Here is a 121,896-nt window from a genome sequence, read left to right as displayed (position 1 = left end):
ACTCCAAGTAAAAAAACAAAATGAATTAATCTGAAAATTATTACCATTCTTAATTGCAGTAAGGTAAAAGCGTTCTACTACTGGCTGCCAACTTATTCAGGAAGCAGTTCTAAAATTGCAAGAATTAAATTAACAGAAAATAGCCCACCTGTACAAGAATTGGATCCCAGAGGCAGAGAAGAGACCAAAGAAGTACATACAAAGGCTTAAGTGTGATGGTAGTAGGCAAATGGTGCCAATCACATAAACTGCATCCTTGATTTGAGTGATATGTTGATTACCGAAGTATAATTTGTAATAATGATCATATTAGCTATTTGTAGCATATTGATAGTTGTGTGTTAACTTTTCTGATGTTGTTGAGGCCCATATACAGTTATATTTTAGAAAGTTTGAGATTCAAAAATATATATATATATTCACGTGCTTTCAGAATTGAATGATTTTTGTAATGTCCATGAAAAATTTTTGTTTGCATTTTATTTCATTACGAAGCTAGTCACAGGAAATATTATCTGTACACATTCTTCAGTGAATAACCTTCTGTTTTTTAATGTTTCACGTTTTCTTATTTTATCTTCGAACACATGTTAATATTCATCTTAAATGTTTTACACTACATTTTCTGCCATCAGTAGCAAGCAATAAGGATGGGCCTTAATATTTGTGAATGCATATAATTTGCATATTTCACCAACAAAAATTACATTTTTAAAGTGTCACATACCTAACACATTTTCGTCAATTTTAATCATGCATTCAGGCTGTCATCATACTCAAGTTTTTTAAATATTTTCTTTTAGTAGTAGTAGACTACTAGTTCATAATCCTATGAGATCAGTTCATTATGGATATTTTAATCTGATCTCTTGTCTAGAACCTTACATTTGATGTGTAAAATGTTGCACACAGAATGCTGGAATTATTTGAATTCCATTTGAAACTGTACATCCAGTCTCAATGTGCCACTGTACATTGTGCTTCCACCAGAGATCGACCCTGGTCCCTTCGTTACAAGGCAACAGTGTTGCCACTGCACCATCCATGAAGTCCTCTTTAGTAGAGATAAAAATAGAGCAACAGTTTTGTAAGCCTCTGCTTATAAATTAAGATTTTCATTGGGAGTCATCATATTCATCATATTTTAAGTGTTAATCTTAAAAGCAAAAGGTTTCTACTATAGTGTTTTTCTCCTGCTTGTTACAACATGGATTTCCTTAAAACTTGCCAAAGGACAATAAATAAAATATTAAAAAAATACAAATTGATATGTAAAATTGCCATGCTACTTGCTGTGTGCATATACTTTGAATACTATCTTTTACGACTAGATGAAACTACAGTACCTTCATATGTAAAACATCTCCATGTACATTGTTGATATGTAATCTCACTCAAAAAAAAGAATAAATAAATAAATAACTTGCACGTTGAATTGTTTTTAACATGTCATTTGCAGTTGGATCATCCAATGCTGTCAGTGCTTTAAACTTAACTAATCACTGTTAAATTTGAACTATGTATGTTCAAAGTATACTAATATATCGTAGAAATTTTTCCAGTTCCCTGTGAATTTCCTCTGTGGAATGGGAACTATATTCCTTCTTGAGTTGATGAACCTCGACTTTACCACAAGATGTCGCAAGAGCCTGAAAAGGATGCTTTATTAATTGTATGCATATAATAGATATACCGTATAAATCTCAAGTTACAAATTAAAAGTAATTTTTAATGTAACAAACAATAACTAAAAAGGTGATTGCTGTTTGCATTTGTATTTTCTAATTATTGTAGAAATGGGAAAGATTAGATGAAACCAATTAACTTATAATAAAATAATAACTGAACCCAAAACCCTTGGCTTTGCAGCTGAAATTGATGTTCAAAAGAGAGAGACAGGTAGCTCTAATATTTTTTTTCATGAATAATCATATTTTTAATACAATTATAACTTTAGTTGTTATCTGAAAACATTTTTATACTGGTCTCCATTGTAGAGTGGCCAGTATGATGTTCTACAAAGACAGAGGTCCTAGGCTTCCCTGGTCAAGTACGGATGCATAATTGTGTTTTTTCCATCACATTTCATCAGTTCATTACTCATCCTCATAGTCACAATTAACAAGGAGGTAGAAAAGCAAAATTGAATAATAAAAATAGAAGTAGAAAAGTAAGTTATATTTTATTGTTCATGTAGTTCCTAGTAACACATGAATGAGCTTATGAACCATTCATTTAACATCAGCAGTAGTTGTAAGATTCCATAAATGACCAATCTGCCCCGTACTTTGTCCAGCAACCTCTAATCATGGTCTTAGAGAGGTTACAGGCCCCACCTGCAGTGTTAGAAGAGCAGTGCCATAATGTAACTTCTCTTACGTTTTGGAAGAAGACATGCATTTGAGTGTGTTAGAAGTTGAAAAAGGAAGGTCTGCACCCAGTTCTTTAGCTACGGCTGACTCTATACCAATGTATCAAACGGTACTGCTCAAATTTAATACCAGGCAATACTTGTCTGGAGTCTAACACTTGAAATTGTGCAATATTTGCACTTTATATTTATTTTGTAACAGTAACCCTAACTTTGATGGTTAACAAAAAAAAAAAAACACAACATCCCTTGAAGGCTAGGGCCTACCTACAGACTGGCAGCCACACTCCCACCTACTGACAGGGTGTCTACAATTTCACAAAAACAAAATTCTCAGACTTTCTCAGGTTTTGAGGATCGTGTTCAAGAATCAAAAATTTACATATCAGATCATTAGGGAAATTGACATACATGGGCATTTGAGTAAGAAGGTCAGTAACTTTATAAATCAGGGTGGCCACTCTAGGACCATGATCAAGTTCAAGCATAATTCCCGGTTTTCAAAGCAAACTTTCCAAAAATTCAAGGGTACAAGCAGAGGTTTTCTGTTTCAACCTTATGTATTACCCCCTCTCACCACCCACACAGTACAAAGGGGTCTGTGTAATTCCAATGTATCCAACAAAGAAAACTGAGATGATTCTGTTTTATTTTCTATGCAGCTTTATTTTCTTTTCCTTCTTCAATAAAAACAAAAGCTCAACTGAAAAACTTGCCTCAGGGTATTTATTATAATAATGTATAAATTCAATGGATTTGGATTAATAAAAGTTGACATTTTTCTCGTCTAAGCAGAAAAATTCAAGCAGAATTCACACACAATTCCCGGAGCCAATATTTCACGCATAACTCTCTCTGAGTAGCCACCCTGTTAATGCTTTGTTTAGAATCCCTTACATTTATATTTACAATGCCATGCAAACGTTTATCAACATCTCATTTCTTTGGGTAACTTTTCATAAACTTCCTAGATTCAAGTGAAATTTGTAAATGTTTGGCAACAAGATGCATCCACAGCAATGGGTGGAACACTCCTATCCTCATAAAGTGGCACACTGTATAGGATTGAACAGTTGAAATATGTGTCACTTTATGTGAACAGGAGTGTACATACATTCGGACTATTTGTAGAATTATTAAAAATCTTTATTAAATTTTGTCAACCTGGTAAAAATATGACACTTATTCTTATCACCGAAATACATGTGTGTTTGAGCAAAAATCACCAAACTAGTCACCGATGTCAAAACACACTAGTGCTTGGTTGCAAAGCCCTCAACATAATTAGAAATTTTGTGACTCCCCACGTTAATCTGTGGTTTGTGTCCAATACTTGTCAATTGCATATGTTCATGGGTTATGGGAGAAGTAAAAAAAAGTGATTTTCAGTGGAACATGATCTCGGTAGCACTGGCAGTCCAGAATTTCGTTAGCAGATACGACATATAACAAGAATTAACAATGCAATTGCATGGCAATCAAAAATACATATAAAAATTGTGCAAATAAAATAATTATTACGTGCTGTGTCAAAAAGTAGGAAATGAAGAACAATACAATTATACATTAATTTACACAGAAGGTGATGAAAGTATACTGAAAAGACAGTCTGTCAAAACTTACCAAATATGGTGGAATCTTCCCATCACTCAAGTCTGGAGACAGGGCAATTGTTGCAACTTTCTTATCCCGGAAAGGCACTGAGTACACAGGGCAAATATCACTCGTGCTTAGGTCCCATACATGAAGTCTGAGAAGAAAACATGGAACAAGTAAGAGAAATGTATTTAAGGAAAACAAACCTGAGTCTACTAGATATAAATATATATATCAAAATGATTGAAGTTTTCTTACATGTTGAAGTAACATATGCGAGTCATTCCACACTAACACTCGGGGGTGCCACGGTATCCTTTGTTCCCTGACCTAGCACCAGCTTGTCGGAAGCATCGAACAGATTAGTGACTGGGGGGTGCCGCTTCTCCTATGTCCCGTTCGTTGGGGGTGCCGATTGGCTACAGCCAGTTCCCAGATAAGGTTCGAGGTACCGCGTGCTTCGTACTTTCTTTTGCAGGGGAGTCCCTGACGTCATCAGCGACCAAAGCCCTAAATAAAATTAGGTCCCCATACTTCCCCTGGCATCTCACTGTGAGGAATAAATTGGATGTCCCCTGGCCCCCTTATCTCTTCGAGACCAGAGGTGGTGCAGGTAAAAGCACATGTGTGGTACAGGTAAATGCACGTGAGAGTTACAGGTGAAGACACATGAGTACGTGTGCTAACAGATATCCTTATGTTGTTTATAATAAACAAATATATATATTGTAGCGTGACGTCGGGTAAGGTACGGGATTGAGTCACGCCGGGACGTAGCTCAGATAAATACGATAGGTGTTAAGTTTGACTTGGCTAACCACCTCTACCCTTAAGGAAGCTGATGAAGGTTTGTTGGGAGCCTGTGATGTTGAACGCTACTCACCCCTTGCTGTTGGTCTGGCCCTCTGCTTCTGGCATCGGCGACGGTAATAAGTGCCCGCTGGAGAGATCGAAGATGATGATAAGAGACGGCAGGCAATTCGGCGACTTGTCTTATGGCTTGCAGATTCTTCGGCTGGCTTAATCCGGACTGCTATGGACTTCTCGCTTGTTGCCGCCTTGTAGTGTCGCGATCTATCAGCAGGCCGTCGTCCTCTTCTCGTCAATCAGTTTGGTGGTGATATTGGAGCGAAGTGAGAGAGATGGATTTACCGTCGCCAGGGGTTTTATACATTGGATTTGAGTCATAACTTGGTGGACTTTGCACCTCCACTGTGCACCTGGGGTATTCCTGGATGCAGATGGAAATTTACAGTGGAGGTGCACTCACCGCTGGCGAGGGCCGTTGCCTTGCTAACTGTGCAGAGCCAAATGGAAAATTCTTGTTGCTCGGCTCTGCATCCGGTGGAATGTGGGGTGAATGAGCGTTCAACTTGTGAGCTTCAGAGCGATGTTTGAGGCAAATTAATGTTTCTACCTTTATGCTCCCAATTCCTTCATCAATATATAAAGCTGTTGTAACCTTTCCTTATCCTAGTAAGCCCTGAGATATCTATTGTTGTCTGTGTTCAAAGACTGTTAAGAAGTCAACACCTATGGGTCAACTTTTGCCACCCTCCTAATTATAGTGTTTAGAATCTTGAGCGCAGCTGTGTTGTGTTGTGTGGGGATGACCATAGACAAACAACTAAAGGAGACATGTTAACTCAATGTTAAATTCTGTGGCTTTCATCACTGGTGAAGCTAGTGACATCTAGCAAAGATTTCAAGGAACTACAACCTTGGTGACAATGAAGTTCGACCAGAAAGGAATACGTGATTAAATGCACAGAGGCATAGGCGGTGGAATGGGTGACCCGCAGAAGTAACGCATGTGTGTAAGAGGAGGCGTGTGAGCAGGCAAGAATCATGATCCCAGCATGTTGCACCCAAGGTCACATAAAGAACGAAAACGGGGAACAATACGCGTGACATTGAACTTCGACCAGGCACCAGACCCATACGGAAAATTCCAGAGAGTGGCACCTTCGACGGAAGCATGACGTCAAGGACACGATAAGGGAGTCCGCCGTATATAAGCGCGTGCTGTGCACCGAGGAACCGCAGTGCATCATCACCATGGCCAGGGGCAAACCTATTGACAACACCGTGAGGAGAAGAGTGGTGGAGTTGCAACGGGATGGACTCAGTGAACGGGAAATAGGGCGCCAACTGAACTTACCCAAGTCAACCGTCCACTGCATCATCAAACACCACCAAAATACGGGTACTACAGAGCCAGGTAAGGCACCCGGTCGAAAACGCCTACTGAGCGTGCGTGACCTACGGATATTTAGGCGCTATATCCAGACCAACAATCATGTTTCTGTGGCCGAATTACGACTGTGGACTCGAGAACGCTTTCACATTGAAGTGTCAACCAGAACCATTCGCTGTTACCTACAGCGATGCGGTTACCGAGTGTACAAGGCGAAACGTAAACCCTTCCTTTCCATGTTGAACAAAGGCAATCAACTACGGTGGACACGAATGTACCTGGGATGGACATTTCGGCAGTGGAACAGGGTTTTGTGGACGGACGAATCCATTTTCAATGTTGTGTACGGGAAAATACGGAAAACAGTCATTTGTTGGAAGGAGGAACGGAATGAAGCAAAATGTTATGCACGTCGGGTACAGAAACCTGAGTCAGTGATGGTACGGGGATGCATGACGGCATCTGGGGTTGGCCCACTACACGTCTGTGAGGGCATTGTGAATGCACACGTTTATACACGCATACTGGAGCGGCATCTTCCCACAGTGCGAAGGCACCTGTTCCACAGGCGGCGTCTCATCTTTCAACACGACAATGCCAGGCCTCATACAGCGCGGCTGACAAGAGAATGGTTGACTCGCCATCACGTGCGAACTCTGCCATGGCCACCATCGAGTCTCGACCTCTCGCCCATTGAGAATGTGTGGCGTGTTCTTAAGCAACGTGTGCAACAGAGGGGACCCACGACAGTGGCTGCTCTTATCGCCTGCCTGCAGGAGGAATGGCACCGCATCGATGTGGAATACCTTGAACGACTCGTCTGCAGCATGCCCCGACGCATTGCCACAGTTATTCGCCGACGGGGTGGCATCACACCATGGTAAACAGGATCCCCTCTAACAGTGGTCGAACTTCAATGTCACGTGTATGTGGACGAAAATGTTTTATTTTGTGTGGACACCATACATTGCTGCGTTGCAGCGGAAATTTATGTTTTCCTTTGTTCCATGTAGCCTGCTGAATAAAATATGTTCAGCATATGCATGTGTTCTCCTTTCACAATGCACTCCTATATTTGTGACTGGTCGAACTTCATTGTCACTAAGGTTGTACTTGTTTCTCAATGCTCACGCTAGATGGCAGGCCTCAGGTCAGACAATCGGGAAGAGGGGGTGGGGTGTGCTAGAGAGGTACTCAGATTTATTTCAAATTCAAACAAAAGTGTTCTTCTCCTATACAGCTTTTAAATAACCTACTGCGACTATGATCTTCCCTTCATAAGAATAAACTTCTTTTGCAGGTGTAGATTACGATAACAAGTGTGCACTAAACAGCACCCACTCATTGCAGTTGCTTACGAGTCCAAAAACAAAGCAGCCTCAGAGCAACATGCGTCGCCATCCTTGTCGAACTGACTGAGCCCGGCCAGGTGGTCATTTCAAATTCAAACCTGTGCGTTGACCCAGTGTTGCAATCTCTCCCTGCAGGAAATGAGCTAAGAAGTACTGGATGGTAAATCCATTATGAAAATAAATATCCATGTCAAGCGATACATAAATATAATCTTTATATTATGTACAATCAGTAAATACCAACACTTGGAATGATGCGCCTCCCCAATGGCGTAGTGGTAATGTAATGAAGGTGTGTCGTGTTCAATAGCCATTGGAAGCACGGACTGTACATTTTTAGATGGGGGGCATTGTTCGAAGTGAGGGGGGGATGCGGGGGAATAGTATCTCACCAGCTAGCAAAATTTTCGTACGAAAGCGTGGCAAGCCAGAGGCAACGAAAATTCTGGCGAAGCCAGGCTGGTTGGCAGGTATACCAGAGACCCGGGTTTGAGTCCTGGCTAAAATTCTACACTCCCCCCCCCCTCCAATTGACTAATTGTCACCACATTAAACATCTGTGGGATGTTCATATGTATTAAAATAGCGACAGGTGGAGGGATGCTTTGCGTAAATATTCCTAGCAAGGTATAACCCTCCCCCCCCCCCCCCACACACACACACACACATCACTATCCACTTCGAGCAAATTCTAGTTCAGATCCCACTCTAACCTACAGGGCCAGTCCCGATTATATGTGCATTGTGCATAAAGTGAGTTTAAACTCAAAACTCATGAGACACTTTGTTGCACGGGGACGGAAAAGATGCGTTGTTAATGATAATTTCTGGAGACCTTCCTAAAAACGTTCCATTTATCTAGGTTGAAGTCACTGCCTGTTGCCTAGGCCTGCCATTTAGTTTAGATAATTGAAACAGAAGGCAAATAAGAAGGCAAATAGTTCCTTAAAATCTTTCATAGACGTCACTAGTGTCGCGAAGCAGACGAAGGGAACAGAATACATACATCATTAAGTTTCACCCCGATGGGATGGACGTTGCACCTCTTGACCATAATATCGACTTTAAAATCACAGGCATCCTTTAACTGCTCTTCTTCATCCAATGCTTACTACTTCTATATTTAAAACAAAAATGTGGCATGTATATTCATTATAAAAATTGTTCCATTCTTATATTGCTTGTAAATCGATAAAGATTTTCAAAATAGTAGTTGATGAAAACTGTTTAAGGAAAATGATCGTAATCCTTTCCAGTAACACCTAATTTGGTGTGGTGGGTCATTGCAGAGATGTTTGGTATACAAGGGATCTCTTTTAGTCAAAACTAATCAAGATTTCTCAGTTGTTTTCAGTTTATGTTTGTTTATTAGTATACATATGAAGGTACGGCATACTTTCAATTTCGTGTGGTCCAGTCCCAATATTTTTTTAAAAAAGGCTGAAAGATCCATTCTTTGCCAAATAAATTGTAATTTTCAGGAATATTCGAAATTTGGACATACTGTACCCACTATAATCACACACATTGGAGAAAAAACAATTTGTTCTCATAGTATGGACATGCACCTACTAAACACCAAAGATTTGGTGCTTACCTTCCCACAATAACATGGTGAGACTAAAAAAAAAAAAAAAAAAAAAAAAAAAAAAAAAAAAAAAAAAAAAAAAAAAAAAAAAAAAGAATGCTTGGTAACAGATGACATTATGTTCACATGAACAACACAGCACTGATTTTCAAAACATATCCAAAAATGATCCATGTAATGTCAAATATATCAAAACATCCTTCATGAATATCCCATGGACATTTGTGCGATATGGGAAGAACCAGCTTAATATTCTCTCTCCTTTCCCTTCTTCACATACATGTGCACACACATACATACACACATTATATACATAAGGTATATATGAAAATGCATATGGGAATATCCCCCCTTTTTTCAGCTGTGGAATATTTCCCTCAAAAAATCCAATTCTACATACCTGGATAAACTATCTAAAATAAAAAACACACATGGGCGAGAGCGAGACCACTGAAGGCACATGACAGCTGATTGGACAACTTCTGGCTCTCCGCAGGCACTCCACACAATCACAGGCTTCTCTGACATTGCCTTATGCAGCCTCACACTGCCGTCGCTGCAGCCTACCTGCAAGATAAAAGTGCTGCTTACCAGTGTCCCATTGATTGAAACTTTTTTAAAAAATACCAGTAAGTTAGCAACATAAAAATAACAAACAATGATCGCAAAACCTAACTGGTACGCAGTATCGATGGTAAAGAAATCTAGATTCTTGATATGTGAATGACAAGATATCCAGATTTTGCCGTATCTACCAAATCCTTTTTATACTATGACACAATTCCTATTTTATTTTACATAACCTATGTTATATATTTTATATCCCAGAACTTTGAAAAAGTGCATCAAGGTTTATCTATATCCACTTCCTTAATCAATGTGCGTAACTAAAATTTCAAATATTAATCTTCTTTCTTTCTTTTTTTTTTCTTGTAAGAAAGAAAAACTGCTTGGGAAATTATTTTTAAAAAAGATACTTTCTCCGTATGCAAATTCAGTGCTTACCATACTTTTAAGATTCAAAATAAAGAAAAATTCCTGCAAAAAAATAGATGAGCAACGTCAAATTAATAAAAACATTACTAGATAAGCAAATCCCAACTGAAAAGGCTGATCACATTTATGCATTAAGTCTAAGTTCTTTGACTTAAAATTGCCAAGAAAGTTTTTATAACTCAGGCATAATTTTTCCTTCCGTGTACATTTTGCATATAATATTTATGGGTTTTTTCTTTAAAAAAATATATATTGAACACCTAAAATGACAGAATGGTGAAACTTTCTTAATTTCTTTAAAATGACTAACAAAATTTTGGTTACTTACCAGGAAAAATGGACATTTAAATGGACAGAATTCGATCTTCTTTGCTAATGCAAATGAATCTGAAATTAAAATAATCATGATTGATACAATGTTACAACACATGGGCATACACTGTACACAATAAATTCTAGAATATAGGAAAACTTGAAATGTTATGGAAATATTCTAACATGTTTCTTGCATCACAACCAAGATGTGTGTAATGTAAAATAAAAAAAGATTATCTACCTGCAGAATGAAAGTGCTCTTCAATCTCATAGACAAGCACAATAGGAAGAGGTATGTTTGATATGTCTTGTACAAAATAAAAATCAATTATCAGAACAATCCTAGAATAATATTTTATTCTTGGTTGTGCAATTGGTGGCAAAGATAATGGTGAGCAAATTGTCCATCACTATTTGCATTATTTTCTTCTTCTACATCCTATGTTCTTTTTAAGGAATAAAATTTCCCTGATACCAGAGCTTATTGGTGCTTTTGTGAATGAACATAATGATGGGCACCGACCACTATTATTTTTGCCATTGACTGTACTTTGAATGTTAAGTTGCTAGCATGAACTCTTAATTTTGGGGTTAACCTGTTCGATGTAATCACTGATTGACATATTAAAATAAAACAGTGGTGGAAAGTTGTTACTTGACCATAGATCTGAATTTAGATCCTGGCATTCTACCTTGGTTACAGAAGAAAAGAAACTGTCATGTGGGGTGGACCACGGGAAACAGTACAAAATAAAATATGCCTACAATCAAAATATATTGATGGCTGTGCAATACAGATATACTGCAATTATGGATACACCAAACACTGTGTCTAAACACCAACACCAAACACCATATGTGTACTTTGAACCAGGCAAATGAGCCCCATTGATGTAATCTTGTCTCCCAGACTTAGGAACTGTAAATCATATTTTGCAGCACAATTATGCAGCGATCTGTGACTAATATGCAGTGTCGTGCATGGTGATGGGGTTAACATTGCGGGCTTTGCTGGACAGCTGCACAGACTTGCTCAACATTTTCAGTGGCACTTTCTCTCTGCAGGGTTGCCAATTGTTATTGTACTATTTCCCACAACACACCCTGTATTGGATATCCACATCAAGTGGACACAAAACTCCCCTGCCACATCCTAGTACAGATTTAACCAACTAACCACCCAGTCATTCTGACTTCATCACAATTTCCACCTCTCAGATACTTTGGGGATGTTTTGTCATCTCAAACATGGTTGTCATTAAAGCAATCATAATTCTTGTAGTCAATAGGTCCTGGGTCTGATTCCAAGGAATATTTAAGCAATGCAGGTAGCACTTTAAATTGTAGCTTCAATCTCAATTGGCATATCTCATGTGAACCCAGCTTAGTTAAGGAAGAATTGAAGAGAAGAAGGGAAAGGCATTAGTAACTACATGATTCAGACCCTTACTACAAAAGCTAGAGATAGATTTTGAATTTCCCAAACTCTACATGCCCATGTATCAAACTACACTCCCTGAAGTAATTACGTTAAGATTATCACCATTGCTTTCTTGTACAGTTTTAGAAAGAATGGAACTAGCTACATTGAGCTAAACACACACTCATACTTTTGGATTTCAGTATGATAAGGAAGAAGTGTAAATGTAAGTACATACCAATAACATGTGATAAAGTGGCAGTTTTCATTCATTGTGGTTGATGCTGCGATAGGTTGGTTTCAGGAAAAATAATCTTTCCCTAATGGTTATATCTGTTGCAGAAGTGCACACCCAAATTAAATGCCCACTGTAAAAATTTAACATGTATAAATCTTGCAGACACACATTCTACTTATCTACTGAGAATTTGTTGCTGTTATGAAAAAGTTTCCACAAGTGCTTCAAGTCCTATACAAAGAATTGCATAAAGAAGTTAATTCTTCTTCTTCTTCGTGAGCCTCACCACCAGTCTTGGTCAAGGATCTAATCAAGGTAGTACGGGGAATTTTGGAGTATCATAGAATTGAAGTTGTAGTAGTAATTGTAGTCATAAAGATATCGCAATATTACACTTCACTTTGCTGATCACAAACTTGCATATACACACACAAATTTCAAAATTGAATACCACTCTAGCAGGCAAAACTATATAATATCCACATTGTACAAGAGGAAGGAGATGATAGGAAGGGTATGGATACAGGAAATGGTATCTCGGCTCTGTGTAGTCTGTTAAAAAGAGCGTGTCTGTGTTTGTTCCTTAACGGGCAATGGAAGAAGAGATGATTTGGCATTTGTATGTTTGCTCCACATCACAGGCAGGGGAGGGATTTTGATGCAGCATTGCTAGGTGTTTGTTCGTGTAAACGTGGCCCCATTCGTAGGCAAAGTGTGAAAGTTATCACTTCACGAGAAAGTTTCAGTTTATGAAACCAAGGTTGTCTGAATATTTTCTCTGTGTACCATTTTTAAGTGGTTGTATTTGCAATATGTTTAAGTGCCCAAGCTTCCCATTGGGAATTAAGTTCCATTTCAACTCTGGGTGGAAGGTCAGCATAGAACCATTATGGAAAACTGTGCGTTTACTCACTAAATATATAAAAAATAAAAATGTTAAAAAACTTACGTGAGTGAGTATAAAAGTTTTGCAGACAACGTTTCACGAAGCTACGCTTCGTTTCTTCAGGTCACTTATCAGTATTTAAAATACTTCGTCAAGAACATAAGAAATCCAGGATTAGGTTAAAAGGGGTGATAGGATATGGAATTAAAAATACCTGAAGTTAAAAATGCCATGTAGGCTAAGAAATAAATCTAAAAGATTAGTGCCCGTACTACCATATTGAAGGAGTGGCTGTAGTAGCATACATGTGCTACATTCCTTCTAATGAAAACTCCACAGACTCAGAAGCAGCGCGGGTCACTTCCGGCGTGACATGGAATGTAACAGATTCACTCCTATTATTTCCCCATCGCTTAAACATGTGAATCCAGGCTTCGTTCAGGTTACCGTCGTCCCTGTTTAATTTTTTCCCTCTATCAACACAAATACTTGCGGCCTCGTGAACGTTCAAATCAGGTTGTTTATGTACCCTTTTTACAACTTCTCTTTTATCAACCTTATGGTTAAATTCTAAAATATGTTCAGAAAGCCCGGTTTTCGGAGATAGTTCCCTAATATCCTTGTCATGCTCGTCCCAACGGGTTCCCATGCTGCTTCCAGTTTGTCCAATATACGCTTTATTACAGGAACAGGTAATCTTATATACGCCCTTCTCGTCTCTGACATCTTTTCGCCCTTTTCCATCCTTTTTATATTCAGTAAAAAATTTCTCGATATTTCGGGGAGCTCTCATTCCCCCTTTTATCCTGAAGCCTTTTAGAATTTTGTCAAACTTTTCGGATACCCCTTTTGCATACGGGATGCCGACGTATTTGTATTCTATTTCCCCTACCTCGTTATTCTTACTTATCCCCTTCTTTCCACCTTCATTATTCAAGACTTTAAGTGCCCCCCTCTTTATTCTCCTCATTTCCTCTACTTTATAACCGTTTCTTAACCCTACCTTCATAATCCAATTTTCTTCTTTCTCTCTCTCCTCCCTACAATTACAAAGTCTCCCGGCCCGAATATAGAAGTTCATATATAGATTATTCTTAATTCTGCTTGAGTGTTCAGAATCTTTGTGGATAAATCTGTCCCCTGCTAACTTTTTGTGGTAAACCCCGGTTCGAACATTGCCATTAACCCGTTCAATCCTCAAGTCCAAGTAGTTGATTACTCCTTCATTTTCTACCTCACATGTGAATTTTATTCTATCGTCCTGTCCTCCCATAATTTCGAAAATATAATCTAATTTTTCTTTTTTCCCGATAATCAAGATGTCATCAACATATCTACAAAAATATTTGATATCATTGTTAACCTCACTCAGTGAATCTTTCTCAATGTAATGGAGGAATATGCTGGAAACTATTCCCGAAACAGGGTTGCCCATGGCCAGTCCCTGAATCTGCCTATAAATTTTTCCATTGAAACAGAAATAATTATATCCTGATACTAAATGAAACCACCGAACGAACTCCCAGGCTGTCACAACATCAATTCCCTTATCCATAACCCATCTCTGAAGGCAATCTGCGGCTTTATCTCGAGGGACGCTAGGATACAAATTAACGACATCAAAACTACGAATTTCATCCTCCTCGTCTAGGTTTATCCCCTCCAAGCTCTTCTTCACTTCCCAAGAATTCTCAACACTGAATTCGGTCTTTCCTCCAACCTCCCTTAGCCTCTCTACTAATATTTTCGCTAGTTTATACCCTGGATGAGAATACATGGGTATAATCGGTCTTAACGGGATCCCTTCCTTATGAGTTTTCGGAATACCGAAAGCGATAGGAAGTTCACCCTTCTTACAATATTCAATAAGTTTCTTCTTTTCTGATCGCGGAAGAGTCAAACTGGTTTCTATCCCCTTCTTAACTACATTTTTAACTTTACTTATTGGGTTTCTTTCTATTACTTCAAAATCATCATTGGTGAAACAACTTTCCAATTTCTCCCTATAAGTTTTCTTCTCCATTATAACCAATTTATTTTCCTTATCAGATCTAATAAGGAATAAATCGTGTTTGTTGACCCATACCCTCACTCGTTTAAGTTTTTCACCTAGAATTCGATGCCGTTCTTCCCTATGGCTTTTTGTTTCCCCCCTACCTCTTTCCTTTCTAAACTCTTTCCTAATCCTTTCCTCGATGAAGTCGTGCATTTTATGCCTAAGTTCATTTTTCTCATCCATATCTGACAAAATGCCTATGGCGCGTTCGGTGGCTATAACAAATTCTTCCTTCTCTATTTTGTTCCGACCAATTGCAAATTTATGTCCCTTATCGGTTATTTCGAAAAGTTCACGAGGCAGCTCGTGTTGTGTTAAATTCAAAACATTATTGGTATTATTCTCTTTAATCCCTTCTCTGGAGCAATTTGTCCCCTTATTCCCATATTTACCACTATTCTCGCTATTCCCAAGTAACCTGTTAAACTTATTCAAAATGGTTATTCGGCTTTGGATCTTCACTGCTTCTACGTATTTACTGTGCCTTTCCTCAACCCTGTTCCATGTCAAGCCGTCAAGTTCCCCGCTCAGTTGGAAATATAATTCTAAACACTCCCTATTTAACCTTTCAGATTCAGTGTAGGCCTCACGAACACATTTCCCCAACATCCTGACTTGCATATCGCGTTTTTGTTCAGTCCCCCTTTGACTTAACGGTCGGTACCCCCATTTTAAAAATTGAGGTATTATGTCAAATTTCTTACATCTTTTTAAAAACCACACCCTGTTGATAACATGTACCAATTTAATCCTGGATTTTTGAAAAAGCCGCACTTTTCTCCCCGTATCGGAAGTAATAACCATTATGGAAAACTGTGCATTTACTCACTAAATATATAAAAAATAAAAATGTTAAAAAACTTACGTGAGTGAGTATAAAAGTTTTGCAGACGACGTTTCACGAAGCTACGCTTCGCTTCTTCAGGTCACTTATCAGTATTTAAAATACTTCGTCAAGAACATAAGAAATCCAGGATTAGGTTAAAAGGGGTGATAGGATATGGAATTAAAAATACCTGAAGTTAAAAATGCCATGTAGGCTAAGAAATAAATCTAAAAGATTAGTGCCCGTACTACCATATTGAATATATACCAATGATATCAAATATTTTTGTAGATATGTTGATGACATCTTGATTATCGGGAAAAAAGAAAAATTAGATTATATTTTCGAAATTATGGGAGGACAGGACGATAGAATAAAATTCACATGTGAGGTAGAAAATGAAGGAGTAATCAACTACTTGGACTTGAGGATTGAACGGGTTAATGGCAATGTTCGAACTGGGGTTTACCACAAAAAGTTAGCAGGGGACAGATTTATCCACAAAGATTCTGAACACTCAAGCAGAATTAAGAATAATCTATATATGAACTTCTATATTCGGGCCGGGAGACTTTGTAATTGTAGGGAGGAGAGAGAGAAAGAAGAAAATTGGATTATGAAGGTAGGGTTAAGAAACTGTTATAAAGTAGAGGAAATGAGGAGAATAAAGAGGGGGGCACTTAAAGTCTTGAATAATGAAGGTGGAAAGAAGGGGATAAGTAAGAATAACGAGGTAGGGGAAATAGAATACAAATACGTCGGCATCCCGTATGCAAAAGGGGTATCCGAAAAGTTTGACAAAATTCTAAAAGGCTTCAGGATAAAAGGGGGAATGAGAGCTCCCCGAAATATCGAGAAATTTTTTACTGAATATAAAAAGGATGGAAAAGGGCGAAAAGATGTCAGAGACGAGAAGGGTGTATATAAGATTACCTGTTCCTGTAATAAAGCGTATATTGGACAAACTGGAAGAAGCATGGGAACCCGTTGGGACGAGCATGACAAGGATATTAGGGAACTATCTCCGAAAACCTGGCTTTCTGAACATATTTTAGAATTTAACCATAAGGTTGATAAAAGAGAAGTTGTAAAAAGGGTACATAAACAACCTGATTTGAACGTTCACGAGGCCGCAAGTATTTGTGTTGATAGAGGGAAAAAATTAAACAGGGACGACGGTAACCTGAACGAAGCCTGGATTCACATGTTTAAGCGATGGGGAAATAATAGGAGTGAATCTGTTACATTCCATGTCACGCCGGAAGTGACCCACGCTGCTTCTGAGTCTGTGGAGTTTTCATTAGAAGGAATGTAGCACATGTATGCTACTACAGCCACTCCTTCAATATGGTAGTACGGGCACTAATCTTTTAGATTTATTTCTTAGCCTACATGGCATTTTTAACTTCAGGTATTTTTAATTCCATATCCTATCACCCCTTTTAACCTAATCCTGGATTTCTTATGTTCTTGACGAAGTATTTTAAATACTGATAAGTGACCTGAAGAAGCGAAGCGTAGCTTCGTGAAACGTCGTCTGCAAAACTTTTATACTCACTCACGTAAGTTTTTTAACATTTTTATTTTTTATAGGTCAGCATAGGATAAACTAATGGCGTAGGAAAAAGAGTGCTCTTCGCATTTTTCACATATTGGTCCTGATCAAGATTAAGATTGCTATGAGCTATTACGTACGTGAATTGAGGACTAAAAGTGGTAAACGTTGCAAGTGTCAAAAACAAAAGTATTTGGAAATTGCATCATTCCGCACATCAGCCTGTAAGAATGTGCACACTAGTGACCTCTTTACACACCCTTTGAACTACTTAGAGGGCTACCAGCCACATTTCACATTTACCACATTAAAAAGCATGGCACATTTCACAGTTTAAAGTGGAAAACGGTATGAATTATTGTGGCACTTACAGCGTTTACCAATTTTAGTCTTCAATTGTACTCGTTCATCATTTTGGCGAAGACTTAATGTAGTTTGTAAGATCAGGGGCAGGAGAATGGCTATAGAAGTTAATGAATGCAAAAAAAATTACTTACCAAAACTAGGATTATACAATCTTGGCACTGGTTTCCCTCCAGTTGCTAAACAATGAACAATGTGTCCAGTATTTGTTGCAACAAATAAGTGGTTTGGATCTTGAGGTCCAGCTCGCAGATCGTAACATTGTAAATTACCTCTCAACTCTGGATCTCTGAAAATAAAATGAAATTATATCAATTTATGAACATGATGTAGTCAAGAATGTGTCATTCATTACTAATACATAACAAACCCACAAATTTGTAATATTGTGAAAAAAAGAGAATAATTTGTACAATGTACATAGCTTCTAATATTAAGTAAATGCAGTCTTAGGAATAAAAATCGGGATTAAAAGTAAGGTACAATAAGACAGAATGAATATCAAGGTCTATCAACGTTTTGGGGATATCAGAACCCCATCATCATGGGATGACCTTTTATTTTTGTTCTGTGTAGACTGATGTACTTGTATGCTGATTTTATCACACATAATCTACAGTAGTTTTGTTCTTACAAAATTCGAATAGTGTCCAGTTGCTGGTTCTTGGACTTCTACTAGAATGCCACTGCAAGTGACCATTTGATTTGCACACATAATCAACTATGAAAATATTTTGGTATGATGCCCCACAGTACACTGACAACAGTCACGTTTGCATGGTAAATGCACTTTTCATAATTTACAAATTAGTACAGTACAACACTCCAACATGCATGCATGTCCAATAATCCTATGTACTGAACCCGTTTCTATACCATATTTTAGAAAGGATTAATGATTAATTTGTCTTCATCTTTAACACAAATTTTGAGATTTTACCAACCAACTCCATCTTCAAATGAAAATGCAGACAAAACAACAGGTTAGATAATCCAGGGGTGTATAATATGGATGCAAATGCAATTACAATCCTATTTAATGTGAATGGAATGGATGCACATTCATAGGAAGATCCATCCATTCTATTAATGAAAGAATTCAATTATAATAGAATTCATAAATACCCCCACCACTAATCTAGCCGAACACATGAAACCAAAGGTAAGGGCATTTATCAGGCACTTAACTTGCACTCAACACCAAAATCCAGGAAGCATACACTATAATGTACTTTCCACATAAATTAAACATTCATAATAGAGCTGCTCGGTATACAGTGAAAACAGAAATTAATGAATCATCAATTATCAGTTTCAATCCGTGCTTTCACCTTTCACGTTACCAACATGTTACCAATCAACAAAACAGAATATACCGACAACGTGCAAGTTGGTCTTCTTCTTGAGTGTGTAATATAAACCTATCATTCCTCCACAGAGTACAAAAAATATTAAAATTGCACTTTAAAATTAAATACAAAAGATTCTCTCTGTCATTGTATTGTATAGGAACCTTCAACATTTAAAATGCAGGTGTGTAAAAAAAACTTACGAAATACACGTATAAAAATGGAAATTTGACCATCGGTAAACCATTGTTATAATCATGGCAATTTCCTACAGGTCTCTTGCATTGTACTTAATGTACTACACTCAAACTGAAGTCCAAATTCCTCCTCATTTCTCTTGATGTGTCTGTCATCTTATATCTGTGATCATCTTGCCAGTCACTAGATGTAAAAATGCACCTAACCGTCGATAGACTTTAAATTGCGTTACTAGAGAAAATTTACGCAAACCACGTTGAGTAGATGTTTAATATGCAAACTGCGTTACATTGTTGAATAATATGCAAACCACGTTACATTGTTGAATAATACGCAAACCACGTTAAATTGTTGAATAATATGCAAACCACGTTACATTGTTGAATAATACGCAAACTGCGTTACATTGTTGAATAATACGTAAACTGCGTTAAGTGATTAATAATATGCAAACCGCATAGATTATGTATATTTCACAAACCACGTTAAAATTTAATAATACAGGGTGTTTTCTTTAAAACTCATGGTTTTCTTTGTTGTGTAAAATTTGTAAATAAAGTATTATTTCCATGCGGTTTGTGGCAAATGAATAAGGAAGGATGGGAGATTTATTGGAGTATGTTTACCGGTTTATATGCATCCCGGGTAATATCGCCCACGCCTCAACAAAAACAGCAAATATTCACCAGTGTACCTTTCGCGTCTATATGGTCTGGGGGTTTGAATGCAGTGCGGAGGTTTAAGTTTCCTCCTGTAGATAGCACCGTTGTCATTGTCAACAATAACCAGGAAACTGAGCTGTTATATTGTTGTGCTGGAAAGTTGTGTGCTTTTGCATAATTGTTGTGCTGAAAAGTTGCGTTAATGTGATCAGGACACGCAGTAAGAATGGTGTACTCCTTGCAGGAACGTGTGTTTATCGTGAAAAGATTTTGGAAAACTGATTCTGTTGTTGCTACGCAAAGGGCATTTAGAAACAAATTTGCCTCACGTTCTGCCCCAGACAGGAACACAATATTGTCGCTAGTGAAGAAATTGGAAGAAACAGGATCGCTTCTGAGTGAGACAGGGAAGCATCGGACCCCGCGGGCAGGTGTTGTGGAAGATGTCAGTGCTCGACTCTTGAGGTCGCCCAAGAAATCTCTCAGTCGTTTGTCACAAGAAAACGGCTATAGCTATTCAACATGTCAAAAGGCAGCGAAAACTGCGAAACTAAGGGCGTACAAAATTACAGCTGTTCAAGAATTGAAGGATCCAGATAAAGTTAAACATGTAGATTACTGTAATTGGTTTTTAATGTTTATTGTACGTAATCCTGATATTCTGAAAATAACGTGGTTTGCTGATGAAGCCTGGTTTCATCTCTCTGGGTATGTTAATTCTCAGAATACACGGATATGGGCAGCTGAAAATCCACATAGTGTAATCGAAATTCCGTTGCACTCACAGAAAGTTGGGGTATGGTGCGCTGTCTCAGCATCACGTATAGTGGGTCCAATTTTCTTCAATGAAACAGTGAACACAGAGTGGTACAGGGCAATATTCATGGAATTTGTTGAAAGTTTGGACGACAATGAACTCACACAGAGTTATTTTCAACAGGATGGTGCTACATGCTATACATCGCATGACAGTATGGCACTGATTGAAAGTTTCTTTGCGAATAGGGTTATTTCAAAGGGATTGTGGCCTCTGAGGTCTCCAGACTTAACTTCACTTCTTTCTGTGGGGCTTCCTAAAGGGACGTGTGTACATAAACAACCCTACATCCCTGGAAATGTTGAAGCAGAACATTTTCACTGAAATTGCGAACATTAGCGCAGAAACACTATGTCAGACAGCTCTTAACATGGAACGGAGTGTTCGACTTTGTTTACAGGAAGGAGGTCGACACTTTCAGCACCTTCTTTAAAGGTGAGATGTTATGTCATATGTCTGTGCCACAATTTTTATGTTTTATTTATGTTTGAGTGAATACAAAAAAAAAGAACCCATTTTCATTTTCATCAATTCAGTTTAGCAAAAATCCAATACTTCAATGTTATTGTAGGGTACACTGGTGAATATTTGCTGTTTTTGTTGAGGCGTGGGCGATATTACCAGGGATGCATATAAACCAGTAAACATACTCCAATAAATCTCCCATCCTTCCTTATTCATTTGCCACAAACCGCATGGAAATAATATTTCATTTACAAATTTAACACAACAAAGAAAACCATGAGTTTTAAAAAAAATCACCCTCTATATGAGCTATAGTTTCTACATCCAGTTCATTTGGTAGTCCACCAAAACAATCAAGCTTCTATAGCTCATGAATAATATACTCTGGTCTAAGCAGCACCATTCTGATGAGTATCACTCAGATTTCAGTACATGTATAATTGTGACATTATTCTGGATCAGTAATGAGCTGTTAATATCATTCTTCTTTATCAATTTGCAAACAAACCATGTTCGACCTAATGACGATGTGATAATAGTTTGATAAAGCTGTTTATAGACTTTCTTGATTCCTTAGTTGCTGCAATTCAGTCACAGAACTCAACAAATAGTATGAAATCACAATAGTATCCAACCTAATAAGCTTTGCCCTTGAACATTTCAGAGTAGCTTTGCCAATACTTGTAATGAATTGGACAAATAGTTAATGTTGCGTTTTTAATTAGGACTAAGTTGATGATTCACTGAGCAAAATTTCTTCACAACACTGACATATCATCAAATATTTCTATTAATAACCTTTGAAATTTCCGGGACAAATTATCAGGTACAGTCGGAGAAAGAATTACCTGGGCCACGGGACCTAGAATTTCGTAACATCTTAAAGCCTGTTGTTTATGCAACCCAAATAACAAATTATTTGGTTAAGTTTGTCTGGTGGATCTGAGTTCTCTGGAAGGTTTGAGCATTGATAGCATGAGTCACATGACTCATGCCCCAGCAACAACAAACAACAGCTGGGTGCTACGTGGCCTCAAGAAGAACATTTCAGCAACTGTTTTCTTAAACAATTAGTGTGTGGCAGATCTTGTTAAGTCCAGTTTATGCACTGGACCTACAGATTAAAGTGGGATCTGAACCAAATGTCCCTCTATCTGGTATTGAATTCGGAAGCCTTTCGTTACATGTCGAAGACGTTACCACTATGCCATCAGAGAGGCAATGGAACCACTTGAGAAAGAAACTAGTGAAACCATATTTGGCGTAAATTTTAAAAATAAGACAATATTTTGTGGTCACAGTTTTGAACCGTGGGAGAGGCATACATATTTTTTGTCTCATCGTCCATTTCACGAGTTTATAATTCTTCCTCACAGACACGATTAATACGAGTGGTAGAAGAAAACCTAAGTAAAATAACTGAAACAGAAATAAAAGGAAAAAGCGAAACAAATTTTATCCATAATATTCTGCAGTCACTTCAGTCATGTTTAAGGAATGCTACCTTTAAAGAGAGCCGTAGTCTCTAACTTGTCTTTTCCCCTTCCCTTGTGCTCTCGATTCCCTCTGTCACGATTGGTCTAAAATTAATTAATGCGACGTTAATTTAGCAATCCAAACAACAAAACAATGCACAATCAACTGCTCAACATTTCAATTTTTTTCGAATCGGTAAACAATTGAGATGCAGTAAAATGAAGCAAGAAGCAGTAATAAACTAGGAATTTGGTACGGTATAGAATTAAATCTGTTAAGATGTTCCATTTGATTGGATTTTTGTTATTTAGTGTCACTATTCTTTTGGCAAATAGCGACAATAAAGATGAGTAATGAGTGATGATATGATGACATTAACGGACACTCACCAAGAACACCCATGGCCAAGCCGAGATTCGAATCAGGGAACCATGCTGTTGTAGCGTGCTGTGCTAACCACTCCGCCAAGGAGGTTGGTTAGGAGTGGACATTATACCATATTTTGTGTGCGCAATTGGGATCAATCAATGGAGTGACTAGGCATATTACATTATTATTATATTCATATTACAATATCACGTCATATTATTCGGCACAAAGTAACATCAGAGACATTCAATCTTGCATTATTGCCTTTCAACTATTTCTTCGACTTCAGGTTAATAACATCAATAAGATAAATTATGAAACAAATGATAATGAATGTGGGATATTGACAGTTATTTAGAATTACCTGACACAAGCAACATTAAGCAGACTCGGTGGGCAAGCTCATTAAGTGGTCAACCTTCGATCTCGTCACCAAAGTTCCCGGATTTGAGTACCGTTCTTGTCACAGGTGTTTGAGTATTTCGTCATTAATTTCATGTAATGGTCACTCGTCCGCGACTAGGAAGAAAAGTGATGTTACGTAACAAAAATAATAAAAATAAACATGATCGAAGAGTACTTATTTCATCTCTCACGAAATCTCCTATAAAACTGGGATATATATACAGTACTGGCCAAAAGAGTGTCAACTTTTGGTTTCTTTGCTGTAACTGAGGTATTTATTGCGAGAATTACACAATATTTGCACCAAAACATCTTCAAATGGATTACATTCGACTGATAACCGAGTGGTTCGGCAAACTGTGAAATTGTCTACAAAAGAACAAATTGATGTAAACAGAAAAAAATACACACCTTCGAACATTAAGAAATATTGCACTTCAGTTCACCGGGAAAGGTCAAAACTGGTGTTGATGAACACAAAACTAACAAGCAGCATCTAGTACTTTGTGGCAAAGCCTTTGGCATCAATAGCGGCTTGGCAACGACGCGGCATGGAGTCGATGAGATTGTGGATAAAAGAGACTGGTATCTTCTTACATTCCTCCTCCAACTGAGAAAACTTCTCATCAACATTTCGTGCTCTCTTCCCTGCCAGACGACGGTCCAACTCCTTCCACATGTGCTCAATCGGATTGAGATCCGGGGATTGGCTGGGCCACTCGAGAACATTAATGCGACGATGGCGGAACCAGTTGCGGATGTGCTTGGAGGTGTGTTTTGGGTCGTTTTCTTGTTGGAGGGTGAAGTTACGGCCAAGGGTATGGAGAGCAAATGGTCTCATTGTGTTCTCCAGTATGTCCTCGTACTGAAAACGGTCCACAATACCATTGATTCGGCGTAGTGGGCCAATGCCATTGACAGTGATGCACCCCCACACCATCACAGATCCCCCTCCATGCTTGACTGTAGGAAGTTGAAACGTGGGATCAAATTCTCTGGCCGACAAGACATCTAATCCACACTATTCCGTCTGTTCCAAAGAGGCAATACTTTGATTCATCACTCCAGACCACATCTTTCCATTCTCTCCTGGTGCACGCCAGATGGGCTTTTGCCCATACAAGTCTGGCCTTCTTATTCTTCGCCGAAATCAACGGTTTCTTGACAGGGCAACGTCCATTGAGACCAGCCGCTTGGAGACTACGTCTGATGGTCCTTCCAGATGGCGACGGGATTGTTGGGAATGATAACTCCCGAGCAATGTCGGCTGACGTCAGTCTGGGATTGCTTCTGCTGGTGCGAAGGATGGTCCTGTCGACGTGTCTCGACGTGATCCTGGGTCGTCCTATATGGGATTCCTTCACAACACCTTCCTGTTGCTTCCACCGCTTCAGAAATTTTGATACTGCACTTCTAGTGATTCCAAACTGTGTTGCCAGTTCCTGCAGTGGTCGCCCTTGTGCGCGTCCGTTAGCAATGCCTCTCTGCATGTCCGGAGACAGATTGGTGCATCCACGGCGAGCACCCATACTCTGATAACATAGACATGTTTCATGATGATCACAAATTGGACAATGTCTGGTACACATTGTTACAATCATTAACCAGAATGGATAGGTACAATAGTAATTTTTCGGCAGGTTTTGTAATTCCTTAATATTATGATGAAAATGGTACACTTCGATCAAAGTACATACGTTGAGCATCAGAAACATCCTCAACAACATATCATGCGACGTTCATCCTCATCGGACAAGATGTATGCGAAAAAAACACGAAGTTGACACTCTTTTGGCCAGTACTGTATGAAATATATGTATCTTCATATACTTTTTCAATTTCTATATTTAACTAGCAGAGACCGAGAACGGGAGAGCAATTTTCAATTCGAGAAACCGAGAGACGGTGACACTGTAAAGTCTTGTTTCTTTCTTGACATTCCCTAATTGAGTTGTTGTTCTGTTCGTTATTGGCTTTGTATTGGCAATTGTCATTATTCTTCCCCTGTAGGTAAACCATAACGACGATTTATGATGAAATAAAGCAGATAAAAGGGCAAGAACAAGGAAGTCATACCTGCCCGGGGCTTAAACCCAGAACCTTACGTAACGAAATTTGAAATTCTGGAGAAGGCATTTGTGTTTCGCTTGGCTTTCTCTTTCCTCAACTTCTGTTATTTTATCATGCACGTACGTATAATTAAAATGGATCTGAGAAAATACGTTGCGATCCATAATTGTGTTGGTTAGATGCTATAAATGTGAACTCCAACATGGAATAAATTATTCCCTTTTGTATGTGGTTGAACACGAAATTTTCTTACACTGTGACAATTTTTTTTTTTAGTTTTTTCTGCACAGATAAGCTAATCTGGACTGGACCTTCAGTTTAAAATGGCATACGAACTACTACGTGTATCCACCGTGTATCGAACCCGGGATCCCTTGATTATAAGGTGACGACGTTATCATTACGGCATCGAGAAGGCCCCGTGAGAAAATATTATTCACTCGATCTATACAATAATTTATTTAAACATTTACATTCTCGTTTTCTTCTTTCTTTTTTGTTAACTACTCTTCTACGACTCTTTTTTTGTCTTGGAATTTCTTCTTGTTTAAGGAAAAAAAGAATGCATGCAGGCTGTATACCCCCCCCCCCCTTGCAAATAGATAGAAAGCTCCTTCTCGAGAACTAATTTATAAATAACATAACCATTAGGAAACAATTCGAACATTAACTTATATAACTGCAGATGAAACAATACTTACAGACGCTAACGAAATATCTATTCTTGTATAAGCTCACAGGCAACAGGTATCTGGTGAGTCATTCACTCTTGCTAACTACGAGTGAAGGTCACTGAACCAAAGGGTGGCAAACAGGTGTCTGCTCTACGAAACTAGGGTTAGCAGACGAGGCCAGTGTTCCTGTTATCAATGACGTACGAAATAAGGAGGAACACAGCTTTCATATCAAACTAGACGTGTGTTTTGGTCCCGTCATTGCATGTAGAACACTTTCTCGTCATGGCCTTGAAGGCCTACGTAAAGGATTCTCTGCAAGAAAGATATCTTATCATTGAGGGGAGGAAAAGTTGTGTGTGTGTATCGAGGTCCTTCAACTTTGGTATTTTCTTCATTTCAGAACGCGTGCTGTATCGTCGATTTAATCCAATCTAGCCGTTCTAGGTTTTAGGTCCTGTTTCTGTTCGGTAATTTCACATTGTGTTCCTGCTTATGTTATTCACGGCGAAGCTTCTGGTTTCGATAATCTGGACAATAACGGGATTGTGTTGGTTGGTTGATTTGCTGTCTTAAGTCCACTATATGCACAGTAAGACTAATCACGAATGCACCTACAGTTTAAAGTGGTATCCGAACCACTATGTGCCTACACATTACTTTGCTGCTAGATATTTGCATGATAAGATGTAGGAAGTGCTACATTTTCAGTGTGAGGAATTAAGATTTATGATTTATTTCTGATACGAAGAATTGGAGAATGGAGTAGTGACCCCCCCCCCCCTCCACACACACACAAGATATCAGCCGTGGTTTTTATAACTAAATATAACATGGATGAATTGTGTCAAGAAAAACTAGAGCCTATTCACATCGCTACGGAACTTGGAAGAACGTCTACGTAGAGATTAGTTCCGACAAAATCAGGACGTATAGTAAATGAAAAAGTGCTACCTTATGATTTGCACCAAGCCATGAAGGCATGTAGGGGGTGCGGAGTTAGGGTCCCACACTTTCTTGTTACAGCCGAAGGTGGGGATAATGTGATCAGCACCATGCCCCTGGCCATCTTTAACCCCCCCCCCCCAGTTTCCTACACGTACCCACTTTATACGATGCTGGGTGGGCGCCGGAGCCACTTGAACAGGTGGACAAAATTCCATTTCTCCCCAGTCGGGGATCTAACTCAGATCTATCGCATGGTAATCAAACTCCCTAAAGACAGAGTTACTGCAGCATATATAGTATAGTAGCCTTTGCAATTAAGGCAAGAATTATTTTAGCGTTTCATTCAACGGTTTTAGGGAAATCATTTTCGGACATAGGCTATAACTCTTGTCGGTTCTGCTACCTGGCTTGAGAAAAGGAGATTTTCTGACGAACAATATTCCACCTGACAAGTCACGTGACTTTCCTACATTTCCTGTGTCTGTTGGCTATTACAAGAAAGACGAGTTGCTCCTTGAGACAGACAAGCACCCGATCACCTAAAGGTGCAATGTGTGTTGCCTACCTTTCCAGCATTATTTACTGGCATCAAAGTCTTATGGGGAAGAACTTTTTTCCACCACTGTACATAACCCATGATGAACTTTGTGACAAATCCTGTCTTCCAATCCATTTTTCGATCGATTCTTCTTGTGGTGAAGCAATGTTCTAATTGACAAACTTTGTCGTATGTCCAAATAAATTGTGTCAAATCCTGACAGTTCTGTTCGCTGAACCATGATTCCGAAACAATAAATTCCTTTCACGTGATGAGATTAGTGTAATCCACACTTCCATAACTGGTTCAAAACTTGAATATCCTTGCTCAAACTATCAGTCTTTTACCGACTGCACCATAATGATGAGTGTTGAAAATAGATATCCATGGACATCCATGTAGAGTGAAGTGTACAAGGGTCTTGTTATTTAAGCATTTTGGTTTTATTAACCACAAACAACATTTTACACAATCTGTGCTTTCACCTTTCACGTTACAGACATGTTACCAATCAACAAAAAGAATATACCCTGACAACGTGCAAGTTGTAGTCTTCTTCGAGAGTGTAATATAAACCTATCAGATATGTGGGAAAATGTTAAAATGAGGAAACATTTTCAACATTATGCTCTGTTGGGATCATCAGGATTGAATGTATAATGTGGGAAAATATAAAAATCAGGAACGTAAAATCGGGGCTCCTCTGTACTTGCTTTTACTGCAGTGAATAATAATGTATTTATTATGAGAATTGGATTTGTCATATTGAAGTTTGTTGTAATGATGTATTGTACCATTGTTTGTGATACTTGGTTTGTGTAATTCAGATGAAATGTGTAAATGTCTGAAAATTTCTGTGGTCACAGTTAAGCAGTAAACCTGTTCTGTCACCAATGATGAAGGAGACAGTAAACACTTACCACACGAAGAGAAATAATTCTATATTTCGCGATCTGAGTCGCATTTTCAAGGTAGAAGAAAGAAAGATCGGCGTCACATGGAGTAGAGGCACAGAATACTGACCGTAGCATCTCTACGATCAGTGTTGCCAGAAACAGTTGATAGATAACGAAAAGTACTTTAACCAGTGTTTACTGTAAGGTGGGTGGGTACTTTCGGGGAGGAGGAAAGAGTTACTGGTTGGCTAGGTTGAGTCTGGGAGGTATAGTGGCATGCATGCCTGCTATATAGGCCCTTTCCCATCGCCTGCGGAAAGATGTGTAAGAGTGGGGAGGTAAAAGATGGATGATGGCAACATGGAAGCAGTTATTGAAGGTGGTGTTATGGCTGTTGGTGTGGATGACAACTGTGAAATCGGAGTTTTGGGTGGAGGAACGGTGTTTATTGATCCTTAGGTTCAAGGGGGTGGAGGTTTCGCCTAAGTAGAAGTTGCCGCAGATTTGGCAGATGAGGGTGTAAATGAGGTTGGATGAGTGGCAGGTGCCCTTATGGCGAAGGGTGATCTCACCTGCCGCTGTGGGGATCAGGAGGGTGGGGGAGGTGATAAGTATGGGGCAGGTCTTGCATCTGGGTTTGTTGCACCTGTGAGGTGGGGGAGTGGTGTGGAAGGGGTGGAAGTGTTTCGGACCAAGATGTTTTGGAGGTTGGGGGGCGATGGAAGACGACCCTTGGTTTATCCCAAAAGATGTGCCTGGTGTCAGGATCACTGTACAGGATGGGGAGGAGTGAGTGGTATTATCTGTCTATGTTTGTGAATGTGTGTGTATGTAAAGGAGGAAGGAGGAAGAGAGTGTACACGCGAACGTACAAGTTGTAAATGAAAATGTAATATTTTGATATTACCTTCTGTAATTGGAGACTTGTCTCTGTTGAAGGGAAATAAATAAATAAATAAAATTTCGCAGTCACTTGCATGCCTGTCTGCAGCCCACTTGGCAATTTCAGTTCAGTCGTATTTTTAAAGTGTTTACGTGTTACAAGCGTTCTCATAATTTTCTATTGTTTTAGAAGAAAAAGTTATGTACTATTCGTATGTCATTACAAATTCTTGTAGATGTCTGTAGACTATTTTCAACAGAAATCCCAGGTGTTCCTGTTCCACACAGAAATACTGTGTGGAACCTAGTGAACAAATTGAGGCAAACAGGATCTATTATCCATGAGAAGTGAATGGTAAAACTGCATGTATTTACAAGAGTAGAAAAATTAGAACATACTCCATAAAAATTGCTCCTACGACTTGCACAGGAAACCGTAATTTCCGTAACAGCAGCATGGCGAGCTACCAAATTTTTAAAACTGAAACCATACAAGGCCACTGTTGTTCAGGAACTACTACCATGTGATAATGAATCAGGTAAATTTCTGTAACTGGATTTTGGGGAATGTTAATGCTAGGGTAATTGATCCACCTTTAATATTCTTCTCTGACGAAGCATGGTTCCATTTACAGGGCCATGTTGCATCACAGAATAACAGGAATTGGAGCTCAGATAAACCCAATTTTGTACATGAAACTCCTTTGCATGACCAGAAAATCTGTGTTTGGTGCACAGTAAATGCATACAGTTATAGGGCCCACATTTTATGAAAATACCATAAATGCACAGAGACAGGGATGACTTACTCACACCATTCTTCAAACAACTAACTGAAATCGAATGCCAATCAGGGTTTTTCCAACAAAAGACTGCCACCTCACACCCAGCTGAAAAATTGTTGTATTCCATTCAAGAATTTTTTGTAAACAGGGTCATTAGCAAAGGATTGTGAACCCCATGGTCCCTGATCTCACTGTATGTGACTTTTTTCTATGGGAGAAATTGAAAAATAAAGTCTATGCAACAAACCCCCACACATTAGAAGAACTGAAGGAGAATATCAGGAGAGAAACTGAAGCAATTTCAAAAGCATGTAAATGGAAATTTCCTGAAAATACGCCAGAAATGTGTGGATGCAGGACAGGGTATGTGCTTATTTTGATTGTAACTGTGTTTGTATTGGGCAGAAATTTGCAATAATTATCATAACATAGCAGGCCATTTACAGTAAAAATTGGCATCTCTGTGAGGCCAATCTGTCACCTTCCAAAATATTTCTTCTCAATTATTAAGGACGTGGCCTCCCATCCAAATGCTTTCGATGCCAGTGTTGCCATGAAACCAGAAGTACACACAGCATAAAGAAATTGTAGTTTTGTGAAACAAAAATAGGGGACACTGCCAGTGGCACCAACTTAAATGAGCCTGTGGGGCTCAAGCCCACCCAATAATTTGCCTCTTACATTTTATTTTAGGTTAAAGTCTCTGCGGTTAAGAAAACAAAACTTTTCATCATTATACACTTACAGAATTCTCACAAGCTTAATTATGGACTGTTTTCAAACTATTTCATAATTTGTTTATGATACTTTTTAGTGTCCTATACAGGGTGCGAAATCATTGAAAACTGATGGGGGGAGAAAGTTATTCATCTTCAAACCCCCTCCCCTGCAAACATGTGTGTATATTATACGATATACATATATGTAATGTTAATGAAAGTAAAAATAAATTAATCAATTAAAAATATATTATTATCATTAATACTATTATTTTTAAATACATAAAGAAAATCCGGGAACTTTTCTAATGTTGGAAGCGGCCCCAGCGTCGAATGACATGGGTACCTGGGGGGTGAAGGCAGTCAGGGGCATGATGCTGATCACATCACCCCCACTTACGATCGGATCAAGAAAGTGTGGGCGTTACCACCATACCCCCTATATGCCTTCATGGCATGGTGCTACGCAAAGGGGAGCACTTTACCTTTTTTTTACATAAGGAAATTAATTTGTTACTTTTACTGCAAAGAAGATAATTTCTTTACCAACTGATTAAAGATGTTAATAAATAATGAAATAGTTCAAGTGGTTTTATTATGTGTACGTTTTTCTTTAGTTTGTGCTTTATGTTAATATAAATCAATTAGATTTCATAGTTATTATTGTTTTGCATTTTTATTTTACTTTTATTGCATGTATTGATGTAGATTTGTTAATGATCTCTTGAGAGAGAATGCATTCAATACTCACTACACCAATTTGTGAGCGTTTTCGATATTATTCTTAGTAAAGTATATTTGAAATTAAAAGTAATTGCTTATCTTTAGCTTGTCCCACGCACAAGGTGGGAAGTGGAAGTTTTTAGCGGGAAGCAAATGGTCGTGCAGTTGGAAGAGAGAGGAGCAAGCAGCTGTTTTTCGGCAGTGCAAGGGTGCAAGAAAAAGGCTTGGATGGAATGCACTTGAAAGAGTGAGAGTACATAACTTCTCCATATTAGGACATGAAATGTCAGTGAATGGATTCCGTTGACACTTATCTTTGGTGATACTTCGTCGGAGTGTGGGGGTGATGAAATTTACGCTAGTGAGTAATGACCTTGAACTGACCCTCACTACACGTACGTAAGTACAAAGCTTAATATTACTTGTACTCTCGAGAGACTTCACGTACAAATTTCAGTAGTACTACTATGTACGATGTCCGTTCGTAGCTAGCTAAACGCGTGCCGAATCATGTGATTAAAGATTGAGTTCGAATTTCTCACATTAGTGCTAGAAGAAAGTTGACGCAACGCCATGTTGTAAGAATTGACGTTGTACCGATTCTTACATGCTGCGATCACACAACGTGATGTAAAATTTGCGTGATCAAGGAAAAGGTAGCACATATATCACATATAAGGAATAACGCGTATTAAGTACAGTTTAATATGAGTCACGACCAGTAAAGAGTATTTTTAATCAGTGACATGCATGCAAGGTAATTGATTTCTTTGTTTCTTTCACCGGGTCATGCTGATGTATGGAAACAAGTCATTATAATTGTTTCATAAGATATTGCAGTAATGTGAAATCACTATGTGTGGTATATTACTTTATACTGTAAAACCATTCAGTGTGGTGGTTAGATAAGTATATATAAATATTGAAATTTGATTTCTGGGCCCAATTGGTATTTAAATTTATAGCGTAGAAAGGTTATATCTGAAAGTTAAATGGGGAGGGAACTTGTTTGCAAAATATTCTTGAATTTGTGATTGTGTTTGCTAATGGTAATGAAGAGTGAATAACAAGAAGTGAATTTTCTGCTCATTAATTTTGTGTCAATTTATCACTGAGTTCAGAAGTAAATCGATGAGTCATTTGTGATATATTTAAGTTTTTTTTTTACTTTCGCTTTATCTGAATAAATTCATATCTTATAAACCACCACAGGATTGCGATTTCGTTTGTTACCTAGATCTCTGGTGTAATTAGTGACATGGTTCACCTAATTTCATGTGCAATAATCTGAACTTCCTTTTCAGCAAGGGAAACTCCTGTTCGAGTCTGCTGTTCTGGATTGTGGCGTACTGTAAGCCAGCACCCCCCCTTTTAAGTCAAATATTTGGTCATCTTTAATTATTCGAATTTCATTATCAGTAAAGATTAGTTTTTTCTTTCCTCGAGCTTGCGGAAATTTAAATTAAATGTCCAGGCAAGGGGTGATCTAAGATTCAATCACAGGGCTGATCATTCTTACCGGTTGGTCAATTTTTGTGTTTAGTGTTCAACATCGATTTTTTTTAACTTGAAGCTTTAACCTTTTGCTGCCCAAGCATCTCGAACGAGATGCCCAAAAGTAACCCTCACGGATCCAAGTGTCTCTATCGAGACGCTGTGTCAAGGTCGTAGTTTTTACGTTATAACTTTTCTATTTTTGGCTAGAATTTAGATTTTATTTTTTTATATTGTTCCTAACACATGTATTTAACAGAAATGGTTTTTTGCATTTTTTTATGTCTTCATGAAAAATGGAGGGGGAAAGGCGGGGAAAGGGACTTCTCTTTTGCACCTCTTTTCAAGGTCAATTTTTTGCCAACAAAGGAAGACCGGCTTTGTTGTTCTAAAGCAATGCTTTTCACTCCCTCCTGCTAAGTGCATTCGAAGGAAGCTTGTTTATCAGTATCCGATGTCAAAATGAAAGTTTTCCTTGAGGGCGCAAGCAGGGGGAGGGGGAAGACTGGTTGTTGAATCTGCGTTGTGAGAATGGAATTTCGAAGTGCGCTGAAGGAAACTTTTTTTTTTTTTTTTTTTTAGCACAAGTGTCCACAAGTGGCAACAGGGGTTACCCAGCATTGTCTAAAAATAGAATTTCAAGCAGCTGCAAGAATTGGCGCTCATTTGTCACTAGATTCTAGCTTTTCGTCCGTGAATGTTGTGCGTACGTGTCGTTTTGTGCCCAAGTGCGAGGACATTTTTTGGGTGGTGACAATTTTTTTAAAAAAAAACCAAAAATTTTCTCCCTTCCCCCTCCATATATACACCAAATTTGCATAAATTTTGCATTTTGTGCATTTTGACATTTTTTTTCGGGGGCGGGGGGAAAACATTTTTTTTAAGAAAAGTATTTTTGAGGGGATTTCGCACTTTTCCCCCTCCATATGTACGCCGAATGTGCATAAATTATATATCGTCTAAATCTGTGATTCATTCTGCATACAACGGTATATCTTTCATATCTCTAGGGCATTTAGTTTCTGAGCTATAGTCATTTCAAGGTACCGCTGCATTTTGAAGCTTGAATCAGTGGCCATTCCTTTTGGGGGTACAACTCAAGTTACATTGGTCATATGATAATAATGCAAATATTTTTGTGTTCCTTACATGTCAGCGATCATTTCCATGTGCATGTCGACACTGTCATGTACTTTTTTCTTCGGGGGAGGGTGGGGGAACCAAATTTTTTTTTCCGAAATTTTGGAATTTTGAGTGACAGCGAAACGCACTATATATTAATGTAATGCATAATTTTCTATTTCCTGTAATAAATTGAACAATGTGAATCTAAAGTGTGGGCTAAAAAACACCTAAGTGGAAGAAAATTCGTTCATATTTACTATGTAAGAATTACAAGGGAAGCTTGTTGCAGACAACTTGACTGTGAAATAGTGAACGATTTTTAGAATTTTAAAGGTTTTTAGTTTTAAAAAAAATATACAGGAGGACAAATAAGTTTGTATAATAGGTTTTAACTTAGGTAAACGATGGCTTTAAAGCACGTAAAATGTCAGTGTGTAATCGATCTTCCTATATTTTTTCCCCACTCACATTTCACCTAATTCTTGATCCTGTTGACTATGGAAGAAATATTTTGATGAAGCTATCTCTCGAAACGTCCTAATTGAAGAAAACTTATCACACTTGCAAAAAAAAAACTAAGTAAAATTGTAATTTATATTGGAAGAAAATGCTTGAGCCTTAACTGTTACTGATAATAATGATTTAAATAAATGGCACATTGATCATATATGCAATAAATGAATAGTCCTTTACTCACAATGAAAGTGTATCCTTCAATGAAATGACCAAGCTGTGGACCAGTCGTACTCTCCCCCATGGAGCCAGACCCAAGTCACTGGTATTCCCACTAGAAGCTGCTTGGTGGCTCTGTATCACTGTCCAAACAATGATGATTCCATCTTCCTCCAGGCTGCAAACCTTGAGACAAATAAGAAAATGATTCTTTACATTTACAAAATCACAAATGTAATTCATTCAGATGCAAATTGATTGTACCATCTGTGCCATACAGTGGAAATCCAATATCACATCTTTCTAAATTGCACACTTTACGATCAGCATCCCAATAAAGAATGTTGCAATTTTTTTCCCGGAATTTGTTTACCTCAAATTATATGTTCTTAAGCCACAATTCCAGAAGAAACAAATCTCTGTTTTTCTTATGCTGTATCTATTTTCTACCATGGTAGCTAGATAATTGGGAAAATGATGATTAGATGAAAATTGTGAAGAGACATTAGCAAAGAAATACCCAGGTCTAGGCCTGGAATGTTAGATGCCAAGTTCATTAGTTTACCTCAAAAATAATATTAAAATGAAGAGGATGCACTATTAATTTTTAAGTTTCTATATATTGATATGGTTTGAAGCATTACAACTGTAATCATGTGTATAATTTCATAGGAGTGATTAAAAATGATGTTATTCAATATCTTACAACTGTAATTTAATGTTTACTTTTAAATTCTGTCATGCAAGACATCTAGGCAAATAATTTGCAAAGGAAAAATACATCATAACATCTCTATTGGAAACAGCTTCCTCCAATTGTATCTGTATTTGTATTTTTCTTATTTTACATCATTTTCTACTTCTTCAGGATTAATGACGATTAAATTAAATTGATGTAGAGATATTCACAGTATGTCCCTGCAAGGACTCAACTTTGGGACAACTTCAGGCAAGATCATAAGTCCAGCACTCAATGTGCTAAGCCATGGAGGAGTCTAGCATTCTCAAATCATCAGTGTGTGTTTGAGGTCTAAACAGGGTTAAGAAAAACCCAGAGCTTATCATATTAGGCTTTGAGTTTCCATGTTCCCAAGTTCACATTCCGACTGGTTACTCCATGTGCCTGTTGTGTAGGAAACACTCTCACAAGGTGCAATGATGTCACCTTGTTCCATTAATTGCTGTTGAGTCAGCCTAACTAGGTGTGACCACACCAGCAAGGGAGAGGCCACACCAGAAACTATAGTAGCACTAGTTGCTGTGCACTTCATTGAAATTTCTAAAGTACTCTTAAATACCTGGTTTTATTACTTAATAACACGACAGTTTTATACATACATGCATTCATATAATTGTGGTTGTAAAAAATACATGATTCTTTTCAAAAGAGAAATCACATTTGGAGATTTGGCAACATAGTTTCACATTCATAATTGGGAAAAGAGAGATGCGGTATTATATAAATACGGAGAAACTAGTACTCACTTATCCGCGAAGCTGTTTTTTCTTCTTTTTTGATTAATTTCAGTGGCCACTGCCTCCATCCTCGTTGGAACTTGCTGTACCGTTGCTTGGCATGCATCTTTTGTTTGTGGTTCTCTGGCTGCCGTTAGGTGCGCTGTTGTTAACTGTGCATCTGGGTTTGTGTCGTCTGCTATTTCCGGGCGATAACTGTTGTAGTAGTGGAATCTAAGTGTGGTGCGCTTGCTCGCTATCGATGTTTAGCTCGTGCGGGAAGTGCATTATGGCGTGTGTTTCCCAGCCACAATCAACCCCTAGTGGCCAATATAAATGATCCACCTTCCCCTACCATCCCACCACTTCCAACTGCATAGCCAAAGCCTTCTCCCATATGGCATCAAAGTAGCACACAAACCCAATTCCAAAATAGCTGATAAACTGAACAAACACAAACGGTACTTCCTCTCCCCCCTTGATAACCCAGGTGTATAATTTGCCGAGTGTGAATGCAAGGCTCATTACATCGGCAGGTCCATCAGATCTGTCAATTAAAGAATCCAACAGCACCTAGCAGATGCGAAAAAAGCCCAACCCACTACTGTCTTGCTAAACATATCAAATACAATAGCCATAAAATTCAAAAAGTTCAAGTCAAACACACTGCTCACACGCTCGTACACACTAAAATCAAGGAAACGCATGCCATAATGCACTTCCCGCACGAGCTAAACATCGATAGCGAGCAAGCACACCACACTTAGATTCCCCTACTACAACAGTTATCGCCTGGAAATAGCAGACGACACAAACCCAGATGCACAGTTAACAACACCGCACCTAGTGGCAGCCACAGAACCACAAACAAAAGATGCACGCCAAGCAACGGTACAGCAAGTTCCAAAGAGGATGGTGGCAGTGGCCACTGAAATTAATCGAAAAAGAAAAAAACAGCTTCGCGGATAAAAGTGAGTACTAGTTTCTCCGTATTTATAGTTTCACACTTTCCTCCATGATGGTATATGCATAAGACCAATGAACTTAAAAAAAATTTCTCAAACAAGTGATATGAACATATATTTCTAGTAGGGATGGGCCAATATGAAATTTTGGCTGATACCAATAACCGATATTCTACCGATCACATAAAATTCCAAATGGTTCTTGAACCAGAATGGTTCATTGCTCCTTAATAACTGTGTATGTATTTTCAGGTGACTGCAGTGCAAAAAAAAGTTGCATTTTTAGATACCATATTTACGGATGTATAATGCACATGCGTGTATAATGCACACCCTGTTTTTTTATGGGGAAAAGTGACAAACAATTGTGTCTTGTATATAATATTCACTACAATCCAGGTTCAAGAAATAGCTTTCTTATTTGTAAGTTGTAAAGCTGTGGCTATGTCGAACAAGAGTGAATGACATCATACCTATTCAACAAGTCACCTGTTGCTATATGGACCATGAGGAGAATATCCTCTTGTCTTAACAATAAGCTACCAACCCATGCCACCTCCCCCTCTCCCTCCACTGTGTTTAGCATCCCAAAGCTTGCACTCTTTAACCACCTCTTTATTCTGTAATAGTAGAAAGAGAGATCAACATTACATTATAGATTTACAGTGCTCAGGAAGTTATTTTCTATTATTTATTATCCAACAAATACCGCTGATATGCATCCCATGTGACGGGAGGTGAATGTTCGAAGTCAAGACAGAACAGCTCTGCTTTTCTGGGTGTTGCAGAACATTACATTACAAAGTGAAAAATCGTTGGAAATGGCCTTTAAACTTTTATACGTGGTTTTGCTTCAATATATATGCTTTTTCCGTGACTAATGTAATATTCATATGAGGCACATTCAGGACCATCAAACTAGCAGTTAGCAGCACAAGATTTCTTCCATTAAGGCATTTACACACTCCATATGTCATATTATTTGGCCAGTAACACATTTTAAATATTATTTTCTTTTCTTTTCTTTCACCCAAAGTACAATAAAAATCAGAACATTCCTTCATTTTGTGAGAAGCTTTTTTCAACCGCATTGCACATTGTGTCACCATCTTGAATGGAATACTGTTGCTATATTCAGAAACTGCAGAATTTAAGCTTTACAACTATATATAACATGATAGGGTACCGTAAATATGAAAAATCAATGCAAGTGCACAAAATCAGGGAATGACACTGTAGGGTTTCATGTTGGCTGTTCGAATTATTCGGTGCATATTGTGCACCACAGTTTTGCGGGCAAAAATTTTGGAAAAAAGTGAGCATTATACATGAGTAAATATGGTATTTTCTTTTTAAAAAAGAAAGGCATGGAGATTATCCATAAAATTACAAAATGGCAGAATTTTGCACTAAATTATAAGATATTTATAGATATACCGGATAGGTAAAATTATTGGTAATTTTACTGATATACCGATACATCGATATGCCTATGTCTGATGCTGATAAAGTATACCAATTAATCTGTCCCATTCCTAATTTCTAGGGGGGGGACCTCACCACTTTACATTTTTTAATCTGAATGTTTAAAATTGAAAACTTTTCGAAATTCCCTATTGAAAATCATAGAATATATTGCCATGCTTGGTATTACATGTACTTGTGTGTATAATGTTTTTAATTTGTATATCTGTTTGGGCTTCATATACAGCAAAATTTCAATTTTCAGGGGACCCAAGTTGAAAAACATAAAATGCTCAAATAAGTAAAACCTAAGAAAATGTTATAGCATTTTTCTCTATGAGGACCTTAAGACAATGTATAATGTGGGAAAAATGTATAATTAGGTTTCCACCATAATTAGAAACCATAGAAAGGGAACGCCAAACTGTGTGAACTCTATTTTGCTTGCAGCAATTACTGCCTTTAATTCATGTCTACATTTGTTTCTCATGCTGTTAAGAAGGTACACAAAGTACTGAATATGCACATGTGGGACAGCTCCTCTTGTATGGAATGGCTCTTTGTTGGGTAAGAGAAATATTTATCTTATTCTGATACACCCACAGAACTCTTAAGCTGCGAGAAAAATGCACTGGTTGAACCAATTAGAATATGTGCTATTGTAACAGTTATTTTTAAATTTTCTAGTAATACAAAATATAATAAAAGGCACATCATAAGGTTGTAATCCTATATTTTGCCAAATTCACTTGACTTCTTCAGGAATAAGTTATGAAACTGAAGCACTTACATGTAGGAGTGTGTAGTGTTAAAGTCCATACGAAGGGTTAACATGGTTGTAGTTCTACATGTAAAGGACGAAGGTTAGAACATGTTTCTGTGGTAGTTGACACATGACGAGGGAAATGCTTTAAATTTCTGGTAATTTTATTTATTTCAATTTCACCTGTTTTTACATCAATGAGCAATACATACAGATTATTTAATAAAAGTAGCAACATACTTGATCATCTAGTAACTGAATATGTGGAACATATTATTGTATTCACAATATTTTATTTATTTCAATTTTACCTGTTTTTACATCAATAAGCCATACATACAGATTATTTAATAAAAGTAGCAACATACTTGATCATCTAGTAACTGAATATGTGGAACATATTATTGTATTCACAATATTCTGAATGTATTGAACAGTAATAACTAATCACATTGCGGACTGACATTGCTAACACTTTGTCAATTATGAAATGAAAGTATCTTACAATATTTAATATATGTAATTCATATTTTATATGCAGGGCACGAAAAATCCCGGTCGCCATGGCGACTAAAAATTTCAGCCTGGCGACTGTGATCTTATGCTGTAATATGTACGAAATTTTGATGATTCTAAGTTCAAATTGCAGTACAGCGTAAGTTAGATTTTTTTAAAAAAAAAACAACGTTTAGAACATTCCAGAGAGTCAGTAATAATGTCTTACTCTTTGTCCCCAAACACCCCATTTCCTGTTTTCTCGAATAATTTAGCGATGTTTAGAATACCGTGATACTCAGCTTCTTATACAGTGTGTTTCAAAAGTTGCACAACCCAAACTTTGAAAATGTATATCATGAAAACCATACGAGATATTTACACCGGGTTTTCTGCATTAAAGTCTCATCCATTGAGATAGATTTCAATCCTTAAAATTATCAGTTCTCTCTATACAGAAAATTTAGATAAATTAATAACTGGGGGAAGGCAGCGTTAAATTTTTTCCAGAAATGCACTTTTGAATGACAAAAATATATAAGAAATTATCGAAGGGTCATAATTAGATGTCTGATGACTGATGCCATGACAATCTGTCATTTGCGACCAATATTGGTCATGTGCAACATTTGATGAATTTTTTTTACTGGCGATTTTATGGGTTCAGTGAAAAAGTGCCATTCTTGGATGCTAGCAGGTCGAAATACTGTCAACAGACTCACGCCACATGTGCCTAAGTATTGGCTATACACTTACGTGAAAAATCAAACCAAGATTTTGTGCCGAAATTGGATTCTTGAGAGAATCCTAGTCTGCCTCTGGTTACACTGAATTCTCTTCACTCACTTTTAACGCTACTATGCCTGTTCTTTTAATTGATTCAGCATGGAGTATTCTTTGGAGCAACACGTGTGTATTGCTGAAGAGTATTTTACTACTAGTTCTTACACTCAAGTGCAAGAGGTTTTCCAAGAAAAATCCCTGCTTCTGCTGTACCTTACAAAGGAACTGTTTTACGACCAGTCAAACACCAACAAATGATCCCACAAATTGTTAAGAGTTGGTATTATTATTGAAGATTAGGCACACATAGATGTACTACATAGAAATTTTCAGCGAAAAATGCAGGCTCGACTAGGACTCGAACCTGGGTCTTTGGCATCCCGTATGATTTCTCTAACCACTAAGCTACTGAGCCGGCCTGGCCTCACCTGATTTCTCACTGTCGCTGTTTTACCTGTGTGCAATCGTCTCTGCCAGTGCTACCGCAACGGGATCTGTTGCCTTTGAAACACAGTAGACTTCGACATTGCCTAGTTCCTCCCAGCGTAGAGATGTTAATGCATTTTTCGCTGGAAATTTCTACATAGTACATTTCCTGTGTGTGCCTGATCTTCAATAATTATTGTTAATTATAATTAACATCTCTATGCTGGGAGGAACCAGGCAACGTCGAAGTCTACTGTATTTCAAAGACAACAGATCCCGTTGAGGTAGCACTGGAAAAGAAGATTCCACGCAGGTAAAACAGCAACAGTGTAAAATCAGGCGAGGCCATGCCAGCTCAGTGATTAGAGCAATGCCACGGTATATCAGAGACCCATGTTCGAGTCCTGGTCGAACCTGCATTTTTCTCTGAAAATATATATTGTTGAAAATCAATTCTCAGATGTTTTCAGCAAATTAACAATTTTTTTTAAATAATGTAATTGCTTTTGTTTGGATACATGCTAACATAAATTTATTAACCCAGTGATAGCATACATGATTAGTTTAGTGCAGAAAACCTGGTATAAATACCTGTTACAGTTTTCATGATATACATTTTCAAAGTTTGGGTTGTGCGACTTTTGAAACACTCTGCAGTATGGACAATTGCTAGTAGTTAGTTTCCTGGTGCCTGATTTTCAGAGCTGGCACCTAGCTTTGAATAAAAATTTTCAAGCACTGTTTTTATATGTATTATCAAAATAAGAATTACCTGAAGGGACAACAATTCACTTCCTGCACCAAGATCTGTGTAATCTTTAGAGCTGACCAAAGGCTGAATAGCTACTACAGGTCCAAGATGCCCTTGGCTCTTCAGTATTTCAGCTAGAAAATTAGATACCTGGATTAAAATATGCACAAAGTAATACTTAAATGCATCAGGATATTCCCTGCATCATTGGTTTCGTAAAGCATAGCTTTTGACCGACCAGCTATAATTCAGAGAATCCCTGCATCTTAAACTTATGAAAATACTCTTGGTAAGTGACAACAAGTGAGTTATTTTGCTTATGTTAATAAAAACAGAATAAAATATATGCCTCAAGTGATCAAATCAGATAAAATCAACAACCTCCAATTTAATATACACATGAAATGTACTTACGCATCCGCATACCTGTTTATCGCATACCTGTTTATCGCGTACCTGTTTGTTTAATTTGATTAATTTATGTGACTGCTGTCACTATTCACATTGGGACTTGTAGTAATGAATTAAATAATTAAATAAACTGTATGGGGATACGTAAGCACATTTCGTGTGTATATTAATAGAGGGCATACACAAAAGAATGGCGCAGTTTCAAAAATTAATTAAAAAGTTATTTCTCATGTTACATGGGCACAACATAAACTGTCAGCAGCGTATACTGTCCAAGTTTCTCATGCATTAATTACAATCCTTCAATGTGTGCAGCCTGGGTAACATGACACAAATCCACATGGTAATCAAACTAATATCAGACTGTGTAGCATGTCCACTGTAATGGCCTGCAGTGCATGTGTCATCCTATCATGAAGATCATGGATAGACATGGGCAATGGTGATAAATAAACACTACCTTAAACAAACCCCCAAAGAATGAAATCATGGTGCAAGATCCAACAAAGGGAGTGGCCAGGGAGAAGAGTGAGAAGGTTTTGGCGGGACATCTGATCCAGCCCTGTGTAAGAACACCATTGAGAAGTACTCATATGCTCCTGTGAAAATTTGGGGAGGGGAGAGCTCCCTCCAGTCGGGACACCGTGTTTGAAGTCCCTCTAGCCACTGACTTGGAGGAACTTCACTGAAATGCCTCATGCACTCTTTAATGTTGAAATCAGACACACTAGGTCAGCCAGGACTCTTGCCTTTACCCACGCATCCAGTTTCCACAAACTGTCGCTACCACCTGGTTATGTTATTCTCGTGTGGTGAGTCTTTTTTAAACTGCACACTAAACTCATGCTGCACCGTAATCACAGATCTGGACACCTCGAAACGAAGCACACAGAAAACCTTCTGCTGTAACACCATCTTGGAAACACTCCGCAGCCTCCCAGTAAGCATGAGAATTGAACAGTTGGTAGCATATGAGAAACTGACAGTTTCTGCTGCTGACTCTGTATGATGCACCACGTAAAGTGAGAAGTAAATTTGTTATTAACTTTTGTAACTGCACCATTCTTTTGTGTATGCCCTGTATATTACTGTGTCCAAAGTCCTACAACATGAACCTCTAATTTCTTGCATACTTCCAAATGCCTTCCACACCTGTCTTTACTCTTCCTGACAGATACACTCAGGTAAGTATTTTTATTCTATTTTATGAAAATATTGATCCTCGCACAATATGTTTTCTTATATTAAAGTAATCAGTTTTCGTCCATACCTGTGCTGTAGGTTGGTGAGCGAATTGTCCACTCCTCGTCCTCTGCATAAACTGACAGATGATCAGACGACTGCTCTCTCAAATCCCAGACACAAACAGAACTGAAACAAAAGATACAAGCATTTTTTTATTTAAGCATTTTTTTATTTCAACAGCTTTTAAGGTGTGCTAGATCTCAGCTTATACTGACACCACTGTATCACCATTGACCAATATTATTGATACAATATTGCAATATTGATTAAAATTTATACACTCATTCTAGAGTCACCAGAAATTAGGACAAAATATAAAATTAACACACATGTAGGACTTTTAGTTACAATGATAATGCCAAGAAGCTGAGGAGAGCAAAATAAAATTTGAAAATATGTTTGGGAAGGTTAAGGCAGGTTTTCAGTGATTCAGAACTGTGAAGTAATAAAAGTTGGCCAGTTTTGCCAGAATAATGCTGAACTTGTAGACATTAACATGAAAAATGTTATTAAAAAAACTTAATATAAATTGGACAGTTCATTTTCCATTAAAAGCTGGGCCTTTACAGATTGGTTTCAAAGTACGGTAAGGGGTGACACTGAGAAGAAAACTTTTCCAAAAAATGTAGAAGCACCAACAGTATTGACATTTGAGAAGAAAAAGTAACTGAAGAACACAATGCAATTTCTAGGTTTAATGACAACATGCGACAATTTATAGGCACTAAAAATGTGTAAAATAGGCCAACAAATAGGCACTTAAAAGAAATTGTAAAATAAAGTCAACAACATAGGCACTAAACATGAATATATTACTTTCAAAATTGCTCACATAGGTCTATTGACAAATATTTTGTATTCTATTGTTCTTTGTTTTTCTTACTTTTCTGCCACTCGTCTAATTGTGATGATCATTGATTTGATGAAAATGATGAAAGGGCATTCACAAAACAAATTAGATTACCTTCTACAATGCACTGTGTACAGGGCTTAAAGTAGCAAAAGAAAGCAGGAGTAAGCAAAAACACCAAAAAGGCACTTTTAGACATGATTATTCAAATAGGCACTTTTAGACATGATTATTCAAATAGGCACTTTTAGACATGATTATTCAAAATAGGCACTAAACCTCAAAAGGGGCATTTATAGGTACTATAAAAATGCTGTATCAAGCTCAAATGAAATTTAAAATACAAAAACCTATGTTTTAATAAACAGGAACAAAACACTTGAATAGGCAAAGACGTGCACCCTATTCATTACAACCTCCACAAGGCAACTTACCCATCTTTTAATCCTCCAAAAACCAAAGTTGCTTTCAGTGGACTAAAACAGCTTGAGGTCACATCATAAGATGACACCAGTATCTTCTGAGGGAGAAAAGGCTCCATAATATTCCAAACGCAGACCATACACCTATCCAAGTTTGGCTCCGAAGTTTCATCCTCTGTCCCATTCTATATCAAATATCGAAAAAGAAACAATGTACCTCGATGGTTAGACACACAAGAATACACTTCAGGTGGTAAAATGTGCGATAACTTTCAAATTCATTGAACCATGTGTTGATAATTTCTTCAGACACAAAATATATTCCTCATGAAATCTGGAAACATTTTAAATGTATACATAAGCTGGGTTGGTGTCCCAGCCTGGGCATGGATATTCTCTGAGAGCCTCTCTTCACCAAATTCATCTAATCATCCCTCATCCTCATCATTGTGATACATACGAAAACAGTTCTTTAACCCCCGAATACGTTCTAGAAATTAGCCTCACAAAATTAAAGATAATTATCATTCATCAGATGTTCAGTTTTATTTGGCCAGTAATACTGAAACTTGTCTGGAATCTGGTACACAAACATTTTTTCCAAGTAAACTGTAACAGACGAATATTTGTTTAAGGAAGTTCACTAAAGTTTAACCAGATTTTAGTATTTTACATATAGATATATAGAATCTAATTCCAATGATTAACGATATCTTGTCATAACTTCATGTTTAAACTTGATTAAAATTTTACTGCATTTCTAAATTTTCCCCAGTTGCTGTAATTTACTATTTCACTTTGAATCACCTGAACAAGAATATTCTTGCCATTACAATGTGTAAGATATTAAAAACATTAAAAAAATACGAACCTGTTGAAAACTTTGGTGTACTGTGAGCAGCAAATTGGGTTGATATTGAGGAAACTGAAGTGAAGTGACCATGCGGTTCTTCAGGAAAGGTACATTTTCAATTCCCAAGTAGTTGAAACCTTCACTGAAAGCAAGTTCTATTGAATGCTGCTTCAAATTGTTTGCACTTTGTCTACCCTCTTCTTCCAGAAGTATCAACATAATCTGCAGAATGAAAAGTGATTAATAGAACAATGGTATGTAGCAAAACTATATCTTAAATTCTGTTATCCAAATAGTAATTGTAATTTTTCTTAAAGTATGCTTGCCTCGTTTCAAACATGTACAAATAAATCAAGCACAACTATTGTTTCTGTGCAAACATTTGAAGCCTGATAAAAAAACTTCATGTGGAGAGTTGCTTAGTAAATGAAGTAACGAGGATCATAACTGACTCATGCTTATTTCTGCTTAATTTAATAATTTAAATTTTGATCACATGAAGTATGTTGGATGAAAAAATAAAAAATAAAGTTCTAGTGATAATGAAAAATCATGTTTGGTCCAGCTTCTTACCTTTCCCTCACCAGCAACCACTCTACAATTCATGTGCAAATCGGAAATAAGAAAAATGCCTTCTGCTAGCCAGCAAGGAGCAAATAGAAAGCAGACACAGCCATTAAAAACGCTGGTGCCACTTCGCAGTTTAATCCTCACCTTTTTAATGTCTTCTTAACAAAGCTGTGCCCTGTTTTTCTGGAAGTGGTTAGTTTGCTGTGCATACATTGTGTAATCTCATATACTTATCCATAGCATGGCTTCCTTACAATGTCCTATGGTTTCAGTTAGAAAGGTCAACATTTAAAAAAGCACAGGAAAGCAACAAAATACGTCAAACATGGTTTAACCTGACAAGAACTATGGCAAATGTAGAAATATTATGAAGTCAAAAATTACTGTAATAGCTTCAAATAAGATTGCAATTATTTTAAGATTTTGAGCAATAAATTAAACATCCTTCCTAGGTGTCCTTCCCACATACACTCTCTCCCCACTGCTCTTCATAATTACAATGGATGAATTAAACAAGAAGTGGGGAAGAAGATAGGAGAGGGCAAGATGAAGGCCCTGTTTTTCGCTGATGACTTAGTATTATGAGGAAACAGGGAAGAGAGAAGTTCGAAGACAGCTTGATAAGTTGGAATGAGGAAATTAGAAGAGCAGGAATGAGTGAGGTGCTAATAACAACAAGAAACAGAGACAGAAATGTACCAAGAATAAAGGTGGGCATTGAAGAATTGAGGGTAGTGAGAGCTTAAAATATCTAGAAAGCATAATTGAGAGAAGTGGAAGAATAGATGAGGAGGTAAGTAGAAAAAGACAAATAGGTGGTGGACTCGATCAAAGTGTAAGAAGAGATTAATATGGAACAGGGATGTACTCATGAAATGCAAGAAGGTAATATATATATATATATATATATATATATATATATATATATATATATATATACCAGGTGTATAAGCTTAAATCTGCTGTTTGCTCATAGATGGCGTTAGTGAGTGTATGAAGCTACCATGGGCACGCCATACCTGGTGTTTGTATGAGTTGGACATCTGCCAACACAAATCAGTGCACATCGCCACCATGTGCAGACAACAACAGACAGTGTTCCTGTGGTAAGCATGTCTAGTTTTGTGCCAGAAAAAGAGCATATGCGGGAAGCTCTGCTTTTCTGCTTCCATTTGAAGAAATTGGCTGCCGAATCGCATCAAATGCTTGTGGAGGCCTATGGTGACAGTGCTGTATCGGAAACAACGTGCAGGGATTGGTTTCGTGGGTTCAAAGATGGCAATTTTGACCTGAGGGACAAGAAGTGTGAAAATCGGCCCAGGAAGTTTGAGGACCATCAATTGCAGCCTCTTTTCGACGAGGACGATACCCAAACACAAAAGATGCTTGCCGAGCAATTGGGTCTTACTCAAGCAGCCATTTCCATGCGTCTACGTGCCATGGGAAAGGTTCAAAAGATCGGAAAATGGGTGCTGCATGAATTGACCGATCGGCAGCTGGAGAGACTCCAAAACACATGCGAAATCTTGCTTGCCAGACATAAAAGAAAGTCTTTCCTGCATCGGATTGTGACTGGCGATGAAAAGTGGATATATTTTGAGAATCCTAAACACAAGAAATCGTGGGTTGATCCCGGCCAACCATCAACATCTTCCTCGAGACCAAATCGCTTCAGCCGGAAGACGATGCTGTGTGTTTGATGGGATCAACAGGGTATCGTCTACTTTGAGCTGTTGAAATCTGGTGAAACTGTCCCTGCCCACGGCTACCACCAACAACTGATGAAATTGCACTGTGCTCTGTGTGACAAAAGGCCGGATTATCAACAAAGACATGGCAAGCTGATTTTCCTCCACGACAACGCCCCACAGCACACGTCAAGACTGGTCCAAAACTACTTGGAGACACGCAACTGGGAGGTGCTACCCCATCCCGCCTATTCACAAGACCTGGGCCCTTCCGACTACCATCTGTTTTCGTCGATGGGCCACGTCGTCGCTGAGCAGCACTTCGATTCATATGCAGATGTACGAAAATGGCTTGATGAGTGGTTTGCCTCGAAAGAGAATTACTTTTTTTGGCGTGGTATCCAAAAATTGCCCGAGAGGTGGGCAAAATGTGTATCTCGCGAGGGCAAGTACTTTGAATAAATTTCTTGTTGCTTTCTATGACCAAACCATTTTTTTTCTAACTACAAAACAGCAGATTTAAGCTTATACACCTGGTATATATATATATATATATATACACATATACATACATATATATATACATATACATACATATACATACACACACACACACATATACATACACACACACATATATATATATATATATATATATATATATATATATATATATATATATATATATATATATATATATATATACACACACACACACACACACATATACATACATATATAGTATATATACACAGGGTGATTCTAAAGGTATAGTACAAACGAAAACCACAGATACCTCCCATGAAATAGAGACGAAAGTTCCCCTTCCACTTTGCCGAGAGATGCCTCCGTGAGGAGCTAGACAACGCCGAAAACGTGTGAAAATGAACTTCACACCTCTGTACAGCCAGTACCAGTGAAGATAGAAAGGCGGAACAAACGAAGTCAAAAGGAACACCAAAGTCGCCCATCCGAAAAACACTAGGCGGCAGCTGCGCAACGCATGCGCATGGGGTTCCACAAAGGAAATAGGAGTGTCCCGCAAGACAAGTGAAGGGAAAGAGTAGTGATCGACAACCGTAGGGACAAAAGAAGCAATGAAGCATGAAGTAACAATTGCACAGCGGGAAACAAACACATGCAGCACGTGGGGAGTCCCCAAACACAGTGGGGAGACACCGCAGCAAGAACAAAGCACGGTTCAACAAAAGAGAAAGAGGACCGGACGGGGAATGGTACCTGTCAAGGAGACAACAAATGCGGGACGAGGGATTCCCCGTAGCAGCACCGAGGGGATGTCACACAGAGGTCGTGCGCCAGCAGGACAAACACAGCAACTACGGGCACAGGAGGTTTATTGCCACGCAAAGGTGCACTTACAGATAGGAATAGTACGTAGTCGTACCCCGGACTGACGTTGTTACAAAAGTTGCTCAAATTGACGACCACCACATTCAATGCAGGCATTGCAGCGTCGCAGGAAATTCTGGCGAACCCTATCAAAAATCCCTGGCATGGTACACACCTCGGCCGATGCTGCAAGTATCCGTGCTACCAATGTTTCCTTGTCAGGCATCGGGGTCTCGTAGACGAGTGTTTTCACATGGCCCCACAAGAAGAAATCCATTGGTGTGAGGTCAGGCGAACGGGCGGGCCAGGGGACGGGGCCCTCTCTGCCCATCCAGCGCTGTGGGTAGGTACGGTGCAAAAGGGTTCGCACTGTGCCATCAAAATGTGCAGGCGCTCCATCCAATTGAAACCACATACAATGTCGCACGTTGAGGGGTACATCTTCTAGCAGCTCTGGAAGGACTGATGCAAGAAAGGTGCGATAGAGGCGGCCATTTAAACATGGTGGCAGCAGGTATGGACCGATAATCTGTTCATCGATGATACCTGCCCAAATATTCACTGCAAACTGGGTCTGATGGTGCACCTCGACTGCTGCATGTGGATTTTCATAATCCCACACATGGCTGTTTCGGCAATTGAAGATGCCCTCACGGGTGAATGTTGCCTCGTCCGTAAAAAGCACATGGCGCAAAAAACGGGGATCGTCGGTACAAAACTGCAACAGTCGTTGACAGAATTCCACACGTCGTGGGTAATCCCCAGCCTGCAACGCATGGACTCGCTGTGGATGATAGGGATACAGCAGATCATCATGAAGGACACGCCACACTGTCGACTGTGATACTCCCACTGCACGTGAAATGCTACGGGTGCTAGTGGACGGTGTGTCGTCCACACGAGCAAGTACGTCCTCCTCGACCGCCACGGTGCGCACATGTCTTGGGTGACCGACATGATGGCCTGCACGTAACACACCTGATTCACCAAGGGTACGGTGCACGTTCGAAAACAACCTGCTGTCGGGTTGTCGCCTCTCTGGATACCGTCTGCGATAAAGGCGTGCAGCTGCTCGGCCATTGCCATCTGCAAGGCCGTAGACAAAATGCATGTCCCTCAGTTCTACAAATGTGTAGCGTTCCATGGTACGGTGAGGATAGTGCCAATTATGGAATACTGTACTGCAGTGCACAGGTGGCACACACACACACACTGGTCACAACGGCTTCGAAACAACATATTCAATTGTCGTACGTCACCGCACCGGCTCTTTCACTGACACGCTCCCTAACGCTGCACTTCCAATCAGCCCACACGTCCGCACGGCGCTGTGGTACAATCAGCTGACGTTCCTGAGCCACCCGTGCCTGTGCTCTTCACTACCTGACCACTGCCGTCAGGTGGGGCCATGTACTCTGGGGCCTTGTCATCGTGGAACACATGTAGCATCCTTCATTCTTGCCCCATTCACCCACAACACGTACTTCGTCCGTCTTGCTCGAGCTGACGGGGAGCACTACGTACGATCGTGTGGTGTTTGTGTACACCAATGTGGGGTAACCCAGCAGTTGAACAGACGTGCATACCCCCACGTAGCTTCATTACACGATTGTCCCAAGCAGTTTATCTGTCCAGCCTTGCTCGGCCCGGTCTCACACCCACGCGGCAGTGCGGCTGCGGTGGTGTGAGGCCACGCTTGGTTTCGGAGCGGAGGGACTCGAGTTGTTCGGCTGGGGTTGCGCTCGGAAGCAAGCAGCCGCGTCAGGTCTGGGAACGGTGGACCTGGTGATCGGGATGGAAACATTCCGACCTCGTCCATTAGTGTCGTCCACGGTACGGAGTGGTGGGGTCCGTACGACACTCCAGCAGCCTTTCGCCCGCTCCCACCCAGCGATGTGCCTCCGGCTTCATTTCTAAGACGCTGATTGGGCCCCATCACGACGTTTGTTACAACGTCAGTACGGGGTACGTGGTCCTATCTGTAAGTGCACCTTTCATTAGCAATAACCTCCTGTGCCCGTAGTTGCTGTGTTTGTCCTGCTGGCGCACGACCTCTGTGTGACATCCCCTCGGTGCTGCTACGGGGAATCCCTTATCCCGCATTTGTTGTCTCCTTGGCAGGTACCATACCCCGTCCGGTCCTCTTTCTCTTTTGTTGCACCGTGCTTTGTTCTTGCTGCGGTGTCTCCCCACTGTGTTTTGGGGACTCCCCTTGCGCTGCACCGCCAGCGCTGCCATTTCTGCCCCGAACCATGTACGCGTCTGTTGCCTGTCGAGTGTCACGGACCACTTTGCTTGCATTCTCGGTGTGTTTTTACATCCTACGTCGTCCTCCCGTGGTTCTGCAACCCCGCACTACTTTTCTCGACTGCACTGCTTCAGTCATGGTGTTTGTTTCCCGCTGTGCAATTGTTACTTCATGCTTCATAGCTTCTTTTCTCCCTACGGTTGTCGATCGCTACTTTTCCCTTCACTTGTCTTGCGGGACACTCCTATTTCCTTTGTGGAACCCCATGCGCATGCGTTGCGCAGCTGCCGCCTAGTGTTTTTCGGATGGGCGACTTTGGTGTTCCTTTTGACTTTGTTTGTTCCGCCTTTCTATCTTCACTGGTACTGGCTGTACAGAGGTATGAAGTTCATTTTCACACGTTTTCGGCGTTGTCTAGCTCCTCACGGAGGCATCTCTCGGCAAAGTGGAAGGGGAACTTTCGTCTCTATTTCATGGGAGGTATCTGTGGTTTTCGTTTGTACTATACCTTTAGAATCACCCTGTATACATATACATACATACATACATACATACATACATACATACATAAGTGGCCACGGTGGCTTAGTTGGTAACGGGTCTGACTACCATGCTAAAGGTCCCGGGTTTGATCCCCACCCGGTTCAAATCCGGGAACTTTTCTAACGATGGAAGCGGGCCCCGGCGCCCACCCAGCGTCGAATAACATGGGTACCTGGGGGAAACCCTGGGGGGTAAAGGCGGTCAGGGGCGTGATGCTGATCACATCACCCCCACTCACGACCGGATCAAGAAAGTGTGGGGCGTTACCCCCACACCCCCTATATGCCTTCATGGCATGGCATGACCAGGGGAGCACTTTTTTACATACATATATATATATATATATATATATATATATATATATATATATATATATATATATATATATATATAATGGATAAAAGCAAGGAGGGCCAAAAGGGCTAAGTAAAAATCAAATAAGGTAAAAGGAAACACTCACCGGACAGTAGAAAAATTCAAAATTTTCGCTAATTTATAGCATCATCGGTGTGAGAAGAAACAGAAGACGGAACTTCCGGTTCCGTCTTCTGTTTCTTCTCACACCGATGATGCTATAAATTAGCGAAAATTTTGAATTTTTCTACTGTCCGGTGAGTGTTTCCTTTTACCTTATTTGATTTTTATATATATATATATATATATATATATATACATACATACATACATATATACTTATATACATACATACAGATACATATACATACACATACATATATACACACACATACAGGAATAGGATCAGAAAAGGTGCCAGAAGGGCAGATAAATACAAATGATGAACGAGACAGTTAACACTTACCACACAAAGAGAAATAATTCTATATTTCTCGATATATGTCGCGTTTTCAAAGTAGAAGATAGAAAGATAAGCGTCACAAGCAGTAGAGGCACAGAATACTGACCGTAGTGCCTCTACGATCAGTGTTGCCAGAAACAGTTGATAGAGAACAAAAAGTACTTTAACCAGTGTTTACTGTAAGGTGGGTGGGTAGTTTCGGGGAGGAGAGGAAAGGGTTACTGGTTGGCTAGGTTGAGTCCGGGGGGTATAGTGACGTGCATGCGGAAAGATGTGTCAGATAACACCACCTTCAATAACTGTTTCTGTGTTGCCATCATCCATCTTTTACCCCCCCTCCCCCCCACTCTGTCTTTACTGTCTCCTCCTTCATTTGTGTATATATATACACAAATGAAGGACACAGTAAAAACACTTACCACACAAAAAGAAAAAGTTTGATATTTCGTGATCCAGGTCGCATTTTCAACGGAGAAGAAAGAGATCGTGGTTACAAAGATTAGAGGCACAGAATACTGACGGCAGCATCACTACCGTCAGTGTTGCCAGAAACAGTACATAGAAAACAAAGTTACTTTCACCAGTGTTTACTGCATGGTGGGTGGGTGGTTTCGGGAAGATGGGAAAGGGTTATTGGTTGGCTAGGTTGAGTCCGGGGGGCATAGTGGCGTGCATGCCTTATATATAAGCACTTTCCCATCGCCTGCGAAAAGACGTGTCTGTATGGCGGGGAGGGGGGTAAAAGATGGATAATGGCAAAATGGAAACAGTTGTTGAAGCTGGTATTATGGCTGTTGTGGTGTGGATGGCAACTGTGAAATCAGTTTTGGGTGGATGAAGGGTGATTATTGATCCTTAGGTTCAAGGGGGTGAAGGTTTCACCCAGGTAGAAGTTGTCACAGATTTGGCAGATGAGGGTGTAAATTAGGTTGGATGAGTGGCAGGTGCCCTTGGGGTGAAGGGTGAACTCACCTGCAGCTGTGGGGATCAGGAGGGTGGGGGAGGTGATGAGTATGGGGCAGGTCTTGCCCCTGGGTTTGTTGCACCTGTGAGCTGGGGAAAAGTGGTGTGGAAGCTGTGTGTGTGTTTTGGACCAAGATGTTCTTGAGGTTGGGGGGGGGGGGGTGACTGAAGATGACCCTACGTTTATCCCAAAAGATGTCCCTGGTGTCAGGCTCACTGTCCAGGATGGGGAGGAGGGAGTGGAAGGTATATCCGATTTTCGTGATGTGGGGGTGGTATTGGGTGATAAGAGTTGGATGATTGGTTTTGGGTTGTTTGGTGCAGTTGTGGGAGGTGGCTCTTGTGATTTGTTTGTTTCTGAGGATGGAGGGGTAGCCACGGTTGGTTAGGGCTTTGTGCAGGCGTAGGTTGTAGTTTTGGCAGGATGAGGGGGATGAGTTGAGGCTAGAGAGCTAGGAAATGTGGGATGGCTTTTTTGGTGTGGTAGGGGTGAGCTGGAGTAGTGGAGATACTGGAGGTGGTTGGTTGGTTTGATGTGTATGGAAGTTTCCAAGTGGTCTCCCGCAATGTGGATGTCCACATCTAGGAAGGTCACTTGGTCTTTGGAGTGGAACCAGATGAATTTGAGGGTAGTGAAGTTGTTTAGTTGGTTTAGGAATGTAGTGAGGGAGGGTTCGCCATGTGTCCAGAGGAGGAAAATGTCATCTATGAATCTTAACCAGAGGAGTGGTTTCAGTTGTTGGGAGTCAAGGAATCCCTGTTCCAGCCTGCCCATGAACAAGTTGGCATAATAGGGGGATCATATGAGTACCCATAGTTGTGCCACGTATCTGGAGCGGAGACTTGGACAATGACAGAGAGACAAAATAAAGATGCAGGCAGTGGAGATGTAATTCTTAAGGAGTATACTTGGGAAATACTAGAGGGGATAGAATAAGGAATGAGAAGATCTGACAGACAGTGGGTGTGGTGAAGCTTCAGGACAGAATAGATCAGGCACAAATGAGATGGTTCGGACACATGAAGAGGATGGGTGCAAAAAGACTGCTAGTACGAGCTTACAATGCACAAGGAGTGGGAGTAAGGCCAAAGGAGAGACCAAGATGTCCATGGAAAGAGCAGATAGTGGAGAATGTTAGGGGAAGAGGAAAAGATTGGAAGACCATGGAAAGAGAGGAGTGGTGGAAGACCCAGCCAGAGGCAGGAAACTGCGAAGGAGGATGATGACACTGACAAAACAGTCAACATGACAGATATGACCATTGCTAATTCAATTCGAGCATTCACCTGAAGTAAATAAGAGAAGCACAAGAAAAGTGTCACAATAGCCGGGCATGGAATCTGAGCGTAAAATTTTCAAATTATGAATGCCACTCGCATTCACCTTAACTCATTTGGTTTCACTCAAACCAATGTTATGATAGCAAATCGTTAACATTACAGTAAAAAGTGCACAGTACTTACTTGCCCAGCAGATGCTAAGAATTTGTTTAGTCTGACAGAATTCCCTTTGATTCTCTCCTTCCATGCATTGGGATCTTCTTCCTCCATATCGCCTCCAACTCCCAAATGTTCCTGCAAATTAGATAGTGAATGACAATATTATTAAATAAACATAAGCTTGTGGTACGAGTACAGGTAAAACTTTAGAAGAAACTGAATTTCTTTTACATACATCAAAACGTATACAGTGTGTTCCACTTAGAGGGATCGAGAAATAAATTATCACCATTTTAAAACAGAGGAAGATATTGTTACAATTTTCAATTTACAAGATACAGAAACCCTCCGAGTTTATACACCAATAGTGAATGCACGTGTTTGCACATCCGTGCCAAGTGAAATGCAGGAACAAGCCTGGCACTATTCACTACAACAAGACACGCAATGCAATGGTAAGAATATGGACCATTTAGATGTCTGCAGGGCAACTCAAGGTGCACACATCGAGTTCCATTGACCATTTTCCTAAACTCAGAGATTCTATATCAAGGTATGTAAATATTTGTGTCAAACCATTATTTACACCTCAATTATTTCTTGATCCCTCTAAGCAGAACATACTGTATATAAGAATATTTTTTTTTAAACTTCTCATTTATCCGAGAAAAACTGAAACACTAAAGACAAAAATTTCAGATAACAGAGACTGAAAACTTTGAAACCAAAACGATACAGTAATTTTACAAAAAATATACATGAGGATTGTATTATACCACTGTATGTTAACTTCTGCATTCCCTAGTCTGGGAAAGCAATTACAGTGGAACCTCAATTTTAAGGTTTTCTGGGCACCAAGACAAGAAAACTTAAAATGTGGGGAAAATGCAAATTCCAGAAACTTTAATTGGGGTTCCACTGTACTAATCAGGATCTAGTGTAGTAATCTGTAAAACTGCTCATCAATTTATCGACCCAAGATCTAACTTGCTGTGTTGTGTAGGAAACCTGCCTCAGTAAGCTCTGTAAGAGCCAAGTCATAAAATAGTTATGTGACAGTTAGTGGAATGCAGCCAAAACTGGAATGGAGATCTTCCATTCCACTCTGCTACTTTATTATGGTTTTTAATGAATATAAAGACAAAATTCATGTAGACTGATTTTTAAATACATTTCTTACACACACATGACAACAGCCATGATAAAAGACTATTTACTACTGAAGTGAATATATCACCCAGATTTTGAACTGAATTCTTGTCACTTTACATTGGATCAGTACAATATTGGGTTTTAAAAAATATATCAATAACAAAATTTTGCAACAAAACGTCATGAAAAAAATAATTGCAAAATGACTATCAAAAACTGAGAAATGAGGCTTAAACACAAGAAATGTAATTTATATTAGTAGTAACACCAATCTGGAAATCTATTTCAATAGACATGGAAACTAAGACTGCGACAAATAACATGCAGTATGCAAGTTTCAGCAGTTGTGAAGCATATTCTATTGTGATCATGTCTAGAGTTCTATTTTTAAAAAATCACTTAACAAATAATCAGAACATTTAACAAAGTTGATTATAAGTTCACCTTATGCTCATGTTGGCTAATTGGGTCTGGAACTCTAGTTTCAAGTGGGATCTCAACCACTGTACAATGTTACCTCCACACAGAATAAAAGGCAGGATTCACCGATCACAAGGCAACAACATTAGCCAGCATGCCATCAGGAAGGGCCTAATCAGAATTTATAATAGCCCACCATTCAATCAGCACACAATTCTGCTTGTGGAATATTGCTCTACAATTAATGAAAATGCATCATGCTGGTGTTGGCTTAGGTCTAAAAATAATCCTTACCCTTAAAAACACTACAACACTATCCTTTTCACTAGAATCGCTGCTTTTTACGCTATATGGAACAGGTGCCTGCGTCCATTTATTTTTCATTATTATCTCATCAGTTTGAACCTCTTCAGACAAGTTGTCTTCATTGGTTTGAACGTGAGCCTGAAATACATAACATCACCAATGGCAGTAAACACATACTGTGCAGAGCATTAAAATTTACACAACTCCAATGGGAAGTAACAGGTATACACTGTCTCCTACCTCCACATTATCAGCATTTTATAGTTGACAAAGCATATCCGTTTTTATGAAAAACATACAAATAATGTGAGGGCATCCAACCCACACCACATGAAAATTCCCAAACATCAAAAAACGAAGTTTACATCTGGAGAAAAATAGCAACATTATACCTACGAGGCTGGCTTGGAAATTAGCCAATATCCATCATGTTAATCATATACTTATATTTTAACTTATTCAAAGTAGATTAACACACTATCTGACAACTGCATTTGAATTAGGTTTCATTACACAAAATATTATTCATAGTTCTAATTTTCTAAATAACCACATCAAGATAACTAATGTTTTATAAAATCATTATTTCTAAAATTACTTGTCAGGTTACTATAATATCACTTTCACTGATATACAAATTTTAACTTTTTGTTTTTCACAAAAACGAAAGTTTGTTGAAAGTTGATTTTATTTTTATATTTTGGGCTGGTATTAAAAAATTCTGCATCAACATTTCTGTTACACATGTTTGATATTGTGCCTTAAAAAAAAAGAGAAATCTTCTCCTTAGGATACTGGTCGCATGGCAGATGATATATTTTGATATTTAATAATCCATTTCTTCATTTGGTAAATTTTTTCTTTGTGGGAGGCACCATACAGAAGTAGTAATCTGCTGAATGATGAGTCTCTTCACGCCAAACAACAAGCACAGTAAAACTTTTTTTCCATTCAACCACACATTAAGAATAGGGCAACATGTGAAGCAACACACAGTGGTTTGTCCCGACAACCAAAGTGCAGGAAATATGCTCTTTTTACTGCTGGAGAAAATGATCAAAAAAGTCACTTCCCCACAAATATAACAAAAGTTATTTCAGTTGTTAATAGATGTACAGTGCATCATCACGAAAGAAGTTACACAAGAAAATGTAACACAAACTGCAAAATACTCTTTCTTTAGCCTTCTTCACAGAAACATTGATGCGAGCTAAAAATTGCATAAAAGACAAAATTTTGTATATTTTGTAACTTAGTATGGATTAAAATAATGTTGCACTTTCTATTTTATGCACTTATACTCCATTTGGGACAAAGATTAATGTTTTGTGGTGTTATCGAAATTGTTAAACATCAAAGGAATTCAGTATACAACATATGCAGCTATTTTTTTTTGTTATGTTTCACTGTATAACATGAAAACAAGAGCCAATCATCAAAAGTTACTGTAATTTTCGAATTCAGCACCTTAAAATCAATAAAGAATCACTGTTTCAGTTTCTGTAAAAATTTCATTGTTTATCAGTGTATTTTGCCTTAGCAATGCCAGATACCAATATCGTTGATACTGACAAGAGAGATGGACAGACACTACCATCATGTAAGGGTACTTCTTTCATGCATACGTAAAAAAAGAAAAATTAAGAGAAAGTAACACATACCTGAGATGTATTAGATCTCCCAAAGTTCTTCATGTAGAGCTCATATGGTATGGGTGGAAGATCAAACAAAGCAAAGCTCATGGTATCAAGGTGAATCATACTAAGCAGCTCATCACCTCTCTTTCGAGCTTTTGCCGTGGCCTGCAGACATGGAAATAGAGTTACACATACAATAGCATAACATTTTCAACAACTCGAATGGCTTTCACTTTGACAGTGAGTTACAAAAAAGGCACATAAAAATTGAGTTTATAACTCCACTTTATGCACAGACAGGATAATTGGGACTGCTTAAGTGTGAGCATCTGGTGGTGGGAGTAGGAACTACTACAAGTATCATAATTTTGTTCTCTCCTAGAGGAAACTGAGTTTTGGGCCACCCTGTACAGTTCAAAGTGAGATCCGAACCACTGTGTGCCTTCACCAAGTATAGAACTATGGACCCCTTGATTACAAGGCAATGATGCTACTACTACACTATTGGGGTGAAATGGAAAAGATAGAGAAAATTTGTGACAAGATCACACAAAGGAATTGTGATAGAAGAAAAAAGGAGTTAGGAAGAGTGAAGACACGAGATGGAACTGACTTCATTGCTCAACCATATTGAGGATGGAAGCAACAGAGAATTGTGACGAGTCATTAGCACTGCAGATTGCAAACTATGTCTAAAATATAACAGCAAGGGCACCCGCAGGATTTTTTTCTCAGGGAGGCAAAGTCATAGAAACTTTATTATTACTATTATTTTTGTTATTATTATTAGTTACTACTACTTTGCCAATCATAAAATTAAAATTGAATTGAAAATACTTTGGCGTCGTATAAAAGTTCAGACTTGTGTCTACTATTTAGATAGAAATTGAATTTGCCTTTCTTCCCTTCAATAAACATCTATCACTTTGTTGATGAACAGTTCTTTGTCTTTTTGTACTTGTCACAATGCACAGAGTCAGAGACCACTTAATCTGCTGTACTTCATGGTACTTCTGATCCATGTTTTTCTGTGTCGAAAGGTACTGTAAAATAATACGTAATAATAATAATGATAATAATAATAGTTGCTGCAACTTACGGCCTCGTGTCACAGAAAACAATATTTCTTGTAAAAAATCGCTACAATTTCACCCTTCGAATTACATTAATTCTTTCTGGAAATCTCAGGGAGGGCAAGTGCCCCCCCCCCCCCAGCCCCTCCTTGCAGGCACCTTTGGGTCAATAACAATGCTTCACACTGCAGAGGCATCACATGCTGTATATGCTTTCAGCTGGCTAGTGAGTCTTCAGACGACACATGTTGTTTATCACTTTGGAATGAAATCTCCTTTAGGTATACAAAATAAATCAAGTGGAATCAATATTTATTTCTCAGAATAAGGTGTTTCAATTTTTATGCACCTGTTCCAGAGTTTCACTAGTACCTGGAAACGATCAGCATAGAAAAACTTGTCATTATGCTGGAGTCAGTATTAGAGTAATTTCATTGCAACTGCTGAAAGCCTATAACCTCCTAAAGAATTCTTTAATGATCCTAAGAGATGGAAATTGCTAAAGGTTCAGGCCGTATGTGGGGGTGATATCTTGCAGCATAGCTCCTGTATGGGGTCATGCATTATCTTACAGGAGGAGGATACTTTTTCAACCATTTATTTATTTAGCAGAGCAAGATTTGTGTCTGCTCAAGGTTCATTGCATGCTATACATTTGTTATTCAGGTTCAAGACCTTTACATGCTTAGCTAATCAGTGGTGATTTATTCATTCTAGTTTTTTTTACTTTTAGCCACTGTTATTTTTTAAAGGAGATTCACCTATAGGTCACATAAATGGTTACCTAGGAGGATTATTCTTGGTGGCCTCTATATACAAAAAATTGCCAGGAAAGATTGTGAGTGGCCCAGGCTCCACTTTGTCAGATGACGTCAAGGTCACGAGGCTTCGTGTGGCACCGTTAGGTTTCCACCTTGATCTCCCGGGACTGGATGACCCCGGATTGCATGCTGTATTTTCATGCGAAGAGGATAGTCAATCATGGAGTGTCTCATCACTATACTGCATGTTGTAAATGTCTACTAGTAACACATCTTCCACAAGAAACTTGTAACTACATGCTGTTGTATTCCTTTTTATGTCCATCAAACTAGAAGTTCTGGTTAGGCTTAAATGTACCTTCTATAAATATCTGAAGCAACATTCAATTCTTCTTCTACAAATTTTTGCCTCTATTTACATAAAACAGATACAGTGGATACATTAAATCTTGGTGGTCCCAACATAGCAAATTGTTAAGAATTTTTTTTGGATTTTATTATTTCCCGGGTTTTAAGATTATTCAGCTTGGTCCCTTTAATAACGTGAAATTGAGGTTCCACTGTACTTCGGACTTCCTACATTCAGTGAAACATGTTATAATTAGGTCCAGGTATCAGTTAATATCACCAGTGTGAGTAGACAAATCTTTTAAACGAATCACTGACACTAGCTGATGACAATTATGGTACATTTATTTATTTTTATTTATTTATTGAAATTTCCAGTACAGCAGAAGCCATTTTAAACCAGAAAGAAACAACAGTCAATGAAAACTCCAAAGTGAAGAAGTACATTTTGCTCCAAGGTGTGTTCTGGCAGTAAAACTGCCATATCTAAAATTTAAATTACCTTTTTCTCCTGCTGTCGTTTTTTGGCTTGAGCAAAGTTGATGAAATTTCTCTGCGGCGAAACAAGTTCAGTGCTTGGTGTTTTCTCTGTGCTTCTTTTGTGACGTTTGTCTTCAACTTTCATGTCTTCAAATCCTTCATCAGCAACCATAGCTTCAGGTTCCAATACAAGAGCTTTCAACCTACTACAAAGATGGGAAAATTCTGCTTATTTCTGAAATCATTTATGGCAACTAAATATGTATTCTGCTCCCCACATAAACATATCCTCTGAAAAATATTATTAAAATGTGTGTGTGTATGTATATCTATCTACAAGTATATATATATCCCTGTATATATATTTACAGGGTAATCCATTTATAATAAAAGAATATAAATTGTACACTCCTTAAAAAAATCTTCCAACTAAAAGTTTCATGTGTTTTGTTGCTTAGAATTTGCTACTGAAAAAAAAATGAAAAGCCTATTTGAAAAAATGAAGTTGATACCTGTTTAAATACAATATAAATGATAGCTCCCAGTAGTTTACATTTTCACATATAACATTTTCTTTGTACAATAGGTATTTTTAGATACATTTATATTTTTCATTATAAATGGACCACCCTGTGAACATAGGGCTGAGAGATTACCACTTTCAACAGATACTGATACTTGAAAATTGTAACAATTGATAATAGTTCATAATATTTGTGAATTTTAATACAAAAGTTTTATAATGGATACATACCATACAAATCCACCAGAATTTTGTTTGAAAGTATTCATAATTTCACATGAGAACCATTTAATCACAAACTTCATCCTCACCCACACATTTTTGCTGACTCTTCGAGACACCTGAATTCCAGTGAAGCATTGGCAGGTATTGGCCCTTAAATTCTAATTCTAACTGATACACTACTATCGACTCAAACCATTATTATAAATATACAATATTTAAAATTAAAATGCATTTCTATTATTTTCCTATTACTCTCACTCCTTTCTAATGCTTACAAAATAAAAGGCAGCTCTTCAATTATGAAATACAGGGTGGGCCAAAAGTCCCTTACCACCCCTTGTAAAAATAGTTTTAGTGGAAATTGATGAATAACAACCATGTGTGACCACATTAGGCCTAGGGGGAAGTCATAAGGTGGGGGTGCCCTTGACGGTGGCCATCTTGAAAGCCGCCATCTTGGATACAAGTCCAGTTTTGTAAATGGGAAGGTAGGCATGCGATACATGATTTTAAGCTAGAATTTGATAAGGAAAACAATGGTGAAGTCGTAATGTTGAAATCTTCATTTGTTAAAAAGTTACAGGCATTCAAATGTTGGAATCACACCTTCATTTTTTATTTGTTGCAGGTGTCTAAATCATGCCACTAACCACAGAGGAGAGGAAAGAGTTAATAAGGGCATGGGGTGGAAGGAGTGCAAGGGTTGTAGCAGCTGAATTTAATGAACGGCACCCAGATCGACATCCTGTGTCTCATGTGAGTGTTGCCAACCTCTTCCAGAAATTCATGGATAATGGTTCAGTAGCGGACAAACCCAGGTCTGGAAGACCCACTGCTGCAACAGACGAAGGCACAACCATAGCAGTGTTGGCATCTGTTGCAACATCACCACACCACAGTACTCGTAGTCTCTCAGCGGCATGTGGTGTCAGCCGTACATCCATCAGACGCATCCTAAAGAAAAACAATTGGCATCCGTACAAATTGCAACTTCAACATTATTTATCAGAAGACGATCCAGATCGACGCCTGGAATTCTGTGACTGGGCAGTTGCCCAACTTGAAGCAGATCCCATATTCGCCTCAAAAATCCCGTTTTCCGACGAAGTGAATTTTTATGTGCAAGGAGAGGTCAACAAACAAAACTGTCGCTATTGGTCCGCTACCAATCCTCACTGGGTTGACCCCTGTAAATTGGTAGGAGCTGGAAAAGTTAAGGTGTGGTGCAGCCTATGGGGTACCAAACTAATTGGTCCATTCGTCATTCCTGGTAACCTTAATGCTGATCATTATTTGGCAATGTTGCGTGATCTCATCCTGCCGTCAGTGTTGTCCGAGGATGGCACATTTCCCTTATTTATCCAACAGGATGGTGCACCTCCCCATTAAAATTAAACGTCCGTGATTATCTGAATGAACAATTTCCTGGACGGTGGATCGGGCGTCGTGGTCTCATTGAGTGGCCGGCACGTTCACCCGATCTGACTCCATTGGATTTTTATTTGTGGGGTCATTTAAAGGCCAAGGTATACGCCGAGAAGATCAGGAATGTTGCTCACCTGGAAGAAAGGATCTTTGCAGCCTGTGCTGATATTTTACCTGACACACTTAGCAGGGTCATGGACAATTGGGGTGAACGACTACACACGTGCGTGGCGCTGGAGGGCGCTCACGTAGAGCACCATATGTAAAAGTGTGATTCCAACAATTGAATGCCTGTAACTTTTTAACAAATGAAGATTTCAACATTACGACTTCACCATTGTTTTCCTTATCAAATTCTAGCCTAAAATCATGTATCGCATGCCTACCTTCCCATTTACAAAACTGGACTTGTATCCAAGATGGCGGCTTTCAAGATGGCCACCGTCAAGGACACTCCCACCTTATGACTTCCCCCTAGGCCTAATGTGGTCACACATGGTTGTTATTCATCAATTTCCACTAAAACGATTTTACAAGGGGTGGTAAGGGACTTTTGGCCCACCCTGTAGTATACATTTGCTATAAACATTTCTAATTGCATATTAAATATCTGGAAGTAACCCATCTCTTGTCTTATCGCAAATCTGTCCAGCAACACTGAACACTCATCCACTGAATACTAATGCAGCAGGTATGGCCAAGTATTTTCTTGCCACTTGGATACTCATTTTTGAATTTCCAATACAACAGTGGTTCCTGGTCACGTGGAATAGTCTGTTCAGCAACGTACTTTTCTAATTCTGATTTTCAGGTAGGTTGATCCTTTGAATGAGTGTTTACAATAATTTTATTAAAAACTGCAATGATGAAGATCCATTAACCTAATTTTCAATGGATCTTACAAAATTAAAATATAAAACTCATTAGAAGGTAAAACTGTAGTATTATCGGTACCGGTTTAAATATGAGATATTTGCCGATGCTGATATGGCAATTTCTGCCGATATTCATACATCGTTAATCGGCTTCAACACATCCCTAGTAGAAAATAAGAACAAAGAAATGAACACTCACCACTGACTGTTAAACTATGCTGGGCTTATCATTGCAGTATTTGCACCCACTAAGCTCTCCAGTAACGAAAAGTTGGACAAGTACACATATTTAAAATTGTTATTTTCTGGTCAGTGGGATTGCTGTTTGCATGCATCCAAAAAATACTAGGGGTGTTTCAATGATTTACACTTTTGAATGGCCCACATCCCATGGTTGATCATTGGGCTTGTAATGGCAGTCACAGGTAGCTAGTACCTTGGTCTATCACCTTATATCAGCACTGGACAGAAGTGGGCCAATCCACTTGAGCTACAGCACATTTTCTGCACCACTGTCAGTGTGTGCGAAGACAATATGAAATACAATCAGCAAGGACAGCACTGAACGACGTAGCTCTTAAGGAAAAAGGGCATCAATACCACAGACATTCACACACAATAGTCGGGGAAGTATGGTAGGTGTGACAGCACATGGAACCCAATCTTGACACTGTTGGCAGTTGTTCCCAACTGGTATGCAAAGGAAACATTATCACGTCGCAAAAGCACACCTCTGAGGAAAGTCTCCACATATGCTGTGCTGTTAATGGAGGTCCCAGTTCAAGCCAGCTGATGAGCATGATTGCATTGATTGGACCCATCTCCAGCTCATAGTATTGAAGCCATTGACAAGATGGGGTTCCAGGTGCTGCAACACCCACCATACTCCCCTGATTATCATCTGTGAATATCTGTGGTACTCGTGCCCTCTTTCCAAAAGAACCACATCCTCCAGTGCTGTCATTGCTGATCGCCATCCACACACACACACACTGACAGTGGTACAGAAAATGTGCCATGACTCAAAAGAATTGGCCTGCATCTGTCCAGGTACTAGCTACCTGTGACTGCCATGACAAGCTCAATGGTCAACCATGGGATGCAGGTCATTCGAAAGTGTGGATCATTATGATACACCCTTTGTATGTATTCCAAGGAAAATTCTTCAAATTGCCTTCCATTTTTGCACATGTGATCATTCTGGGTGAGAATCAGATGCTACGTACCTCCTGACCAAAGCTGCAGAATTTTCTCGTTCCATCGCTCTCCGAAGTTCTTCCATCTCCCGCCTAGTCCTCTCCTGACCAGCCATATCATAATTCCCGGAGTCCATCTTCTTCTCCTCTTCTACCATGTTCTGCGTAATTTCCTCAAAAACCTCATCTCCCTCGTCATCATCTGACTCTTCTCCATCTTCCTCCACCTCATCGTCATCCAAAGCTTCGTCTTCAATTTCATCTTCAGATTCGGAGCATTCTTCGAAATCAGATTCATAATCCTAAACAATAAGCATAAAATAAACATCCAACTTGATACATGTAATAAAATCATTAGCAAGTTCCTTAAGTGATGGAAAATCAAGTGTGTTTTTTCATATGATAAAAAATTATATACATTTAAAACAAAAATATAATTAATTCAGCTACTGCCCTGAACAAAGCAGTGTGTAAAATGGTGAAGCATTGCCAATTAAGGTACACTACTTGCTCTAATATATTTTTTTGTGACTTATCTTTTAAGTTGTAGCGATTTCCGGTAAATAACTACGTTTATTATATATAAAATTACCGAAAATCCTACAAGTCTCATCTCTCTGTGTTCTTGGCGTAAAACGTTTAAGTAATACATTAAAACTTGTGTGGTTTTAAAAATTCACTATATGTGGCAGCACCTGTTCAGCTATTCTCGGCTGTTTCTTGTATCACACGAGTAGTGGCATTGACGTAACAGCAGCGCAGGTGAACCAGCAGTAGGTCACTCGCTCTGGCTTCAACCAGTCTGCCAGAGTTCTAATCACGTGTCAGCTTGATGCAGAAGCAACACCTGCTTCGATAAAATTTGAATTGGGGCTCGCATATACTTGGCCCGTTTCGGCAAGTGCGATGCCTGGGGAACATGTTCACGTAGTTGTAAGTATCGTCAACAAACTACAGGGTGCGGCAGAACCGACTAAGCAGTTTCTATCGATTACCGCGGGAGCTGTGGTGGGGGTAGGCAGTTGCACGTGGTCTGCCTTTGTTCAGGCGTTGACCCCATTTCAGTAGCTAAGATGGTCTGGACCGGTGCACATCGTGGTTTTGCCGTTCGCGCATATTATGAAAACAACAGATCTGTGATCGCTACACAACGAGCTTTTCGGCGCCAGTTCAACATTCCACGCAACAATGCCGTTCCTAATGCAAACACAATTCGGTCGTGGGTTCGGCAGTTGGAGGAAACTGGTAGCACACTAAGAAGAGATACACATGGCCGACGCAGATCCATCAGAACGCCAGAAAATGTGCAGCGGGTGAGAACAGCAGTTCAACAATTGCCGCAACATTCTGCTCGACAACATGCTGTTGCATTGGGGATTTCAGACCGCAGTTTGAGAAGGATTCTGCACTGCGATTTGAAGTTCCATCCTTTCAAAATAATGATTGCTCAAGAATTACGCCCAGCAGACTACGCCAACCGTAAAAATCTGTGTGAGCAAATGCTTGCTCAGATCCCTCCGAATGCAGCTTTCTTCAGTAGTGACGAGGCACATTTTCATCTTTGTGGGTGCGTGAATAAGCAAAACTTTCACTACTGGGCTGAACATAACCCCCGCATTATTCATGAAAGACCGCAACATTCTCCTAAAGTGACAGTGTGGTGTGCCATATCACAATTTGGCGTGGTAGGCCCTTACTTTTTTGAGGAGGAAGGAGTGACAGTGACAGTGAATTCCACACGTTATGTTTCAATGTTGCAAAATTTTCTGCAACCCAGAATGGATGAGATTGTTGAAGAACATGGACTGGGGGACTTGTGGTTCCAACATGATGGAGCTACTGCTCACACAGCTCGAATTTCACTTGATGTTTTGAGAGAAATGTTTCCGGGATGCCTCGTCTCTTTGAGGGGTGATGTCCGGTGGCCTGCGCGGTCACCAGATTTGAGCATTTGTGACTACTTTCTTTGGGGATATCTGAAGGAAAAGGTTTTCAAAAGCCGCCCTCACACCTTACCAGAGTTAAAAGAGCGGATTATTGACGAAGTGAATGCCATACCCCGCGATATGTGTGCAAGAGCTGCTCGAAACTTCAGGGATCGTCTACAACAATGTATTGATGCTGACGGCCGCCATCTTGAGGACATTATTTTCAAAACTAAATGAATGTAAAATGGTATATTGTACTAATTTTCTCTATATATCCAGATTTAATTTTTATTGCTCCTTAAAACTGCTTAGTTGGTTCTGCCGCACCCTGTATAATACAGTAACTACTGACGATATTATTACGTGGAATGAAGGAGGACGCTTATGACTGGGGGCCAAATTTGGAAATTCAACCCCACATTTCTTGGAGTCTATAAGTATTCGTCAAGCAACCGTGGAAGGAAGGAGAAACGTCGACGCAATTACGAGGAACATCATTTGAGGTGCAGTATAAAGGTATGAAACTTATTTTTGTCAAAAAAGTGTGGCCATTATACTTAGTGTTACAAGTGGTTGGTTTACTACGAATTTAACAGTGCTATAACCAGTGATTTTGGTGAAAGTGTAAAAATGTTCCAATTCTACCTTTTTTATGTAATTGACATATCCATTACACAAAACACAGTTAAAACAACGTCGCGAGTTCCTCCCCTTTTTTCTGATGCGAACCTGGTGATTGAGAAAATTTCGCAATAGCATTGCTTGTAGAGGAAAATTACGTAATTTGCAATTCTTGCACTGAGCAAAGTAAAAAATTGGACCAAAAAAATACTGTACAATTTGGGAAGTTGAATTGCATTTTTCTTAAAACTTGCGAATAAGTCGTGTTAAGACACAAATTGATTAAAACAATCGAATCGTCGCAAAAATGCAACTGGCCTAATCGAGACGTGTGACAATAGGTGCATAATGCATTGCTAACGCACGTACGATACCAAAGAAAGCAATTTGCCCCTTTTACATCCACTTTTCCTAAAGAGCATCTAATTTAATGCATAGTAATTCTTGTGCTGTTTATATACCTAAAAAAATGGAATAACTTTTAAGGCTGTGTGATAAAAGCATCGAGGTTGTTAGTGAGCAATATAAATGAAAGCCATGTTAGGGACTAATGTTAAATTATGTATTGAGATTACCGAGTGTTGAACACTGGTGTGTTTAATGGGATTTCTCTTGCTGAGCGAGAATACAATTTAGTTTTAAGCAAAATTATAGATGCTGTGTTGTTAAAGTTTTTGAAGTGCGCTGAAGGGAATTAACTAATCATTACAATTGTAAAAAGAGCATTTGTTAATTGAACGCACGATGCATTGATTAATACAAAAATGGTATTCCATTAGGTTTATTGAAGATTGTTGATTGTAACATTAACATAGTTACTCGTCAAGAGGTAAAGTCCAAAATTGTTGCTTGGTTAGCGTATAAAAACAGCAAATCTGAAATTTATGATATGAACGCATGTTTTGCATCAGAATATTGATGTTTGTAAAAAGAAGTAATCCAATTGTTTCCAAGGTGCACGTTACTATTATAATCTTATTATTGAAAGATAAAACATTTTTGAATAAATTTGTTATTGACGTTAAAAGAGAAACGCGACTACAGTAATTTAACATTACTTAACAAATACTAATTGTGGCCTAATTTTATGTGTGTACATATATTTATACATGTGTAGATACATAATTGGTAACCAGTGCTAAATGAAATTTACTTATAAGGAATAACAGTACATTACGCATGCGCAATTTTGAAATTCTTGTCGCGACACTTATTTTGCAGGTGTACGTAAAACCCATACAAGAACTTAAGCATAAGGTATCATCCCTTTGGTACAAATTGAATTTTGGGTAATCTGTAGCATTTGGAGATATGACTTTTGGGTCCAGCCAAACAAAGTGTGCTGTGAACAACACAGTGAATACATCACAAAGCTTCCCCTTTTTTTCAGCAATTTTGTACGTTCTTGCTAGTAATATTTTCGATCCCGGCCTCAAGCTAATTTTTTGTAATTTTGGTAGCAATATTATTATTATTATTATTATCCTAGCAAGCTAACCGTTACAAAGTAAACTAGCAAACTGTATCTTAAAAGAACAAAATAATCTTACTAGCAGTTTGTATTTCCTCTCAGATTCATAAAGAGGTTGAGATAATATACATACAATTAGAAAAGTGCATCAAAAACAATATTTCAACATAAATAATCATTTTCAATATTTTTCAAGAGCTTGTTTATTTAATATTTTCTAAGCCAAAACTATATGACATACAGTGTTCCCACCAATTATACAAAACCAAATTCCCTGATTTTTCTAGGTACTTTTAAAGACCTGTCCAGACCATTGTATAACAATCCAACATACAAATAAATGAGTGTTTGCCTTCAACTCTGCATGTTAATCAAATGAATAAAGTTTATTCAACATCATTGAACATAAATGACGAAAATTTAAATATAAGATCATATTTATGTAAAACATCTCACCCACTAAAAAAAAAGCCCGTTTGGAGGGAAATGTGAAATATGTTCTCGATTTCCAATCTTGGTAAGCAAACACAAAAAATAAAAATTTCCCAGACTTTCCCAAGTCAGTGTGAATCCTACACGAAAATGCATTTAGTAAAAAATATATTGCAAAATTAATGAATGGAATACTCACGTAATCAGAAGTGTCAATGGCCTTCACTGAAAGTACCATTATGGTACTCACCTAAAATGACTGAGGACAGCTATGGAAAAATTGCAGTCAGGGCAATCAGTAATGGAAAGTTCATTACCATTTAATTTCAAAATAAGTGAATAGTTTCCACATGGAATGAAGAAGTAGAACGAAAAATTGAAACCCACACTATGTGCTGATAAGCAATGAGAGTACGTACCTTTTTTATTGGAGGAAAAAATTCAAATTTGGTAAAATACTTTCTTCACTTGCAACTAATACAAATTCATGATTTTAATTGTAAAATATCACAATGTTCACTCTCATCACAAAGACAAAACTAATATTTTAAAAAAGCAGATTATCTTTTATGAATTCTATGGAACATATCACATCACATACCTCAAAGTCATCTTCATAGTCATATTCTCCTGCAGCATTGTCATCTACATCTGGAGCTACCTCTTCTTCATTTACGAAGGTACCAGACTTACTGGTACTCGCAATTTCCCTTGGTGCAGTATAGTCAGATGTCTTCCTTCCACCTACTTTCAGTTGTTGTGGAGCAAGAGTCTTGGCACGACTTGATTTAGAAGTTGCGGCCAGGTAGCTCTGCTCGCTTTTGGCAATTTTCACTTCCTTTGGGCTCAAGGTCCTCGTGCGGGTCCTTTCCCTGCTCAACTTCTCAGGCGGTGGGGCTTCCCTCTTCGTAGCTCTGTGTTGAGTTCTCTCTCTTCTGCCAGCATCACCACCTCCCTTGGACATTGAGGCTTCTGCTATGTTGCTCTTCGATGGGAGTCCCCGGGAAATACCTCTGCGGCTTTTCCCAGGTACTTCCGTTGGCATGCTAATAGCTCTTTGGGTACGTAATTTATCATTGCCTGTAACGAGTATGGGTGCAAAGGAAATTTACAGTGAATGTAGTCACTCCTCCATATAGCATGATAATTATAATCAAAGAACAGTGAGTTTGCATCCCAGTCATTTTACCTTCTATTTATAAACAACATAAAACTTATTTATGTATATGTTCTTTCATGACTTGTTCTTGTTTTAAGTCCACTTTACGGACAAATAGGTTGATGTTGTTTAAAGTGGAATCCGAACCACTATGGATACCAAACCCAGGATCCTTTGATTACAAGATTATGCATTACCACTATGTCCCCCACCCCATCTTTCTTGGCACCTGAGGTCGATTTCAGTCCACCCACAAGGTAGTGGCAAATTTTGCATTTTTTATGAAGATTGTATTGAATATGAATATTATCTGTTATTTTTACCTTGCCGAGATGTGTAATAGTGAAGTAATGAACGGCTTTATTTGGTACTATTTAACAGGTTATGATGGTGTTGCCCATAGTAACCTAACAGTGTTAGGTTTAGTGCTGTTAGAATTTTCATGTGTGTTATTTTGTGAGTCCATAGAATTATAATTTGTTTAAAAAAATAGCGAAAGTGCTCCAGAGTATGAGTTGGAGAAGAGCTGGTCACATGGATGCTGAATCATTCTCAAATATCCTTCTTGGCCTTTCAACTACATAATGGAAATGAACATTTTCAATGTAAATGTGCATAGTTCTTGAAAATGATTTGATTTTATTTGGGAGTGTTAGTTTGATCTGATCATAATTTTTCACCTTTCATTTAGTTTAATACAGTTAGAATTTCCATATTTTTTCTTTATGTGCTTGCATACAATGATATTTTGTTAATTGTGGCTTGTGTATCTTGAAATAAATATAACGTTACTTTAAACACTGAAATCTGTTGACAAATTTTACAAAGTTAAAATTTTCGGTGGCATGTAGTCACCAGTCCTTCAAATTTCTTAAAAATGTCATTTTTACCCATTACCAAAGGCGTCGTATTAGAAAAAATACCTTCCAAAGTACAACACACCTTTTACAAGAGAAATGAGGTGAATGCTACAACCAAGTGACACCAGAACAACACTTTTTTATCCCAAGTTTGAGACATGTACAGCCAATGCAACAGCTGCTGTCCTGGCTGTACACGGAGGGTTTCTAACGATTGTAGTATAAAATTAAAAGTAAATATGCACCAAAGTACCACCTGGAGACAGAATGGTAATGTGTACTTACATGGGAGACAAGTATGGGATGATTTACATACTTAGTTCCATGCTGTGGCCTTGCACTCTAAGCTGTAAGCTTTGGGCTTGGACTACGGGACACGTGCAGGAAGCTTCCTTGGGGAAGCATAACAACTTTTCCTCAGATTTTGACCAGTGTGTAGAACTGGTGGCCACCACATCATTGTGAGGGAATTGTGGAACTACTATTGAGTAACACAGCCTGGTCATGGAAACCCACAACAATGACTGTGGATTCGTTGTGCTGACCGCCAATTTTTAACTGCAGATTCGTGATTACGAGGCCAAAATTAGTGAGTATGCCAAATTTGAAAGTAATCGGAGATACTTCCAGTATTGTCAATATATAGCAAATCATGTTTAAGGATGTTTTGTTTCATTTATGAACTTCATGCATGCAATCAACTTTCTCTAACCTTGAAGAAAAAAGTGCACAGTCAGATAATACATAAGCATTTTCTACTTGAATTGTATACATGCCTACAAGCACATACACTTACCAGGTTTTCTGATTTCTCATTGCACTGTTTGCAATAAATAAATTTTGCCTCCCCAATGGTGTAGTGGTGTTATCTGCACCTTGTAATCATAGGGTCCCGGGTCCGATACCTGGTGCAGGCTCACAGTGGTTCAGATTCCATTTTAAACTGTAGGTACAGTCCCAATTACCCTATCAGTACAGTACATAAAAAGTAGATTTAAAACAAAACTCAAAACAAATGAATTTCCATCCTGCTCCTATATGCAAGTAGGTGGGTTAGGTTTGGGCTCTTGACATTATAAATAACTGCTCACGAATTAATACTTCCCGCAGCTACATAAAAGTAAAGAAGTCAACTTACCTCTCACAGTTTGATTTACGCTCCTATTGCTAACCGTCCTAGGTGACACTTTATTTTGCACCTCGCGTATTGACAAAGATTTTGCACCCCTCTTTGTCTCATCTCTGCTTGTCCTAATTTTACTTGTTGAATCCTTTCCTTCATCAGCATCCTTTCTGGCATCCCGACTGACACTTCTTGACTTAGCAATTGTGGTCCCTGCCTGTAAAGAAATCTTCTGTCTTGAATCAATATGCTTCTCTTCCACTCTTCTTCTTGGTACAGAGGCATCTCTTGTTTTCGTTTCAGCTTTGTCCTTTCCTTTCACTTCAGTCCTCTCCTTTGATTTATTCCTATCATTACTTTCTCCTCCTGCTTTTCTTCTAAGACTATTGCTCTTACTTTCTTTCACATTACTGCCTTTTGTAACAGAGCTTCTTGAATCTTTATTGATGTCTTTCTTTGATCCTCTACCTGCAGCTCCCTGCAAATATACAGGAGCAAATTCAAGAAAACTAACAATGATTTCAGGGTTATTAGTAAAATACTTCACAAAATTGGTAAATAACATATGCATGCACAATGACAAATTGCACATTCACCAATGAATGACAAGGTCCAGTATGTACTGAAGAGGTACAAAATAGGGAACTTTATTTTTCCAAGTTCACAATGTCATAGCAGTATACTTTCTCTTATTTAAAATTAAAATATTGACCAAAACATTTATGGGACATTCCAGCATTACACGTGTGACATTTCACACATACAATGTAATGGGATTGAATTATAAATGGTATAATTACAGAATACCGGAAGTATTGCCAATTGCTTTCAAATTTGGTATACTCACTAATTCTGACCTCGAAATCACGAATCTGCAGTTAAAAATTGGCGGTCATGTCTAGAAAATGTGAAATACCATGCATACATTACCGCAATGATTGTCGATACACTACTGGTCGACATGTTTGATGATGTGAACAAGTGAAGTTCGCTATCCGTTCCATGTAGCGTTGCTTTACATGTGACAATATGGAGTCTTCAATAAAATTGGAAAACAAACTTGCCCCACGAACCATACACGTAAGATTAGGTTAGGTTAGGATAGGATAGGCAAGCATAGTCAAAATTCAGGGTATTCATAAACATAGTTTTTGAACGCTAATCATTGGAAAAAAATGTTGTTTCCTTCATAAATCACCAGTGTTTACTTCGTTCACGGACCCCCTTATTTCTACTTATTTCACATTTTCTAGACATGACCGCCAATTTTTAACTACAGATTCGTGATTTCGAGGTCAGAATTAGTGAGTATACCAAATTTGAAAGCAATCTGAATTTTGCCAAATTTGAAAGCAATCTGAGATACTTCCGGTATTCTGTAATTGCTCTTTATAAATAACTACATATGTTCATATGAAACTAAAATCAGTGTTTTTGTTCTAGACATGAGATGGGATGGGATTAAAATATCCATAATGAACTGATTTCATAGCATTATGAAGTACTTTGTGGTGTCTGCTAACAATTAAAAAACTGAGTATGATGACATAGCCTGAATGCTGGAAAAGCAATAACGAAAAATTTAAAAATGTAGCCAAGTTTGACTTCATTTGTCTGTGAGGCATATAGGCCACAGATGCTAGTGTTTTTTGTTGTTGGAATATGCAAATTATATGCATTCACACCTTAGTGCAATTAAAAACAAGAACATTTTCAGATTGATTAATTTTGTTATGTACATGGAATGGAATTCAACCACTTTTCATGGAATGCTCCTTGTAAGAATAAAATGACATTCCATTAAATGAAGTCTTACATAGCAAGAACGAACAGTTGCTACAAGCATAGTCCCATATAGCCCACATTCGTGTGTCTGTGTACATGATCTAGTGCAAGAATAATGAATGAAGTAAAATTGTTGAGTGCTTTGACACATATGGCTAGTTCATTCTTGTTCTGATATTGATTTGATATCGAACTATTTCTAAATATGACCATCTTTTAACAGCACATGCAGTTCCCATACATGCAGGGCCAGATCAACCTATGGGCAACTGGGGCAATTGCCCCAGGGCCCCCACCAAAAAATCTTTTAACCATTTGGCTATGCTTGTGAAAAATTACATAAGAAGTTGTATTTTAAAAATAAAAAAAAACTTCAATATTGTCGTAGATCTACACTCTTCTGGATCCAATTGTAGAACAGCTCTCAGTCGATCTGTTTGTAGATATCTAAAGTCAGTATACTTTATACCATGGATTGATTTGGCTTTGGTGTGGAAATAAGGCACACTTATTCAAACAATCAATTTTCAGATACGATTAAGATAATAAATAATCCTACGAAGTACATAACTTTCTTTCGTTAATAACATTGTATTAGAACTGAGTTTTTCTAGGGAAAAAATTTGTGGAGATACTAGCGCTCTCTCTTGGTGCATCAGTGAACTACGTGACACCTAACTTTAAGCTACGCTCTTGTAAACCTCGCTAACATAAGCTAACGGACGGCGGAATGAGTTGATTGTTTCCTTTCAGCTCTCGGCCATTGAGTACTTTTCTCAGCAGTGTGTGACTTATGTGTTTGTAACTAGACAGCTTACCTCACGTAGTATTGAGGACTTTTTAGGTAAGTACAAACATACTTATGTTCTTTCCTTGTTTAATGTTTTTTACTAGCATATTAGGCAAAGCACATGGTGGTTTATATATACTCGTATATGTTTATGTTCCCCCCAGGCCCGTAGCTAGAATTGATTTCCGGGGGGGGGGGGCTTTCTGGTTATCAGGGGGGGCTTTGTAAACCAAGTCGTTTTTTTAAAAAAAATATTAAATGAAGGTAAATGTGTGTGTGTGGGGGGGGGGCCTCATTCATTTATAAATATCATATACTACACAAATACTACATTTTTCTACATCTTTGAAAACATCTCTTGAAGTGTTAACTGACTGATACTGAAATTATCCCTTACACACCCCATACTATTTTAGATGATACAGATATGTATATCACACACAAAAAACGCACAATATTTAATCACGGTGCCTACAGTATATTCCACCCCCGGCTGAAGCAATTAAACTCCCCTTCCTTCCCATAACTTGGGAGCTGTTGTTGGCCTTTGACGCAGATGCGGAGAGAACTTGCATGATGACATCAAAGTCACAGATTTCTGTCTAAACGGGAGGTTGCAACATGGACAGTGAAGGTACAGATAAAGAAGCTCCCCTATGAAAGAACTTTCTGAAGTCTAGAAAATATTCTAAATACTTGCAGCTACTTGATGATGTAGACTTACTGGGGGATGATGTGAATACAATTAAGAATAATGCTAAAATATTTTTCAAAACTGCTAAAGAGATAGGTTTGGAAGTTAACAAAGAGAAAACTAAATATATGCTTACAGGCCGAAACCAAGTGTTAGGTAATAATCAAAATCTAATTATTGGTAACAACTCGTTTGAACCAGTTTCCAAATTCAAATATTTAGGAGTAATATTAACAAATGAAAATTATATTCAAGAGGAAATAAAAAGTAGGCTTAATTCAGGAAATGCATGTTACTTCTCTCTTCATAAACTTTTGTCTTCTCGTTTAATATCTAAGAAACTAAAAGTTAAAATATACAAAACCGTAATTTTGCCTGTAGTATTATATGGATGTGAAACTTGGTCCCTTACATTGAAAGAGGAACATAAATTGAGAGTATTTGAAAATAAGATCCTTAGGAAAATATTTGGACCTAAAAGGGATGAGGAGACAGGTGAGTGGAGAAGGTTACATAATTTAGAACTACATAATTTGTATTCATGTCCAGATATTATTAGAATAATTAAATCAAGAAGACTTAGGTGGGCAGGCCATGTGGCACGAATGGGAGAGGAAAGAGGAGTTTTCAGGATTCTTGTTGGGAAACCTGATGGTAAGAGACCTGTAGGAAGGCCAAGACGAAGATGGAGGGACAACGTCGAGATGGACCTAAGGGAAATCGGTAGAGATGGAAAAGAGTATATAGATCTTGCTCAAGATAGGGAAAGATGGAAGGCCTGTGTTGCTGCAGCCATGAACCTTCGGGTTGAAGAAGGCTAGAGAGTTAGTTAGTTAGTTACTTGCAGCTACTTCTGCTCATAAACAAAATGAGTGAATGTAATAGATACTGTTCATATTCTGTGGATTTATCCTTAAAGTTGTGAGTTGTCTACATTTTCACTCTTCACTGGAAACAAATTATGCAAAATAGTTTACCTAATGTAAAGGGGGGCTGAGCCCTGCCCCTGGCTGGTTCCCCCGTAAGTTAAGACTCTGTGATGCACCCAAAAAATTTTTAACAATCAATCAATAAGTTAAGACTCAGTTATCGGATTTCCTTTAAAGAAATACCACAAAATGTTGGTACTCAGGGATGTGCTGCAGCACAGCAGGCTAGGAAAGGCTTGTGCAAGCCGTTCGTTAAATTGTTGTTCTGACACGGTAACATGGATGGATATTTGTATGTGTCCTTTCGTTTCATTCATAATCATCTTTTCATTCTCATCATCACGATTAACTTCAATAGGAAGAAAAGGTTACAGTTTGTTATATCGGAGACACATTTAAATCTGATATTTTGGGTTTCGCATTGTTCGTACTTACCAATTGTGTATTCCGGAACATAGTTCTAGCTGTCATTATGCTTTTTACACTAAAACAAACAATTTTTCACATACAGAGTGATTTTTTTAAATTCCTTTCTTCGCTTCCGGAACACACAATATGGCGGGTACATATTGATTCATGTTGTAGGTATGCAGCGTATCAACCTTCTTCACCGAGAAATACCTACTATCGTATTCCGGTGGAAATTATACATTATGCACGGGTAGCTGACGGATAGCCCCACGAACCATTCGCGGATAGCTCCACGAACCATTATGCATGGTAGCTGACTGATAGCTCCACGAACCGTTCACAGATAGCCCCACGGACCATTCACGGATAGCCCCACGAACCATTTCCATAAGGTTAGGTTAGGTTTGGTTGGGTTAGGCAGGCATAGTAAAAAAAAAAAAAAAAAAAAGGGAGTTTGAAAAACTGACAGTGGGTTACGTCATCGAACGTGCGGAGCATGCAGTTCACGTACGAGAAGCATGGCAATTGTGTGTCAGTGGGATATTTCTCTTGAAAAATATATGATTTGCCCATCAAATAGATTCCACGATGAAAGAAATTACCTCCACGAACGTTGGAAAGCTTGGAGAAACTCATTTCAGTAAGTAGTTTCTTCTGTAAAAATGACGAAATGTGTCTCCGATATAACGAACTGTTACTGAAGAAAAACAATGTTGAATAACGGAAATAACAAATAATCGTAAAAAGGGTAACAGTTTGTTATATCGGAGACACGTTACAATCTGATATTTTGTGTTTCTCATGGTTCGTACTTACGAATTGTGTATTGCGGAACATAGTTGAAGGTGCCATTATGCTTTTTACACGAAAATAACATCGATTTTTCACATTACGAGTAATTCTTTTGGTTCCTTTCTTCCGTTGCGGAACATACAATATGGTGCGCACAGCTGTGGATCATCATGCGTCGTGCTTGCGTTTTGTCGATTTGGCATGAGCATGCAGTGTTTCAACCTTCTTAACCGAAAAATACCTACTTTCGTGTTCATTATGTCATTGCAAACCATTAACGGATAGCCCCACGAACCATTGATGGATAGCCCCAAAAACCATTGACAGATAGCCCCAAAAACCATTCATGATAGCCCCACGAACCATTGAAGGATAGCCCCATGGACCATTTCCGGCAAGGTTAGGTTGGGTTAGGTAAGCATAGTTAAAAAAAATTCTCGTAAAAAAGGCACGTTTGGAAACACTGGCGAGACAGTGTGACTTTTGACGCTCGCGCCATCTGCAGGTACATAATGGAAAAAAACAGCATAATGTTGTCGCTTTACAGAAAATGCAAATTCCTTACATAAAAAGTGAATATTTCTTGTCCTGCAGCATTCTATGGTGAAGTTTTCAGTTTCCGCGAAAGAAAATACCTCGAAGAACATAGACAATGTCACAGAAACTGATTTGGAGCGAATTTACAATATAGAGAAAGTCTCCAATTTTGTTAATTTTCGGTATACTAACTAACTTTGACCTCCTAATCACGAATCTGTTGAAAAAAACCGGGGGTCATGTATATGCGTAGTTTTACGAACAAAAATGTAATCTCCTGTCATTGTATCCAACCACGCCGTTGTTTTACAAGAAAATGATTTATGATGTTCAATTCTAGTACGATCCCTATTTTTTCGATGAATTTAGGGGTGAAATGAATGCTAATGGAACCTAACCTAACTTCGTGTGAATGGTTCGTGGGGCTACCCGTGGATGGTTTTTGGGGCTAACGTCAATGGTTTTTGGGGCTACCCGTGGATGTTTTTTGGCGCTAACGAACAATTTTTCATCAAAATGTACAATTTCCGGACATGACCCCCGGTTTTTTACAACAGATTCGTGATTAGGAGGCCAAAATGAGTTAGTATACCGAAAATTAACGAAATTAGAGACTTTCTCTATATTGTAAATTCTTACCACTGATTTCAGTAAGTAGTTTCTCCTGTAAATTTGAAGAAAAGTGTCTCCGATATAACGAACTGTTACCGTAAAAAGTTGTCAATGCTGTTCCAGTTCCTAACAATAATGAAACACACTGCTACTCTATCAATTAAATATTTTGGTTATTGCGTTTTATTTCCCTTGCTGTTGAATTGTCGTGGATTGTCAGTGGCGACGTGTGAACGTTTTACTTGAAATTCACATAGCTTCAGGGTATATCTTGAAATGTTGCATGGAAATTTTGGGTAACATTATCGTATGAGGGAAACTGATTCCTTCAAATTTACAGGAGAAAGTACTTGCGTAAATCATTTTCTTTAGCGGTGTGGAAGTTCCTGAATGTAGATTTGATCCATTTTAATGTGAATGCGTATCGTTTTCTGCGAAAATCTCTGTCCGACATGCTGTTTCTGCTCCTGCCATTTGCTTTCTGCACAAGAGTGTAATGTTACGTGTGTTAAGATGATGCAACCCCATAGCCAGTGTTTCAGCCTCGCCGTGTTTTCACTAGAACATGACGTCTAGTATTTTTTTTTAACTATGCTTGCCTAACCTAACTTAACCTTACGTAAAATGGTTTTTGGGGCTAACGTCAATGGTTTGCGACATACAGTAGAGCGTCAATTATCTGAAGTAATTGGGGGACATGGGTGTTCGGAAAACTGGTTTGTTCGGATAATCGAACTGTACATGTTTATTTGCCAAAAAGAAGTACTGTACAGTAAATTTATTCATAAAAACAGGCATCTCTTTAAGTATTACAAAGTAACGTACAAAGGCAACTTTAGTAGGAATATATAGTATGTGGTACAGTTTATTAAACAAAAATATGTACATATTACATACGCATTTTGCATGAACAATACATACACCGACAGAAGTGTGCTGATTGTTGAAACACAGCGACTGGCGGCTTGGCCGGTCAGCAGCGCCTTATGAAGGCCCCATTAGAAGCAATGTTCCGCCAGCGGTGGCTCAGTGCGGCGACTACTGTGGGAAACTTGGTTTGGGAGTGAGGGGGATGATGGACGGTAGGGTGGGAGAGTAACAGGTGCGAGCGAGTACACAGTTCGGTTAAGCGGTCGTTCGGATAATCGACGCTCTACTGTATTAGCATAATTTCAAATCCGGGCACTAAAGTAGATATTTTCCGGTGAACGAGGTTGCAACACTGCATAAACCGACAAAACACTCTCAGAACGCCCCCTAAACCAGTACGCTATCACGGCCATAATGTGTTACAGATTCGAAACAAGTAACAGTAAGTACTCGTAAATGTAAGAAATAGACATTGATATGCATTATTTCACTTTAGGAAATGTTCCACACTCGAAAATAAAACGTTAGCAATGTAAAGAAGTCTGAAATATATGATTCGTAGGGGTTTCCCTCATACGATAATAGTACCAAATTTTGTGTAAACGTTGATACCTCTTGTAGTTTGGTAAGGGATTTTGTGTCTATTTTAAAGTGTTTTATGGGGAAGTTCGAGGAAAGAGATCAGTATTACAATTTTACATGTACCGCTCAGTAGATATTGTGAATGACTACTGATTCTAAAATCAGGTCTACCATTTCAACTGCTGTAAATTGGTGGTTAACATATTGAGCTAATAAAACTCCTAGTTAAAAATAATAAAAAAATGGGGGGGGGGGCAAAAAAGATTTTGCCCAGGGGCCTCCACAAACCTTGATACGGCCCTGCATACATATCATGAAAACTTCACTGTTTCTTGCAAATTAACCTCACAAATTGATGTTCTGTTCCGCACAGAAATTAAACATGAATTAACTTCGCGTATATTTACTTATGTTTAATAAAGGGTGGTTTTTTATATTTGTCCACATACTTTAGGAAGCGAATTTGCATTTCATTAACTTATAATTATTTACAAGTTACAATCACTCACCCTATCAATTGGCATACTCGGTAGGAACTGTCATGTCACATCACATACTACGTGCATGCGTGCTACACACGTTGAAACATCACAAGTTTATCATTAGTTCTAGAATGTCACTTGTACTTAAACACATTTCTCGCTCCACTATTACAAACTGAACTATTTCCCATGGATCAATGCGAAAACAAAGTAGGAACGTCACGCGCTTCAGCGTGGGGGTCTCAATTATCGAACAACACTTTAGCAACCTTGTGTACTGATGTCACGGGGCCGGGAGAAAACTTTTGAATTTTAGACTAGATGCCTACGTTGTCAGGTTAGGCTAGCTAGGTGTAGTTCTCTTAGCCTAAATAATAATTTTTCATTGTATTTATGCTAATGGAACCTAACCTAACCCCGTAAGCATACGTCATCTGACGTCAGAACACAAGGTAGCAAAACTGTTGTGCGACAAGGAGACCCCTTCAAAGCGTGGGCTTTCCGTAGTAAATTTTTCATATTGCTACTGGTTGCCACTAGAAACAGGTTTGCACCATGAAAATGTAACTAATCAAATCATGAAATGGGTCAGGGTTATAACTACTACTCGAGTAATAAATCAATATAAATGTCATGCAATTGTATAATTGTATTAAATTAATTTTGCACCATAATGATACAATAAGCACGGAAAATAATTTACTAAGAACGAGAGTTAGCGGGGGACATGCGAAACGCGGTTCCCAATAATAAAAAAAATGGTTTGTGCGTTCGTAACATATTGTGTATTTTTCATCACATATTGGTATTATGCGCCGCCCCCTCCCTCAATTACTCGATAATCAATGGGAACGACGGTCATAGGTGGATCTAGAATTTTTTCCTGGGAATATAATTATTTCCATTTCTAGTAATATCTAGAATATGCATAAATACACTCCTCACAAACAGTTTGGAATATTGTTATATTAGACACAACAAGTTTGGAATATCATTATATTAGGCACTATAATAGAATATAGGTTTATTCAGTGCCGGATCTACAAGCCGCAAAACCCCGCAGTGCGGGTGGGGGGGGGGGACAAGTAAGCATTTAGTGGGCCCTCAGCCCACTGAGAGAGTTAGTCTACAGTACACCAGTGGATTCCCATGAAGAGTTGAGAGAGAGAGAGAATTGAGACATAAGAGACAGTGTCAACGCGAGTGACTGTGTCTGAAGTACGACGCAGGCTGCGTGCTTGTGTACGTAACCGGGGGATACAATTTTAACAGGATTTGTAGTTTTTGTAACAGTTAATTCTGACATTATTATTTCACTCATTTTCGTCCCTTTATTTCTCACAACCGACAACTTCTTTTCACTTTACAAAGAGGTCTACAACGCGCCTTCTCCGCTTTTAATTCAGATTTTTCCCCCAACCCGTGTGCCAGTTGACAATATTTGTATATTTTTGGAGAGCTTATGAAACGAGGAAGTTTTTTCCGTAATTTTTACGCTAAGTGTGTTACCATTTTTTTGAGTAATCCTCTTCGATTTAAACGATAATTTCCAAATTTCTCCATGACGCGTGCACCAATGACTGTTTCTTTCTGTGAGTATGGAAATTATGGGCATGAATTTTTTCCCCAGTAGTCACTCATTCGTCAGCTGTTAGCAACGTGTCGATTAAGTGTCCAGGGTGTAGTAGTTTTTTCACAATTATTAGTTTTTTGGTCGCAAGTCGGAATATTTCACGAAAATCTCAAACTGCAATAACTCGAAACCCATTGATTTTCGACCTCCGGTGCATAGGGTCAAATTTGTTGCAAATGTGCTCTAGTATTACCCCTTTCCAGGAATAGGTCGAATTACCAATCACCCTGTGTGTGTGTATATATATATATACAGCGTGTTTCAAAAAGAATATACGTATTTCGCATGCATATATTTATTAAACGTTAAGACATACGAAGATGAAACTTGACACACATACTTACGAACATGCGCGCCGACTACGTGGGTGCTCCGGGGCTCGAGCACCCACATAAATAATCTTGTGGGTGCGGCGCACCCACAAGATTTTTAGTTTGATAAAAACAAAATAAAATAATAAGCAATTAAAACATTGAGATGGAAGTTAATATTTCTAACCTCTAAAACATAAATGTTTCAAATGTGCAAAGGCAACAGACAAATATATATTTTTTTAAATAATTGATGTGGCTTTGGATTCGCTAAATCGTAGATTTCAAACAAAGGTTTTGGAACTTGTTTCACAACTTGAAGCTTTTGCTATAGGTCAAATTGGTGCTGATTGAATTCTGCAGTTCTATGGGACAACTTTGATAAAGACAAGCTAACATTGCACAGGGACATGTTTCTAGATGTGTGCAGAACGAAGAAAGAAAAAGTGGCCAACTTGTCAGACATTACAAATATTTTAAGTAGAGAAAACAGTTACCCCATGCGTGAAATGCTCACAGAAATTGTGAAGTTTGTACGGGTGATTTTAACTATACCTGTTACTTCTTGTACCTCTGAGCGGTCATTTTCTGAACTTAGACGATTGAAATCGTTTTTGCGGTCAACAATGACCCAAAAAAGATTGAATGATTTGGCAATTTTGCATGTTCATAAAGAAATGACTAAAAATATTGACATTACCAAAATTGCAAACAAATTCATAAGTGCAAATGACGTAAGAAGGAATGTGTTTTATATTGAAAGTTAACATGTCATGATGATGATTATTATTATTATTTGGTACATAAAGTTAGTCATTTTGTAGTTTCTGTTCACAACAAAATCCTTGCATAGTTCTTTCTGCAATACAATTAAAATTATTTGCATTTATGAAGATTTTTTCATTTTAATTTGTATGAATGTGGCATTTTCTTTTAGTAACGTGTTGATAATATCATTGCCTATTGCAATCATTGTGCATGTAAGTTGTTTAAAGAATACAATACTTAATAATTACAGATCTAACCGCCATTGATATGCATGCACCCACAGAAATTTTGGAAATTCGGCGCCCTTGCTTACGAACCTCTCAAGTTAAGATTACAGATGTTCAATATGTCCTCCAGCAGTGACACGAACAATATCACATCGATACTCAAATTCCTCCCATACTCGGGCAAGCATGTCCTTCGTCACTGATGTTACGGCAGTACGGATCCGGTTCTTCAACTCTTCCAGGTTCTGTGGGAGTGGTGGTACATAAACATTGTCTTTAATGAAACCCCACAAGAAGAAGTCACAGAGTGGCAAATCCGGTGACCGTGGAGCCCAGCTGATACATGCTAAGTCGCCAGCTCCTTGACGACCAATCCAACGGTTCGGTAGAGTTTCATTCAGATAATCACGCACTTGGCGACTCCAGTGAGGGGTCTTGTTGAAAAATGAAGTTGTCTTCGTGCAGCCTCGGAAACAACCAGTTTTGTAACATAGAGAGATACTGCTGACCGTTAACCGTGTTTCCATAAAAGAAGAATGGGCCGTAAACAGATGATCGGGATATCGCGCAAAACACATTCACTTTGGGCGAATCTCGTACATGTTCAATGAATGCATGTGGGTTCTGTAGGCCCAAAATGCGAACATTATGTTTGTTTACCTGACCACTGACATGAAACGCAGCTTCATCACTAAACACGATGCGTTGTGCGAAAGTGTTGTCATTGTCAATAGCATCAAGAATCTCGTTACAAAATGCCACACGTTTGCGTTTGTCATCAGGACGCAGAGCTTGTAACAGCTGTACCTTGTACGGCTTCATAACCAGCCGACGTCTCAAAACACGCCAAATTGTTGTTGTAGGAAGTTGTAACTCCCGACTGGCACGACGAGTTGATTTTAAAGGGCTACGTTTAAAAGCAGTTTGAATTCGTGCAACATTTTCTTCAGGAACACGAGGGCGGCCAGGACCCTTTCCTTTACATACACATCCTGTATCTACAAACTGTCGATACCATCTGCGAATGTTCCACCCATTCGGAGGATCAATTTGGTACCTCAACCTGAAACGTCTTTGCACTGTAATCACGGAATTGCACTTCGCAAACTCGAGAACACAAAATGATTTCTGCTGCGGAGTAGCCATTTCAAACAACTGACGGTTACCAAGCAAAACAGAACACAACTGACATCTAGCGGCTATTATATAAACTAGACTATGTATTCGTTTCTCTAATAGCCGAGCCGGGGGGCAGCGATCGATAGTTTGGACAAAATAATACTTTGTAATACGTATATTCCTTTTGAAACACGCTGTATACACACACACACACACACACACACACACACACACACATTATATATGTGTGTGTGATTGTAGGTAGGTAGGTAGAAGGGGGCCTTTGCTAATATTTTGCGGTGGGGGCAAGATTTGTAGATCCGGCACTGGGTTTATTTCAGTATGAGCCTTTGCGACTGTACACACATTTCCATACATCAATGAAGTTTTTTCCCCCTCCTCTTTTTTCCACCCATAACCCCTCTTCCCTCACATGTTCAAGTTTACCTTTCATACTAATTGAGGATTCTTCTCTCACTACAATCTATGAACCTGTTTCATTTTTCTCATAATTTTACACTTATAGCAGTAGTTATTATATTGTCAAAAAGAAGCCTTCTGCACACCGCTCTCTGCCACTTTCACTCCCGTCCCTCAACTTATTCGCTCTCTTTGTCCAGACGTAATGTAGGAAGGTTCCCAGATCCCTTATTTGAGTTTCGTCCCTTCCAGCCATTTACCTCCCCGTAATGGCCTTCATTAGCCCCTCCATTTTTGATTCGTTCATATCCCTTATGTATTTCCGTCCAGCCTCTGCTGTGGAATTTCGTCTCGTCTTCCCCACACATTGGACATTCTGCACTCCCGTCCTCTCTCACGCGCTTGAATTGTGCCCACTCCCTAGCCTGAACCATGCCAAACCCGTCCTGTCATTCGCTCCACACATGTCTATGTATTTTCGCCTTCCTCATTGCCTATCCCCATCCACGATTTGTGTCGTAGTTAAAGATACTTTTCCCACACATTCTGCCAAAGTGTTTTGTTTGCTGATGTCCTCCAATCTGTCCCGTATGTGTATGATCCCCCATTTCCTGCATGCCCGCCCTCCCCTCGACTCCTTCTTCCCAGATTCACCCCAGCCATATGGTGTATAGTTCCTTCTTTATCATTGTTGCCCATTGGCGTTCCTTTGGGTCATTGTTCCGCGTTTGTATCGCGAGTTTTTTTTTAGATATTCATCCCCCATATTTATCAGTCTTGCCCAATACAGTATTTGAAACCTCTCATTTTTGTTTCTACTTCCTCCCTATACTTTCCCATTTCCCTAAGAACCCCGCATGTTGCTGTACCCCTTCCCACCCCCAGACCTTGTTTTAGAAAGTTTGCTTGAATGCCGTTTACAATTTCTGTTGCCCCCAGACCCACAGTTCGACACCATAGAATAATGTGGCCTTGACTGTAGCTATTAGGCATCGGTGGCTGATATCAGCGAAAACACGAAAACGTCCACCAGACAGATACCATGCGTTGTTGCATTCCAAGGCCGTCCGCGTCTATCACCTATCAAACTTTTTGTGAAGAGTGTATTAAAAAAAACTCAAACATTATATATCACATTTACATCAAGAAAATTACGAGCTCGATTTGTGGCCAGATAAACTAATATCACGACTGAACATTCAAAGTGGACTCCAAACCACTGTTACGTACAACCACCAGGGCCCTTTGATCATCAAAAGATGATAGAATTATCAGAATTTTGAATAATAGAAGTAGCTCTGTGCTTTGTAACCAAGAAGCCTCGAATGCCGTTAAGTATGTGTCTAGTAAATCTATTCCCGATTAATGTTATTTATGTTTGTCTTATTCTCTTACTATCTGGAAAAGGATTGCTCTAACATTTTTTATTCTTTGTACATTATGCTATGCTATCTATACTTTTTACAATACTTCTATCCCATAAAATAGCATCCAGGACTATTTTCCTAACTGTTACATGTGTGAAATCATAAAACAATCATGAGTGCTTTGCTCCTTAGATCCCAGGAGGTTCACAAAAGTACCATCAACGTGTAAGTTTTAATGAATCTGATAATATTGGGCAGAAAGTGCTCCCCTTGCCCCTCCAAGTTACGCCTATAGCAGCGACTATTCTGTTTCATAATTATCCCCGAACAAACATTTCATCTACGTATGTAATCCTCATTATTTTAATTTCAAGCAAGATTTATTTAAATCAAATACTGCAATCTGACCTTGCCTGAATAAAAGAAAAAAAATACTACAATATCTAATGTACTCTACTAAAAACTTAAAACCACTAAACACCAACACTACCTTATATTTGTTCTATTTAGCTAGTCCTCTTAAACTCATCGGTAGAAGTAACGCAACTTGGAGTGAGTGCGCCCTGGTCTAATCAGTCAGGAGTTCTTGCGGAGACTTCCTCTCCTCCGTCCTTTCTTGACGTCATAGTGACATCTATTGGCAAAACAAAACAACATACCCTTGCTCAAGACAACACAATGGTTTACGGTGCAGAAAAGAGATGTAAAATAAACACAACAATTAAAATACCAAATGTGAGAATTAGCACACACGCACATACAGTGGTGAAAACTTCTTATACCCATGGATAGCGCTCGCTAAAAATTTTCTTGCTCGTTTCGCTCGCAATCAGTTACTGTCCGATACGTATCGGTCACATAAATTATGCTTATTACCTAAAACCTATTATGAAATACGATTTTTCATGGTAGGGCCGAGGCACCAAATAATGATTAATCCTTTATATGGAGGGGGTGTTGACAGCGTGCTTAGACATCAAGAGTTCCTGGTTCGAATCCAGACCCGCACATTGGTGTTCTTTGTGAGTGCCCCTTCATCACATCATCATTCGCCATTATCGTCGCGATTAACCAAAATCGGAAGAAAAACGATGCTAAATAACAAAAATACAAATTTATGTAGGGGTGTTTTGAAAATTAGAAACGATCAAAATCGAGAAATGTGTTTGTGTCGTTTTTGATGAAGTGATTATGAATCCACATATTGTAGCTGCATTATGAGACAAAATATTTTTAGTATTTATAAATAACTTTAGTTATAAAATTATGCATGGTATTGGTGTTCTACTATCTTTAAAGATGCACTATATTTACAATGTTGTTCTATTAATACTATTGTATTAACGATTCTCGTGAGGGAAGCTGATGGTGATAGAGCACCCTCCAAAATTTTGAGAGAAATTATAATTTGTGGCCGACCGTATTAGACACGCGTTGTTTTTTATTGGAAGGAATCATGCTTCCTACAGGTCATAGGGGAGGACTCCCGATAGCCGACGCAACAGGGACGCGCAAGGAGGACAAATAGAAGTTCGAACTGAATAAACGTCACGGTGCCCCGTCGATGTATTTGAGCCTTACAATCATTTTGTCAATTTACAACGGAAGAAATCTAAAAATTTTATTGCTCGCATTATTAACATTTCTGTTCGAGTTGTAGTGCCATCCAAAATTTCATTTTCGTATCGTAAAGTGAAACATAGTTGACCTTATCAAGAGTACTATGTGAAGCAGAACATATTGGGTTGATGCATAAGTTCGTAACGTTTGTGTTTGGTATGGCAACACTGCGGTGTTAGTGGTTTGTTTATCGTTTAATTTTCATCAATTGTAGTGGCATTGTTGTGCTTGTGAATACGCATCAGACCCGTACCCGGGGGGGGGGGGGGGCAAGGGGGCCATGATATAATATGATGCAAACCTACAAAAATAACATGGATAATTTTTAAGATTTTGCAAGAATTATTTAGATTTCTTTCCTGTATAAATGAATGGGTTGTCTCTGGAGAGAGGCAGACTCCAGAAGTCTGCAGTCTGCTATATTTAGTAATTCTAGTTTTATAACTATTTATGCGAAGCTACTAAATGTTCCAATTTGGTTGGAACAGTTCACCATATTTGCTCCCTGTTTTGACTTCTTTCGAACTGCAGTCTTGATGAGGAAATGTCCTCTTTTTGTGGTTAATTCACATTCAGACATGTTCTTCATTATGAGGATAATTCCATAGCGTTGGTGGTCACATTCAAAGTAGGAATTCCCATGGCGGAAGGCGGATCTCTCACCTTCCCACCAGGGACGGCGCCAGAAATTTTCGACCGGGTGGGCAGAAGCTCCTTATTGATAGATTAGGGTGGGCAGTATAAATGTAAGACCATGTATGTGTACGTAAGACGTATGTATCCCCCTCTCTCTTACACTCCCGATTTTCCTCTTACTTCTTTTCCTTTTCCTTGTTTTCCTCTTTATTCTTTTCTAATCTATTCTCGTATCTTGTTCCATTTCCTTTCGTTTTGTCTCTGATGGACACAAGGAAGTGTTTACACATGCGCAGCCATACCCCAGCCATACATTCTACTGTATGCATGTTAATACAGAAAGTTACTAGCATAACATCAAATGAATTTTCCTCTTTTACGCAGAGATCTTAAAATGCATGATATCAAGGTTGAAGCAGGTTTGGTGCCTCAACAGATAAAATTAAGCGGTAAATTTCTTATATCCGCAAGACGGATTTCTTCAAATGTGCAGGATACAGTGAAATAAATTTGAATTAGATTTAAGCTTGTGTTGCAAATACAAGGCACATACTTGATTTTATGTATTCGGCGACAATGATAGAAAGTGCGATGGTAGACAATCGTGCAGTTTCTCGTAATTTAAATGCATGTTCCTGAGCATAGTATTTTCATCGTATGAGTTTTTAACTGAAAGAGTTTTCTTACTCCTTAGGGGTCACTTTTCTTAGCTTACAAGGTTTGTACAACTGAGAAATCTATCTGAATGTTTGTAGTAGCGGCGATTGGGTGCCAAGATTTGAGGGGCAAGGACAATATACTTTTTCTTGGTAGAAAAGGCTTAGCATAAAAAGGCCATAGTGCAGGGGCAAAAAGTGGCAAAATTTGGCGAGGGAACCGCATCCCCCACTTCCCGGTTCTCCTAATCGCCGCCACTGAATGTTTGGATTAAAATGAACGTGTTATTAGGAATGATTTAAAACACACACGGAACTCAAATTCTTTGTTCATTGTCCATGAAGTATTCCTAGGCTAATGAAAGGCTATTTTGACAGAATATCACTCAGAAACAAGTAAGATCGAAAAATCTGTTCAGAATTGAAGAGATTATTAGCTAAGTTGTTATTCATTTTCTGAACTGTCATGTTACTAATGCGGGAGAAGCAATACACGTATGGTTGGTTATATGAACATATTTTTTGAGGTAACAAAATGATTTAGGACACAAGGAATTCATCGAAGTTGATCACCGTGCCAGTAATAATTCATCTATTTTTCATAATGACTTGGGTTGCATGGCGTGACCATTTCGAACACACTACGTAGAATGTCAACCTCTATCCTGTGCAACACACCCTGGAAACTTGATTTTTCAGGCAACGAGTCCCTGGTGCTTGGAACCACTGTCAAAGTAATAATTTATGAGGGTTTGTATTTTGAGTGTCAGCTTGTGTTTGTTTTCGCCCCTTCGTAACTTTAAGCTAATCACCATTGAACCTTATCGTCGTCATTATCAAAATTAGCAGAAAAATGACAACCTTTAAACAGCCAATGGGTCATATATGACCCATGGTGCGGATTACAACTTTCACGTACCTTTAGGACCTTCATACTTGTATGTGAGGTTGTAAACGCTGACAGATGTTGAGACAAGACATTGAAATGTCATGTGGAAGAAAACCCATCCCCTCCCCCTTTCTCTAATATGCAAATTAGCTATTTTTAGCCAAAATGCAAATTGTACATATTGCTTCATATTTCAGCTTGTATGGGAACTAGAACTTGAAACAAGTTTAGCTTTGTTGCAAAAGGTCTACTCTTTGAAAACAATGCAAATGTTTGCTCCCTTTTTCCAAAATAACGGGAGAAGAGGGTGCGAACGCCAGATTTTTTTTTCATTGAAATTTTGGGACTTTGCCCCTCCCAACCCCGTTTTTCTCACTTGGGCTTTCTGAATTGTACACGGTCGCGTGCTCTGATGTTTTTGCTTTCAAACAAAAGTTATCCGAAGTAGATTGCTCAAATAGTATCCGAGATATAACGTTTTTCTGAAATAAGTGTAAAAATTTAAAAATCGCGTGCAAAGGCCGCGGCGAGAGAGGGGTTACTTTCGAAAACCGGCTCGGCTGTTTAAAGGTTAAATATAACAAATCAACCACAACTTATTGTTCCAAAAATGGAGTTGCATTAGTTCATACCTCTTAGAAAGTTGAGATGGTAGTTTCAATTGCACAGCGTTTCATTAGTGGATCAAGTCAAGGCAGCTAATTCCGTGAACAATGATGTTGTTTTCCCAAAGTTTTTTGCCTCAGACAATCACCCTCCTAAAATGGACGCACCTTCTGTGGTGATAAAATGCCACGTTTGGTGCGAGTTCTTTCTGTATATTTTTCCCCAAAGGCATAACGCTGTCGCATTATAATGAAGACGTCCTGTGTTCGACTCCCCCCTCTTCTGACGGAAGCACAATGCACACTGGTTCGGACTACACGTTAAACTGTAGGTTTAGTCCCGATTAGCCCATCTGAGCATAGAAGTGGGCTTAAAAACAAACTAATAAAATCGTCTTCTGGATACTTCGTGACATAACTTTTTTCCTTTGCTTCAACTGCATCTACAGATTCTGTTGCCATTTTTGGCTGATTCATGTGGCAAAATTTATGTATGGAACGAGGATTTCTAAATAGGATAAGCCACTCATTAGCAATTGAATAATTCTGTAGCTTTTTCCATACATAACTGGTTTATTAAAATTTATTCACTGCAGTATTGTAGTGATTATTGTGATTCCTTCTTATTAGTAAAATGAATATAAAGTTGATATTTCGCATACCATATTGATATTTGAAGATAAAAAGTATATAAAAATTGTAATGAAATAAAAAAAGGACACTTCTGGAATTTTAATGCTGAGCTAATTAAAACTATATTATGCTCTCTAGGTTTATGGCTTTAGCAACAGAAGCCTTCCATCCGTCCCTATTCGGGGCAAGATCAATCCAATCTTTTCGATCCTTGCCGATTTCTTTTAGGTCCATCTCAACGTTATCCCTCCATCCTCGTCTTGGCCTTCCTACTGGTCTCTTATCATCAGGTTTCCCAACAAGAATCCTGTAATTTTTTTTTTACTCTGCCATTCGTGTCACATGGCCTGCCCATCTAAGTCTTTTTAATTATTATTATTAGAATAATTTAATCAAGAAGTCAAAATAATGTATTGTGTTGCCGGTGGAAGTAACGCTAAGATGATGATTTTATTTGTTTATTTAGAGATTATTTTAACCATACCCAGGCCGGGATTTATATACGTATGTGGAGGCCCGGAGCTGCAGTCCTCAAGTTCACCCTAAATTCTGATCTAATCTTGATCATACCCTGTATAATTTTGAGCCTCCTAAGCCTACCAGCTGCTTTTAATCATGGAAGTATTCATTTGATCACAGTTTTTGTTTCAATAGCTCTAGTATTTACTTTCACTTTCTAATGACAAAATTGGCTTTTTATGGGTTGATAATATGTGAATATTTCTAGCATAGATAATATTCAGAAGTAAAATATACATGTTATGAACACCAGAATACACTTATTTATCGAATTATTCATATATCTCCAAGTATATGTACTTATTGAATTTGATTGGGTGGGCAATCGGGTGGGCACAGGAATTTTTGGGTGGGCGCTTGCCCACCCGTGCCCACCCCTGGCGCCGTCCCTGCTTCCCACCAACGATCTTGTTCTATTGTATTACAACTTTCCCCCCATTGAAATTTCCAAGGGTAAGAGTTTGTGTTATAACAACAAAGATAAGCAATTACTTTGGACTTCAAACATACTTTACTAGCAGTAACATCATAAACACATACAAAGAAGGAATAACAAAGAATGATGTCAGCCTGTGTGTGAATGTGGCATACATCTCTTGTTCTCTCTCTCTCTCTCTCTCTCTCTCTCTCTCTCTCTCTCTCTCTCTCTCTCTCTCACTCTTTAGGGCTGGTAACAGCATAGGGTAAAAACGTACTTCTACAGTCATAGATAAGATTTTAAAATTATATCAAGTTGGATTGGACTAGTAAGAAATGGAGCCGTAGCTGCGAAGGTGGTTGTCATTGTCACCCTAGGCCCATGGAACATAGAAATTAGACCGACCTGTCATTTCTCCTCCTCCATTTCTCACCTCCTTTCGTCGAGAATAAAACATAGCACTTACATGTTAATTTAATAGGAAACTAATGTCTTCTTAAAGTTTCTTATTTTTTGTCCCTCCACCTAGATATCTTTAATTTGCAATTGATTTTGCAGATGTGAACAATAACACACACTGCTGCAATGAAGATGGTGTGGGATGCACAACCGACTGTCCTTTTATTAGCCACATTTCTTTAATGCTAAGTTATCTTATCATAGTATTCAACGGAAAAGAGTAAGTACATAAAATTTCTACAATCTCTAAGTATGCCAGCTACATCTACGAGGAGCGATCAGGTCGCTCCGACCCTAACATAGAAGGAATGACGTTATGATTGATTTTTTTATTTTGTTATTGTTTAGTCATCCTCTATATGCTTTCAATGTGAATTGCAAGTCTGAGTAACGTACAGTTTTCTTTTTACAGGGGTTTAACTAAGTGAAGTTGTGTCAATGTGCCAGAATGGAGAAAATTGAGGTGAGAGCGGTGATCAAATATTTTGTGAAGAAGTAGTGAACGGTATCCAAAATTCATGAGGACTTGGTGGATACACTAGGGGACACTGCTCCTTGATACAGTATGGTGAAGAGATGGTGTCGTGAGTTTAATTGTGGGAGAGAGTTGTGTGAGGATGAACATGCAGGTGGAGCACCAAAAACTGTCATGACGACCGAAAACATTAACAAAGTCCACGATATCGTGCTGAAGGATCGTCGAGTCACTATCCGTCATGTTGCTGAGATGTGTGGCCTGTCATATGGCACTGTGTAAAACATAACTACCCAGGAATTGCAAATGAAAAAAAATGCTTCAAGATGGGTCCCTCGAAACCTCACTCCAGATCAGAAGCGCACCCGAGTGCTCATCAGTCAAGAACTTCTTGACAAGTTTCGTGCTAATATAGACTATTTCCTTGACCGATTTGTAACTATGGATGAATCATGGGTCTATCCCTTCGACCCAGAAACAAAATCACAAAGCAAAGAGTGGAAACACCAACATCCTCCACCAACGAAAAAGTTCAAGGTGCAAACGTCAGCCAAGAAGGTGATGGCCTCAATTTTCTGGGACTGCAAGGGTGTCCTTCTTGTGGACTATCTACAAAGAGGCTAAACCATCACTGGCACATACTACAGTGACCTAATCAAGAAATTGCGTGATTCCATGAAGAAAAAGAGGCGTGGGATGTTGACCCGTGGTGTGCTCCTTCACCAGGACAATGCACCTGTCCACACCTCACGCATTGCGAGGGCCGTTATCGCAGATGCATCGTTCGATTTGCTGCCCCACCCACCCTATTCCCCAGATTTGGCCCCCAGTAATTTACATTTGTTCAAACATTTGAAGAATGACATTCGTGGGCAAAAATATTCTGATGATTCTGAGGTGATAAGGGCTGTGGACTCATGGTTGGAGGACCAGTTGGAATAATTTTTTTGCAAGGTATCCAGGCGTCCAGAGAGATGTCCACAATACATCAGGTGCCTTTTTGACACCGGGACCTTATTGGGATTATTGTTACACGAGACCGCATCTGTGAGAACAAAGCCTGGTAGACTTCGAAGGAACTCTTAGGGGGATTATTTCACGTTACCCTTGATTTGCAAGATACTTGGCCGCCAGTCTTATCAGCGTATGGATTCTTTGTCACGTATTTGCCATTCACGGAACTTGAGTCCACGTTCAACTAACAAATGAACGATTACGTATATTTCAGCTTTTTCAAAGCCAAAAGTAAGTTGGAAATGGTGAATGAACCTTTGAAAAGGAACAAATTTTGGTTTTGGCCACGCTTCTAGCGACTCAAAGACAATCGTATCGGCTAGTAAGGGTGCAAAAATATCAACCGATACTTTCCGATACCGATACCCTTGTTATCGGAAAGTATCGGTTGATATTTTTGCACCGATACACACACACACACACACACACACATATATATATATTATAGGCTAAAGAACAATAACAGTTGGGCTGAAAAGTTCGTAGGCTGACTCATAGATGGCGTTACTAGAATTAAATCCATGTGATTTTTACTTAGTACTAACCTTCAAAAGATACGTGTATAAATTTCACAGCTGCCGGATAATTAGTTCGTGAGATATAGCATTGTGAGTGAAGCAGCTTTTGCTATTGTGAAAAAATGGATAAAAAAGAATTTCGTGTGTTAATAAAGCATTGATTTTTGGCGAAAAAAAATACTGTTGAAGCCAAGGCTTGGCTTGATAAACATTATTCGGACTCTGCACCAGGAAAATCAACCGTTGAGAAGTGGTTTGCTAAATTTAAACGAGGCGAAATGAGCATCGAAGACGATGCACGCAGTGGACGCCCCAAAGAGGCTGTTACCGACGAAAACATAAAAAAAGTCCACAAAATAATTTTAAATGATCGTAAAGTAAGTTGATCGAGATAGCTGAGACTTTAAACATATCAAAGGAACGTGTTGGACATATTGTGCATGAATATTTGAACATGCGAAAGCTGTGTGCAAAATGGGTGCCGCGCGTGCTCACAATCGATCAAAAGCAACAACGTATTGATGATTCGGAGCAATGTTTAGCGATATTCAACCGTAATAAAATTGCTTCCCCATCCACCATATTCTCCAGATCTGGCCCCCAGTGACTTTTTCCTGTTTGCAGACCTTAAAAGAATGCTCGTTGGAAAGAAATTTAGCACTGATGAAGAGGTAATCGCCGAAACTGAGGCCTATTTTGAGGCTAAAGAGAAATAGTACTATAAAAATGGCATCGAAAAATTGTATGACCGCTATAATCGTTGTATCGCCCTCGAAGGCAACTATATTGAATAATAAAATCGAATTTTGTCAAAAAAATATTTTTTACTATGTTAGCCTACGAACTTTTCAGCCCAACTGTTAAGTGTCCACTGAAAAGAACAAAAAAACAATTCCGACATATTCTTCTGTCTGAGTTTAACATAGGGGCAAAGGCAGCGGAGGCGGCTCGAAACATTTGTCCCTTGTTCGGTGAGAATGTCCACATCAGTCGACTCGAGAATTAGCAAATGTGATGAACTGTGACCATTCAATCATCGTGTATTTGCATTCCATGGGTAAGGTTCAGGATACCTCAAGCTTTAATTGCAAACAACCAAATCAGCGAGTAGGCCAGGAAGACAGCATCAGGTGCTGTGACACACGAATACCCACACTCTGTTAACATGACAAAAGCTATCCAGGAGCTTGGTTGGGTAGTTATTCGGATTCCACATCCTCCTTACTCCCCCCCCCCCTTCCCTTCCGATCTTGCGCCCTACAATTGCTACCTTTCCAGTTCTCTATCCATAAAGCTCATTTGGTGACGAAAATGCTCTTCAAACTTAGCTTGACGACGCTTTTAACCCCATACCAGCTGATTTCTTCAGGCGTTGAATTGAAAAACTGCCCCAGCGTTGGTAGTCAGTCATAGATAATGAAATAAAATATATTACTGATTAATTTATGTCTTTTGTTCATCTCAAATTAGTATCAAATAAAAAAAAACGAACTTATGCATCAACCCAATATATATTTGCTGTTTTGATGAAGTTATTATGGATGCATGTTCTATAGTGTTAATACGTATAAGGATACATAAAAACTATGCTAAGTATTGGTTAATAATATCAGCTATTAAATCACTGATCACTCGTATGCCTATCCATATGTAAAAACACACACACACACACACACACCCACACACACACACACACACACACACACACACACACCACGCATATACACGCATAACCTACATACATATACTTATGTTGCCGTCTCTACAATATCCAGGATTGCTGTGTTCCATTTTGTATTTTTATACTTACATCAGATACGATTTCAAAATTGTTCCTATTTCTTGCTCATATATACCACATCTACAGGCATACACGCACCAAAAGGGGAGTTATGGAGTCAGCTTCTCCCGTTTCAAACTTCATTTTACAGAAGAGAATAAGGCAATTACTCATTTCGCTCCATTTTCCTATTCGTTGAACATAAAAATGTTTTTCTTATCACTCAAAACTCGAGGCTATTGACGGTACAAAAGTATTTCATTATAAAGCTCCACTACATACCAGCTAAATCGCTTAAACTAATCATAATAATGACATAAATATACATTCATTTAATGGAATTCATAAGCTCAGTATATATATTATTAACAACATATAACGTGGTTATCCAACTAGCGGACCTACTGGTAGTGCATGACGTAAGAAACACGATTAGCTATAGGTGCTGGGTTGAGATGACTTCAGCCTTTCCATTTGTTGATTGGTGGCTTCGAGAGTTACGACTCACTCGCTAGCTGCAGAACAGCTAGAGACGTTAAAATCTCTCTAACAACTTAGTGTGATTGAGAATGATTACTGATCAAATTTCCACACAAACAGGAATTGGAAGTTCTGAGATCCTACTTTATTCTTCTCACAGATTAGAAATGCCCTATTCTCACATTGCCTGTGCTACACAACAGCGACGTGGCGTGACGTTCTCGAAACTATATGCAATCCTATTAATAATAAACCCATTCTTCAACCATCGTAACCATTCAAAAATAATTAATTTAACAGAAGACTACATATACCCTGTCCCAACTATCTCTGGAGCAAGGCCGCGCATAGCGGCAGTGAAGGGGGGGGGGGGTCGAGTGGGTAGAGCGAAGCAACGCTGCTGAGAAGGCTGGTAACTGCAGTGGCTTCCCCATCCACCCCTGCACACAATTCCGTCCTTCTCACGTGTTCATTGGTGAAGCCGTCTCGCGTCACTTCTTGCGCAGAGACTTGTTTTCATTCGCCTTCTCCAGAGATAGTTGGGACAGAGTGCAGGTCATGATCTATACTTACCTGAAAATGGAGTAATAGACTGCAAAGCCGTAGTATGTACTGCTTTCACAAGCAGCTGACTTCGAGTCGCATAAGGAGGTTGACAAGTGCCATACACTAGATGCATACTTTCTCTGGTTGGTTATTCATCGGGTCTAGTGCGGGGCACGTGCACCTTACACCAAAAACTAAATGATAATAATTCTAAACCTAGCCCTCCTAACCTAACAATTCCGCTTAGGTCTAATAATGCATATGTGGTTAGGTTAGGAGGGGCAGGTTTTAAGGTCTTGCATTTAGTTTTGGCATTTTGTGAAAGGTGGGTCAGACCCCACTATAGTCAGTTTCATAAATATCTTTACATCCTTATCACCATTGGCGGCCATTAGGGGGGGGGGGGCAGTTGCCTTCTCTTTTCGCGAATTTTGCTCCCGCGCTATGCTAAATCATATCTACAAAGGAAAATATACTCTCCTTGCCCCCAACAGTTTTGGCACCTTGCCCCCCTTCTTTTGGAACCCGAACCCAATCACCGCCATTGCATCACAGAATTTAAAACCGTGAAGTACCAACAAGCCTCCGATGACAGGCAATTACACCTAATAATGAGGCTCCCTCGCAAGAAGACATCGCTGAGATCTTGAACATAGCACTAAAACCTCAGAGGGTAGTCGTTCTTCCAATCGCTTACACGGTAAGTTACAGTCGCATTCTGTGGCGTCGCACTATCTAGCAGAGAGAGAAAAACACTACCGTATCTGGACGGTCTGGTCTGGTCTGCGTTGCTTACATGTGCCTTACCGTGACATCTCTTGGCATCATTGAACACTAGGCCCTACAACAAGTTAACCACGCTGATTAAATTTCAATACATTAAATTTGTCCCTGTATCATTACGCACGGGATATTATATATACAGGGTGATTGGTAATTCCACCTATTCCTGGAAAGGGGTAATACTAGAGCACATTTGCAACAAATTTGATCCTATGAACCAGGGGTCGGAAATCAACGGGTTTCGACTTATTGCAGTTTGTACATTTTCGTGACATATTCCGACTTGCGACAGAAAAACTACTAATTGTGAAAAATCTACTACACCCTGGGCACTTAATTGACACGTTGCTAACAGCTGACGAATGAGTGACTGCTGGGAAAAATATTGATGCCCAAAATTCCTATACCCACAGAAATAAACAGTCATTGGAGCACACGTCATGAAGAAATTTGGAAATTATCGTTTCAATGGAAAAGGATTACTAAAAAAAATGGTAACACACTTACCGTAAAAATTACGGAAAGGACTTCCTCGTTTCATAAGCTCTCCAAAAAGATACAAATGTTGTCAACTGGCACACGGGTTGGGAGAAAAACTGAATAAAAAGCGGAGAAGGTGCGTTGTAGACCTCTTTGTAAAGTGAAAAGAAGTTGTCGGTTGTGAGAAATAGATGAACGAAAATGAGTAAAGTAATAATGTTTTTTACCATTCTCATGATTCCAGGTTGTCAGAATTAACTGTTACAATAACTACAAATCCTGCTCAAATTGCCTCCCCCGGTTACGTATGCAAGCACGCAGCCTGCGATGTACTTTAGACACAGTCACTCGCGTTGACACCCTCTCTTATGTATTTGGCGGCTGTCACAATTCTCTCTCTCAAATCTTCTTGGGAATCCACTGGTGTACTGTAGACTAACTCTTTCATGTGACCCCAAATGTAAAAGTCGCATGGCGTCAAATCCGGACTCCTCGCCGGCCGGGGGGTCGGGCCGCCTCGACCAATCCATCGCATGGGATAATTGTCGTCCAGCCACTGTCGCACATCCCGAAAATACTGGGCTGGGCAGCCATCATGTTGGTAAATCATACCCCTTCTTGTGGCGAGCGGCACATTCTCAAGCAGCGTCGTCAATTCTTCCCTTAGGAAGTTTTCGTAGGTAATGCCGTTTAGGTTTCGTGGCAGAAAGAATGGCCCGATCACATGATTCCCATCCACACATTTAGTGAGAATTTTCTCTGGTGAGCCTTTTCTTTAGACTTTCTTGGGTTATGACCCATAGGGGCCCAAAAATGCGCATTATGAAAATTCGTAATACCATCGCGGTCGAATTTGGATTCGTCCGTCCACAGAATTCTTGTCAGATGTTGGGGGTCTTCAGTGTCGGTATGGAGTAGAAATCGACAAAATCCACCCTTCTGACAGGATCTCCCTCCTCAATAGCATGCCCTGGCGTGTAATGGTATGGATATAGTCGTGCTGTATGCACAGTGAACCAGACGTTCCATTGAGTCAAGCCAAGTCGCCTCGCCACAGTTCTTGTTGAAGTATTGCCGTCTGCTCGAAAACACTGCACGATTTCCTCCTCTTCGACAGGATCATGAACTCGGGGTCTGCCAGCATCGCCTTGACGTCGTTGACCCGATCCCGTTTCTCGAATGCGTCGATATGTCTTACCAAACAATTCTGACAACCTGGAATCATCAGAATGGTAAATAACATTATTACTTCATTCATTTTTGTTCATTTATTTCTCACAACCGACAACTTCTTTTCACTTTACAAAGAGGTCTACAACGCGCCTTCTCCGCTTTTTATTCAGTTTTTCCCCCAACCCGCGTGCCAGTTGACAACATTTGTGCCTTCTTGGAAAGCTTATGAAACGAGGAAGTTTTTTTCCGTAATTTTTGCGCTAAGTGTGTCACCATTTTTTTTAGTAATCCACTTCCATTTAAACGATAATTTCCAAATTTCTTCATGACGTGTGTTCCAATGACTGTTTATTTCTGTGGGTATAAGAATTTTGGGCATCAATTTTTTTCCCAGTAGTCACTTATTCGTCAGCTGTTAGCAACGTGTCAATTAAGTGCCCAGGGTGTAGTAGATTTTTCACAATTAGTAGTTTTCGGTCGCAAGTCGGAATATGTCACGAAAATGTACAAACTGCAATAAGTCGAAACCCGTTGATTTCCGACCCCTGGTTCATAGGGTCAAATTTGTTGCAAATGTGCTCTAGTATTACCCCTTTCCAGGAATACGTCGAATTACTAATCACCCTGTATATTTAAAAAAAAAAAATTGTTAGTATTGCTTAAATGCACGCCATTCTCCTGCTACCGAGATGTCCTCAGTTACTTGACGAGGCAAGGCAGGATTAGAGAGGCCTTTGTTATGGAGACTGCCCTAAATTTATTCAGATCGACACATTGTATAAGATTTTAATTTCCATGAATCTCTTAATCACAATTCAGATTCTAATAATCTAATAGAAAATCCCTGAAAAGTAAGAAATAAAAAATGCAACAAAAAGTACATATCCCCCAGATGATATTTTAAAGTTCCTACATTGCGTTCTAAGGATTGTATGACTGTCATTTAATCGAAGAACCGTAATTATCACGGAACCGAAGAAGTAGGGTTCTGTGCCTTATTTTACATTGTGAGTGTGTTTGCGTGGGGGGTGGGGGCTTAGAGCGTCTAATTGTAAGGCTTTTGAAGTTTGCTCATATTTACATTATTCTTGAGGACGGGAACTCGAAAGTTATTTCTTAGAACAATGAGCGAGAAGACAAATTAACTTAATTAAACGAAAAGTATATTAATTAGTGAAATCCTTGTTTACAAAATGCAAATCATTTCATCACAAGTGCTCTTTTTTTACGGGTTGCCGTTTCCACTTTGAGCGTAGGATTTTAGGCTATTTTCAGGTTCGTACAGTCATGTATACCTCTCTACCGAACAATTGAAACACATCAACGGCGGGAGATTACAGGCTTGCTCCAGCCACTCTAGGTGAACACTGGGATGGTACCTTCAATGATGGTTAAGCGTTGCTTCGGTAGTATTTAACCTTTCGATTTTAAACCTTGTTGAAAGTGTATTTATTTTTGTATTAAGGCCTTGTGAAATAATCATAAAAAGAACAAAAAGACAAATTTAACTTTAAAAAAAAAAGTTTTCGTCACTTAACGTGGAAGTCAGGCAGAGAGCTAATGGCGTTAGAAAAGTTTCTGTTGCCATGAAGGTGGCCTGGATACATAAATTATTGACAAGTTTCTTACCGCCATCTCCACAGCAACGCAGAAGCAGTAAACCACTTTCATCAAGGCCTTATTGAATTGTGGATCGATTTTTACACTGTCGGCTACAATGCCATTTGCGCCTTCCTACTTTTATTCTTTTAACATATAAAATTAACCGAAAAATGGATTTATATACAAGTAACGTTGTTGTTTCGTTAATCGTTATCTTATTTTTGTTCCACAGTTTTCAGTATGCTTAAGTCCAAAATGGTGTCTTGAAATTAGTTCCGTTAGTTAAACAACACACAATGGCTTAACAATGAAGGGAATTTGCTCTATAGATAAGACTAAAGTGATGATGTTCAGGTATGTTCATCCTCCAATTCAAAGAGTGCCATTTTTATGGTAGTCGTGTCTGTCTGAGAGTCCGTTCTTCCGTGTCAACTGGGTGGACTTATAGATATACAAACGCAGCATAGAGAATATCGATTGGTCTGTCTGTCTGGCAGCAAGAGACAACAATCAATCTAAAATGATCTGCCAATCCTTCTGGATCTACATTCTGTCCCGGGAATCTCTGGAGCAAGCGAACGAAAACAAGTCATCTGCGCAAGTAGTGTCTCAAGAGGGCTCGACAAACCAACACGTGGAGGGGAAAATCGCGGCTTCAGCTACCAGAAGTTTGCATCAGCGTGCACTGTTTTTGCTCCTCCTACTCGCTTTCGCCCTTCTCTACCGTTATGCGTGACCTTGCTCCACAGATTCCCCGAGAGGGAGTGTAGCAAACGTGAAGATCTAAAATTTTCTAAAGCTGGAAAGGGCTCCTGCGTGGCTACATGGTTAGCGCCCACGCCTTAGTAAGAGCTGCTCAGGGTTTCATTTCCCGTGGGAGTTCCCAAAATTTCAGCGAAAATCCAGCATCGTGAGGACAATCGGGAGCTACATTTGAAAAGAAGATGCGGGTTCCGGTCACGAAAGCCCAAAACAGTGGCGATGGGATTCGATGCACTGACCACGCGTTATCCAATGAAAAGCCGTTCTGGCTGATGCGCCATGGAGTTTAGTTTAGTTTAGAAGACCTAGAAATGCCAATTTAAAGCGACACAAATTAGTCCGTTCGTCTATGTAGGTTAAACGACTGAACGTCAACAATCAGTACATGCGAACTGCAAATACCAAATTTGGTAAGCTGATAATCCCGCGAAACACCGACTTGATGAAATATTTAATATATTCATGCTTTTCCCTTCTATTGCAATGTTCTAGTCAACCATTTGAACCAATCGATACTTATAGATTTGTCAGCAACTAGTGTGCTTCCCCGATGCCGTAGCGGTAATGTCGTCGCCTTGTGATCAAAGGGTCCCGGGTTCGATACCCGGTGGAGGCACATTGTGGTTCGGATCACACTTAACACTGTAGGTCCGGACCCGATTAGCCTATTTGTGCATAAAGTGGACTTAAAATAAAAACTCACCTCAGCTCAACTCAGCAACTAGTAAGGATTGAAATATTAAATTCGATTGACAAGAACATAAACAAAGTGATAGAATAATCTCTCTCTATGAGTGGCTGTCTATTTGTGGTAGTCCAACAGTTCAAAGTTGGTGTGTGTTTAATCTGCGATTTTCTTTTTTTAAGAAACCACCTGCCCAGTGGCGGCGATTAGGGGGGCGAAGGGGAGCAGTTGCCCCCTCCATTTTTTTGCTACTTTTGCCCCCGAACTATGCTAAACCTTAACCACCAAGGGAAAATAAACAGTCCTTGCCCCCCAACCTCAGTTTTGGCACCTTGCCCCCCTAGTTTTGGTACCCAATCGCCGCCACTGCACCTGCATATTGCAACATGGCATAGACCCCGATACATTCATAATCTCAGCCATTTGTGGAGATGATGGTCGCCTTTATCACTCAAGGTTGTCCTGGGGGTATGATATGAAGAGAGAAGAAATGCTCTTTCGAAACGCTGTGTTAGAATAGGTACAAGTAGTAAAAGCAGTGGTTAAAGTCTAATTAACACTGCATGCTAATAAATAATTTAAAAACATTGTCACCAACATTCAGTTAAGTATACCTATTTCCAGGAAAGAAGCATTTGGGGAATAAGGCTCCATCAGCCCCTGGACACGCCACCGAACAAGATTTGAGTGTTCATCGCTACTTATACGTGCTTATGTTTATAAAGGCGATCTTGAAACAGTTCTAGTGAAGTTTACTCTGAAAAGTTGCTCTGCGTGTGAGAAGTTTCTCGATAAGCCAGCACGAACAACTATGGACGTTCTCACAGGTTGTTGTCGTCGTCGCGAAGAATGGAACCGTTGCACGTGAAGCATTCGTTTCTTACGTGATGAAGATTAAAAGGTGGCTTCGGAGACCGAGGCGTTGCGATAAGTGCAGGCTTTCATCGTTAGCCCACGTCGTGACACAGGGATTTGGATCCTAGCATAATCTCGTTGGCTAAAGGGCTTTTGTAGCGTGTGTTTGCACACCGAAATAACTGCTACTCCAGATGTTTTAATATGGGGAAACTGGGAAACTGCTTGAAAAAAAAAAAATCATATCCAGAAGCAGTGACGTGTCCAGACACTTTCGCTTGGGTGGGCTCAAAGGTAGATGAAATACTTTCACGAGCACTAAAGCTAAAGCCACGAAAACAGTCCAGTGAAGATCACGCCGCTCACCAACATTGTTGCCAAGGACGTATTTAGGGAGAAGGTCCAGGGCTCGTACCGTCCCCCCCCCAAAAAAAGACTTATCAAGTACCCTAATCAAATAATGAAAATATACTTTTTTAGCATTTGTTACATAATCAATGGTTATTACAGCCGAACTTATTGGAAGGCGAGAAATTGGGACAGTTCCAAAGATTTATGCACACTATTACTTATGATAATATGCATAAAATATTAATCAGGAACTTCAATTTTCGTCAATTGAATCTAACTCCCTTCTTTGTTATTCAATAAATATTCAATTCTTTATCTATTTGTCATTAATTTCCTTGCCAGGACAGTTGTTTTTATACAAATTTTGGCGATCTTAACTACACGTAAGCTAGATAATGAATACCTACTGTTATGCTTCTATTATTTTAGCATATTTTTACCAGTTCATGTAATAATAACAATACCATATTCATTAATTTACGAATTTAATTAATATTTTTTTTTAAAAAAAATATTATTATTATTATTATTATTATTGAGCACTAGGTCGGATCCCCCTACCTCCCGACGTGTGTTTCTAGATACGTGCCTAATTGTTGCCAATACGCAACAATTTCAACCGACGAAATCAACCGCATACATACAACGCGCGATGCGTCGACTGAGCAGCTTAGAAGAAGCGTAGCAACCCTGGAGGGCCAGGGGTGTTGAGGAGGCTAAGGGGAAGCTCCGACCTTGAATGGACTGTTTTCGTGGCGAGAGCAATATTGTAAGCAGGACTTTTTACGTGCGTCAAGTGGGAATCGCCACATATTAAAAAATTATGAAATTATATCTCAAACGTTTGCACATCGTTAGCTCACGAAAGCACACTATTTATTTTAATAAGCACACAAATATTAAACAAGATATTAACGAGTTTATTGTGGCGATTCTGGCTTGATATCAAGATAAAATCGCCACAAATCAAAAAATTATTTTTGAGCAACCAAATTGTAGTATCTTTTAGGCATTCGTTAGCACACGAAAGCACGCTATTGATTTTAATAAGCACACAAATATTAATCAAGATATTAAGGAGTTTATTGTGGCGATTCTGGCTTGATATCAAGATAAAATCGCCACAAATCAAAAAATTATTTTTGAGCAACCAAATTGTAGTACCTTTTAGGCATTCGTTAGCACACGAAAGCACACTATTTATTTTAATAAGCACACAAATATTAATCAAGATATTAAGGAGCTTATTGTGGCGATTCTGGCTTGATATCAAGATAAAATCGCCACAAATCAAAAAATTATTTTTGAGCAACCAAATTGTAGTTTCTTCTAGGCATTCGATAGCACACGAAAGCACACTACTTATTTTAATAAGCACACAAATATTAATCAAGATATTAAGGAGTTTATTGTGGCGATTCTGGCTTGATATCACAAATCAAAAAATTATTTTTGAGCAACCAAATTGTAGTATCTTTTAGGCATTCGTTAGCACACGAAAGCATAATATTTATTTTAATAAGCACACAAATATTAACCAAGATATTAAGGAGTTTATTGTGGCGATTCTGGCTTGATATCACAAATCAAAAAAATATTTTTGAGCAACCAAATTGTACTATCTTTTAGACATTCGTTAGCACACGAAAGCACACTATTTATTTTAATACACACACATATATTAATCAAGATATTAAGGAGTTTATTGTGGCGATTCTGGCTTGATATCAAGATAAAATCGCCACAAATCAAAAAAATATTTTTCAGCAACCAAATTGTAGTACCTTTTAGGCATTCGTTAGCACACGAAAGCACACTATTTATTTTAATAAGCACACAAATATTAATCAAGATATTAAGGAGCTTATTGTGGCGATTCTGGCTTGATATCAAGATAAAATCGCCACAAATCAAAAAATTATTTTTGAGCAACCAAATTGTAGTTTCTTCTAGGCATTCGATAGCACACGAAAGCACACTACTTATTTTAATAAGCACACAAATATTAATCAAGATATTAAGGAGTTTATTGTGGCGATTCTGGCTTGATATCACAAATCAAAAAATTATTTTTGAGCAACCAAATTGTAGTATCTTTTAGGCATTCGTTAGCACACGAAAGCATACTATTTATTTTAATAAGCACACAAATATTAACCAAGATATTAAGGAGTTTATTGTGGCGATTCTGGCTTGATATCACAAATCAAAAAAATATTTTTGAGCAACCAAATTGTACTATCTTTTAGACATTCGTTAGCACACGAAAGCACACTATTTATTTTAATACACACACATATATTAATCAAGATATTAAGGAGTTTATTGTGGCGATTCTGGCTTGATATCACAAATCAAAAAAAATATTTTTGAGCAACCAAATTGTACTATCTTCTAGGCATTTGTTAGCACACGAAAGGACACTATTTATTTTAATAAGCACACAAATATTAATCAAGATATTAAGGAGTTTATTGTGGCGATTCTGGCTTGATATCAAAATAAAATCGCCACAAATCAAAAAAAATATTTTTGAGCAACCAAATTGTACTATCTTTTAGGTATTCGTTAGAACACTATTTATTTCAATTAGCACACAAATATTAATCAAGATATTAAGGAGTTTACCAGTGGCAGTCCCCAAAAGATCACCACCCAATTGGCAAAGTTTCGGTTTGTTTTGTGGAAAATTTGAAAACCATGAAGTTAACCCGCCCCATTTTGGAACGCCCTTGTTCCAAAAATATAGCAGCACTAACGAAAGTCTTTACGGCAGAAAACAGTACTAACGTAGCACTAACGATGGACAAAGTTTCATGAGGTTTCTAGATAAGTGGCGGGCTACGTGAAGTTAGGCCGCCCCATTTTGGAATTGCCCTAATTTTGGAATTATATTGCACTAACGAAACTGTTTACGGCAGAAACGAGCACTAACGTAGACTAACGATGGACAAAATTTGGTTATTTTTCTAGACAAGTGGCGAGCTAAGTACACGGACTCGATCGGGTATGCTAAAATTACATTTCAAATATTTTAGCTGCTAGACGGCTTACCTCCATGTTGGGCGAAGCTTTCCCCTCTCTTTTTACAAATATAAATACTTTCGCTGTCTCTTGCATTGGTAAACATTTTTTTCCATATGTTTCATAATTTTAGCATGAATCAAACAACATTTTATTTTCTACGTTCACCTAATAAAGTAGTATGTTGGAAATTCTTTCCTAACTTGAAGGGATACAGTGAGACAATATATCCACTACACAGAACGAAGTACATAGTTGAAAGCATGGATCGGGTAATACAATGAATGGAAGAAAGACTTAAATGAGAGAGAAATATGGAGCTTATATCAATATAGAAGTTACATAAGAAATGATAGAGAGGAAAAAACCCTGAGCAGCAAGCAGATCTTTGAGGGCCAGGACCTGCCAGGTGGTTTTCAATAGGAGGCGGTATCGAGTCCCTTCTCCATCTTTTTCTAAAGTGGAGTGAATGGAGAGAATACAGATGAGGAATTTGATTAGAAGAAGTGGCAAAAGGGTTACGCATGTGTGTGAGAGATAAAAATTGACAAACGTGAGGAAAAGGTATGCAAAGGATAAATAAGAAAATGTGCACCAACAAAAAGAAATTAGGAAAGAAATACAAACGAAATCGAGAGAAAGAGGGAGAGAGAATACATGTTTGTGAATGAATATATATATTATGTACAGTGCTCGAAAAAAATTCTTCAAAGCTAGGCGCCAGGAAACCACCTACTAGCAATTGTGCATCCTACAGTATGTTTCAAATGTCGCACAATTTAAACTTTGAAAATGTATATCATGAAAATCGTAAGAGATATTTAGTCCGGGTTTTCTGCACTAAACTAATCCTGTAGGCTATCACTGGGTTCATAAATTTATGTTAGCATTTATCTAAATAAAGGCAATTACATTATTTAGAAAAAAAAAACATTGTTCATTTGCTGAAAACATCTGAGAACTAATTTTCAACCATAAATACCAACTCTTAAACAATTTGTAGGATCATGTGTTGGTGTTTGGTTGTAAAACAGTTGCTTTGTGAGGTAGCCACAGCACAAGCAGGGCAGTTTTCTTTGAAAACGTCTTGCACATGAGTGTAAGAATGAGTAGTAAAATACTCTTCAGCAATGCACAGGCACTGCTCCAATGAATACGCCATACTGAATCAATTAAAACAAACAGGCACAGTAGCGGCGAAAGTGAGCGAAGAGAATTCAATGTAACCAGGGGAAGCCTAGGATTCTCCCAAGAGTCCAATTTCGGCACAAAATCTTGATTTACGATTTTTCACGTAAATGTATAGCCAATACTTAGACACATGTTTGCGACTGTTGGCAATATTTCGATCTGCTAATGTTGCCATATACGAAGATATGTCCCAAAAATGGCACTTTTCGTTCAACCCATAAAATCGCCAGTCAAAAATTCATCAAATGTTGCTCATGACCAATATTGGTCGCAAATGACATGGCATCAGTCATCAAATGTCTAATTATGACACACCCTTCGATAATTTCTTACATATTTTTCTTACTCAGAAGTTCATTTCTGGAAAAAATTGAATGGTGCTTTCCGTCAGTTATTAATTTATATAATTTTCTGTATGGAGTGAACTGAGAATTTTAAGCATTGAAATATATCTCAATGTATGAGGCTTTATAATGCAGAAAACCCGGTGTAAATATCTCTTTTGATTTTCATGATATACCACATTTCCAAAGTTTGAGTTGTGCGACTTTTGAAACACTCTGTATGAGATGCTGAGCATCACGGTATTCAAAACATCGCTAAAATATTTGAGAAAGCAGGAAATGGGGTATTGGAGGACAAAGAGTAAGAAATTATTACTGACACTCTGGAATGTTCACAACGTCGATTTAAAAAAAATATCATTTGCTAACTTAAGCTGTACTGCAATTTGAACTTAGAATCATCAAAAGTTCGTACATATTACAGCATACACAGTCACCAGGCTGACATTTTTAGTCGCCATGGCGATCTGGCGACCGGGATTTTTCGAGCCCTGATTATGTATGTGTGTATATACATACATACATACACTGCCCACCCTAATCTATAAATATGTGGATCCTGCCCACCCGGTCAAAATTGTCTGACACCGCCCCCGAGTTGCAAGACGCTATCGAACATTGTTAAATTTTTAGGACATTACACGCATATAATAATTTGAAAACGTGGCATTTCGTCGTCCTTGTGGATGCCATTTCTTTCTTCGATAGGGACAAATCTCACGAAACTTCACAATTTCTTCAAATCTGCACCAGAAAGGATATACTTTAAATTGGACAGCTCGTTACACATTTAAGAAGATTAAGAATGAATATCGAATTAAAATTGAGTCGCCTATAAATACTTAGGCTAGCCTTATAAATTATATAAAAAATTGACAAATCTACCTTGGTTTGGAGGTTGCTTATTAAAAATTACCCTTCCCGAAAAAGTCGATGTTAGCCATTAAATTTACGAAGAGGCGACACAAATGTTATTTAACTGAAGTAAAATTAACATTACTGATAAGTTTGATAAAGAGATATTTACAAGATCGAACACGCGAACACAAATCTTCTTTGCAAGTTTACCACATTTTCATGTGGACCTGGTAACCATGATGCCATGACAAAATGTTGTTTCCAGTCTGTCGCTGGGCAATTTTAAGGTGAACACTCCACCCCTTCTCCTCCAGCAAACCATTTTGGAGGAAAATGGTAACTTGTGAGACTGTGGACTTCTTATTTAGTAATCAGTGTTAATATTTTTAGATCACTGCTTTTTCAGGTAGCTATCCGATGCTTGTTTTAGAGAAGGAACGTATGAGGATTCATATAACACCAACCGCAAGATAATATGATAATACTACGTGCAGTGGCGTAGCACAGTACCCTGAGGCTCCCATGCAACTAAAAAATATTGAGAGCCCCTTAGTAAAAATATCGGAAGTACTACAACGCATACATATCATTGATGACGTTAGAGGGTAAAGGACGTACAACAGTTAGCTACCCCCCTTTGGAAGTGTTTAACAATTAAAACAAAATTAAACTACCTTATCACACTATAGCTAAAAATCTAAAATAATCTGTAACACTTAACAGGTGTGGACCATGAGGGAAATTTGTCGCAGTTCTTATTTGAATATGAAAAGACTTGGGCCCACTTTGAAATATTTGGTGGGAAGTTACATATTAAATACTACACATAAAACTAATATTAGTTTTAAAAGTTCATGAATTACCAAGTTTTCTTGTATTTAGTCACAGTTACTGGAATAATAAATAGAATTCTGGAATAACCATTTTAATCAAATTTATTAAAGAAAAAAAATAATTTTCGTAGGTCTTCTCATTGTTTTTATAATAATAATAATAATAATAATAATAATAATCCTTAGCGCGACAGCCCATGAAGGGCCTTGGCTTACCTACCGACTGCCGGTCTCCCTCCCACACTTCCCTTCGTCACCTCTAAGCGTGGAGATCTGCAACCAGTATTGGAATAGTCGGGGGGTCAGCCCGACGTATCCCCAGCCGTTATAGTAGGTCGTCTCGACCGGATTACGCTCACTCACTTGGAGCTCCCCAATTTCCTCACGATGGTGGGTTGCCACCGGCCCTATACGTAGGCCGAATAAATTCCGACCAGAGCCGGATTCGAACCTACGCCGTCCCGCAGCGAACGATCTCAAGACGAGTGAACGCCTTAACCCGCTCGACTATTTTTTTTTATTTTATTGTCTCATTCTGATATACAAGTTATGGAATTACATTGTTTTTGACATACGTGTATTATTACTATTACAATTTGTATTTCTATCTGGTTAACCTTTACATTTTTGTTTGACCTAAATTAAGTATAAAGCACTAATAAGAAATTTGCATACCATTTCTTCCTTGCTTGGAGAGGAATTTTTTCATATTGTTCTTGCAAGAAGATACTGAATTGTTTCTGAAAACTGCTCTCGTCATTGTGAAATATATATAATAAGTATTATGTTATCAACCATTGTACTGCTCGTTGTTTTGTTGGTGGAAAAAAATTGAAGTCAGGAAAAACTATATCTGTATCCGTAAACTTTGTTACTGAGGTGCGGCATATACGACTGAGCATTGTTCGCAATTTGTTCCACGCCGTGGAGGAGTTGCGACACTTTGTTATCCTGTGGGTTAAAGAGTCAGGCACGTTGCATGATATACAGTTAGGAGAGTCACTGATTCCATATTGGTATGTCCTATCTCTTGTCACTATAACACGATGAACCACTTTGTACCATATTGATTGACCAGCTTTTGAAAGGTGTTTGGCGGAGACATTTTCCCATATTTGTGGCCAATTATGTGTATTGAAATCCTTGACTATTCGTGGTACTGTGTGCTTGAAACTATTGATTTCACTATATAACTTTTTAACAGATGGTGTAATTGTCTCATGTCGTAATAACTGGTAGCATACCTGTAAAGCGATGTCCTTATAAAACAAAAACCTTTTGGGGATACTTTGGATATCGATGGAAGCTTCTAATGGAATGTTTTGTATTATCGTCTGTATACATGCTTGGGTCGTTGACTCGTGCAGTGAGAACGCTGTTTGAAGGCCAGTCTGTACAAACGATGCTCTTGCCTGTGTGTTCACGTGTATTAGTGCCAACCCACCTGTCTTCTCTGATAACGTGACCTCATTTATTGCCACCCGGAAAATTGTATCGTGCCACAAAAAGCAGCCAACAGCTTTGTTGACCTTGGCTAAGTGCTGTGTTTTGAAGGGCAGGATTTTTGCTACATACCAAAGTTTAGAGAGAGCAAAAACGTTGATAAATCTTACTCGTGCTTTTAAACTCAGAGAGCGCATCTTGTTCACTCTGAGGACGTAGATTGCCCTCTCGCACGTAAGCTTACTATTGGCTTCGATCGTTTCATCGATATTTGCATAGAAGTTTATACCTAAAACTTTTATTTTCTTGTCTACAGGGATCGCCGTATTGTTTGTGAAAGGATTCTCCTTGCCAAGGGGCATCAGGAATGACTTTCGATTGTTTAGTTTTGCTCCTGATGTGAGCTCAAAAGTATGTATTTGGCTTTTAACACTGTACAGATCTCTTTCATCCTTGAGAAAAATCGTGACGTCGTCCATGAAACTGCCAACTTGTATTGTGGTGGAAGCCATAGAAATACCCTGTAAATGATGCTGGATACTAAACAAAAAGGGGGCTATTGTGAGGACGTACACTGTGCTACTCAAGGGACTACCTTGTAGTACACCCCGTCGCATTTTAAAACTTGTTGTCAAGAAACCATTTATTTTGAGTTTTAGCAGCATATGATTATATAATGTTTTTATCCAATTAAGAAAAGTGTCTCCGAAGCCATATGCTTCTAAGACATTGTACAGATATTCGTGGCTCACTCTGTCATATGATTGTGAAAAGTCTAAAGATAGAATTGCCTCTGATGCATTCTTATTTTGTTTGATAATAATTACGTCTCTTATCGTTTGTAGCAAGTGATGTATACTTTGAGACCTATTACAAGCGAACTGTAAATTGCCAATAAGTTTAACCATATAATTTTTTAAACGCTGATTTATGCACCTACTTATAAGTTTGACGTCACTGCTCAATATGGAAATTGGCCTATAATCTGTGACGAAATTTGGATTTGACTTTTTGGGAACTAACACTATAACTCCCGTACTACTGGTCTTCCCTATTGTCCCTGTTGTCAACACTTCGTTGACCCATTCCGTTAATTCGTCTCCTATTAGATCCCAGAAACATTGTTAGAATTCTGATGGTAATCCATCTTCGGCTGTAGTTTTATTCCTCGGAGCTTTGAATACTGCATCATGAACCTCCTTTTTACTAAACGGTTGCGTGAGCTCAGTTCTTTCATTTTCTGTCAGTGGCGCAGGGAGGTAGTTCAAAAAAATGCATTGCGTTTCTGTTGGATTAAAGGCTTGACCAAGAAGATTTTTATAGTATTGCAAAAACCTGTCGTGTATACTATGAGGGCTGGTGACAACTTCACCGGAATCTAAAGTTAATTTATGAATAACGTGACTCCGGGCGTGTTTATGTTCTTGAAGAATGTGACTTAGTGTGGCTTGCTCGTCTGGGTCTATAGGAAGAATCTTGCTCTTTATTATTGCTGCAGATTTTCGTTTCCTAGGTATAGCAAGTAATTGCGCTTTTATTTCATTTGCATAGGGACGATCGAAATTACCTTGCAGTGCTAAACGATGGAGATCATTCAAGACTGCATACAAAAAATTATATTTGTTTCTTTGATCTCTACTAACCTCTGCACTGAAGAATTTACTGACCTGACGAAATTTAGGCTTAACTCGAGTTTCCCACCACTCGATTAGGGTCTTTTGCGCTGGCCGAGAGGCCTTGAGTTCGTTCCACGTTTCCCTGATTAGCTGGACATAACTGCCATTGCGTAATAATGTGCTATTTAAAAGCCAGTATCCGCTACCTTGTCGGGGTTTGATCAAATCTAAATTTATTTTGAGAATTGGAACACTATGGTCACTAAAGCATACTGGAAAATTTTGAACATTAATTATATATTCCTGAAATCTGGGTGCGACATAAAACCTATCAATCCTTGACGCACTATTGGAGGTGATATGTGTGTAACCTTGACTTTCGCCATTGGTGTGTATCCAAGCGTCACGCAGTTGTAACCCCTGCGTTAATTCATAGAGCGCACGTGAGAAGTTGTATCCTGGATTTTGATCTTGTGAACGAATTACGCAGTTAAAATCTCCCACTAGTATAGTGTCTAGTGTGTGGGATGTCAACTCGGGCCCTACAACTGTTGAAAAAAAATATTCTCTTTCCCGTCTGTTTTGGCTTCCGGACGGAGCATACACATTACAGAGAAACACTGAGAGTAGGTGAAATGCTTCGTTCTGGAACGGTCCTTTGACCTACTTTTTATTTTACGACGTTTTACGCACTAAACTAACCTACAATGAGAGAAAAAAGGACAGAAAAAGCTCTGGCATCACTTTTTAAGCTATTTTTTTACCTTTTTCAAATCTTGCTCTTATGCTACCTCGTCTTTTGACCTACTTTTGAAATGACTTACGACATTTTCCTATAAGGCTGTCTCCTTTTACTGTAAGCTCCCACAGTGTAATCTACTACGATCTGCTAATGGGCTTCTGCTCTCAGCGTAATCTGCTATGATGTTTCTCGTTTTTTAAAACTCTCAGGTGCGATCTTCTACAATGTGTGTGTGTGTGATAATCAAAATTTATTTTTGTTAAGGAAATCCCTGGCCCCTCAAAAAAAGAAAATATCCCGCCAGGGGTGCGTGGTGCCCAACACAGTTCTAATGGCCACGGCTAACAAAGCCATGCCTCTGAAGAGTTTCATGGGTTCTTTTTTTTAACCCCCCCCCATGACTCCCTACAGAGAACCTCCGTGTGTAATGTGTGTGTTTTATGATTGAAGAGAAGAAAAAATTTTGGTTAAGAATGGAATGTGTAAGAACTAAAAAAGTTTCCGTGAGGGTGCACCATCTGAAAAAAATAAAAAAAATATACTCAAATAGTGTACATAATATGATAGAAAAATATAAAAAAATGTGTGAATGCAAAAATTAGTCTGAATGATTGTTTTTTTTTTTAAAAAAAAAAAGTGGTGCAAGAAATAATACGTACTTTTTTGATGCAGAAGTCTAATGGTGCGAGCAGATTTCTTCCTCGTCATGACATCCCCATTCTCGGGTGTGGATGTTGCAGTCCAGTAGCCTCAATTTGGTGTCGTGGGGATCAAGCGCCACTTTGTTGATCGTGGATGTACGCAACTGGTCGATGGTGCTCGTGATCCGATGTTCGGTCATGCGTTTGGTTTTTTTGTCGAACAAGCACGACTTGTAATGTTCTACGGTCAGTTTGTTTGTGCTCGAACGCCCCACCCCCTTTGCCTTCTTTATTTCGGTCTCATCCTGAACTTTGATGGCGTACATTTTCGCTCGAAGACCAGCAAACTCTGTGATGATGCGGCCGTTGACTTCATCCTTCATCTTCCCGATAGTCATTTTTTGACTGTCGTCGAAGAGAGCGTGATCTTTCGGATAATTAGAGAAGTCGAAATGCTGGCTCATGTTTTTCAGATCTTCGTATAGATCATCGGTGTGGATGTTGTACACGAAGCTGTCTGTGTCGGTGTACGCCACCTCGATCACCTCTCCATAGCGTGGTTTCATGATGTTGTAGTGAAACTTGTACATGGCCAGCTTCGACAACTCGAGGATCGCGACTCCCACGGCGATTGGTTTGTCGAATGTTATGTGGCGGAGAGCACGTTCGATCAATTCCAACGTGTCGCTCAGTATCGTGAAGTTCTTGTACGTGGGCTGAGCGACGAGCTTGTTTATTTTCTTCGGATCGGAGACCAAGTTGATATTTCTTCTTTTCCTCGCATCTTCCATGCTCTTGCCGTAGATGCTGTTGTTCATTAATTTGTATAGGTCTTTGTCTGCGGAAGAAGAAGCTGATGCTCGACGTTGAGTGTTGCCCTCGATATAGGGTGCTAGCCACCTGGTCTGTCTAAACTTCAATCCCGAGTGCACGCGCTTCAAAACCAATCCATGCTGGAGGTAGAATTGTAGGAGACGATAATGCACCACGTAATTCTCTTTGCTCTTGAAGGTGAGCATCAGCTTCTTCTCCGGAGCCGATTCCATCACAGGTGCCATCGCAAATCCATGGTGTTCTCGATGAAGCGATGCAGGATATTCCAAATCTACTTTCAGGAAACATCCATTTTCATGATCTTCGCTCCATTCCAAACAATCTTGAAGTTCCTGCTCGCTCATCCACTCGTATTCTCCGATGGGCAGAGTCTCGGACATGGCATAACCATACAGGTTGTTCATGTCCCAGTATGCCAAGAAGTTTGTCGGTTTCCCTGCATCGAAATCGCCGACATATCGATTGTTGGCCTTGACGTATGGAAGGGGACACTGGACGATTCCACCACGTTTTGCTTCTTCGACAAACAAAAATTGATTGATGTCTTTGATGAGTTCTATCTCCACCTTCGTGGATTTTAACATCGCCTGCCAAGAATAACCCGGTGTGGTGTAGCTGAAAGCGGGGTCCAAACCATATGCTGCCATTCCTCTCGAACGATGGAGATGAAAACGGTCGCTCAATAGCGTAACATCCAGTTTCAGATAGAGATCGTGATAGTCGGCCATGGTTTGACAAGAGAATGTAGACCAGACGAGCTGAGCATGATGGTAGTCCTCTTCGCTGCAACAGGTGTCGCTAAGACGACTGTAGAATGCTTCTCTCGGTGGAAATGATGTTTCTGAGAATTTGGAAGCATCCGTCATGTATTCGTAGGGGTAAACACCCTTGCGTCTCAACAGTGCTAAATGTTGGTCGCCGAAACATTTCCTGGTGGCGACCAAATCATCGTCGGTGAGTTGAGACGCGAGTGTCGCCAAACTCGAAGACAGAAAGTTGTAGGAGTCCAAGAAGCGAATTTCTACGTGATTGCCATTTCTAACGTCCACCTTCTTGCTGAATGAAATGAATTTCTCATTGGTGCGAGCTATGACGCTAATGGGTTGAGCGTCGCATCCCATCTCCTTTATGAAGATTTTGGCGTCGTAGCCCTCCAAATTGTGAATGAATACAGGAATAAATTTCGCTTTCTTGATTTGTAGATTACAGTTGTTACACAGGGGGGCCACATATTTTCCCGTGTGATGATTGTGGTGGCGAACTTTGACATTTTCGAGGGTGAAGTTACTTTCGCACACACCACACTGAGAGGCAAGGTCGTATGCTTCCTTCTCTTCCTGGGTAAGAGGCTCCATTGCTTTGTCTTCTCTTAGTAGAGGAGCGAATTGTATGGTCATCTGTTTCAAGGTTTGAATGAATTTTTGTGAGCATCATTGCCACGACGTAAAATAACATTGCCTGTGTTGTTGACCATCAATCCAAAAGCGCAGGCTTCGTGATGTAGAATTTCGGTGGTGCTCGATACGCTGGGATTCGGTTCGCATGTGGCGAGTGGAAGTTGGAAACTTTCAAAGTCGGCGCATATCACCACGGGATGCCAGAGTAATGCCTCGTAGTTGGAAAATGTCATGTCTCGAGAAGGCATTTTGATAGCCGTAGCCGGATGTTTACTACACATTTCATGATGATCTCGGAGTTCTTCATCAGCATTCTTTTTTCCTCGTCCGTAGAATATACTCAGGCATCTGTCGCATACTCGAATTTTATGGTGATCTGTGGTAATTTGACTTCTTGTTAATTTTGGAAGATTCTGAATTAGACAGTAATGATAATTATCATCATCTTCGATCAGGAGTAATCTGATGACATGATTACTTTTAATGTTGCTGTGTCTGAGAACGTAGATGGCGTTGTTTTTGTCTAATCCGAAGATGTGTACGGCTATACTTTCGTTTTTATCTGTTTTGTACTGTGCCTCAAATTTACTAATGTCTCGTAGATTTACGGGGTAATTAATGCCAGCCATAGGTTTTTCAAATTCTGAGAGATATTCTGGCTTGTTGTAGTGGTATAAACGATGTTTGTTATTATTGGCTGGGTGATGATCGGCAATGATGCACCACAAAAAGCATCTGTTATCTTCATTTTGAATGTTGATGACGGCTTTCTTAGCGGCTATTTCCCGAGGCAAATTGATGTAGCTGGATGCTCCCATCGGGTTGTATCGTGCCACCTTCAAAGTTAAAGTGTGAGGCGAATCGCAAAGTGTCCAACCCGATCCACGTTCTTGGAAAGTCTCGTGCTTGTTCAACAAAGCGTCAAACATCTGGTTGCAAATGGCATCCACCTCATCGACGTCGGCGGCGTGGAGGCTCTTTACACCAGTGTAATGATGGAAAGTTTCTCGCTCTTTTTTCATGTTTTCGTAAATGACGGAAACGATGAGGTGGATTTTCAACGAGCATTGCAGCAAAGCTTTGGTGATAGACGAAATTAACTTGCTTTTGACCGAGCGAAAAAAGTTGTTTAGATCAGATGTTTCTTCAGATCGGAAAGTCTCCTCGGTTAAAATATTTCGAATACTTTCGCCGGCACTCTTCTGCTTCTTTCGTGGCGCTTGATCGTCAACATCGAGCTCTCTCTTACTTGATCCTTCGCCTTGAATTCTTCCGATGTCTTCTCAAGTTAGAAATGGATATATATTTCCCACATTGGTCGCATGCATGTTTCGCTTCCTTCTTCTCCATTTTTTGCTAAGAAAAAAAAGATGAAGTTACTAAAAATTGCACATTTTTTTGTGGTGTTATTTATATTAGATACGTTCTCAATTTTTTCTTAAATAACCAACATGAATTTCTTTGGTTTCCGAAAGCAAACAATGGAGACTGTACACCGCACGACGACAGATCATGAATTTCTACCTTCCGTGTTAACTAAACTCAACGGTCTGTTGATCATTCACCTCAACAGCATTTGGACGAAATTGGATGAGGACGTGGGCAAGATGTTTTACGTCTTCAACAACAATTTACATTTCTACGAAATTCCGATCGACGGGAAACTTCGGATCACCGTGAATCCGGAGAACGTAGGCGAAATCAAAATACCTACCGGCAAGAACATTTTTCGAATCAAGTACGACAAAATGCTTTCTAACATGGCATACGATGTTTCTGCAGGAGATTACCTTTACATGGAACTCCTCGGAGATTACGACAAACTTATTCCTCTCTTCGTAGAATTACGAATCGTCTATCCTATTATAAATAACCGTTAACCAAAAATGCCTAACGACATTTTCGGCAACACCAAGCGTGTGGACCACGCAGAAGAGATTCTCATGTTGGACGTTCGTGTTAAGAAGTTGAGGACTGATTTGATCGCTTTGCAGGAGACCTTAAACAAAAGTTTAGAGTCGGAAATCGCTACGCTCCAAACGCAATGTCTCGACCCCATTCTGAAAATCGATTCCGAACTGAAAACGCTCATAAAAAATTATGTCGACGTACCTTCTTACGACAGCGTTCAAAATATACAGTTGAGTGTGGATTCGCTTCAAAATGATTTGGCCAAATTACAGCAATTTCAATCGAAAAATGAAGATTTGGAAAAATTGAAACTCGAAATCGAAGAACGAACTTCCGCAATCGAAAAGAATTTCTCCGAACTTCAAACCGTGGTGAACGATATTGATGTAGAACGCTTGCACGTCGTCGTTTCCAAATTACAAGAAGAATTCACCGGCACGTTGGAAGAAATTAAATCCAAGGTACAGACTTTGGAAGATACCACGACGAACCTACCATCGTCGGACGAACTGCAGGTCATCGGTAAAAGCGTCGCGAACATAAAAATTCAATTGGAGGCCTATCAAGATTTCGAACACATTCAAACCACCATCGCTACGCTTCAGGCGTCCTTGGAATTGATCAACGAAGAAATTAAAAATATTCACGCTGAAGCGAGAGCGTTGACGAGCATTCAAGACACGTTGAGCACGGTTCAGCAGAAGATCGAATATTTAGAAAATTTGAGCGTCGAATCCAATCTCGCTCATTTTCATCACGTACTGGACAACATACAGGGTGACTTGGAATCGTTACGGACGAGCGTGCCTTCGAGCGAAGATTTGGAAAAATTGAAAATAGCGGTGACGGCACTATCCGAATCGAGCGACATCAAAATTTCTTTGAGCGATCTCGAGAGTAGGGTGGCCAATCTCCCCACCTCCAAAGAATTGCACGCTTTGAAAAGAAACATATCACGTATGCTGAAACGACTGGAAACGGAAACGGCGAACGTGGAACAGATTCGAGACGAAATCAGTTCGCTTGTGTCGACGCAGCTCACTTCGCAGAGCGTCGCCGATCTTCACACGCAGTTTACAGAGATGCGAAGCATCGTGAACGATCTTACCGAGAAGAGCTCGAAATTGAATCAAGTCGAGAACCTTCAGAACATCGTCGTCAACATCAGAGATCAAGTCGGAATGTTGGAATCCGCGCAGGAATCGACGCTGGCTTCTTTCGGTGCCAAGTTACAAGAACTCAACGAAAACT

General features: G+C 39.0%; 1 protein-coding gene across 1 annotated transcript; it reads right to left on the bottom strand.

Annotated features, from left to right (window-relative positions):
* Positions 1–754: 754 nt before the first annotated feature.
* LOC146004441 (cytoplasmic dynein 2 intermediate chain 1) lies at positions 755–82,207 on the bottom strand. The gene is made up of 18 exons (XM_083143299.1): positions 82,055–82,207; positions 73,559–74,021; positions 71,003–71,481; positions 65,980–66,251; positions 61,728–61,911; positions 59,068–59,208; positions 57,395–57,544; positions 55,553–55,663; positions 45,928–46,131; positions 45,069–45,241; positions 43,810–43,910; positions 42,150–42,262; positions 35,052–35,212; positions 17,894–18,048; positions 10,429–10,487; positions 9,505–9,671; positions 3,995–4,121; positions 755–1,649 (listed from the first exon to the last, which is right to left on the bottom strand). The coding sequence occupies exons 1-18, from the start codon at positions 82,067–82,069 to the stop codon at positions 1,527–1,529; spliced, it is 3,198 nt and encodes a 1,065-aa protein (XP_082999425.1). The 5' UTR covers positions 82,070–82,207; the 3' UTR covers positions 755–1,526.
* Between the last annotated feature and the right edge of the window lie 39,689 nt (positions 82,208–121,896).

Source organism: Lepisma saccharinum, chromosome 1 (assembly GCF_977018435.1).
Source record: "Lepisma saccharinum chromosome 1, izLepSacc3.1, whole genome shotgun sequence".
NCBI lineage: Eukaryota > Metazoa > Arthropoda > Insecta > Zygentoma > Lepismatidae > Lepisma > Lepisma saccharinum.
This window is presented reverse-complemented; position numbering and strand designations above follow the sequence as displayed.

Bases quoted from the DNA above. Each gene is read 5' to 3' on its own strand.
- LOC146004441 (XM_083143299.1), bottom strand. The intron at 55,664-57,394 runs GTAAGGATTATT...TCTAATTTGCAG, and splicing joins GTGTTGTAGTGTTTTTAAGG to GAACATTTGGGAGTTGGAGG. The intron at 4,122-9,504 runs GTATGTAGAATT...TTTTCTTCTCAG, and splicing joins ATTTTAGATAGTTTATCCAG to ACTTCATGTATGGGACCTAA.